Genomic DNA, 117,491 nt, shown 5'->3' with positions numbered 1-117,491 from the left:
AAATTTGAGAACAAACATATCAAACTTTTTACTTTTAAGTCATCCTCGAGCTCTTACTATGTCGTCAGCCAATTATTAAAAAAAGAAAAAAGAAAATTAGTTGAATTAATTGGTAAGCCACGTTGTTCCAAGGCATTAAGGAGCTCGAAAAGTAAGGAGTAACAAAGCTGTAATTAATTGGTAATGGGGCAGTTCCCATGAAATAAATAAATTATTAAATAATTAAATAATTTATTGGAATTTAATGTTGTGTAATTAAGTATTAGGGGTTGGTTTAGGAGATGGCGACCCATGTCCTGTGTGTGGAAAATAATTTATGGATAAAATTACACGTGTAGTGAAAAAAATATGAGTTGTGAAAGGATTAAAATAAAGTCCGGCAAAGGGGTCGTGCCCACGAGTGGAGGCCAGGGCACGCCCCTGAAAATCTGCTTCCATTCAATTTTGCTAATTTTTGGATTTTTATTTTGGTTTCATGGCCATCTTCAGGGGTTGTCTGGTCTCCACTGCGGACAACGCTGGTCGACTCCCACTTGAGATTTTTTTAATTTTTTTATTATGGTGGAGAGTTACGTGGCCTGTTGTGGAAAATGCCAGATGTGCATGACATAGGCGATGACGTGGACATGTCGATCGGATGTCTTGGTATTTTTGTTTTTATAATATTTTTATCTCTCGTATTTTATATTCATATTTTTTGTTTTATCAGGTATTTTTCTATTTTAATCTTATTATTTATATTTTATTATGTATTTTTGAAAATCCGATTATTTATTGAAAATAAAAATTTTATTTTTTCTTTTAAAAATATAGAAATAAAAATAATTAAAAAAAATGCATTAACCAAACCCATTAATTCTCGAAAATTTAAAAATTAGAGAAAATAAAATTTAAAAAAATTAAAAATATGGGAACATCTCCATTAACCAAACCCCCTCAATTAAAGGCACAAAAAATTGTCAATTCGAAGGCAGCATGGGGCCCACTACCTCATTTTCACATAATTTTTGGAAGTCAAACTAAATAGGAAAAAGGCATGCCGTAGGCCGCAACATTGACCGTTGACAACTCCGTCACACATGCTACACACACTGGATTATCAATTTATCACCCCTCATTAACTTTAAACTGTGGCCACATCATTCTCACGTGGTACAGTGCACGTGTCTTTTCGCGGCGATTCTCTGGCGTAATCGTCGCCGATCGACGGCAATTTCAACGGAGAAATGTCAGTGAGAAGGGGGCCCACCGCTTAAGTCGGTGACCCACCGCTGTCGTTTCATCTGGAGACAAGACACCGTGCGGTCCGGTTCATGTATTGAAAGCCTTTTTACCGATTGCCATTTACCACAACCTTTTGCACGACATATTCTTAATTAATATTTTAATTTTTAAAATAAACGTTTGTGCTACAATTATTTTAAAAATAAAAATCAATTTTTTTTTATCATTTTACCCAAATGCCCATCTAAATAGATCCAAAAAAAAAATGATTAGGGCGATTGAAACTTTTTTTTAGGAAAAGAAAAAAAAAGGAAAAAAAAAGAAATCATTATAATAGAATTAAGTATGATAAAATTTAGTGGAGATTTTGTGTATTTTAAAATTATTTATCATTTACATAAAAGTTACTAAGGGTTTGTTTGGCATTTGTTATCCAAAATAGTTTTTTTATAATAAAAAATTAGAAAAATACTTTTGCTAATAAAATTTTTTAAAACAAAGTGTTTTTTCTAAATAGAAAACAAAGTATTTTTAAAAAATAATTTTTATTTATTTTTATTTATTTATTAAGAGTTACTTTAAAAAATAATTACATAAACATGTGGAATTATTAAAAATAAAATACTAGAAATAAAAATTATTTTAAAAATATATTTAAAAATAGTTAAAAGCATTTAAAGTTTCTAATCAAAGTTTTATTATATAAAATATCATGAAATAATTTTTTAAAACTATTTTAAAAAAATTGTTACTAAACAGATCTTAAGAGTTTTCTTTTCCAAACTCCAAAGATGTTTGATGATTTTTTTATTCTAAAAAGATGGTATTTATTAAGAATATATTTATTTTCAATTGTTTTTATTTATTTTTTGTGATTACTTTAAAAACAGTGTATAAATATAATGAATAGTTTAAAATTAACCACTATAAATAAAATTTATTTTTAAAAAATATTTATATATATATATATATTTAAAACATTACACACTACCAATCAAACTTTTATTATAAAAAATATATAATAATTATTTTTAAAAATATTTCATCATAAACTTTTTAAAATCATTATCAAACAAACTCTAAATTTATATTTGTTTTCAAAACCGAGATGAGTGTCATCATTATAATTTCTTAAAATCTGCTAATAGTTTGAATTTCTTTTCGACCATATCCATGTTTAATTTATAGAATGGATGAAAGTAGTATAAACAGATGGCGTTATAATGAGATTATGGCTAAATTCAGGTTGATCCCTATGATTCTTAATCTAATCCTTGGTTTAAATTTTCAAACCTTACAATAATCCCATGAATGAATCACCAGCCTACCACGTCGAGATAACAACAACGAAACTAATAATAATAATAATAAAATTAATAATTTAATAATTAATAGAAGAAATGATTGAAAATTGCTTCTCATTCCGACCTTTTTGGATTAAGGTCAATGAATGAATCATATCATAAGGTTAAAGTCCAGATTCAATGTAATTACATTAAGACGTAGATCATTCATGCCAGCTACCACCACCACTTCATGGTGTTTATTTTTTATTTTTTTATTTTTATTTTTAACCTTTAGACTTTATTTGAAAGCGGAGCGTTAAAGTTATTATTCCTTTCCAAAAAATATTAAAAAAGATAGTTTTCTCGTGTTTAGTTTCACTATGACTATGTTTAGTTATCAGAAAATATTAAGAAAAAAATTAAAATAGAAATTCTTATATTTAGTTTCATTATGAAAAATATAAAAAAAAAATCAAATTTAAATAAAATTCATTTTATTGAGAGGGAAATAAAGGAAATAACTTTAAAGAAACATTAGAAAATATTTTATTGGGTTTTAACCTATTTCATTTTTTATTTCCTTCTAATTTTCCTTCATATTTTATTTCCCTTACCTTTTCAAATAAATGGTCTATAAAAAATATGAAAGAAAATCAAATATAATTAAAATTAGTTAAAATTTTACACATTTTTAAATTATTTAATATTTATATAATTAATAAAAATAAATGAAATGAATTTGAAAAAGTATATAAAATTAATTTATCATATTTTTTATTTTTCTTCACTTTTTTTTCCTCCCATTTTTCCTCTTTAGTTTTTCTTTTCTTCAATTTTTTTTGAAAATCAAACATAGCCCAAAGGAACAAAGAGAAAAGGGAGGAAAATAATGTAAATTTTTATTTCTTCAGGGAATATATATATTTATAAAATAAAATCTAGGGGAAAAAATAGAACTTTTGTTTTTTCTTAATTAATTTTAATTATATTTGATTTTTTTATATTTTTCACTATGAAATCAAATATGAAAAAAAAAAAATCGTTTTTTTAACATTTTTTTCCTTAATAATTCCCATAACCAAAGATACCCTAAAGGAAGAATGGAAAAGGAATAAGAAAAACTAGGAAAAAAAATATATATTTACATTTTAATTTCTTTTTCTAAAAAGAGTTTTTTTTTTTTTTTTTAAAAAAGGTAAAGGTAGAAGAAAAGATATAGTATATTATTGTATCAAATTTTGCACTTTCTTGAAAAATTTTAAATTTTAAATATTTTCCTTTTAGCATTGGGTAAAAAGGAATGGGTTGTTTGGTGGGTAAAAGATCTTCTGATATTTTAGACCTTTTTATTCACTTGAAAAGGAGAGGCATGCATGTGAGCGTGGTAACATGCCCAAGAGAGAAAAAGATATGCTTTAAAATGTTAAAATATGCTTATACCCCTCAACTTGTGTTGCCCATCTTCACAATTTCAAATCATATCTTCATCAAACCATGCCCACAATAAAAAAGGAAAAAAAAAAAGAAAAAGAAAAAGAAAACCTTACCTTTAAAATACAATAAATTAGTCTGGGTTTGGGCAAACTTTTTTATATTTAAAAAAATAAATATTAATAATAATATTTTATATAAAATAAATCAACTTTTCGAAGCTTATGTTAAAAATATAATGATTTTTAAAATTTAAATAAAAAATTGATATATTAAATTTTTTTAATATATCTAATTTAAGAATTTTTTAAAGTAATTTTTAAGAACAAGTATATCCAAACAAAACCTTATTATTATACCTTTGATGTTTTATATTTTTAAAAATAAAATATAATAATAGCTTTTATATAAGATATAAAAAAAATTTAAAACCTTATATTGAAAATATAATGGTTTTTAGAAATCTATGAGTATATTTGGTGGATGATATTTAAAAACAATTTTCTATTTTTGAAAATAGAAATATGTTTTAATTTTTTTTTTAACATTATTTGGTTCGTTGTTATCTTAAAACAATTTTTAAAAATAAAAATGAAATATAAAATAATTTTTAGGGAACAAATAAGAATTATTTTTCATCAGTTTTTAAAAATAAAAGAAAAAAATGAGTCCATTTGACAATATTTTTTTAAATTTGTTTTAGAAATTGTTTTTAAGTTAAAAAAATAAGAAATAGTTTTTAAAAATAAGTTTTAAAAAATATGAACAAACTAGTCCTATACTTTTTGTATAAGATTTTTATTTTTTATATAGAATATTTTATTTTTGAAAATAAGCTTTACTTTTCAAAATTACATTATTTTTTAAATATTATTTCTAATAAAAGGAATGACATGGTTTTACTTTTTTTTTTTTTTTTTTTTTTGAGCATCAAATGCTTTCAAATGAAGGAAGAAACCATGATGGCAAGCAAAGGAGAGAAAGAGACCAACATCTCTTGCTTCAAAGAGAAGCTTGTGACTTGTTTGGAATTTAAGATGCTATAATAATTTAATTTAATTTAATTGTCAGTTTATTTATATATTTATTTATTTTTGTAAGTATTGGATTCAGTACCATTGGTTTAATTTTTCTTTCTCCCATGAAAATCCGAGCAAGGTTTGTTCTTCTCATTGCCCATTCACCAACACCAACATCATAATAATAATGCTTCATATCAATCGGCCTTGGCCCTTCTTTTTAGAATAGATCTTGTCCGTTATTATTATTATTATTTAATTTTTTTTGGGATTAATTAGGGAAACATAGGGATTAATTCTTCATTTCTTTGCATTAATAATTTATTTTTTGGTTTTTTTGAGAAATTCTTCTACTATTACGATGCTTCCTACAAATAATTAATCCATCTTTCACTTTAAATTTTATTTTGGTTTACACACAATTTGAGAAGGCTGCTCACTTTCTTATTTTATTTTATTTTTTTATTTATAAAATATATTTTCATATGAATGTATAGGGAAGATGAAAATACAACAAAAAAAACCATCTATTACCTACATTCAAAATTGTCAAACTTTACAACTACATGCGAAAATCACAACGAATATTTTTCGAGAATAAAAAATAAAAATCAATAGTTATAATACTTTGAAAGCATTTGAGAAATTTCACTTTGATGTTGTTAATTCAAAATTTATCTTAATTTAATACTAGCACTCGAATCAAAGTACAACAAAAAAAAAATCTTATTTATAGGTTTACGAAGAGTTTGTAATTAAAGTGTTTGTATTTAATACTTGTAGGAGATAAAATGTCGGGTTTTGAATATAAGACATAAAAATCTAAAATACGTCAAAAGCTAAAAAAGGATAAATTGTATCGAAGCCTTATTATTATTATTATTTTAAAATAGTTGAAAAACATGGGTTTACAAAAAAATATTTCAATTGTACTTATGGAAACAATGCAATCACCTTGTGTCACATCATGTATCAATAATCACAATACACCTTCTAAAAAAAATTATATTTGGACCAACAATTATAGAAATTAAATCAGATAGAAACAAAGAGAAAGCTGACAGGATATAAAGATAAATCCAAGTAAAAACAAAAAGTATATTTGTACATTAATAATATATAGTCTAAAACATCTTTGCAAAAAGGAAAATTTAAATATAATTTATAAGATATGAGCCCCAAAAAAAGTATAATATATAAATGCATGCATGCAAACACGAGGAGGAGGACCAGCCGGTTACACTGGAACCAAAGGCATCTGGGGACTAGGGCTCCATGCCCAATATCTTAATCATGATTAAAGGGATGATTAGAGAATAGTAAGTGAGAGAATCAAAGAGGGGATCTTGGACTTGATGCTCATTGACTTATCTCTATATATATATAAGCAAATAAATGTATATAAAATAAGGAAGAAGTACTTAGCCGTTTGGTTGTTTGAGAAGACACAACAAAGGCAAAATGTTTTGGCATGAAGATGCTGCAGTGGTTGTTGTATATGGTGTAGTTGATTGCTTGTTGTTTTGTTTATGGTCTTCACTTGTAGCTCAATGCTTATTGCTATAGTCCCACATCGTTTATTAATTATTAATACGAGATATTTAAGGCATGCTCGATAAATGTTTTTAGAATTTAATTTTTAAGAATAGTTTTTAAAAACCGTTATTTAATATTTCGTGAAAAGCCAATTTGAAAATTTGAAATATTTTTAATTCATTTTTAATATTTTAAAAGTAATTTTTATGTTTAGTGTTTTATTTTTAATAATTTTTAAAAAACAACTAAAAAATTATTCTTTTAATACATATTATTTCAAAAAAAAAAATCAAACTCTTTTTTTTTAATAATAAAAATTTATTATCGAAAACAATCATCAAATAGACTCTGAAATATTCTCAAATAATTATAAAAAATAGTTTTTAAAAATAGTTTTTAAAAACTATTTTTTAATATTTCATCAAAAACCAATTTGAAAACTTGAAATATTTTTAACTTGTTTTTAATATTTTTAAATATGTATTAAAAGTAATTCTTATGATTAATGTTTTATTTTTAACAAACTTAAAAAAATAAGTAAAAACAATTTAGAAAATATTTTTTTAATACATATTATTTTGAAAAACAGTCGGATTTTTTTTTAAATAATAAAAAACGATTGTTAAATATATTCTGAAATATTCTCAAATACTTGTTAAAGTAATTTGACTTTGAAACACTTCGTTAGCGTTGTTAAAGTAGTTTTTTTGAATAAAAATATAAAATATTTGTACATTTAGAAATAAGTTTTATAATTTTAAAAAATTAAGATTTTTTGTTCAAAGGGAGTTATTGGTCTTTTCCAAAGACTTCTCATTGAAAAATTTGTTCATAATTTTAGGAAGTCGTAATATCAATTGCCTATTTTCTTAACATTTAAAATTTGACTTCTTATCTCTCTAAAAAAATTATTGAGAGAGAGAAAGAGAGAGTAGCCGCTATCCAAGTAACATGGGCATATTATGGGAAAAATAAATAAACAAATGGAATAAAATAATATTAAAGTACAACTTCACTATGCACAAGTACAGATGTTTCCCTCTACCGCGAGATAATGGAAACCACACGTCCACAATCAATTGGTGGAGCTGCAGCAACACCAACTACAAAATGCCACGTGGAAAACCGTGGAGCAAATTCCCAATCAGAGAAACCTCGAATGTGGTCCACCACGTGGATCCACGTGCTGCACGATCGTACGCCACGTCATCGATTAAGCTCTTGTGCATCTCGATTTGACGTGGGCGCGTGCTACAAATGATATGCTCGCACGAGTCATTACCCCTGTTTGGCTACAAAAGTGACACTGACCCTTCAGTGCACATTAGTTTATACAAGTTCGGTCCAAACACATCTCTTACAGAAACAGATGGTGCGTAAACCAAATTTCAGTAGAGACCAAAGCGGCAGCGACTATTCACGTGTCAATTAATGATTGGTTGTTGGGCTTCATCATCACTGGTTGTTAACACCAAACTCTGTGGGGCTTTTAGGGTTGGATTTTATTTTTAATTTATTGGAGATATTGAAATTATTTATGAATTATGATGAATGAATGTAAGATTAATTTGGATTAAAAAGAAACTTACAAGAGGCTTCTTTGTTTGATGTCTTGTTTGGAGCATCCAAATTATTAGGCCCACTAGGCCAATTTTCTTCATTTTAAATTCCTAAAATTCCTGGTTTTTTTTTCTTTTTTAAAAAATCTTCATTAAATCTTAAATATATTTGGTTTTTTAAAAAATATCAAGAAAAAAATATTAAATGAATTTTTTTTTATATTTGGTTTTATTTTTAAAAAAATGAAAAAAAAAAATTGAATACAAGTAAAATTAGTTGGAAATCAATATATTTTTAAATTATTTATTTAAAAAAAACTAAAATAAGTAAAATGGATTTTAAATAGTATATAAAATATTTTTTTTTTACTTTAAATCTATTTTTTGTTTTACTTATTTTTATTTCTTCTATTTCTTCCCTTTATTTTATTTTTCCCATATTTTCTTAACATTAATATTTAATGAAATGGTTTTATTTACTGGCTTTCCATATTTAATGGAATTTTCAAAATTTTATATAATATTCTAATAAAAAATTCTTAATATTATATAAATATAAATTATTTTTAATCATGTAGATGCGCTTTAAAATTGTGAAAAACTTATGTTAATTATGTAAACGTGTTTTAACATTACATAAATGTGAAATTCTCTTAATCATGTAAACGCGTGACCTGAAAAACTTATATAGACGTGTTGTAAAGTTATGAACAACCTTTTAATTCAAAACGGATAATATTTATATACTTGCATTAAGAGCTTTGAAATATTATTTTTGAAAAATACCATTAAAACATTTGAGATTTCATGACATGAAGATATTTAAGAATTTAGAAATTAATATAAAGAAGTATAAATTCTTTGAAGTGCAGTTAATTTAAAATCTGGCCTTATTGTATGGATATTTTGTGCCATGTTTTAATTAATACTTACAAAAAGGAATTGAATGTCATTTGATTTAAAAAAAAAATTTAATTATGGTATTAAATTAAAATTCAAAAAATATTTTCCTAGTTTTACGTTCTCACCTAATCAAACCACTACAATACAACTGTACTCTACAAACAAATTTTGGGCAAATTTTAGTAATTATTTTTTTATTTGAAGAAAAAAATTTAAGAGGAAAGAAATAAGATCTTATGGCATTTATTAACTGAAATTCTATAGATTGCCTTTTACTAAATTAATTTTTTTAATTTAATGTGTATTTAAAAAATAAAAAATAAAAAATAGCCTATGATTTTGTACCATATTCGAGTCATTTATGTGGCTAGAACTAGAATTTGGCCCGTATTAGATAAGACCAAAAAAAAAAAAATGTTTTGGGAATTTGCCAAAAAAAAGTATTATTTTTTAATAATTAATTACTAGGAAAGAAAATATAAGAGTAACTATATAACAACGACACCTAGGAAAATTTATCGGAGCCCTAAATCTTCCACAATCTTTTGAAATAAATTAATTAATTAAAATAAAAATTTAGCCAAGATTGTTTATACTGGGTATGGTAAGAAGTAAAACCTTTTACGTCACTGTATTTTTTACCGTAACAGGTAGGGAGACAAGTGGGGGGTGGTTGTCAGGACATACGTTGTCTCCACGTGCCACGTACATGCGTGGAATACAGGTGAAAATGTTATCCTCCTTTTAATTCATTTAACCATAAGATAACGCCTAAAACGCCTCGGTATTGTGTCGGATTTTAGACCTTTTTAACCTTTTACCCAGAGCGTCTCTCACGCGCCCTAATAAAAAGTGGAATTCCGCATATCTCGATAGTAGAAACGAGAAAACAGAAAAAACCCAGAGACGTACAAAACCGATTTATAAATGGCGGCGAATTCTAGGTTGCCCGCCACGTTAATCTAGCTGTAAAAAGTAAGTTTAAAAAGATTAATACGAAAAAAAAAAAAGATAAATAGGAAATTTTACCCACTTGGCCAGCCAAGGAAGAAATGTGTTAACACCGACACTTTGACGAAAATGCCCTTGAGAATTGGTCTGATTTACTCGTGCCTAACAGCTAGCGACAGGTATGATTAAACGAGGTAAAAAAGTAATTAAACACTGTTAAGTTGGTCAAACAAATGCTGAGATAATAATTTGACCGAGCCGGGTATCGTGGGGCTCACGTGACCGGCCACACGCAGTCCGAGACAGTAAACTGCTGAGTCGGCACCACACAATGAGCTCTCATTGGATGGCTTTATTTTCACGGGCCCGTTTGGAACACGTGTCGTAATACAGCGGTGTAAATGGGGATGCGGCGGTTAGTATAGGATTTCTAGTGGTGGCCGGAATCGTGGGCTGTACCGACCGGCCGTTTGACAAATAAAAAAAATATATTTTTCAAATATAGGGAAAGTGTTTTCGTAAAACAAAATAAAAAAATAAAAAAGCAAAAAAGGATTCTTATTCCGGTGTTTCCAATTTCGGCTGTTGGGATCCTATAAAACAGAGATCTCAGCGTTTCGGTACTCATCCTTTCTCCCCCTGTTCTCCAGACTTCTAATATTTCACAAGCCTATGATCGGAAAGTCATTGGAGGTTTCCTAATACGGCGTCCTACTGTATCTTTTGATAGCCCTTGTATTGTTTCAAGGCCCCTCTCTCCTTCCCTTTTGCTCAAAGGCTTTCTCTCTATATATCCCTCACTTCTCCCTCCCAATCTCCCTTCTGTGAGTCTGTGACTTTACCTTTGGATTTCACCTTTTCATGTCTTAGATTTCTCTGCATTTCAGGCTTCTTCTTCACGTTTCCTCCGCTTTGTTCAACCATCTTTATTCTTCTTCTTGGGTCTCAAAAAAAGGGGGAAAAAAGACCACCTTTTTCTCATCTCTGCTGCTACTTCACACTCTATTTGTTTTAGGGTCTCTTTCTTCTGGTTTTTTCTTTGATTTCAATGCTTATAGTGAGTACAGTGACAATCTAAAGTGAAGGGAAACGAAGCGTGGTTTGAGATGGACCAGAGTTTGTTATATCCGATCAAGTACACTGAGCATCGGAGCATTACTAATAAGCAGACAAGACAGAGTCGGAGGCCGCCGGAGCAAAACTCCGGCGTGCCCAGAGTTGTTCGGATATCAGTCACCGACCCTGATGCTACAGACTCCTCCAGCGATGAAGAGGATGAGCTTTTTAGTCGTCAGCGCGTGAAGAGATACACAAACGAGATCAACATTGCTACGGTGTCTAAAAGCATCGCTCCGGTGGCCGGGCGCAAGAGGGGTGCCGGAGCGGGAGAGATGGCTCCCTGCCGGAGACCTATGAAGGTGGCCGCGCCGACGAACGGACGGAAGTTCCGTGGAGTCCGGCAACGGCCGTGGGGGAAGTGGGCGGCGGAGATTAGAGATCCGGCGAGACGTGTACGCCTCTGGCTGGGCACGTACGACACCGCCGAGGAGGCAGCAATGGTGTACGACAACGCGGCAATCAAGCTACGTGGGCCCGACGCTCTCACTAACTTTGTCACACCTCCGCCGCCCCCTAAGCCGGAAATAAATCTCACTGCTGTTTCCGGCTACGAATCCGGCGACGAGTCCCGCAACCTCTCATCTCCCACCTCCGTCTTGCACTTCAGAACCCACTCCTCCTCAACCGACGAAGCCGAGCCGTCGAACCGCTCCGACCCCGTTCACGAAACCGAATCCTCCGAGCCAGTCCAGAACCCCGAAACCCATCAACAACAACCGGTTCAACCGGTTCGAGAGGAGTGCCAAGGAGAAACGACAAATACAGGGGATTCCTCCGTGGATTATCTACCTATGGACCTGCCATTTATAAACGATATGTTCAATTTCGAAGCTCCGGGTTCAATCTTTGAAGACACTTCAATACTACCAGAAAGCATATTGAACGAAGATTTCAGTGACATGTTTTTAGACAGTCCGATAAATTTCGACATATCATCATCGTGGCGATTAGAGGACGATTATTTTCAAGACATCGGAGATTTATTTACCTCTGATTCACTTTCAGTTCTCTGAAATCCCTGCAATCTTCGTTTGGAGTGAGCGTTTTTGATTGTTGGATTGCCGAAATCGGCAAATTTTGTACCAACGAGAAAAAAAAATCGGCGAGTTTCTCATATGCCTTTTTATTTTTGTTTTTTTTATATTTTTTTTAGTGTTTATTTGAGTTTTTAGTGAGGGTTTATATAATATCTAAAATAATAAATAGGCAAGCTCTTTTTTTTTTTTTTTAAGAGTGTATAATTTCGAGGAAATTAATGAGATAAATATTTATTTTTGTATTTGATATTGGGGCGTAGATATGACAAAGTGGCATTCTTTTTTGGGTCCCATGGGTTTTTAGTAGGCGTAATTTGCGGTGATTATTGGGACTCGTGAGAAACCGATTATGAGATTTTTCAAAGATTTTGCTTTTTGGTTACAGCCGCAAAACTTTTCCAGTCTATTAAAATGCAGAAAATTGACCATAATGGGCGCGGGGTTCAACCCATGGCTCGAGCTCACGGCGTCATTGGGTCTGCTGGCTCGGTTCATTTAGGGCCGGACCACAGTGGTTTGTATTTGATCGTTTGTACTAGTCTCATTTATTTATTTATTAATTTTGCTTAATTATTTTATTTTTTAATGTATGAAAAATTATTCAATGCGATTACCATTTATGGAATGAATTTCTCGAATGGGAAAGGGAAAAGCCGGTTTGGTTTTCTGAAAAGAATAACAAAAAGTGCTTTTTCAATGCTATTTTCCATCTCAATTTTTTTTATTGGTTTTGCCGAGAAAGTACTACAAGCCTAGAATTTTATCTGTTGGTGCAGGGTATTGGACGATGGATTTTCCTGTTAGCCAAACAGACCCATATTGGGATTGTGGCTACCTTTCTAAACCAAGTAAATAATATGATCGATTTCTAAATATATTATTTTCCTTTTAGTTTTCTTTCCCAATAGGCATTGGGGTTTCTTTTCTTAAACAAAATTAATCACCACCAATTTCTCAATATTTTTATTTTTGTTTTAGTTTCCCTCTTTGTACTTTATTCTTATGATGTAGGAATTAAACATTTAGTATGTTTGGTTATTGAGAAATTTAAAGGAAAGTCCGAGAAATTTAAAGGAAACTCCGTACAACACGTAAAATAGATTGGAAAAACTAATGAAGATTATTTATGTGTTATTTCAAATTTATTAAATTTATTTTAATTAATCTATATAAATTAAAAGTCTGTTTAACTATATTTTCTAAAACTTATATTTATGTTAAAGAATAAAAAACACTTTCTAAAAATAAGTTTAAGAAAATAAGATTAAACAGTGTTATGAATTTTTAAAAATTATTTTTTGTTTTCAAAAATAAAAATTTGTTTTTAAAAACTCTACCAAAAAAGGCTGAGTAATTTAAAAATCTATAAACTTTTAACTAATTTTAAAGGTATTTATTTATTTTCACATTTTTAAAAATCTAATAATAAGAAATATTTTTTTTTTAACATTTATTTCTTTTCCCTACATTTCTATTAAAGCAAACATAACATTAATAAATTTTATTTCTATTATTACTGTTTTCCCCCCTAAATCTTTCCCTTCTTAATTTTAAAAATACCCCACATTCAAAGTAATTAATCATCACATCCATGATGCTATTACATCTTTCATACTTGTACTTTTCTCGAGAAAATATATTTTTTTCTAATTCAATGCAAATAAAAAAACAAAACAAAATGGGGTTTGTAAAATTAAATCTAATCTAAGGAGAAAAGATTTTTTGAGGTGATAAGGATGCAAGTGGTAGTAGTAGTAGTGGTGGTTAGCTTCAATGATTTTTGAAGTTTGTAAGCATATAATGTATGATGAGGCATCGGAAAAAATAAATTATTAGTGTAAGATCAAAAGAAGGAACTTTCTCAACTGGTCACCATTTTATCCTTTAGGGCCCTTTTAATATTGTTTTCATTGTAAAGAATCTTTGAGAGGATGTGAGGCTCTGGGCAGATTAGCTTCACTGTTACTCAAACCTGCATCGAAATTGAAAAGAAAAGTGGACTCATTATTATGTCCAAAACTATATATATATATATTTTTAATTTTTTAATTTTCATTATAATAATAGAGATGGGAAATAGCAGTCCTACAATCACATGATTTGGGCACATAGAGGAAGGGAAATACTAAAAATATGGCTAATAATTATGTCCATGACCAATTGATATAGAAGGTTTTTTCTTTTTGGGTAATGTGACAATTGAGATTGTATTTGGTAGGTTTCATGTACGGAAAAAAGGTGATGAACACATCTTCAAAGTTTTAATCAAAATGTGGGAGAATTTTGTGGGCAATTGTACATTTTTTTTTGGCACTTGTGAATGGATTTGTTTCTCGCCTTTTGTCTATGCTATCGAAAGTATTGGGAAAGGAATTTAAAAAAACGTATGAAGGAATCTAAATTCTTTATAGGGATTGTGAATGTTTTGAGTAAGTGAAGAAAAATAAGTCATTTATATATATTGTTTAAATCATGAATGTATGAAGGAAAAAGAGAAATAAGTGTAAGAAATATTCAAAGTTTTTTTAAAGTAATTTATTTCATACACTTCAACTAGATCATAAAAGTATAAGAAAATAAAAAATAAATAAAAATAACAAATTCAAAATTTTCTCCCAATTTGCTAATATTTTAAGCAAAAAAAAGTTCCTTATCTTCCCTCTAAATCCCAAAACTAATATAAAAAGAAGAAAATAAAAATAAAAATCATAAATTGGTTTTGCATGGACTATTATTCTGGATCTTGAAAATTTTGAAAAAATAAAAAATAAAATAAAAAAAAATGATCCGAGGACAATTTTTCTTGATAAATGAGACATTTATTTAAAAAAAATATATTTTTTATTTTCAATTATTACTCAAAACACTCAAAAAAACATCAATTTTATTCTTAAAAAATCTATCTTTTATAAATGTATAAATAGTAATACATTTTGTCGTTACTTGTTGATAAATTTATATATCAAGCACTCATTTAATTTTTTTAAATTAATCACGTATCAATCAATCAAATCCAACGACGGTTCTCCACACCCATCATTAAAGTTTATTTTGAGGCGTATACAAAGAATGTGAAAAGAGCATTACAACTTTGAAAAATTCTTTACATGCATCAAGACCTTTTTTTTCCCTTATGTAGCTAGAATGGTACCCACCCATAGAGGAAATGGTCCCTCTGATATGGCTGCCGGTTGGTAAAAGCAAAAAAAAACTGAAAATATGATTGAGCTTGAGCAACGTCCCATCTCCCACATCATAAAAAATGTGCCTTTTTTTAATTATAAAACAAAATACAAATTATAGCTACCAATTTGTCACATACTTTAAGTGTTTCCTAATACTACTCCATATATCTCTTGAACAGAGATTTTTTTTTTTTTTTTTGTTTTCTTGTTATAAGATAAAATTTAAATTAGCTAATTAGTTGTCACAAACTTAGGCCTTTCCTAAACGCTCTCGATAACGCCAAAAATTATAAAGCGTAGTATTATGGTATTATGGATGTAGCATGCTATAAACGCGGCCATCAGAACACGGGTTTCCGTTTAGGTGAGGGGCCACCTTCTGAAATTGATGGCTTATTTCTTACTTGTCTCTCTGATTTTGTTAATTTCCACCCATCTTTGCATGCATCAATTATTTGTTCTGCGGAGACGAAATGATTGAACGTGTGAATGGAGACGAAGTGAAGAGGAGTTCAAGTTGGTCACGTGTCTAGATTAGTTTTAATTTTTAATGGGGGGAAACTTCGTGTGTGCTCCCCTAGGATTGTTGATGTGTGTAAGTGTTAAATAGCATTATTGGGAAGATCAGTTGGGTGCAATTATAGATCAATGTAAGGTTCGTCCTGTATTGGAATGCATACTATAATTTAATATCTTCCAAGAATTTTATTTTTTTGAAACAAGGTTTTTTGTTATTTAAAGCGAGAAATAGTTTTTAAACTTAGAATATATATATTTTGATAAAAAGTAATTTTTTAAGGATAATAAATAAAGTTTTTTATACTATATATATATGAATTTTTTATAACCTTATAAATGTATTTTAAACCTTGACCATTTCAGTTCAAAGTAGACAAAATTTACACGATTTGATACAAATCGTTATAAATGGTAAAAAAAACTAATTCTCAATTCTGGTATAGGAGTTTATTTAACCCCATAAGGAGTATTTGTCTATTTGACTATATAATCTTATATGATACAATAAGGACGTTGTGTTTACATGCAGGTGATTGTGATGTCTCACGTGTTCTTAGAGTTATATACATATAGACTTATTTCAATCTATTAGATGTATTTTTTAATTATAAGGGTCCTTTTAAACAAAATCTACACATAATTAAGTGCAAATCGTTACACAATGGTGTAATATTTTTATGGAAAAATGGTTAGGAAAATTATTTTTTATATTTGAGTTCTTAAATCGAATTCTATTCTTGAAAATAGATGAAAATTATTTTTAAAAAATGTTTTCAAAAACTAATCTTGAGCCCTAATTTCTTTGGGGTATTTTGTACAAAAGCATGTTCTTTTCAACTTTAAAAATGACTTTTAGGTTTGGACCGTTTGGTTTGGTCTACTTCGTAGGAAGTGAAAAAAAACTTTACCGTATGTGAGGGTAATATTATAAAAAATGCTTCCAACTTAAAAAAAAAAAAGTTCGATATGAAAAGATGGCATAACGTTATCTTTTATGCAAGTTGTTTTAGTGGCATATGGAGCGTGTTTGAATAACATATCATGAAAGTGCTTCTAGCTTGAAAAAGAGCTTGACAAAAAAGATATCATATTGTTGCTTTTTATATAAGATCCTTTTGCCTTATACAAAAAGTTGTTTTTATATTTAGATATATTTTTATCTTATAGGTATAGTCTCTTTTAAATTTTTAGGTTCTTTTTCTCTATTTTTAATTAAAATAAAGAATAAAGAGCTATCCAAACAAGGGCTTAGATTTAAATACTCACCTACTTTAAACTACTTAACGAAGTTATATATATATATATATATATATATAATTTTAATTGACTAATTTTTTATTTATAGCTTTAGTGAGAAGTTGAAGTTAAAGCTAATGCGACAATTTTTAAGTGACAAATGGCTTATTAGAAAAACGATATTTTCATGTCTTCAATAGGAAGGTCTTTCTCAACTCAAAAATCTTCTAATAAAATTAGAACATGTTTAAAATAATTTTTTTTTTTTTAGTTTTAATTAAAAGTTGAAATTGCTGCTAAAATCACAATTTTTAAAAGGCTATATTAGTAGTATGATTATTAAATATAAAGTGGCTTTCTCCATAAGTCAAAGTAGAGCTTAAAAAAGAAAAAAATGATATATTTCTAATTTTTTTATAAAACTTTTCTAAGTTTTCTTAAGCTACAAGCTTTTTTTTCTTTCTTTTTTTTAACAATATTACCCAAATATATAAAAAGAAATTGTGATTTAATTTATATATTTCTTTTACTTCTCAAAAAAACCAATCCCATCTTGGCTAAATAAATACAAAAAATTCTTATTGAATTAAAAGCAAAAAGTCATTTAACTTTAAAAAAATGAAACAGAGCCTTATAAGATCATAAATAAATTTATCAGAAATATGTTTAGAAGTGATTTTCATTAAAATGCTATGTAGTATTTTCAACGATAGTGCTTATATTATAAACACTTTTAAAGAAAATCATTTAGTATTTAAATATGAATTAAAAAACATTTTGATAAAAAAAAAAGATTTTTAGAATAATCATCCACTAAGTAGTTATTGAGGAAAAAATTGAATTTTTATAGTTTTAATAAAATTTACAAAATACCTAATTTTTATATAAAAAAAATACACTTTCAAATATTAAAAAAACACGTTTAATTCATTTCAAAATCATTCCCCAACCCACTCTTAAATACATGACAACCCACTAATTACAATGAATGATCAAAAGGTTGTTGGGAACAAATTCATACAAACATTTATAGAGAAATCACCCATAAGAAGAGAAGCACAAACCCTTTTAATGTAAGTGTAGATTTTTGGGTTTGCCAATCTTGTTTTGAAAATTGGGTGATCCCCATTAATGACCTATGCCACTAAATGGTTGGTCTTTGGCTTGTCCTCCTACCACAATACCTACCCTTCTTCAAAATCATCACATTTTGGTGAGATTTCTGTCCACAAACTTATCACCAAGTACCAACCAAAAACCCAAAAAAAAAATAAAAATAAAATAAAATAAAATAAATAAATAATACAAAAAGGGTTGGTTTCAGAGAGGCACAGAGCATGAAATTAAGAGAAGTGGCACAACACATTGGAGCATGTTTGGTGAATAATCATCATGAAATGATTGTTGGGTGTTCTTGAAAATTTATTATTATATAATAATATTTTTGTTTAGATTTTTAATTGCAATTATTAATTAATTAATTAATTAATTTTAATGAAGTGTTGAGTTCACTTATGATGTTTCCTTCTTTATCTTACTAAGGCTTGATTGATGTAAGTGCTTTCACAGTGAGGTCAATGGGTCATACAGACAAGTTGGGTGTCATTATGATCCTAACTGATCACTTTTAGCAAGTGAAAAGTAACTGACATATGCCAAATTATTTAATTTTTACCAACTTCTTTTAATCATTCATCTTTATCTTATATAATAGTATTTTTAATCTCTTTTTTTTTCTTTCTAAATTAATATTCAAGATTTAATGGATGGGTTTTGACCTAGGCTATGGTCTTGGATAGGCTTATTCATTTATTTTCCTTTTAATAATTTCCTCCTCCAAGTGACATCAATTCAAACAAGAGATATTGGAAAATTTAAAAGAGAAAGGCTATGTTTGGTTTATGGGAAAGAAAAAAAAATTGTTAAGGAGAAGGATTTTTTATTGTTTTGCTTTATTATGTAAAATAGTAAAAAAAAAAAAAAAGAAGTTAAATATAATTAAAATTATTAAGAAATTTATATATTTTTAAATTATTTAATCTTTGTATAAAAATATCAAATAAGTTAAAAAAGTTCAAGAAATTATAAAACAATAATTTATTAATTTTAAAATTATTTCTTATTTTTCCTTTTTTTCATATTTTCCTCCAAGAATCAAATATAGGTGGTAAAAAGAAAGTAGCATTATTAAAAATATTAAGATTTTATTGTATATAAAAACTTAATATGAAAAAAACAAAATTGATAATTATTGTACAACTTCTATTTTAATCAATATAAGAAGTTATTTTATATTTAAAGAAAATTTTCAAATATAAATATTAAAAATTATCACTTTTAATTTTAACTTCTACTTAAAGGTAAAAAAATAAAAAACTATTTTAAACTAAATTTTAGCTGGAAATTAAAATCAAAGTTAAAGTTTTTTTATAGTGATTTTAGAAAGCACTTTTAATCTAAAAAATATTTGAAAAAAATTTAAATATTTGAAAAAAATTTTAAAAATGCTTCTAAAAATTTTAAAAATCACTTAAATAGTTCAAAAATTACTTGAAGTGTTTTTTTGAAGAAACATTAGATATGTGATCTCCTAAAAACGCTTTTAAAGAAAATATTTTTACTAAAAAAATATTGTCAAACATATTCTTATTAATTATTTTTGAAAGTTATTAATGATATTTTAAAATTTTTATTTAATATAAAAATATTTTAAATAATTCAAAATATAACTCCTATAAAAACTTATTTTTTCACATTTTTAATATTAAAATCCATTCTGAGGTAAATTTTGTTTTGAATAAAAATAATTAAATAATTATATGAATTTTTCTTCAATTTAAAAAAGAGTTTTTGACTTTTCTATGGCAGAGATAAATTTGGTCAAATCAATGACATCACACATATCAATTTTTAATAAAATTAAATAAGAAAAGTTGATATAAAAAAATATAATTAAAAAAAAAAAGTGTTGGCAAAACCAGGGCCATCCAGGGAGATCTTGGCATTGAGACAAGCAAAATAAAAAATTTGTCTTTTTATTTATTTTTCTCAGATAGTTTTAAAAAAGAAAAAGTCTCCCACAAAAGCCAAAAAGTATAAATATTTTTGGCAGATACAAAATAGAAAATTCCACTGAAAAACACAAAAAGAAAAGTGCTTATAAATTACTATAGGCACTGTGATAAAAATCTAAATTCACTGTATTCAGTGGCCTGTGGAGACTGTTACTCTGTACAGTATTTATTTGGGAAGACATGAGGGCACACACTTCCTCACTTCACCTGGTTTAATGCCATGAGATCCCCTTCATCTCTATCCATTTATAAATATATATATATATATTTTAAAAAAAATTATTCCAAAATTTTATTTATTGGGAATATGTTGGAGGTTTTGTCTAAATTATTTATGACAAAAATTAATTTAATTCATGGGTTTCTTTGATACCCTAAAATTTTTATAATATGAATTTTGGGCATATGTCACATTTAATTTATGTCTAATATGGCAAAACCTCTTTTAAAATATGCTAAAAAGTACATTTTTAAATTGGATAATAATTATTATTATTGAAATATTTGATTAAAAGAAATGAAATAATACCTTTATTTTAGAAAATAATTTTAATGTATTGTTTTTTTTTTATAAAAAAAATATTTGATTTGAGATAATAATTAAAAAATTATTGAAGGGTATTTTTTTTAAGGAAGGAAAAAAATTATTAGTTCCAAAGCGTTTGAAATCTTAAATACCCACAATGACATTTTGATTTTAAATCAAATGTTATTTTATTTTATTTTTAAATACTTGATTAAAAGGAATGAAATAATACCCTTATTTGAAAAAATAATAATTTTATATATTAAAAATGATGCATATAACCTCATTTTGACATTTTTATCTAATTTTTTTAATAAAAAATTATTTAATTTTAGATAATAATTAAGAATTTATTGAAGGGTATTTTTGTCAAAAAAAGTTATTTTTCCGTTTTAATCAAATAACCCATTATTTTTTAATGAAAAAAATGATTACTTCCCAAGCATTTGGAATCTTAAATACCCAAAAATACCCACAATGAGATTTTGATATCTTTAGTAAAAGAAAAAGTAGAAATTATTATTATTATTTATTTATTCAAATGTTTAGTAAAAAATTATTGAAGGGTATTTTTGTCAAAAAACAATCCGTTTTTAATTAAATAACCCATTATTTTTTTTAGAGAAGGAAAAAATTATTAGTTCCAAAACATTTGAAATCTTAAATACCCACAATGACATTTTGATTTTAAATCGAATGTTTTATTATTATTATTATTATTATTATTTTTAAATACTTGATTAAAAGGAATGAAATAATGCCCTTATTTGAAAAAAAAATAAATTATGTATTAAAAATTATACATATAACCTCATTTTGACATTTTTACCTTTTTTTTATAAACAAGTATTTAATTTTGGATAATGATTAAAAATTTATTGAAGGGTATTTTTGTCAAAAAAAGTTATTTTTCCTTTTCAATCAAATAACCCATTAATTTTTAATGAAAAAATGATTACTTCCAAAGCATTTGGAATCTTGAAATACCCAAAAATACCCACAATGAGATTTTGATATCTTTAGTAAAAGAAAAGGTAGAAATTATTATTTTTATTTATTTATTCAAATGTTTTGTTTTGAAAAATATTGGAAAAAATAAATAAAAAATAGCTGTCATTTTGTATAGTTAGAAATAGAGCAGCAAAAAAGGCAGAGTAAAAGCAGAGAGGGGTGTAGGGCTGAAAAAATGGCAGGCTTTTAAGGGGAAAAGAGGTGAGAAATAGAGATCAACTTGCATGGTTTCTTCTGAATTTAGGTCTCTTTCGCAGTGTATGTTGTATTGTAATTTAATGTACAACGACCACTCTTCACCTGCTTTTTAATTTTATTATTATTATTTTTAAAATATTTTGAAATTGGTATTGTTGTCCAAGGGAGTTTTCTTGGTCCCCACTTGGGTCGATCTCAAGTGGATCTTGTACAACTAACTTACATTCACTTCCAAATTTATTGTGCTTGTGGTGGCCTTTTCCTAGAGTTCACGCCCTTGTCTGGTCAATTCATATCTTACTTGATCAATGTCTTCTTTCTACCGATCCAAGATTTTTCTTCGTATTTTTTTTTTTTTTTTTTTGTTCATTAGAAATTTTATGGGCATTTGAGAGTGATTAGGGTTAAATAACTTTGAATTTATAATGTTTCTTATATATGATCCTATGTATTTCTTCATCTGATAGTTTATATTTTATTATACATTTCAACCGTCGAGACTGCAAGTTCAATAGCTGATAAAATCGATACTATAATATTTTTCAATAAAAAATTATTTTTGGAATAAGTATCGTATGTTTTAATATTTTTTTTCAAATACTCAACTTTTGTATGCAAATCAAATTCGACCCTATACATTTCTTTATTTAATTGCTTACATTTTATTATATATTTCAAGTGTCGAGACTACAAGTTCGATACTCTAATATTTTTGAATAAAAAATTATTTTTGAAAGAAGCATTGTGGGTTTTAATTATTTTTTTAAATACTCAACTTTTGAATGCAAATTAAATTGATCCTATACATTTCTTCATTTGATCGTTTAAATTTTATTATCCATTTCAACCGTGTGCAAGTTCAATAGCCTATGGAAATGATACCCTAATATTTTTTAATAAAAAAATTATTTTTGGAATAAGTATTGTATTACATGTGATGAATCTTTATGTGCATGCTAAATATAAATTTGAAACATTTTCTAATAATAAAAATATTTATAGTAATTTAAAAAAAAAAATACAAATCATATGTTAGGCATTAAGATACAAGATTATGACATGAGGTAATATTGCTAGCATCTTCATTTATCATTTTATTAATGAATATTGGAAAAATTATAAGTTTGGAAAGACATAAAGTCCAACTCATGGCCTAATCTTCCCATTACAATTATTATGGAGTTGACTCACAAACTCACACTAATAAACTTGTTTAGTAACATTCAAAGTAGTACACATTAGATTGAGAGGCCATCCGCATTGAATTTATTCAAAAGAGTAATTAAATTAGTACATAAGGGGTTCATAGAAATTTTCACAAAAAATAAATAAATTCTAAGTCCCGCTTAGTAACTATTTTCAAAAATAGTTTTAAAAATCAATTTTTAAAAATTGTTATTTAATGTTTTATAAAACTAATATCTATTTGAGAACTTAGAGATATTTTTAACACATTTTCTATATTTTAAAAATAATTTTTATATGTAGGACTTTATTTTTATTCATTCTTCTTATTTATATAATTATTTTTTAAAATAATTATTAGAAAACAAGTGAAAATAATAAAAAGATGTTCTTTGAAAATACCCGTAGTTTTTATTTTTAAAAACTGTAAAACAATTTTTTATTTTATGATTACTAAACATGTATTTTTGTTTTTATTTATTTATTTATTTTATTTTTATATTTAGGAGAATATAAACATGTTTTCAAAAACAATTACCCAACACATTCATATCCTTTGAACTTTGAAAAACAAAAACTATTTTAAATAAAAAAAATACAAAAATATCTTCAAATTAAACTCTAGACAACTCACCTCAAATTTCTTTGGAATTTTCTTCCCAAAATTTTCCAAGTCAAAAGCACAAAATCTTATGATAAAATGACAAAAAGATGATCAAAATTTTTTTGGTGGGTGCCATTTTTTAATATTTTTTTCTTTCTAATAAAAAATTCAATTCAAAAATGGATTTGATCATTTGATTCAAAGCATTTGTACCATTTCTCTTGACAAAATTAATAGATCCAAAGTGAGAGATCTTTGAAAAAAAAAGGTTGCTAAAAATGATAAAATATGGTCCACAAAATTGTGGAAAAAGAGTGGGAATCATTAAGAATGTATAGCTCAACCATCTAATCCTGTAGTGTTGACCATTAAAAAAGGAAAAGGATCTTCATTAACCACATGGTACATGTACTATCTTTGCCCTCTTGTGCCAGTTGTGGACCCTCGATTGGTAGACTAACCTCTAAGCAAAGCAAAGGTGTTAGATTAATAGACCCCCTTCCATCTTTCTATGGGCCATGGTATGAAAATAAAATAAATAAATAAATAAATAAATAAAAGTCAAATTATTTATAATATACTAATGACAATGTTGGGGGAAAAAATGCAGAATTGCATGAATTTCAAATCATGTTGAGGTGTGTTTGGTTGAGAATAAATTAATATGAAAAGGTACTAGTGAACCCAACACATATTTTATTGAATATCCCAAAATGGCCCCACTAATTTTGTAAAAATTAATGTACCATTGAAAGGAAATAGCATAATTTTCAATCAATAATAATACTAAATTTTTTTATTAATTGATGTTTGGTTCTGAAAAATTTGAGAAAAAAGAAAATAAATTAAAAGCTAATAAATTGTTTTTATATATTTTTTCAAATTTATAAAAATTATATAATTCTAAAATATATAAATTTACAATTAATTTAATTTAATTTTTCTCATTTTTTATTGTGAAATTAAATATGAGAAAATCAATTTCCTTCCTTTAATATTTTTTGAAACCGAACATAACCAGAGTATCTCAAATGTAAAAAGTAATATTTGATGAATATAAGAAAATTTGATTATTACATTTATCAATGATTCTACCATTGTAAAACAACAATGCTATAATGTTCCTAAAAACCCATGTGATAGAAAATGGATTTAAAAATTTAAAATTTATTTTATAATTATCGAAATTAAAATCAATTGTGAAGCCCAATATATAGAAAAAGAATATACTTTTTTTTTTTCCAATTTTAATGACTATATTATTATTTTTTATTTTATACATTATCAAAGTCAATTACACAAATGGAATAATATTATTATAAAAATAAAAAATAAAAAATGCATGCTACCAAAAATATAAGGATGTTTTTATTATTTTCCAAGAATTTATTGTAATATTTAAACTGCCACGTGGCAACCAAGGGAAAGTTAAGGAAGCTCCAACATAGCCACGTGGAACAGGAAAAAGGTATGATGATATTTACACAAGTCATGTGAATAGGTGGGTGGTGCGGCCCACACAATTCCACACTTTCCATCAGCCGACAAGTGGGAGAGGAGTTGGAATGTGGGGCGCGTGTTTGAGGGTGGCTCACACTCTGTGCTGACTCTTTGTCAGATGCATCCCCCACGCGTTTACATGCGCGTGCAGTGATTGGGCCAACCGCGGGTGAGGAGCAGGCTTGTGGGTCCCCGGAGTTCTGTGGTAGTTGAACTTTGTACTGGTGTGGGAATCATGCAATCCACGTGCCTCATCAGGCGCGTGACTGGCATTCAAATTATCAAGGGAAGTGTTCCCATGGATTATGGTGGGTGGCATTAATGTGTTTCCCAATCCGGTGGAAACGAAGGCATTCTTCATGAATTTAGCTTACACATTTCATCACCCAAATCATGTGATCAACCTTATCCTAAAAAAAAAGTAGATAAAAAAAAAAAGGAAAAAGGAATCATCCAACTCAAATCTTGTTCCCCTTGGAATAAAAATTTATAATTTTGAAATTAACGGTATAATTATAGATTTAATGTTTGGCTTCGGGTTTTTAAAGAATTATAAACACTTTTTTAACGTTAGAAAATATTTTTTCTAATAAAAATAATTTTTTAATTTAATTAAGAGTATATTTGATAGTGATTTAAAATTTTTTTTTTAGTATTTTTAACACTCGAATGATAAAATTTTTTAACTGTTAAAAAGATTAAAAATACTTTTTAAAATCACTATCAAACAGGCTTTAAGTCGTTAAGTCATCTTCATTTATCATTTTCATCGTACCATGACTCGTAAATTCATATATTTTTCAACTTTATTTTTCAAAGATTTGAATTTTTCTTGACGTATTTGACGGTGTGTGTTAGATATAACGCGTACATGCATGCGTCACGACACAAATCAAATCGAGTGGTTGAAATGAGTCGACTACGAAAATAGAAGACAATTTGACTCGCAAAATCCACATGGAACGTAGAGAACAATGAGGAATTTTCTTCCATGGATTGACCAAATCCGAGAATTGGTTGACATTTTGCACCCAAAAAAGGGGCTGTCGTGTCCAACGGAGATCGCAAAAAAAGATTACGAACAAGAAAAAATGGGGGTGTGTGTGGACAGGAAAAGAAGCATGTTTTCTTGTTGTCCAAACAGACTTTTCTTTTTGTTTTTATAAATATATAGATATGTTTTTGTTTTTGCTTTTCAATGGATCCAGTGGGAAGTCAAAGAAAGTGTTTACACACTAAGCTATAACTGAAAAGGCTAATTATGTTTTCAAACTTTGGACTTTTTGCTTCGAGTGTGGTCAAGAAAGGCAAAACAAAACAAACTTACTTTCCGACATTCCTTCGGCCTTGGCCTTTTTAAGCCGATAACGTGTTGCCACTTTCCTCCCTCATTTTTGTTTCTTTGTGTGAACCCTAATTGATTAGGGGGTGGTTCATGTGTCATTAATAGGAGATTAGGGTTGACCTAGATTTAAAGTAGAGATTAACAACTCTAATTATCGGATTAACCCGAAAAATATTTGTGTTTTTGTCTTGATGAAGATGGAAAACAGCAGACATACAAGCGAAAACAAAGCCCAATTATGTGGCCCATATTGCTAAATGGGCCACATTGTGCTTCTTTTTTGGAGAGCTGGTCTGTTGTGTATTTTTTGGACTTTGTGGAAAGAAGGAAATCGGAGCTCCTTTGTTAAAAGTTTGTCATCAGGATCAATGTCTTTAATCGATTTTATAAATAGGGTCGGATCTAGATAAGAGAACACTTCTTTCGTATTTCCCCTCTTTCGGGCTATACATTTTGTTTTCCCTTTGTATACAAAACCTCTTTTTGAGCAATCGACCTAGTCATTGAAAATCTCCTTTGTTAAAAGTTCGTAGATCTGGGTTAGTATGTACATAACAGAAAGATCGGTACCTTGAATTGATTTTGTAAATTGGGTAGGATCTAAATAATAGAAGGAGCGTTTTGCTTGGGTCTACAACAAGATTGAAAATTCACATTTAAAAAATATGTTCCAATAATCCACCTGAATGCCAAGCGGCCATTTCTGGGAACAGATCATGGAAGGAGCTGTGAGGATGAAAAGAAGCATATTGGGCTTTACATTCCAAAAACTTCAGATTGTGATTGACATTTGTTTCTGAATATGAGAACTTACAGTGAATCTGGTGAAGACCCCATTTTCTGAGGAGGGCTTGAGTAAATCCAAGCCTCCTACATTTTTAATAGGCCTGAAGTTCCTGCTGTACATGGAATTTTGTTCATAGTATGGAAACTAACAGATGCTCTAAATGCAGTGACCAGACATATCTCAAAGGCTTCGTGGTACAAATTAGAAAGAGAATAAAGATTTTCTGAATGATAACAACAACACAGCCTCCTATCAATTAACAATTTTGCTAAAGAGTTCAAGTTTTCACCTTAGCCCCTGGCATATAACACATCCAACTGGTTCAGTTCACTACTTAAAGAAGAACTCTCAACCCGAGAAGTTCTCTTCACATTTCGATTTCTGTAGATATTATCTTCTCGCTTCTGTGGAGGTTCTAATACAATTTTGTCCTTGTAAGTTACTTGGTTCAGATGTAGCAGTGCAAGCATGCTAACAGCGACTAGAGCAGCATTACCAAGGATCCCACCCATATGATCCAATTTAAGTGATTTCTTCCCGAAATTGAAACAAGAAATGAGAACTTTGATGAGAAAATTTGACCTCTTCTCTTCATGGGGTGCAACGTTCTTCCCAGGGGGACTTACTGGAGGACCAAAAAGATTATCAGGTAAAACAAAGGGACCTGCATCACGAACATCTCCCACAAATGCCATAGCTTCTTCAATGACTTTGTACTTCTTGCCATGGTGTTCAGACAACCTAATTGCAAGAACAATCCGACTTTGTTCTAGTCGTGCAATTGCAGCATCCCTCTCTGCTTGTTGATGTACCTGTACAGTCTGTAAAACAGATCATCAACAAAATCAAAACATTAACAAATAGTATTAAACAAGTCACAGGTCAAAAGTGTGCGCTGAAACTTAAATGAGGTTTCTAGATGAAAGTTTGAGATGCTGAGCACAATTTTGTAACCTGAAATAAACACAACTGCAATGTTTATCCATATTAAGACAAACAAACAAATAGTGGACACAAGCGTTTAATGCATGAAAAATGAGCCCTCCATGCTAATGTGCATTTAAATTATAAAAAGGTGGAATTGCACAGGGTGAACCATAATAACATAACTGTTTACACAAGCTCCTTTTCATAAGAGATCAATCACGTCAATGGTGAGCATTCCAAGTCTGAAGGGATAGGAGAGGATTGAGAACTGCAAGAAGATGATTAAGGCAATAGGCCTCTGCAGGTCTCCCAAGGACAGAACTTTGGAGAAATTTAGGGAGTGCCCTTCTGAGCTCAGAGTTTCCATTGGATTCAAACTCCCTTAGATGGTGAATTTTTGTGCCTATGTACATGAGTTTATGGAATGAGGGCCAGCTGGTTTATAAACCCATGCACCAATGAGACAGTGCCACATGCACACTAAACTGGTCCTTTCGAGTTGTACCAAGTCTATGTTAGGCTCCATAAGCTCCCATCTAGTGCAGGTATGAAGCAGCAGGATTCTATTATCCTATACAACTTTGAAACCTCACTGTGATGTTATTTGCTGTTAGGCTAACTCTTGGAGAGGTGAAGATGTGGGCATTAGAGGTACTCTGCTAAAAGTTTCCTGGTGAAGCCAACACAAGCAAGGTGGAGTAGCAAGTGGAGGGTGGCTACACATATGCACATATTGGGTTGATTGCTCACTTATCCTTCATTCACTTTATGAGATGAGCTCTTTCATCCTGGGATAGGCTTGGGCATCAGAGGAACTCGGGTACCCTCAAAATTGGGATGTGCAATATGCTAACATGTCCCAGTGTAAGGATATCTATAGAACATGGCAACAAGGGCCACTTGGAGATTGAATGACATGTGATATTCTATGAGTTATACTCTGTGGATTAGAATTATTAAAGACATGGTCCCTGGAAGCACATTCATGAGTGCCAGCCCTGTGTCAAAATCGCCACATTTAACATATTATGGTTTCACATGTTAGCACCAAACAACAGAACTGCAATATCCCTTTCATCTTATGCTTTTATTATAAATGACATTGAAGACCATCGCTTGTCTAGAAAATATCAACATCAACTTAATTTAATTCAACTCAAGTAAGCTCAACAAAGTCTATCTCAACTACGCCAAGTTATGTACATGGACCATTAGAAACCATTATAGTCAACCAAGTGTCATAACTCCTTTTACATCATTGTCCATCGTGCCTCCTCTTAGAATCTCATACAACGTTTTTTCTCAACTTTATCCTTGTCCTCAAGGTGCATTCAACGTCTACCCTGTGGATGAATTTGGATGCAATCATTTTTATTTGACCCCTATGACCAACCTATCTTGGCCAAAACTACTTCATGAAATCATCAACTTCTCCCACCTCAAATTTCTCAAATCCATTTGGGTCAAAATAGATCATTTCTAATATTCCCACACAATCATCATGACATTTTCAACTTCTCTAAGTTCATTTGAAAGATATCTTTTTTCTTGGAGGAATTCCACACCGCATAAAGCACAATAATCCTTGTAATCACCTTATTACCCTATAAAACTAATTCATTCAAAAGTGGGAGGGGAAGTGTGGATCACACAAAGCTTGAGAAGCACTCCAATTTATCAACCTCCTCAACTTCACTCAATCCAAATCCAAAATTACTCCTTTTCCCTTTATCAGATAAAAAAAATAGTCATTCTTCGTATATCATCTACAGCAATCTTCACTATTCCCTCAATTTTACCCTTACCAGGTTTTATTTATTTGAATTATATACAAACTTTACACAATCCTAACATAGTTTCAACCTTCTCTAATATAGGAAATTGAGCTACATTGTCAACAGACAAAGTTCGGTAGAACCCATTTTCTTTCCTCCATTTTCATCAGTTCAACAGAATTTAGAGATTTTTTTTTTGAAAAATAACAGTAATACTCATAATTCAATTTTTTACGCTTTCCCTCCAATTCTCTCAGCAACCAAACGGCATGCCAACCAAAAAGGAAGAACGACAAATTCATGCCTTATCCCCATCAGCCAAACAGAATGTACATGAAAAAAAAAAAAAAAAACCAAAAAGGTTAACTCACGTGGAAGAACTCGAGCTGGTCTTCGAGGTTCTCGAGAGCGGTTCTGATGGCATTGAGACTCTTAGCCTCTTGAATCGCCAAGTCATCGTCTTCGACCCTAAAATCCTTGGCGTATACGAAACCAAACCGATTCTCATCGACGTCGTTGAGGGGTTTACTTTTGTCGGATTTTCTAAGGGATTTGATGGAATTGAGAAAATGAAATCGGGAAATTGAGTGGATTGCGTCGCTTAGTTTGTCGTGCAGGTCCCAAATTTTCTCGAGAATTGCCTCGATTTCTTCGATCTCCATTTCCCATTTCATGAGGGAAAGTGGACGAAAATTGGCGAGAAAGTTTCCTAGGGTTCGACGGTTCGGTATTTGAAGTTTGAACTGATGGGCCTTCTTGGCTCTTTTATTTGCCTTGCTTGTGGGCCTTTTATTTGGGCTTGTAGGAGATACCTTCTGTAAGTGGGCTTTTGTTCCATTTTTGTCCCGAAGTGTGTGTGTGTATTTTTTTTTCTTTTTCTTTGTCCTTCCTAATTTTCATTTTGCTATTACAAATAATCATAACTCTTCTATTTTAATAAAAAAGGAAATATAATCCCTCCCTTTTAACTTCTTTATTATGAAAACGAATAGAAATATATATTAATACTTGAGATGAAAATCCATCATCTTCAAAAAAACGAAGAGTAAAAAGATAGTGGATAAATTATGCCACAAGAGCTTTCCCAAAAGGTTGATGAAAGAATCTCCTATGACCCCATTCTAAAAAATTTACCACCATGTGTAATGGTATGGTGGTGTGTCCCTCCTTCCATGTAAAGATGACCCTCAACTTTGTCCGCACCTACTTTCATAATTTTCATGCTCCCTTTAAAACCCCATTTGGTGATGATTACTATCACCTTGATGTTGTTAAGTTTGATTGATTTGGTTGGGTGTTGAAAGGTTCACTATGGACCGATCCGATGCATCCTAGTAATGAGCTTAATATATACTTTCGTTATAGAAGTCGATTGAAAAGTTTTAGTTTGATAAATAGAGTCAAATGATGATCAATTAATACGAAGAAGGCCACAAATCTTTGTCAAACTTATTTTTGTTGATTTGAGAGATGAGGGCTCTTGGTGCAAATTGAGGTAGGAAAGGATAAGATTTGATTCTCTTATTGCAATTCAATACATTTTGAGCCAACAAAGCTTGGGATTATTATAAGTTTGGATTACTCTCTCATGGAATGATTTGAGACTTTGCTCTCCATAGACTATAATCCGTCATCACTACCTTCTTGAGTTGTTACATAAAGGGTATAGGGGCTAGAGGAAGGGTGTTTTTTTTTTTGTTGGTAAAGATTTTTTGAGTCGTCTCCAAAGGTACTTCTCTTAAGTGTTCTATATCCTCCTTCGAGACAACTACTAACCCACTCTATCATTCTTGCTTCTTAATCCATTTCACTCCTTTACACCTTGATAAATATATTGGAAATTAAAATGAACACCAATACCATACATATTATATTATAGGCAAAAATTATTTCCTATTCCCATTTTTGTTGTGTAAATATCAATACCATTCATATACAAGTTCCTAACTTTGACACACCTTGATAAATATATTGGGAATTAGAATTAACACCAATACCATACATATTATATTATAGGCAAAAGTTATTTTCTATTCCCATTTTTGTTGTATAAATATCAATACCATTCATATACAAGTTCCTAACTTTGACTCAATAATATTGATTGCTTAACATATCTTATCGAGGCGATCACAAATAATCTCATATCATATAAAAGAAAACATCATCCACCACATTCCTTCTCTTTTTTCCTTTTCTTGTCTTTCCACCTTAGTTTTTAAGATTCAAAAAGAGATTTGGATAATGTATGACACATGAATTGCAACTTATGTTAGGGAATAAGAAAGATGTTAATGACTGCTGGCTTGTAATTTATTCAAGTTAATTTTCATGATGAATTCAAGTTAATTTCATTGTTAGATGAAAAATAATAAATTTTAACATATTTATAATATAAGAAATCTCTATAATTATTATAAGTCACAAGGTGAAAAAGTAATGAGATGCAAATAAACTTTAAAAGTCTACATTTAATAGGTAGAGATGTGAAAAAGAGTAGAAGATACCCAATGAAAACTTGAAATTTTTTATGGTTCAATATTTATATCCGTATTTTCTATTTTCTAGAATATTCTATTTGGTATAGTGAAATGATTATTTCTCATTAGTGGGTGTAGATATGATTGTTTGAATCACATTAAAATCTTGTATATTGTTGCATATATGGTTGATTTTGCTTTATTTTTACATTTTACACTAATTCATGATATTAAAGTTTTCATTAGTGCAACAAGTAGAATCATAGCCTAGGTCAAGAAGTTAAGGGGGAATGAAACACATTAAGAGGATTATAAAAGAAATTTTAATTGAAGGTTGAGTTAATTGTTCTCTCATTTGAATGTGATACATGAAGTATAAACTTCGTTATCTAGAATAAGTGTAGTACTTTCTCCTATATAATTGTTGCGTATTGAAACGTAAAAATAATGAAGTTGTAAAATAGTTTGAATCTATGGAGATCTATTATAAGATAAATAAAGAATGTTCTTGACATATGGCAAGATCATGGTGCATGAAGGGGATTGTGGTGCACAAAAGGGATCATGGTGCACAAAGGGGATCGTGGTGTATGAGGAGAGTGTGACATACATAAGAAAGTTATAATATAGAGTAAAGATTTAGTTTAGACAAGTTTTCAGGTGGAGTAAATTGAGTGACTTTCTTGATAATAATGTATCAAAAGAGTCATGTCCGATGTAAAAGCATGTATATGTGAAAAACCTAGGTATACAATAATAACATGCATCATAGAAAGATGAAGATGTTACTTAGCTAGATAGAATTTTATTTAAAATAAAGATTGTTGGAAAGTGTTTCGAACTCCTAATTGGTGTATATTCCTTTTATAAAGAATATTGTAAACAATATTTCTTCTTGATATATTTTTGTAATATTAGATTTTCTAGTAGAATAAAGAAAGTTTGTTAGAAATTAATATTCATGTAAATATTTGATGTCATGAGGGAAAAATGTTGTGAGATAGCTAGGGATAGACATGAAAAACTTATATAGATTAATGGATAGAAATTTGAGAAATAGTAGGAGATACACTCATATTCACTATGATGTAACGAAATGATTTTCTCTCATCCATGGTCATTGAAATGATCGACTGAACTCGTGCATCTTTGTGGATTGATTCACTTTTTGTGTTTTTAGGCTAGTATGTCATTTTCAAAGGTTAATCATGCATGCAAAAGAGAAACATTCACCTGATTGAAATAAAAGTCTAAATATCATTTCATCAATCATGTAAATTTATACATTTCACTAAGGAAAAACAAAGCGACGCCCTTAACTACATATTTTTTCAAATACAAACTTCAGGATCATTTATTTTGGTAGGAATGCATATAATACAAACACAAACGGCAAACGAAACACTGTTCTATTGCCCCCCTTATTCATTTCTCACACACTCATCATCAGCCCCAAAGCAACTCTTCTACACACAAGGCAAAGATAAATATTGATTCACGTAATTCAGATTAAGTTCTAACATTCTTTCACGTGCCACTGATAACCGTCCTTTCTTAAGATGGTCTGCTAGCCATCTCGGTTTCATTAATACCTCCATCCTCGCCTGATATTTCCTCGAGGGATCGGCCTTTGGTCTCCGTCACCAAGAATGTGCAGAAGAACCCTAGCATGTTTGTACAGGCCATGGTTATCATGGCTATCCTAATTTCATTAGCTTTACCATCCAAAGTATAGGTCGCCACCACAAATGCCCCGATCATAGCCCCAGCCTTCCCGGCCGCAGCGCTCATTGCATGGCATGTTGATCTCACTCGGGTCGGGAACAGCTCGGCCGGAAGAACAAAAGTTGTGCTGTTTGGACCGAAATTGGCGAAGAAGAAGGTCAGCCCATATAGGACTGCAAACAGCCATTTATTATCGTCCCTGAGGTATTCGTACTTGATTCCTATTATCAGCATGAATAAGGACATCATGAAGAACCCCACAAGCTGGATGATGAATCGGCCAATCCGGTCAATGAAGAAAACTGTGAACCAGTATCCCGGAAAAGTCCCCAGCAAGGCCACCACAAACATGGCCCTGGATGTCTCGAACATTTCCCGGAGAGCACTGACTTCATAATCTTTCTTTACCAGGTTCATCGCCGGAAAAATATCCTTCTGAGTTAGGTTTTGGCTGTAGAAGGCTATGTCCAACAAGAACCAGGTGCTCATTGTGCCTATCAGGTGACGCCCATGGCGATCAAAGAACTCTCTCGACCATAATGAGTACTCGTTAGCAGCCTTAAACTCTGCCACTTTATCTGCTTCAGCTTGGATTTCAATCTCAAGAACCCTACCCATGTCTGCAGCAGCTTGTTTAGCATTTCCTTCAATAAGGGCAGTGTACCGACCGGTCTCCGGCATCTTCATTCTCCAATAGTATGTTAAAAGCGCAGGCAAGGCTCCAAGCATCAGCACGATCCGCCATAGATAATCTGCCTCAGGTTGTGTAGAAAGTATAGGTTCCTCACTGAATGGCACAGTCTCATACTTGAGGAGAAAGAGCTTCGAGAGAATCATGGAAACCAGCCCTGCAAAAACGATCCCCACGCCCTGCATAGCAAACACGGCTGCAATAAAAGCCCCACGAGTTTTTTTATTTGCATACTCCGACATGATCGTTGCGGAGAGAGGATAGTCACCTCCAATTCCAAACCCTAGCCAGAATCTGAAGAAACAAAGTGTAGTGATTACAGATTTATTGCTGAAGCCGAAGGATAGGCCAGAGCAGATGGCACAAATGGACATAAGAATGAGAGTCATGCCATAAACTTTTTTCCGGCCAAGTTTGTCACCAAGCCAACCAAATACTAGTTGGCCTGATAGGGTTCCTACTAGGGCAACCCCAATCACAAAGTTGTTAACACCGTGGGGGAGCTTCCCAGGCTTATCTTTAGTGGGGTCATAGTAGTAAAGGCGGCCGAGGAGTTTGGAGACGGTGGAGATGCAGAAGAGATCATAGGCATCAGTGAAGAAGCCCATGCCGGCGATGACGATGGCGGTGATGTGGTACCATTGTGTTCGAGCTGAATCAAGAGCATGTAGCACAGCGAGACCGTCAGACATTTTGTGGGCTGGATTTTGCCTTGATTATCGTTGAATTGTGTTTGTGAAGCCTCCTACACATTTTATAAGTAGCTTGCCTTGTGGGGAGTGATGGTGGGAAGGTTAGTTGGAAATTGTATATGGCCGTTTAAACCTATGTTTGATTAGGGAACAACAAGAAGTATGGAATAGTACATGAAGGGATATTCTATTTGCGTGGACGTCTATAGGAAAGGATATGCCATAGTAAGATGTGTATAGAATTTCTAGTGAATTGCGAGTAGGCTTACGGCATGATTCCTCAGGCCAAGAGACAAAGCTAAGATTGACAGCATGGCTTATATATAATCAAAGTCAAGAAATCTTCTTTGGAAGCAACTAAAGAACATCTACATAAATTTGATTAAATAATTGTATCATTTAGCCATTAATGTAGGTTCAATTTTACCTGATGACCAGAAAAATTCAAGGCAAAAAGAAATGATATAGAAGAACATCATGTTTGGTTATCAAGGAAATCTTAGGATTATTTGGGTTTAATTGTACATATTTCTTCCCTTTGAGTTAGGTTTCTCAGGGATCTTTTGCCAGTTGGTTCAAACTGTGAGTCATTTTCATATGGGGTACTCCAAGGTGGAATCATTAGTCCTTTTCATATATGCAACCCTAAGTTTGACGGTTGTTGTTTCTGATCACAATTTTCTATTGAAGCTATGTTTTGGCACGGCCCGGTTAATCCCCTAGACAAAGCTGTCATTAATTTTGGCTTTGTCTTTGGTTAATCAAGGAAAGTTCACATCATTGTAGTCTAAGGTGGTATATATATTGTTGCTTTGAGATGGGAATATTGGCTAATGTGGTCAAAATTAGTAAGTACGGAAATTGTTAGTGTGCTGGATTAGTTGTTTTATATTGAAAATTTTAAATGATTTGTTAGTTTTGAATTAGGTTATTCAAATAAGTATGATTGTGTATGCTTGGTTGAATAATGGTAACAGAGATTAACTTAAATAAGCTGAAAAATACAAAATTTTATGATGAGCTTTCAAGCACTCCAAAAAGAGTGCTCATGTGCCCCTTGTAAGTGCTTAAGCGTTATGGGCCCTTGTGAATGATTAAGCGTTATAAGCCCCTTATAAGTGCTTATATTTCATATATATATATATATATAAACACCTCCTTTTCTTATGCTTTGTTGCTTATACTTTATTCTTTTTATGACAAAAAGGGAGAGATAATATGGTTGATTATTAGATTTTGATTTTCATTTCTATGTTATTATATTTTTTGACACGGATTACTTTTTATTAGTAATAATTATTGTTCGAGTGTATGTGATTAGAATCACAAATTATGCTCCAATGGCACATAGGGGCGGATCTAGTAAGGGCTGGGGTTGCATATGCACTCCCTCAAATTTCCCCAAAAAAAAAAATCTTATATATTATTCTCATCAAAATCCAAAAAAATAAATAAAATCATATATAATTGGAGATTTTAAATTGTCAACTTAGGACCAAATGATTGCTTTTTTGCTTTATTTCTTGAACTAAAAATGTGCAAAATTTATTTGAATAAAATTGAATTTACTAAAATAAACTTAATTAAATTGCAAAAGAATTATTGATTTCTGATTCAAATGATTTAAGATTGGGGGTTCCACAATCCAACTTTTGATATAGAGCCTCAAGCAATTAGTTAGTCTTAAAGTATTTAGAATGTGGGGTCAAACGAGATCAACCCGAGTTTCATAACTTAGGATTACATTCGTATCTTATTTTTTAATATTTTATTTTATAATTAAAATACCAAATTGATGAATGGATATGAAAATTGGGTTTAGGTCTAGGATTTAGACCTTTATCACTTTATTTAAATTTGTCTGTAGATAACAATACTAAAACCTTATATAATTAGGGATCAAGAATTACTAAGAATTTCAAATATCAAAGAATGAGTTATGTATCATCCTTAATTTAAACTAATAGTAGAAGATATCTCTGTTTTATTTATTATACTTCAACCTTTCATTCATTCCATTTTTAGTTTGATTTTATTCATTGTTTTCCCTTGGCTCTAACTTTAGATTTTCATGTTTCACAACCCAAGTTGGCTTTTAGCCTCTCATGGTGGTGATTTTATTCACATAATTCATAAAAGAAGAATAAAAAATCATTTTTGAATAAAAGAAATCAGAAACAATAGATTAAAATAGAGAAAACAAACAAAAATCTTCAGTATTCTCTTCTCTCCCTAAGAAAGTCCAAGAACGTCCAAGAACTATAAAAAAGAAATCCAATGTCCTATTTATAGGTTAAAAGTTAAGTTCACACATGGTAAGATCCTAGAGAGCATGTAAAATCTTCTTTCCAAATCAAGGGCTTTCAATAAAAATTGTAAAATCTAGCATTTAGATTGGTTTTTGAAAACTTGAGATCATTGTTAGTTTTGAATTAGGTTATTCAGACAAGTATGAATGTGTATATATGCTTGGTTGAATGATGGTAACAAATAGATTAAGAGCTCATTTGACAGTGATTTTAGGAAGCTCTTTCAATATTTTTAATATTTAAAATTTTTTAATATTCAAGTATTAAAATGATAATTTTTTTATTTATAAAATTATTGTTAAACACACTCTAAATTAGTTTATATTAATCCATTAACTTAAGTGGCTTAAGAAAATGAAATTTTATGATGAGCTTTCAAGCACCCCAAAAGAGTGCGGGTGTTTAAGTGTTTTCACAATTTTTATAATTTTATTTTATTTATTTTTTATCTTTTATTTATTTTTATTTTTTTATTTTAAAATTTAGTTGCTTATACTATGTCACTTTTATGACAAAAAGAGGCCGTTTTTGTTTTTTTGTTTTTTTTTTTCGAACTTGGTTTCTTATACTTAATGATTTTTATGACCAAAAGAGGGAGATATTCCTAACTTGATTTATTGGGGAGTTCAGTAAGGAGTCAGGAGCACGGACCTTTATATAGCAAACGTGAAGACAAATATAAGCACTAGCTTACGAAAAGATATCTGGGAGAGGTTAATATCTAGTTCACGTAAATTCATACGCTTGTTCTTTTAGAATCAATGGATTCGCTCAGTAATTGATTAAGTTTGTGGTTTTTATATTTGCAAAGTTTTTAGACAGGCTTTGTAGGTGGTCTTCCATATACCCTGTGTGTCTCGTGAATGGTTGAATTTTTATATTAATTCCTATCTAGATATCCCACTTTGATAACAACCTAAAACATGGCCCTGGATGTCTCGAACACTTCCCGGAGAGCACTGACTTGATAATCTTTATTTACCAGGTTCATCGCCGGAAAAATATCCCTCTGAGTTAGGTTTTGGCTGTAGAAGGCTATGTCCAACAGGAACCAGGTGTTCATTGTGCCTATCAGGTGACGCCCACCTCTCGACCATAATGAGTACTCGTTAGCAGCCTTAAACTCTGCCACTTTATCTCCTTCCTTTTGGATTTCAATCTCAAGAACCCTACCCATATCTACAGCATCTTGTTTAGGATTTCCTTCGATATGGGCAGTGTACCGACCAGTCTCCGGCATCTTCATTCTCCAATATTAGATTAAAAGCGCCGGAAAGGCTACAAGCATTAGCACGATCCGCCACAGAAAATCCGCCTCACGTTGGGTAGAAAGCACAGGATTCTCTTGGAATGGCACAGTTTCATACTTGATGAGGAAGAGATTCGACAGAATCATGGAAACCAGCCCCGCAAAAATGATCTCCACGCTCTGCATATCAAACACTGCCAATAAAAGCCCCACAAGTCTTTTTATTCGCATAGTACGACATGATCGTTGCGGAGAGAGGATAGTCACCGCCAATCCCGAATCCTAGACAGAATATGAAGAAACAAAGTGTAGTGATTACAGCTTTTGAGCTATACCCAAATGACAGACCAGAGCAAATAGCACAAATAACCATAAGAATGAGAGTGAAGCCATAAACTCTTTTCCGGCCGAGCTTGTTGCCAAGCCAGCCAAAGACTAGCTGTCCTGTTAGGGTTCCGACGAGGGCAACCCCTACTGCCCTACAACAGCATTGTTGACGTTGTGGGGTAGGTTGCCAGGCCTTTTAGGGTGGTTAACAGGGTCATAGTAGTAGAGACGGCCCCAGAGTTTGGAGACGGTGGAGATGCAGAAGAGGTCATAGGCGTCTGTGAAGAAGCCCATGCAGATGATGATGGCGGTGATGTGGTACCATTGTATTCGGACTTAATCAAGCGCATGTAGCACAGCAAGACTGTTAAGACATTTTGTGGGCTGAACTTTTTTTAAGTCCTTCACATTTTATATGAAGTTTGCCTGGTAGGAAGTGATATGGTGAAAGGTTGATTGGAAAATGTGGCCGTTTAAACCTATGTTTGATTAGGGAACAACAAGAAATATGGAATAGTATGTAAAGGGTTATTCTATCTGCATGGTCTTGAAAAGGGATATGCCATTGTGAGATGTGTATAGAATTAATTTCTAATGAACTATGAACAATGGAAACGGGAGCCGGGGATCGATGGGTTACCCTCATCCTCACACGACTATTTAAATATGTTGCCCCCAAAAAATAAAAAATATATAGAGTGGATATAAGAAATTTTTATTTATTTTTAATTTTCTAATTTTAATTTTTTTTAATTACATAACAAATAAATTTAATTTTAAAATAAATAAATATTATAAATTTTTATGATTTACTTTAAGGAGAAATATTTTTTTATTTACATGTATTAACAAAAGTAAAAAATAAAACATAAATTAAAATAATTTTTATTTAATAATATATAAACCTAGAAAAATAAGACCATACTTGAGCTCGATTTTATTTAAAAAAAGAAAAAATTTCTCAAACCTATTTAGTTTCGTCTCAAACTTGTTGTATTAAGGATTGGGTACTTGAATAAAACACATCAAATTATTAAGAGTGCGTTTGAAAGTGATTGTAAAAAGCATTTCTATTATTTCTAATATTTGAATGATGAAAATTTTCTTGTATTAAAAATATTAAAAATACTTCGTAGAATCACTATCAAATCAAATGGGCTCTTCGACTAGAAAGTATTTTTAACATTTTTAGTATTTAAAAATTTGTATCATTTAAGTGTTAAAAATATTAAAAATATTTTCTAAAATTATTACCAAACACACTTTAAGCCTAATAATTCCTTCCTTGGACTATGAACCTAAGGCCAATGGCCTTAACATAATGAGATGAGCTAGGAGTCGTCTTTCTTGAGAGGAGCCTAAATTTGAAATCCAATTAAGTAATTTAACATGTATTTTTGTAGAATACTTATAATGGGGCAAATGGTATTTAGAGAAACCAGAAGGCTAAATTAAATAGCTTTGGATGACTTGAGAATTTGAAAGGCTAAAATCCCTTTCATCAATCATCACTCATACAAATTCTGTACATTGCATTGAAAAAAGCCACTTCCTTGGCTACAAGTGCTTGCAGATTCATGTAATCATAAGCACCTCTTATTCCTTGGAATTTGTCTATATAACACAACACAGGAGGCAAAAGAGACCATGTTCTATTGCCCCTCTGCTTATTTTTTTCACATACTGCTCATGAGCTCAAAGTTCTAGACCGGCCTCTCATGAACCCTACACCCAACACAACATTGACATTGCCTTAATTGATACACACGAAAGACAAATACTTTTATGCTTTTTGCGATATAGCATGTAATTGAACATCACAACTTTCAACATTCTTCCACCCAAAATTTATACATACCTATCCTTTTATTTTGATGGTGTGCTAGGCATCTGGGTTTCATTATTACCTCCATCCTCGCCTGATATTTCCTCCAGGGATCGGCCTTTGGTCTCCGTCACCAAGAATGTACAGAAGAACCCTAGCATATTTGTACAGGCCATGGTTATCATGGCTACCCTAATTTCATTAGCTTTACCATCCAAAGTATAGGTCGCCACCACAAATGCCCCGATCATAGCCCCAGCCTTCCCGGCCGCAGCGCTCATTGCATGGCATGTTGATCTCACTCGGGTCGGGAACAGCTCGGCCGGAAGAACAAAAGTTGTGCTGTTTGGACCGAAATTGGCAAAGAAGAAGGTCAGCCCATATAGGACTGCAAACAGCCATTTATTATCGTCCCTGAGGTATTCGTATTTGATTCCTATGATCAGCATGAATAAGGACATCATGAAGAACCCCACAAGCTGGATGATGTATCGGCCAATCCGTTCAATGAAGAAAACTGTGAACCAATATCCCGGAAAAGTCCCCAGCAAGGCCACCACAAACATGGCCCTGGATGTCTCGAACATTTCCCGGAGTGCACTGACTTGATAATCTTTATTTACCAGGTTCATCGCCGGAAAAATATCCTTCTGAGTTAGGTTTTGGCTGTAGAAGGCTATGTCCAACAAGAACCAGGTGCTCATTGTGCCTATCAGGTGAAGCCCATGGCGATCAAAGAACTCTCTCGACCATAATGAGTACTCGTTAGCAGCCTTAAACTCTGCCACTTTATCTGCTTCCTCTTGGATTTCAATCTCAAGAACCCGACCCATGTCTGCAGCAGCTTGTTTAGCATTTCCTTCTATAAGGGCAGTGTACCGACCAGTTTCCGGCATCTTCATTCTCCAGTAGTACGTTAAAAGTGCCGGCAAGGCTCCGAGCATCAGCACGATCCGCCACAGAAAATCCGCCTCACGTTGGGTAGAACGCACAGGATCCTCTCTGAATGACACAGTCTCATACTTGAGGAGGAAGAGCTTCGAGAGAATCATGGAAACCAGCCCCGCAAAAATGATCCCCATGCCCTGCATAGCAAACACTGCCGCAATAAAAGCCCCACGAGTCTTTTTATTCGCATACTCCGACATGATCGTCGCGGAAAGGGGATAGTCTCCACCAATCCCAAACCCTAGCCAGAACCTGAAGAAACAAAGTGTAATGATTACAGCTTTTGGGCTATACCCAAATGACAGACCGGAGCAAATAGCACAAACAACCATAAGAATGAGAGTGAAGCCATAAACTCTTTTCCGGCCGAGCTTGTCCCCCAACCAGCCAAACACCAACTGTCCTGTTAGGGTTCCGAACAGGGCAACACCGACAACGGCATTATTGACGTTGTGGGGGAGCTTGCCGGGCTTTTCAGGGCTGCCAACAGGGTCGTAGTAGTAGAGACGGCCCAAGAGTTTGGAGATGGTGGAGATGCAGAAGAGGTCATAGGCGTCGGTGAAGAAGCCCATGCCGGCGATGATGATGGCGGTGATGTGGTACCATTGTGTTCTGGCTGAATCAAGGGCATGTAGCACAGCAAGACTGTTAGACATCTTGTGGGCTGGCTTTAATTTGCCTTGATTTTTGAATTGTGTTTGTGAATCCTCCTTCACATTTTATATGTAGTTTGCATGGTAGAAGAGATATGGTGGAAGGTTGATTGGAAAATGTGGCCGTTTAAACCTATGTTTGATTACCGAAGAACAAGAAATCTGGAATGGTATATAAAGGGATATTCTATCTGTATGGACTTGAAAAGGCATATGCCATCGTGAGAAGTGTATAGAATTAATTTCTAGTGAATTATGAACTATGGAAATGGGAGCTGGTGATCGATATCCCGACTCTATTATTTAAATACGTTGTCCAAAAAAATAAACAAGGCGAGATGGGTATAAGAAATTTTTATTTATTTTTAATTTTTTAATTACATTAAAAGTAAATGCAATTTATAAATAAATAAATATTACAATTTTTTATGACTTACTTTTATGATAAATAATTTTTTATTTACATGTATTAAAAAAAAGTAAAAAGTAAAAAAATAAATTAAAATAATTTTCATTTAATTATATATAAATCTATAATGCAAAATAAGATAATACTTGAACTCGACCATATTAAAAAAATATATATATATTTAGTTTCATCCCAAACTTGTCATATTAGGGATCGGGTATTGAAGGAAACACATCCCATTGCTATGCCTAATAGTTCCTCAAGCTATGAACTTAAGGCCAATTGCCATAACATAGCGAGCTGATCTTGAAGTCGTCTTTTTAGGAAGGAGCCCAAGTTTGAAATCCTATTAAGTAATTTAACATGTATTTTTGTAGACTACTTATAACGTGGCAAACGGTATTTGGAGAAATCAGAAATGCGAACATTTGATTAAGTATGGTTGAATCCTAACCTAAGGGCCAAAAAGATTGAGGAAGAAATGAAGTAGGAGATCTTATTTTTTATGTATATATTTACATATACCTTGAGCCACTCTTCATATGAAGCCGACCATATATGGTGGACTATCTGCTTGGTTCATAGATGCGTCCCTTAATTTGACGGCTGATGTTTGCTTCATAGTTTTCTATTGAAGCTACATATATGTTTTGGCATTATCTTCTTTATGATTTGGAAATTAGAATTTGATCAAGCTTAAGCTGTCTGTTGAATTTGTCTTTGGTTGAGGATATTATTCATTGTGGTTCAAGAGTATATGCGGTTCTATGAGATGGGAATGACCAAAGAGTCAAAGAATGTCCTCATCAGTATATTGTTTATAGTTTCTTCGATTAAAACCAAGACTTCAACTCTTTGCTCGTGTTTGAAACTAAATTATAGGAAGTAGTTATGTGCAAATTTCCATTGTTCTTGTAAAGTTAAACTAGAAAAATAAATAAGTAAATAAAGTGATAAAATTTAAAATTTATTAAAAAAAAGAAAAAGAAATGGATACAACTCTCTATAGATGGATTCTCTTATGTGTGGGTGTATTTGACCACTTACTCTAGCTTGTTCCCACTCTATTGTGATCAAAGTTAGAGAAGGACACATATTGTGCTATTTGTTATTCTCTCGTAGATTTAGAGTACGTTTGATAATGATTTTAGAAAGTGTTTCTAACTTTCTTAACCTTTGAAAATTTTTATCTTTTAAGTATTAAAAATACTAAAAACGTTTTTTAAAATCACTACCAAACGTACTTTTAGAGTGTGTTTGACAATAATTCTAATAAGTATTTTTAACATTTAAAAATATTTATTTTTTAAATATTAAAAATATTAAAAACACTTTCCAAAATCACTATCAAACATACTCTTAGAATAATATAACTAGTGAGTTGTGGAGTTTTTGGTAAGCTTTCAAGGTTTCTTTGATGCATTTCTCTAAAGGTCCTTGTATTAAAGAAGGGAAAATCTACTTAGAGGTGTGAGTAGGATTCAATTGTGTATTAATAGAATGCTTAATTTGCATGATTAATGAAATTCAATTCCTTGAGTTTGGTAATTCTCTTCTTAATTGATGAAGTCTTATGATAAGATGATATATACTTTTATTCTCTTTTGAATTTAATTTGATTTATTTTTAAAAATTTTGTAAGACTTAATTTTGTAGTCTTATAAAAAATTGTCATGCCTTAATAGTACAACCCATGATAGTTAATGAGTTGGTTGTTATGGGTATCCAACATAATTTTATCATTTGTCATACTTTCATTGGCTATTTTCAGTGCCAACAAGGTGCACTTGAAGGAGCTGTGCAAAGGGCAACATGTAATTGTTTAGGTTTTTTCCCTTCCTTCGAATTATTGAAAATTTGAAGGTTGATATATAACTATTAGACATGGATAAGTTGTTGTTCCTCTTTGTGTAGAGCTTTGAGTACAAGAGTGATCTTTGTGATAGACTATTGTACTGCACCTTAATTGTGTTTTATTACACACCTTATTGCTATTGGATAGATAACATTGCTACTAAAGCAAGTTTATTAGTTTATTTGCTAACTTGCACATATGTCAATGCGTAAGGAGTATCTCTTTTAGTTTGATGGAGCCTTTTACTTGGCTCAATAATTTTTATACCTTAATTTTATACATGAGGGTTGCTATTTGCATATTTTTCTCCTCGATGGTCTTGATGAGTTTAATGATGATGTAGATTTATGTTGGAGTTAGCGTCAAATGAAGAGTAGAGAGATTCTCAAAGTTCTTTGAGGTAGTTGTGATTTTCTCCTTAAATGGAAGAGTTTGACCTGGCTAATTGGTTGGTATTTGTCGTGCACTTCCACCGTTTTCATTGAGTAGGAGTAGATGCCTCTTCGTTGACGATAAAACTTATCATCATCCTTATCCATGTATGTAGCCATAATCTTCTTTCAAGTTATTGGTTTGACAATAGCTTTGGTTAATTGACAAAGGAGATGAGAGGTAAAAATGTGCCATTGAGTATCTTAGAAATTTGAACACACAAATTTCCATTGTTCCTTCAAATTTAAACAAGAGAGGAAAAAAAAGAGTGACACAATTCAAATTTATCATTTACATAAGAAACATATACAAATCATTTGGAGAATCTTCTAATTAGAGGGTGAAAGTATTTCCACTTTAGTGTGATTGGAGCTCAAAGTAGCTTGTTCCCAAGCAACTATGACAAGGGTGAGAGAAAACCACATGCATTGTGCTTTTAATTCTCTCACAACTTAGAATGTGCACTTTGTGGACTCTAGAGCTTTGGGTAGACTTTTGAGGCTACCTCGACTTGTTTCTTTGAGGGTCCTTATTGAAGGACACTCCTTTATATGTGGAGTACTTATGTTTAGATTTGGTATCCTAAATATTTAGTTTAAATGATTTAAGAAATTTAATTCTTTAATTTTAATAGTTAATTTTCTCTTTAATTGATGTTGTCTTCCACCAAGAGAATATATGTTTTTATTCTCTTTTGAATTTAATTTGATTTTTTTTTCTTAATTAATTTAAAAATATTTAATTTTATAGTTCTACAAAATTTTTCTTCTGTCATTGACACCACACATATTACTTGCCCTGTATATCTTGTTTGTCAAACTCTAATTAGTTGATTTAAAAGTGATTCATGCCGATCAAATTTTTGGTCTAACTCAATGTGACCATGGGAGCAAGTCTCACTTAATTGTATGGTGATAGGCTGAACATCTATGGTTTCGTATTATTGCCTTCTAATGTGTATATCTTTAATTATTATATTTCTACCAAAAGGAAATCAATGAGAAGAAAAAAAAAACAATAATTCCCTCAATAAGGAAATTATGGAATGCAAATATAAAGAAAAAAAATGAAGAGGGAAATTAAAGATTTGGTTCGCAACTGTTTTCAGTTTTCTTCTTCTTCTTCTTCTTCTTCTTAAAAAAAAAACGCGTTTCACAACTAAAAACCTTTTTTTGTTTTCTCCCTCAATAAGGAAATTATAGAATGCAAATATAAAGAAAAAAAATGAAGAGGGAAATTAAAGATTTGGTTTGCAATTGTTTTTAGTTTTCTTCCAAAAAAAAAAAAAACAGAAAGAAAAAAATACGTTTCACAACTAAAAACCCTTTTTGTTTTCTATTCTTAAGAACATAAAATAGAGTTTTCAAAGAATATTTTTTAATTGTTTTTACTTGTTTTTTGAGGATAATTATTTTATAAAATAATTATACAAGTATGTAAAATGATTAAAAATAAAGTATCGGATATAAAGATTATTTTTAAAACTTGTTTTAAAAGTATTAAAAATATGTTAAAAACATTTTAGGTTTCAAACAAACTTTTGTTTTACAAAACATTAAAGAGCAGTTTTAAAAAATTGTTCTTAAAAACTATTTTTTATAATAGTTACCAAATAGGTCTTTTTAACCCAACATATCCATCTTCAATGGCTAAGAGAAAAAATGGTGTGGTTTGATCCCCTAAACATAGTACCAAAAATCTCACAAACTGATATCAAATTGACTTGTTTCGATGTTACACAAACTCTTTTTCTTCAAGCCATCCAATTCTTTGGAACTTATAACCCACAACAATTCTATCCCCCACCATAGGCACCACCAAAAAAAAAAAAAAGAGGAAGTGAAATTCACACACAACATAATTAATATAAACCCACCCTTTCTTACTAAATTAAACCATCCATTTATTTTTGCCATTAGTACTAATACAAATACTTCAAATTCCACTGGTTTTTTTCCCTGTGATTTCCATGTGAATTCAGGATGGCCACTATTCTGGATATGCATATATGGTGAAATCACCTAATAATAGAAGTGGTAGGTGCCATTTTTTATTATATCTATTTATACAACCATCTAAACATTTGTTTGTTGTTGATGCAGGCATAGAATTCCTTTGTGTTGAAGGAGACAAGCAACCGTCCTTCAACACAAAGATCCATCAGATCAAGCCAGCAGACAAGAGATAGATCATTAGATGGCGAAAAGCCATGTATTGTTGTTGTTCCTGTATGCAGCCATGGGGGGTCTTATGATTGGGGAGGTGGGTGGAATGAATCACATTATTGGAAAAAGCCTTGGCTGGACCATCCCCCAGAATGCTTCCTTCTACCAAGACTGGGCAGCACCCAGAACTTTCGCCGTTGGTGACAAGTTGGGTGAGTTTTCTTGACCTCTTTTATGTTGATTTATATCACTTTTTTATTTTTTTTATTTTATTTTTTATTTTTATTTATTATCTTCGTTTGGAAATCGTGAAGAAAGAAAAAGGAAAACAAAAGAATTTTTGAAATACAATTTTTTTTTTAGTTGCAAAATACAAATTTTTTATGTGTTTTTCCATTTTTGAAAACTATTTTTAATATTTTGTAAAACAATTTTTTTTTTTGAGAAAAAAAAATGTTTTCAACATGTTTTCTATATTTTAAAAATAAATTTTATATATACAACTTTATTTTTTACCATTCATCAAAATTTGTATAATTATTTTTTAAAACAATTGTCATAAAATAAGTAAAAACAACCAAAAGTAATAAAAAATGTTATTTGAAGATACCATGAACCTGTTTGATAACTGTTTTCGAGAACATTTTTTTATTATCTAAAACAAAAAATTAGGAAAAATATGTTTGACAACAAAAAATTGTTTTATATTTTAAGTTTTTTGTTCTTAAGAATAGAAAATACAATGTTTTCAGATAATATCTTTTAATTATTTTAACTTATTTTTAGGACTATTTTAAAAAATAATTATATAAATATATAGACTAATTAAAAATTAAAATACAAGATATTAAAATTTATTTTTAAAATATTAAAATATAGGTTGAAAACATTTCAAGTTTTTAAGAAAACTTTTGTTTTATAAAACATTAAGAACAAATTTTAAAAACTCTTCTTAAAAATTGTTTTTCAAATCTGTTTTGGAAAACAATTACCTAATAAACCCTATAATTTTTGTTTTTAAGAATATAAAATTATTTTTTATTTGTGCCCTATCTCTCTACAAACTGAAATCATAACAACAAATTTTATGTGTATTTTTTTGGTTTTTTTCCCCCTATTTCTATAATTCAAATGAAGCCATTCAGCTCCATGCTTGCTTGATTGAGATGAAGCATACACTATGGAATTCATTTCATCAAGCCATCACTTCCTGCAAATTCAAGTAATTAATTAACTACATTGAAAACCTAATCATCTGATCATACAACTGCGATAAATATACGTTAATTATCTATAAATATCAATAATTAACGATAATCCTATCGGTTTGAGATGCAGTCTTCTTGTATAGTTCGGGCATGCACAATGTGATAGAGGTTAGCAAGGCGGATTATGATGCATGCACTCAAAAGAATACGATCAGTGTACACTTCAGCGGGCCGACGGTTCTTAAGCTCGCTAAGCCTGGGGATCACTACTTCATCTGTGGCCTCAGGCAGCACTGTTTGCGTGGCCAGAAACTGAGCATTAAGGTGGCACAGGGGCAAGTGCCTGTGGAGTCTGGTGCCGATTCTGCTAAGTCTTTGTTCAGTTTCAGGCTGGTTTCTGTTTTATTAATCTTTGTGCTTTTCATGCCTATTTGAATGGAGAGGTAGCTAGCTTCTCTAAGAATTTCCTGAAATGTTGGACGTGTGATTCTAGATAGAATGAAGGTTTTCAATGGTGGAATGCATGCATGGGGCTTCTAGGGATTGTTCATTGATCGAGCAGTGAGAGAGAAAACTGGAGTACCATAGCCAACTTTGTAACATATTAGGTCTTGGAAATGATCTTTCTGATGAATATTTTTGGATTGGCTTTGCTTTTATGACATTATTAATTGACATGCAATGTAATTTTGTATAAAATTACGGGGCATTTATTTATTATATGCTATGTATGGTTCTCAAAAATATTAAGAAAAGAAAAAAAAATATTAATTAAGGACATGATTTTTTTATGTTTGAAGGAAAATAAAATATAATTAAAATTGGTTAGAAAATTAATCCGGTTTTAAATTATTCAATTTTTATATAATAGATAAAAAAAAAAGTGAAATAATTTTGAAGATACATATAAAAATATTTTATTGATTTTTAATTTATTTTTTATTTTCTTTCTATTTTTTTGTTTTTTAAAAAAATTCTTATATTTTTACTTAAATTTTCTGAAAACCAAACATAGCTATAGTGCTTGCAAGAGAAACCCGAAAAATGATTAATCACCCAAACAAACTTGCATATATCTTAATTTGAATTTTGGAGATTTAAATTTTGAAGTTGACTCAAAGATTTCTAAAGAAGTTTAAAAAAGATTGAGTCTTCCTCAAAGCTTTTCCTTCATTTCTTTTTTGTCTTATGAATTATTTTCTAAATCATACCGGTATTTTTAAGGTTTTTCTAATTTATGATAAGATTGGAGAACACTCCGATAGTTTTCGAAAATCTTAAAATATCATTCCTTAGTTAAGTAATAATTATAACTTACTTCATTGACAATGATTTTAGGAAGTATTTTTCTTTTTTTTGTAATACTTAAAAAATAACTATTTTAATATTTTTCGATCGATTATATCTATATCCACAAACGAATAATATCATTTCACTGTATTAGAAATGATAAAACCTAATCTTTGTATTTACACTTCAAACCAAAGTACATAAGGTTTTAAATTTTTTTTTGATATAAAACATTCTTTTTTTTAAATATTTAAGTTTGCTATAGTTTTTCAAAACAATTTGAAATATTTTTAGTTATTTTTTAAAGAATGTTTCGAGCAATAATCGACCATGTACAAAATATTTTAGAAACCTTTGCATTATGCATATAACATCTTCATGGAGGATAAAATAGGAAAACTATTTTTTATATTTGAGTTTTCAAACAAAATTTTCTTTTTCAAAACAATTGAAAATTGATGTAAAACCTCCACAAATTAATACTCCATAATCTTGATTGAATAATGTTTTTTTACCACTTGGAACCAATATGTTAAATTAATAATTTAATAATTTTATAAGATAACACATACATATAGAAAAATATGTGTAGTTTTATATAAGACTCACTAACTATATAACTAAATCGATACAATCTGTCTAAGAGACCTTCTTAAAATATATAGATATCATTTTTAAGTTTGGGTAACGTGAAAAGAAGTTATTGTAATAAGAAATTATTTAATGTCATTATTACTTAAAAATAATTCATAAATTAATTATTAATTTATGGAATAATTAATATGTATTTAATTTGAGATTTATAGTTATGTGTGAAGTAGGCATAGGAAATTATCTCAGTTTTTTGAAATAATTTTAGTATAAATTTCAAATTTTTAATTTGATTTTTTTTTTAAAAAAAAGAGGACTCCGAAATTTGGTAGTTAAATTAAAGTTATCTTTTTTAAAAGATAATTTTTCTTTTTATTTCATTTTTAGATTTATAAATATTTTTTCAATTATCTCATTTTAAAAATATTTTTTAAAAAACTATATCTTTAAATTTAAGGAAAAAAATTGGGAGAAAAAGTGGAACAAAAATAAAAAATAAAATTAAAGTTAATGTCCGTACTCAACTGTATACAACTTTAAAATGCGTTTATAAGGTTAAGGTGGATTCATATTTATATAGTGTTAGAAACTTTCTTTCATATCTTATGTAAGATATCACAAACAACTCCCCATATAGACACATCGTTTTCGTGGTGTTTCATATAATTGTTGAGTCAAATAAATAAATATCCCTTATAAGGCCAAACAAACCTACATAGGGGTTAAGATTGGAGGGATTTGTTATGATATCATTTGTAACAACTCATATTATAAATATTGTTCACTTTAAACCCAAAGATATTTTCACGGTTTTAAAATATGTTTATAAGATTAAGAGAGATCCATACTTATGTAGTGCCACAAACTTTCTTTCCTATGTGAGATATCACAAATAAAGAATCGTATTTAATAAGTCTAAAAAAGGTAAAATCTCATTTAAAATATATATATATATATATATATATATATATATATTTATTTATTTATTTATTTATTTTTCTTTCATTTTCATTCAAATTTCCGTTTATCCTCCTAGGCATGGAAGAAAGCAAAATTTTGGGAAAAATCCCCAAAAATCGGATATTTTTTTCGGATGGTCAATGCGGGTCAACAAACGACAATCAAACACTGCTACAGTGCCTCCACAAAAATGTTTATTTTTGTAATAACTCATATCATAAATATTGTCCACTCTTATTTTTGATGTTATATGCCTATTTTCAAAAATGCTTATTTTTGCTGTTATTAAAGGGGATTGGAGGGATTGATTATGATATCATTTGTAACAATCCATATCATAAATATTGTCCACTCTAAACCCAAATAGATTTTCAATGTTTTAAAATATGTTTATAAGATTAAGAGAGACCCATATATACTTATAAAATTAAAAGAGACCCACACTTGCAAGTGTCACAACTTTCTTTCCTATGTAGGATATCACAAATAAAGAATCAGATTTAGTAAGTCTAAAAAAGAAAAATATCATTTAAAATATTATTAATATTATTTAAAAAAAAATTTAAATATGGCCTCAGCTCTTATTAAGGGGACTCGAACCCCAAAAACATCTTAGAGAGCAAATTTACCACATATTAAATATGATACACTAAGCATATATATTCAAAGTCTTCATATAAAGAAAATATTAAAAGAATATTTTAGAGAGCAAATTAATTATAATTATTTTATAATTAAATGTAAAAATTTCTTTTAATTGATTACCAAAAATATAAAAATTATCATGCTAATTTTCTTTATAGTATTTTTGATATCATTAATAGATTAATTAAATATTAAAAAATTGTATATATATCACAATTTATCTGATATCATTTAATATGATTGAATTAAATATATCATAATTTTAATATTAATATATATATATATATATATATATATATATATATATATATTAAAATTAGATATATTATAATCAAATATCATAATATTATTATGAAATAATATTTGATGTAATTTAATAATAAATGTACACTTATAAAATTCATATTTTTATCGATGTATATGTGTAGACCCCCATTTTGGGAGTCATTCTTGCAGCTAATGCTTGACAAGTGTCACCATCTCGCATGGCCACGTGTCATTCCCGGATTAGTCAACATGGGATCAAAATAGTGGAATTGATGAAGCAATCAGAATAAGACACCTGTCAAGAAGATATTCTAAGACCTTCAGGCCGTTGGAGAGATTTTTCTAAAAGGGGGTCCCGCAGGTCGTCAAGGGGTGCGGATGAGAGAGAAGAAAAGGGGGCTGCAGAAGGAGTGTTGCAGGAAAAAGTGGCTACGACAGAGATCGTTTGAGGGGACAACATTGTAGTGTAGCAGCAGAGAGAGTGGTTAGAGAAGCCATGCTTGCTGAACGGTGAATAGGAGAGAAAAAGAAAAGAAAAAGGAGGAGGGGAGATTTTTCTCGAGGAGGCAACCGAAAAAAGCAAGAGATTGAGAGAAAGAAAAAGGAAAAAGAAAGGAGAGAAAATGGAGGGAAGTTTTAGTTTGAGAAGAAGATCCCGAGAGAGAAAAAGAGAGGAGGAGCTTTTGGGGTTGTTAGAGAGGAGCAGATCGAGAGAAACCGAAAAAAGAATCGAGAGAGAAAGAAAAAGGAAAAGGAAGGAGAGAAAAGAGAGGAGAGTTTAGCCAGAGGCACCTAATTGGAGAAGAAGCTTTTAGGTATGACTATCACTCTTTTACATCTCTTATGAATATTTGAATACTCATTGATCTGTTTGGGGTGGATAATGAAGGCCACCAGTCTGCTTGTTGAAGTATGACCCTGCATTTGTGTTTGCCATTGTCCATTTTAACTTGCTCTGATCCCACTGTGATTATGAAATGTTTGAGAATCATGAGGGTGGTTGCATTTGATATGGTTTACCCACCTGCTCAGAAGATTGATGAATGATTCATGAAATGGATTTTCTGAGATTTTTCTTTATTTATTCGTCTTCTTTCACGCCCTGTTTCCCTACTTCCCCTGTTTCTTGATATCCGTCCATGGTACGCATCCATTTTCTCATCCCTGCTTGAAAGATATCCTAGAAATTCTGGAGTAGTTGTCATGGCAGCAAAGCTCACCTCATCAGCATCCCCATACCCATTGTTCATCTATCCACCTCTCTCTCTAGGTCGTCATACCCATTTCCTCACTCAAGCTTGTAGAAATCAAGCATCCTCCACCACACCCATCTTCCTCTCATTCATTCTCCATCCCACTCCCTCGCTTACATGGAGTCTCACGGGTGCATGTCATCCTTCACTCCTTCACATACCCATTAAAACCACTCACCCAAGCCCCCATATCCATACAACCCATACCTAACCTTCATGCTACTCATGGCCACATTCCACCCGGACATCTCATATCCGGAATTCCTCACTCCGCCGACATTCCACCAGGACATATCATATCCAGAATTCCTCTCCCCGCCGCCATTCCACCCAACATATCGCATCCGGAATTCCTCCCGCCGCTGACATTCCACCCGGACATATCATATCCAGAATTCTTCCCCACTGCCATTCCACCCGGATGTCTCACATCCGGAATTCTGTCCGGCCAATGTTCCACCTTCTCCGGATGTCTCTCATCCGGAATTCTGCTCCGCCGACATTCCACCCAGATGTCTCACATTCGGAATTCTGTTCGGCCGACGTTCCACATTTTTCTTCATTCTTAGAGCATTTTCTTTAGGTTCCAAAATCACGTTTTTAATAAAGCTTTGCTGCCACTTTTATTTCTGGCAAGTAATTTTCATACTTCCTCTGTTTCTTAAAATGTTCTGAAATAAGTAAGGAATCAATTTCCGTAATTTCAAACAATGGAGTTATCGGAATTAATTCAAGCAAGATAAAACGGGCTTTGGTGGGGGCCCAACATATGGGATTTGATTGACTTGATTATCATGCATGATTGATTTTATTTTGCTCTATGGCATGCTCGAAATTATTCCTTAATTGTGCGTTAACCTCACTTCTTGATAACGCTTTATGGATCATTGCCCAGGTACGCATCTACATCCGCTCGGGTCATTTTCTGTATGCATGTTTAGATTCTCACATGTGCATGATCACTCCGGGTATTTATTGATTTCCTCATCAATTGCCATGTCAGTTTCATTTTATTAGTAGAAACCCGTTTTAGGGACTTAGAGGGGTGCTACGGTCTTTACCGTACCTTCCCGATAAGTAACCTAACCCCCGAACCCGATCCCTTTTAAAAATAAAATAAAAATAAGTGGCGACTCCAAGTCATTTTTCTTAATCAATAAAAATCAATTTTCAAAATAAGAATCAAGCTCGCCATCGAGTGGGGAACGCATTGAGCACGAAATGCGGGGTCCACAATATGATATTATTATCAAATATGATAAATTATATTATACATATATTAAATTCTTTAATAAAACAATTTTAAAATATTTATTATACTTCTAATTATATTTTTATGAAGTTTTTCTTATATTATAAATTTTGATCCATTTTAGATCTATTGATTTTTCTTTTTTTTTTTCAAAATATCCAATGATATATCTTCGATATATATCCATAAAGATATATCCAATATATATCCGTAAAGATATATCCAATATATATCCGTAAAGATATATCCAATATATATCCGTAAAGATATATCCAATATATATCCGTAAAATCGAAGTATCGACATATCTGATGATGACGAATATTTTTATCTATCAAAATTACATTTTATATATTTATGTTTCTTTTCATGTCACATTCTTTACTATTTATATTTATTATTTATTTCATATATTAATTTTATGGGTAAAAAAAAAAAGAAAAAAAAAAAAGCTTTACCATCCATATTTTCCCCCCGCTTATTTCCAGCCACGAGCACCGTCTCATCTCACGCTCGATTGGAACCCTAGAAACTCAACGGTCGATAAGACCGTGTTTGGTTCCCTCGAATTACAAACTCCTACTTCCACTATCACTCTTCTGTCTTATTCCCCACCACCAAACAAGCGTGCGCCGCAAGAGGTCTAGAATTTTCTTCCTTTTTTTTGGTTGGGAAAAAAGCGTTTTTTCTTTTCATAACGTCACCAAACGCAGCCCTAATTCAATAGAGTTTTGTTCGTCGCTCTTCTGCGAAATTTTCTATTCCTGTTTATTTTCCTTTCCTGCTCTCCAAGCAATCCGAAAAATAACCCTTTTGGATTCGGAGTGAAATTTTTTTTCTTCCGAATCAATATTGAGGTGAGAAAACTTGATTCTCTTGTGATTGCATTTGTTGTTTTCTCATTTATTTTGTTTTGTTTTTAATTAATGATTTTTGCTTTATGAAGTAAATGCTACAGAAACTGTTTTCATATTTGATCAATTACTCTGATGGGATTCAGGGGAATGAGGAAGTTCTAGAGAGGAGAGATGAAGGCAATGACGGAATCAGAGAATAGGGGCAAGTTGTGGATGAGTACACAGCAATCCTCACCAATGGATTTGAACGGGCACGATTCTGCAATGTTGCAATCAACGGTTACATTTGTAGCAGAGGCTTCATCTCCGGAGACTCAACGTTCAAAGAGCAAATCCGAAAACGATATGCGGTTCTTAGAACGGTCATTCTCTGCCGCGGGCGCCGCTGTCCTCTCGGCCATCCTCGTTAACCCTCTCGATGTCGCCAAGGTATGTGTTTTATGTTGTTTTGGTTTCTAAATTTTGAAAAGCTCGACTCAACGAAGAATTTCTTGTTATTCAGTCCTCTTATTGATTTTTCTTTGATTTTTTGAGATGTCCATTTGGCTAATCAATATTTTATTCTTCAATTTTTCTCTTTGAGTTTTATGTAGTTTTGAAGATTCCAGCTTTTGGCTCTGCTCATAATTATTGTGTTTGCATTGATTCTTTTCTTTTTTGGGTACAGTCCTGTTCTTGGGTTTTCATTGATTTTCTGGGATCCCATTTGGCTAAACGATTTACATATGCTTATTATTCTTGTTGTTTACTTGCTTTGTGTTTATTTGATTTTTCAGTCCAGCTTGTTGGGCTATTTAAAAATATGGAGTTCTTGCATTTGCCCTGTTAGCCTGTTATTGATATGTAGGGCAAGTTTTAATGAGAAGTTGCAAACTCTGTTCCTTACTTCTGAGACATATGCAATTATCTGACTCGAACTAATTGAAGATATTGGATTTATTTTTGCTGTTGTACTGAATGGAAAAATATGATTTTTTTTTAAATTTTTATAAATAACACTTTTTTCCCTATGGTCTAATTATCCTTATGTTAGTTGCAACTGTCAGTTTTCTTGTGATTTAGTTGGAAGTTATTTATTTAGTTTTAGTTCATTGGTCTCCTCGATCAAATATTTTGGATGCCCAGTTTTACTTTGATAAATTCTTATAGTTGTTTTAAAATTTTGAGAGGAAATTCTAGCATTTAGTTTCAATTTATTGGTCCCCTTGATGAAGTATTTTGCATGACAGTTTTATTTTAATAATTATGGCTGTTATTTTAAATTTATGTGGAAAATTCTAGCAGTACCATTTGCAATATTTCAATCCACTGGGTTTACTTTGATATTTATCATTGGTACAATGTTTGTTATGTCAAATCAAATTTGATTATTTTTGTCTTTCTCACTGCAAAAGGTTCATTTTTCTGTGAATTTCAACTCTTATGTACATTTGATCCTAAAATCCAAATGTATTCTGAACATCAGTTTTTTTGCCTCCTGTCTATCAGACAAGGTTGCAAGCACAGGCAGCTGGAGTTCCTTACTCACATCCACTAAGTAATGTTATGAGTCGGATGGCATATTTTGGACCAAATATGGTAAGCATACATTGTTTGTATTCCCTCTTTCTGTGAAGAAGTTATGTCTCATTTTAGAAACTAGTCTGGTTTCCATTTAATTACATTTTAAACTTCAATAGAATTTGTCTGAGTTTGGGAATAATTTGCAACCTTTCTTTGTCAATATCATATCAGCTATCAGCATTCATGCTGATTGACACGTGGTTATAGAATTGTCAGTCTCATTACCCACGAATTTCTTCACCTTGATGTAGTTGTATGGAATAGAATTTACTCAAGAATCATTAAAGGGGGCAACAATAATTTTGATATGAATCATGTTGTATTCAGCCTAAATTAGGACTTTAAACTCCCAACTTTAGTTTAAACTTGATGAGATGGGGTAAAGATTTGTAGAAATTTATGAAATTGCAGGGAACTTTATAAATAAAACATTTAGTATTAGTTAAGGAGGCTTCATGTTTTGAATTTAAATTCAAACTATAGCCACTCCTGAAGGTATTTTGGCTCAGGAAACCTTAATAACTTTATCTTAGTTGGTTTTTGATGTATTTTCTGGTCTTAACCACTGTTTTGCCTCTCATATAGAACTGTGCTATCTATAACGGAAAGGTCTCTTGTGCTAAATACATTATATTTATTTGAACAAATCTTTTCCTTCACAAATAATTTGTGTACTTTTAAGGGGAATGGATCTTTTATTTTATATATTTAATATTGTTCTATGTGATATTGTCAATTGACTTTGCCTTTCCAATGTTTTTTCAGTTGTTTGCTGATTTGAGGTGTTCGCCATCATGCCCCCGTGTAGGAATTCATGGTACAGTAGCAATTTGTCCCCCTGATTGTTTTCAATACAAAGGAACATGGGATGTTTTCTACAAAATTATTCGACAGGTTGGTGGAGTTATAAACTTATATTTGAACTTATTATAAATAATTTATTTGTTTTAGGAAAAATGATACATGTTGAGAGGCTTTTTGGAGTGTTCAGAAGGAGAAGAATTTTGGGGGAAAAAAAAATGAAACTGAGGTTAGGAAATTGGCATTTCAGAACCATGGTTTGGCTTTTCAAAGTACTAATTCCCTTCGTTAGAGGCTTTTTGGATTTCTTGGAGTTTATGTTCATAGATGTAACTTATTTCCATGGTGGCCTTTTCCTTTTCCTTTTTTTTTTTTCCTTTCTTGAAGATATAGTATGTTAAACCCCTAAAAGGGGATTTCTGTGGTCTGCAATTTTAATTTTTAATGGTTGGGGGTCATAGGGGTGGTCTAGTAAACGTGTAGCTGGGCTAGACACCAACTGTTGTGCCTCAAGTAGTGTCCTGCCCATTGAAAACCTAAGAAAGAAGAGAGAATATGTGGTTTGGTACTCATTTCAATTGTTTTCAAAAGCTTGACAAAAAAGAATTTTGCAGGAAGGATTTGCAAGGCTATGGAGAGGTACAAATGCAGGTCTAGCACTGGCTGTACCAACAGTAAGTTCCTTGGAGACTTAATGACCCAGTTTGTTTCTTACTATGAAAATGCCATGTTGAGTATACATATTTTTGTTGTTATTATTTAGTATGAGTTTTATTAATTGTTAATTACCTTTAATTCTTTTTAAAAATTTTTTTTTAAATTTTTTTTTGTTTTATAGGCAACAGTGATTTTCTTATATTTTCCCTTTTTATATTGTCAATCAGGTGGGAATCTACCTACCTTGCTATGATATTTTCCGCAACAGGCTAGAGGAATTCACGGCTCAAAATGCTCCCAGCTTGACAGTATATGTTCCCTTAGTTGCGGGTTCACTGGCTCGCTCATTAGCTTGTGCTACTTGTTATCCTATTGAACTTGCAAGAACTCGGATGCAGGTACTAAATACATTGTTAGATAGATAGATGGATGCTCTCATCACTTTGACCAATTGATAGATAGATAGATGGATGTCTGTGGATTTGGGCTCTCAATCAACAGCTCTGGACTAGTTATCATTTCATATCCATTTATGAGCACTTTTGTATGCATCTGCTCTATATCCTGCTAGAGATTTCTTTTGGGTCGTGTTGGGGAAGAGGCAAGTTTTGGTTTGTAGGCTGGGTGTGGAAGCTTTAGATCAACCATGGGATGCTTGGTTTACTACGAGTGTAGTAATTTATTTATTCATATAGTGAATAAATATCAATCAATAAGCAGACTGAAATTGATCCTTTTTTTTGGTTGTATATTTCTAGTTTAATCAACTTTTTCTGAAAACTAAATTGACAAAGTTTAGTTAGTCTTCTATACTATTCCATGCTTCTGCTATACACTGATCTTGCTGTACAATCTTAACCTTTTCATTTTTGTCCTTTTGATAATAGGCATTTAAGGAGATCCACGGTGGTAAGAAGCCTGCTGGAGTCTTCAAAACACTAGTTGAGGTTGTCTCCCATTTCAAAAGCACAAATAATGTTCAAAGTTGTAAGTTGATTCTTTTAATTGATACTCTTTTTGTCAGGATTTGTTTTTGTGTGACATTGAGTTCGTTTACTGACACTTGCATTAGTATTTAAGTTTAAATATTTTATGTCAGTATCAGATTTGGGGTTGATGCAGAATAGAGCAATGAATTCTTAGATAGGCTTTATGTATATATTAATTGGTTAAAGATTAAGACATTCAATAGTTATATACTTATATGTGCCTACCAATAATACCTAATCAATGATCTATTTCCCTCCACCTGTTGTGCTTGTTTACAATAGCTACTTGCATGATGCCTTAGGAGATAATAGTGGTTTACTTTCTTTCTTGTTACCCAAAATAAGGGGAAAAAAACTTGTTTCTAGAACAAGTATATGAAATCTGGTGACATAGCCCCTTTGGATTAAAATAGGATGTTAGTTAGCAAGGAAGTCTTTTACTAGCATCTGCGAATGGACAGAGGTTTGTACAATTTTTTTCATGATCACAAAATAGTTTTGGATATGGGCTTGTGTTTAGACTATGTTTTGGTCAATTAAGGGTTAATGAAAGTTACTAAGTTTGAAACCAATATCTATAAGTCAGATTTACAAGGTCAAAATTTTGGCTTGTAGCAGAAGGGCAAGTTCCTTGGAATAATGTTTTTTTTTAAGAAGAAGAATAATCTGTTGTGACTAAAGCATAGTTGTTGACTTTTTGATGTTTCCCTTTTGAATGGCAATTGCTCTCTGAAATTAATTGTGATTTACACACTCTTCTTTGTAACAGTGCGGAGCTACCGTGTCCTGTGGACAGGCATTGGAGCACAACTTGCTCGTGATGTTCCTTTCTCTGCAATTTGTTGGTCAACCCTGGAGCCAGTAAGACTTTGTTCTTCTTAACAGTTGTTAAATTTTACAGCTGCAGTCTATGTACCTAACGCACATTTTTATGCTAATTTCTTTTCTCCTCCTGCACAGATGAGAAGAAAACTCCTTAGTCTGGTGGGGGAAGATGCCAATGCAGCCAGTGTCCTTGGGGCAAATTTTTCTGCTGGTTTTGTTTCAGGGAGTCTTGCTGCTGCTGCTACATGTCCATTAGATGTTGCAAAAACCCGAAGGCAGATAGAGGTTATTTCTCAAAAACTAATTCCAGTTTATTTATTTATTTTTATTTTGGTCGGATGTAGACTTCTGTTCATTCCCATTAAGATCTTGAACATAAATACTCATAGTTGAATTTTTCTTGTGAAAAAAACTCACGGAAGTAAGAGAAATGAACAATTTTTGAAAAGAAATTAAGCTTTTGAAAAGAATCAACCACTCTGCTACTGCCTCTACCGCAACATCTGCTAACTTACATCCCATCGCTAAGAGCATGACCCACAAATTCCTCCTTCACATTCACCACAATATCGCTAACATCACTAAAGTACTACTACTACTACAATGTATGCCCTAACCACCAATATCACAAACCATATACAATGAGTTGCTGTACAATTTGAGCATTTTTCTTAGTTTCTCAGAGAACCAGTTTTTCTTAGTCTTGCCCAGTTTAGTGACTGTCTGGGCATGCCTACGAAAGGTTTCAAGATGGAGATCTTAACCTTGCTTACGAAGATGAAGATAAAAAAGGAGCAAAAAGCTCAGGTGGCTGGCAGCAGTAGGGTCAGGGATGTTTCTTCAAGGTTCGACAGGGAGCTTAGAAGGTTGGAATGTACAGTCAAGTTCAAGGGCTCAGATAGTGGAAGAGGAAAAGAATGGGAGGGGCGGGTAAACGATTTAAGTGGTGATGAAGCTTAGAATTTAGTCTTGGAATGTGAGGGGGGCAAATGACTGTGACAAGGAGAAAGTTATTATGTCCTTGATTAAGTCTCAGAGGGTGGACCTGGTATGTTTGCAAGAAACCAAGGTTCAAGAGATGTCGAACGGTCTGGTTCGTTCTCTCGGTGTGGGCACGTTCTTTGAGTGGGGTGCTCTGAATTTGCGAGGTTCTTCTGGGGGGGTTCTGATTTTTTGGGACAATAGGGTACTAGAGCTGATTGGTATGGAGGTGGGCTAGTTTTTTATCTCTTGTAGCTTCAGGAATTGCGTGGAGGATTTTTGTTGGGTCTTTTATGAGATGTATGGACTATGGCCCTACCATGAGAAGTTTCAGAGAAAGCTTTTTGGGAGGAGTTGGGGGCTATTAGGGGTTTGTGGTTGAACCTTTGGTGTGTGGGAGGGATTTTAATATAACTAGATTCCCTATGGAGTGGAACAAGAGCTCAAGGTTGTCTTCAACTATGAGAAGATTCTCAGAGATAATCGAGGAGTTGGAGTTGAGGGACCTCCCTTTACAAGGGGGGTTTCTTTTACCTAGAGAGGTGGTTTGAATTTTCAATCACAGTTGAGATTAGATAGATTCCTAGTCTCAGAGGGATGGGAAAGCCATTTTAACGGGGTAGTGTAGAGTCTCCTCCCTAGACCTATTTTCGATCACCATCCAATTTTGTTAGATAGGGAAGGAGTGAGAAATGGCCCCTCCCATTTCAGGTTTGAAAACATGTGGTTGAGGGTGGCTTTAAACATTTGTTGAGATCAAGATGGTTGGGGATTCAGTTAAGAGGTTGCTGCAGCTTTATTTTGGCTGAGAAGTTGAAAGCTCTTAAGTCTTTTTTGAAAATCTGGAATAAGGAGGTATTTGGCAATGTGAGCTCTAGAAAGGATTTTGCTTTGAACCAGGTGATGTTTTGGGACTCCATGGAGGGGACTAGGCCTTCGTCTATTGAGAAACAAATTGCTAGGCAGTTGGTTAGAGAGGAGTACAAGAAGTGGGTTTTGTTGGAATAAACTTCTTAGAGACATAAATCAAGGGAGATTTGGTTGAAGGAGGGTGATAAAAACACCAGGTTTTTATTTATTTTTTATTTTTTTTATTTTTTATAAATGGCTAATGCCCATAGGAGAAGGAACTCTCTGGTCAAGATTAAAATAAATTGTCATTGGATTACTGAGGAGAGGGAGATTAAGGATGGGGTGGTGCAGACTTTTTAGTTTATGTTGTCTAAAAGTGGGCATTGACGCCCTGACTCTTTGGGCTTATCTTTTGATGCTTTGGGCACTGATGAGTCAAATTTGCTGGGGGTCCGGTTTTCGGAGGATGAGGTGTTGGGTTTTTTTAGGGACTTCCATGAGCAGGGTAGATTCGTGAAGAGTTTGAATGCTTCTTTCCTGGTTCTTATCCCAAAGAAAGGGCGAGCTGAAGACCTAAAGGATTATAAGCCTATAAGCTTGGTGGGTAGCCTTTACAAGTTGCTAGCCAAAGTGCTAGCAAATAGATTAAAGAAGGTGGTGGGTAGGGTCATGTTTTGCTCCTAGAATGCTTTTGTGGAGGGAAGGCAAACTCTTGATGCATCTTTGATTGCTAATGGGGCTATTGACTCCTTATTGAAGAGTAACACATGTGGTTTAATTTGCAAGTTGGATATTGAGAAGACCTATGATCATGTCAATTGGAATTTCTTGTTGTTGGTACTTAACAAGATGGGGTTTGGTGATAAGTGGGTTAGGTGGATCAAATGGTGTATTTCAATTGTGAGCTTTTCGGTCATTGTTAATGATTCACCATTGGGATTCTTTCAAAGCTCTTGGAGATTGAGGTAGGGGGATTCCCTTTCTCATGGAAGCCCTTAGTTCCTTACTAAAGAGGGCTAAGAGTGGTGGTTTCCTATTGGGATGAAGGGTGAGAGTTAAAGGTAGAGAAGGGGAGAAAGTGTCTCATTTATTATTTGCTGATGACATTTTAGTATTCTGTGAGCCATCCGAGGGTCATTTGACTTACTTGTGTTGGTTGCTTATTTGGTTTGAGGTCATTTCTAGGTTGAAAATTAATTTGGATAAGAGCAAGCTAATTTTTGCAGGAAGGTGGGAAAATATTGAAGAGCTGGCTCAAGAGTTTGGGTGCAAGGTTGGAGCCCTCCCCTCTTTTTACTTGGGTCTTCCGTTGGGTGCCTCTTTTAAGTCAATATCAGTTTGGGAGGTGTAGAGGAGAGGTTTTGTAAAAGGTTAGCGTTGTGGAAAAGGCAATAAATTTCAAAAGAAGGGAGACTTACCCTGATCCGGTGCACCTTGTCCAACATGCCTATTTATTTTATGTCCCTTTTTTGTATCCTGAGGTCAGTTAGGTTGAGGTTGCAGCAAATTCAAAGGAATTTTCTTTGGGGAGGAGGGGTCTTGGAGCGGAAACCCCATTGGTAAAGTGGGCCATCGTTTGTTCAGACAAAAGAAAGGGAGGTTTGGGGGTGAGGAATTTGGCATTCCTCAATAGAGCCTTGCTTTACAAATGGAGTTAGTGGTATTCAGAGGAGAGGGGAGCCTTTTGGCAAAAAGAAATCAGCAGAAAATATGGGGAAGATGAGGGTGGGTGGCATTCTTGTGAAGTGAGAGATAGGTATGGGGTTGGTTTATGGAAAACCATTTGAAAGGATTGACACTCTGGGTAGTAGAGTTGAGTTTTTAGTGTGTAATGAGAGGAGGGTGAGATTTTGATTGGATAGGTGATGTGGAGATGAATCACTTAGGACATCTTTCCCCTCTTTATTTGTGTTAGTTGCCTCCAAAGGGGCTTGGGTGGAGGAGGTTTGGTCTGCTTCTTTTGATGGGGGGTGTTGGGCACCTTGCTTCTCTAAGCATCTTAACGATTGGGAGATGGATATTGTGGAGTGGTTCCTCTTAAGGTTGCAAGAGTGGAGGGTGTGCAGGATAAGTTGTTGTGGATAGGGGTGAAGAATGGAAAATTTTCTATTAAGGAGTTATACAAAGAGTTGGAGCTGGCAAGACAAATGGTTTTCCCTTCAAACGTTATTTGGAAATCTTGGGTACCGCCCAAAGTGTGAGTCTTTGCATGGGAGGCCATTTGGAACAAAGTTTTAACTTTGGATCACATCTAGAGGAGAGGGTGGGTTGTGGCTAATAGATGTTTCTTTTGTTGTAAAGAGGAGTCGATTCATCGCATATTCATCCATTGTAATAAGACAAGGGTTGTTTGGCATCTCCTATTTTCACTTTTTGTTGTGTCTTGGGTTCTACCCTCGTTAGTGGGAGAGACACTCATAAGTTGGCACGAGGCTTTCGTAGGGAGGAAGAGGAAAAAGGTGTGGCAAGCTGCTCCCTTGTGCCTTTTTTGGACAATTTGGAAGGAAATGAATAGTAGGGGATTTGAAAACAAGGAGCATTCTGTTCATAGGATTAAAATTAATTTTTTTCTGTAATCTTTGGGCATGGTCCAATCTATTTATAGCACATGAACCCTCTTCTATGACTGATTTTGTGGATTGGATAGGGTCTTGTTGAGGGGTGCAGTTTTTTCGCTGTCTTTTTTTGTTTTTTGCAGCCGTTTTTGGTGCCGGTTGTATACTCCTTGTATACTTTGGAGCGTTTTTCTGGCACTTCTCTTTTTAATATCATTCTCTTTACCTATCAAAAAAACAAAAAAAGAAAAAAAAAGAAAAGAAAAAAGAAAAATAGATGCTTTTGCTTTATTTATCCTCTAGAAAATCAATTTTAAATCCTAAATGGCTTCTGATTTCATTATTTGCTCTTATTTCCTTCCATTTGCTAATGGAAACTTACAACCAAAATTATCCTGAAGATAACACAAAAATTAAAAGGCTATAACCATGATCCCTTCATCAAGTATTGCTGTCTCTAGTAGTTTTGAGTGTGGTTTTCTAGTTTTCTGCCTAACTCCCTCAATGTGCTTAGAAAGCACAAAAAATTTCTGTTGAATTGCTATGGTTCTTAGAGAAAAAAGATGGATTGAAAAGGTAGGTAGTACATGCTGTAACATGAGTATCAAGATCGAAGTACAGCTTATATAAAACAACTAAAATGATATGCTACACATGCATCAAATTTGATGTCTTCTAACAAGTATTCTGCTTTTTCCTCTTTTTGTTCGCAGAATGACCCTGCCAGGGCATTGAGGATGACAACAAGGCAAACACTACTCGAGGTTTGGAGGTAAGTTTGTGCTGAATGTAACTGCAGTTGGTGTCTCTATGAAATTATCATTTTCCATATGTGATCATGCGAAACTTGGACTTTGATAAGTTTTACTTTTGAACACAACTTTTGCTGATGTTAATGATACTTTGATAAGATTAATAACCAATAAATTGTTTTTGTATGCTACTTTAAACTCATTTAACTTAATTTAACTCTTTTATATAAATATTAAATCATTTGAAAATACCTAAGTTTTTAATTGATTTGAATTATTTTTTATTTCGTATTTTTCAATAATAAAACCAAACATGAGAAAATCATTTTCTTTACCATATTTTTTTCTTTCCTCGATACTTTCCTAAAACCAAACATAGTATAATAACGTGTATCCTTCAGATATTGCATGCATGATACAAATCTCTGTTTACTACTCACTTTAAACATGCTTAGTTAGACATCAAATTAGGGTTCCTCAAGGTGGACTTCTCAAGCTGTACACTTAGTAGTAGTAACTGTGGCAATCCTAGATATCTGTCACTAAATGGCTTCTAAATTCAAAACTTTGCTTGAAACAGGAATGGAGGGATGAAGGGACTATTCACAGGAGCAGGTCCTCGTGTTGCTCGGGCCGGTCCTTCAGTTGGAATCGTGGTTTCATTTTATGAAGTTGTGAAGTATGGCCTAAATCACCAGTTCTCAACTTCATGATAGAGAACCGATCTTGCACAGTTTTTCTCATTTTCTTCTCCTTAAAACTACCAGAAAGGCCCTGGTAGTGATTCAGCACAACAGAAACAGATACATACTTTTTCATGGATACCATAGTATTCAGAGATCAATTGCGGTCACTTTTTTTCCCCTTGGTACAGGCGCTCTCCTAGGTCTGCAAATGCAGAGTATAGATTTTTCTTTTACAGTTTCTCATCTCTGCTAGTTTTACTTGTAATTCCCCTCTGAAGAGGGGCAAAAATTTTGGGAAATTTTGAGCCGTAACCATAATAAACTCCTTCCTGAGAAACAGGCCTTAGTTTTGTGATGGAAGGTAATATTTCTGTTTAGAACTGCCTTTCTCTGGTTAATTTATGCAGCTTTCAAATATGCAGAGATATTATTGATTCATCTGGTAGTAATTACTCTCTGCTCGAGCCATTGCCTTTTCTGAAACAGCGGTTAAACTGTATCATCTTGATGGAAGCATAAGGTCTCATTTGGGATGGCTTTGTATGGTTGTCTTTAATCAGCAGGCTTAATTTCCAAGGGGTAACTTGTGGGAGTTTCTCATATGTATAAGATATTATTTCTTTGGTAGCTATTATGGGGGTATGATCTAACTGGCCTGATTTTTGCATGGATAGATGTTTGGTTATTGGAAAACTTGACGGAAAATGTAATGGAGAGGAAAATTGAAGGTACACCAGAAAAAAAAAAGGTTGATTACAATAAATTATTTTTTTATATTACTTTAAATTTATTTTTTATTCTTTATGTAAATATTAAATAATTTTAATTATATTTGATTTTCTTTAATATTTTTTATAATGAAATCAAATATAATAATTTTAAAAAAAAAATATTTTTAAAAGTTTTTATTGATTTATTTAAGAGGTTAGTGGCAATTAGTAAAATTTTTAAAATATCAATATTATCTTTTGAAAATTATGATTGTGGCTTGGGCTTTGGTTAAAGGTAAAAACAAACATCCATGCTTCAAAAACGAGTTCTAAATTCTCGAGTTTAAAAAGTTTTATTCCAATGTACTGGATTAAGCTTGTAATACTTTTGTCAATAATATTTCTATAGCAATTAAAAAACATTAATTTGTATTTGATTATAAATCTAAAAAATGAAGCATTATTTTGTGTTTGATTATAAAAAAAATGATTTTTTTTTTTTGGAAAAACACTTATCATGTGAGAGTCTAAAAGTAACTTCTATTAGTTATCCTCTAAAATTTCCTATTAGTAATCCTCTAAAATTTTCAAAGAAAATTTGCAGATTTCAATCACCTAAATGTTGCACTTGAGATTCCTCCTATGAAGAAGTGCTTAGAAAGAGATAATGATTGTTTGATTCGATAAAAGTATCCTTATTTGTTAGAGGAACCTTATTAGATTTGTTAAAAGAAACTACGATGTAAAGATTTAAATTAGCAAATACTAAAATGTAAACAAACTAATACTTCCTCCAATGGTGAATTCTCAAGTAGATGATGAAAATGAAACTCTTTCGACTAATTCAAGGGTATATTGATGAAGGTGAAATTCTTTTGACAAATTCAAAGGTATATATCAAAACCTTGTTAAAAGATTGATTTATTTGCCTCTTGCTTGATCAAATATTGCTTGTATAGTGAGGGTTATAAGTTAATATATTCATTCACTTGCTTCTCCTCATCTATAGTTAGCTCAAATTTTGGTATTAGTGTAAGAGTTAAAAATTAAGTGAAAGGTTATATTATATTTATATTTTCCATATTTCCTTGTAAATAATGAAAGTATAAATTTATGATAATTTTTTTTTTGATACTATATATGTAATGACCATTTTTTAATTGTATAAATTTGTATTAAAGCCATAAAAACTCATTATGTTTAGAGTAAAGAATATATGGTAAATGTTTTAAATTCATATTAAAGCCATAAAAGCCCTGTAGACCCCTTTGTGGCGAGGGCCCGGGGGAGTTGTTCTTCTTTCTTTTCCTTGCATTTTTGGAGGGGGGACCTCCCGATAACCAGCTGCATGGGCATGTGACAAAGAGCATGGCTCGCCATGGCGGTAGTTGAGAATGACATCTTCCCTGCACAGTGGAGCGGGTAGTGTGGCTTGCGGGGCAAGACAAAAACAGTGGAAGAGATACGTTCCAGAAAAGGAGGAAAAAAAAAAAAAAGCAGAGTAAAAAAAGAAGGAAGAACTGAGCTAAGAGTATCGAAGAAGAGAAAAAAAAGACTTACCGATATTTGGAAGATCAGAGGAACACTTCAGGTACGGTTTCTTCACACCTTTCTTATTCTCTCTTCCCCGTCGTCACAGGTTTTGATCATTTCATCCTGCTCCTTGAATGTTATTATTTTATTTTATGGCGCAGTGAACTGTGTGAAATCTGAGTTTTCATGCTTACTTTGTTTTGGTTCTTTCCCGGTTACTTGGATTCCTTTGATGAATAACTGCTGTGTCGTTTTGCTCTTTTGAGGTCGGTCTTTTATCAATCATATTATTACTCCCTGTTTCCTCCACCTGTTCCGGATCCTCTGATTAGTACATGAAGCAGGATCTAGTTCAATGGCTTGATTGCTTTCCCGTGGTTATGCTCTATTTTTGTTCGTATTTTTTTTCCTTTCTTTCTCTGTTCATGGAGGCTGTGGGGTCAGGATTTCAAATCCCTCGGGTATGAGGGAATGTGGGAGATAATTGGCTTCTGTTAGTGGTGAGCACGTGGTGGCATTTGATCCTGCGGAAGCAACTCCTGTCAGAAACTGAGTGCCATGTTCCACTAGACCAGCAACCCCCTTGTTGAATATCAAGCTCTTCCACTTCCTTCCAGCCTTCATGACCCTCTGGTGACTCCGTTGAGTACAGATCAAGGTCGGCATTCACTGGCGCGTCATTCGTTCCCTTTGTCGGACTGCCATTGGCTTGATTCAGAGCAGCTGGGTCTAATTCAGAGCCTCAGGGGAAAATTCTTGGGATTTTTTTTTCTAGTGGAATTTTACTGCTGTCTTTGTGGTTGTGAGGGGATGTCTTGATTGGGTTTATGTGAGGAAATCGGTATTGTGAATGCCTCCTTTTTTTTTTTCTTGATGTATGGAGTCGAGCATTCTCCGATTAGTCCTCAAATGAAACTTTCTTGGTTTGATCAAGTATGGAACTTTTAAAATGGGCTGCTAAAGAAGTGACAAATTCGGTGAAAGTGTCAAGGAGATCGCGTGAGGGAAATAATGAAGCTTGGAAGTCCCTACAGGATATCTAGAATGAGTTCATGCGAAAATCAATGCAAATTGGGTCTTTGGCTCTTGCCATTGAGGGAAAAGTGAAAGAGAAGAGCAAATAGTTCTCGTCCTTGAGGGGCATGAAAAGAAAGTTGAAGGTTTTGATATTAGAACACATTAACCTGTCCCAAGAGGTTTCATCATATGAGAAGTGCCTTGCAGATATGAATGAAATGAGCTCTACCATTCAGTCTATAAATGGGACAGCAAACAGATTCCTATGAAGGTCTTAAGGTCAAATTTATTGAAGCGGTTAAGGAACAAAAGGAACTTTACAATAAGGTTTTAGAGTCGAAAGGGAACACAAGGGTATTTTGTCGATGTAGGCCACTGAATGGTGAAGAAATTGCAGCTGGAGCTTCAATGGTGGTTGATTTTGAATCTGCTAAAGATGGTGAGCTTACAGTAAAATCAAATGGGGCTCCCAAGCTTCAAGTTTGATGCTGTTTTTGGTCCCCTGGCAAACCAAGCTGATGTTTTTGAAGACGATGCATCATTTGCAGCCTCAGTTCTAGATGGGTACAATGTCTGTGTATTTGTTTATAGGCAGACTGGAACGGGGAGAACTTTTCATAATGGAGGGCACGGATGAAGCACGTGGAGTCAACCATTTTCAAACACCGCACTCCCATCATCCATGCCACCCATGAACATGAACACTAACCCATTTCTCTCACCTTCTCTCACTAACTCATTCCCCATGAACCTAAAAAACCATTGATTTCTCTAATCACCACATCCATTCCATACCCGCATGCATGAAGCCCCATACACAAAGCCACCTCCATCCCGTTCCATTCCCAACCTCCATACCCATCTTACCCTCTTTCATGCACACTGTACCCGCTGCTGGCTGCCCATTCCACTCGTCATGCCCGTTCCCTCCAAAAATCATACCCATTGCAGCACCTTCACCTCACCACCTCCCCTGACCTTCGCACCATGTTCCGGCATGCCCATTACCCTATGTACACATTCTCACCGCCATGCCTCCACCTTTTAACGCTCACTTCTTGCACCATGCATGGCCATGCACGCCCGCATTATGCCTATCCCATGCTCATACCCGTTTCATACCCATTCTCTTTCCCATACCCACCATGTACATGTACTTCCATTCTTCATTTCACCACCTCTCATCTTCATTCCCCATTCACCTAATTCCATATCCTCTCACGTGCATGCAGTCGTGAACATGATCCCTTAGCATTTCTTCCCAAGCTTTTCTCATAAAATTCACATTCCAATCAAACCAAATCTCATGCCCGACATGCCCTTCATGCCCATATTCACTAAACAGTCCAATAACCCGACCTACTTTCAGTCCCTTTGCACCCAAGGCCCCTCACGCATGCATATTCCACGACCCCTGATTGCAAGGTTCAGAAATTTACCATCTACATGGACTGTATGGACCGAGTTGTTGAAAATAAATTACAAGAAGATTGCGTTACATTGAGGTATCGTTTTGCGACAAGGAAGGGCGTGGAAGAGCAGAATTTAGGATTCAATGATGATGAGGATCCCCACCATCTGCAAAAATTTAGATATGAGACTTGGCTCAAGAGTTTATTAATTGGGTATGCTGAGTTGAATGAGGAAGCGATTCGGAATATTTTGATGGGTAGTCCAGTTCTGGAGTGTTTGAAATTCCACCAATTGTCACGGCTTTGCTCGAATTAATATTGGTTCTGACTTCTGAGAGTCCGAAGAAAATGTCCGAAAATAAAATGTGCTGGTCGCTGGACATGACGTCTTTGATTAATGCTAAACTTGATATTCGCATGATGCATTGGGATAGAGATCTTCAGCATTTCAGTGAGGATTACAGTAACATGTCGAGAGAGATTCTTATGCCACTTAGTCATGTCGAGATCCTTGCTGTAGGGACTTGGTGCCTTGAGGTTTTGTCAGTATCGGAAATGAAATCTATGCATTTTCTATTGTCAAAGCTTGTGAAGCATTTGTTGAACTGCCAGATGTTTATGATCATCTCATGATAAGGATGCTATCAGCAAAAGAATTGGTGCCAGAGTGTCATCTCAAGTTCCTTTAGACCCACTGAGGAAAGATGAGGCCATTGAGGTACAGTGACTACAGTCCGAATGAGTTGATGATTGCTAATGGGCCAGCATTTGGCTCCCCTTTAATGAAAAGTTGCTTCAAAGTGATCTGAATCAAACCTGAATCTGCCATTTGAATTGGACTCACAGTGTTAAGAAGGGAAGTATCTGAAAGAGTACTTTTCCAGAACGGGCCCCCGCGCATGACCCCGTCTTTGCATTGACCCACCCAAAGTGCCACACCTTCTCACTCACTTATGCATTTATTTGTTCATTCTGATTTCAAAGATTTCACTATTGAACATTTAAGTATTATTTTCGTTATTATTATTATTATTTCATTTATTTATTTATTTTAAAATTTTCATCTTTAAACAATTCTTCAAAAGTTCGACTATCAAATTTAATTTTTGATATAAAAAATTTCACTATTTACTTTGATTCGTTTAAGTATTATTTTCGTTATTATTGTTATTATTCTATTTATTTATTTATTTTAAAAAATCTTAAATTTCCATCTTTAAACAAATTTTTAGAATTCTGTCTTCTAAATTTAATTTCCGATTTAAAAAATTCTAGTATTCACAGTTATTTGTTTAATGATTATTTTTGTTATTATTATTATCCTATTCATTTATTTATTCAATTATTCATATATTTAAAATCTCATCTTTAAATAATTTCTCAAATTTTCAATCTCTAAATTCAATATTCAACCTTCAAAATTCTATTTTTTGCAATTATTTACCTAATCTTTATTATTTCATCATTATTATTATTCCATTCATTTATTTATCCACTTATTCATTTATTTAAAATTCCATTCCTAAATAATCATTCGAATTTCAATCTCTAAATTCAATTTCCAATTTCTAAAATTCTACTTTTCGCAATTATTTATCAAATCTTTATTATTTTCGTTATTTTATTCATTTACTTGTTCACTTATCCATTTACTTAAAATCTCATATCTAAATAATTCTTCAAATTTCCAATCTCTAAATTCAATTTCCAGTTTCCAAAATTCCCATCTTCGTAATTATTTATCTCATCATTATTATTTTCGTTATTTTATTAATTTATTTATTCACTTGTTCATTTATTTTAAATTTCATCCCTAAATAATTTTTTAAATTTCCAATCCCTAAGTTCAATTTCCAATTTCCAAAATCCTAACTTGTGCAATTATTTATCCAATCATTATTATTTCGTTATTATTATTATTCCATTTATTTATTTATTCACTTATTCATTTATTTAAAATTCCGTCTTTAAATAATTCTTCAAAATTTCGATTTCCAAATTTAGTTCTCTGAAATTCCAATTTTCCAATTTCCAAACTTAATTTTCAGTTTTCAATATTCCAATTCTCGCATTTATTCCATTACTTATTTATTATTATCATTATTATTATCATTTTATTCATTTATTTTTAAAAAATATGCTTTCGAATGATTTCCAACTTTTATAATTCAATTTTCATAGTTTCTACTTCTCAATTAATTTTCAATTATGATTTCTTTCAAAATTTAATTTCCAAAGTCCCAATTTTCTTAATTTAATTTTTTAAAATCCCAAACTCTAAAATAATTTTCAAAATTTCAATTTCTTTTAAATTTAATTTCTAAAATTCTCATTCTTACATTTAATTTCTAAAAATCCAATTTTCAAATAATCTCTAAGACTCCAATTTTCAAAAATTCAGTTTTCCTTCGAACAGTTTTAATTTCTGTTTGGTGATGCATATGATATGTTTTGTGCTCTTTATTGTACATTGACCTCATTTTTATGATAGCGCATTGCTCGTTCGTGGCCCAGGTACACATCCACTTCCATTCTGGTAATTCTCTATGCATGTTTTGATTCCCATATGTGCATTATCGATTTGAGTATCAATTGATTTTTTTATTGATTGTCATATCAGTTTCATTTTATTTGTAGAGATCCGACTTTAGGGACTTAGAGGGATGCTACGGTCTTTACCGTACCTTTCCGATAGTAACCTGACCCCCGAGTTTGATCCGGTTTTTCACAGACCACCTTTTCCAAAATAAGGAATCACACTTAGAGTTTTTTTTTCTTATTTTGTTTATCCTTTTAAAAATAAAATACAAATAAGTGGTGATTCAAAGTCATTTTCTAATAAATAAAATCATTTTCAAATAAAAATCGAGTTCACCATTGAGTGGAAGTGCATGAGCCGAAACACGGGGTCCACAAACCCATAATACTTAGTGTATAATCTACATGAAAGGAAACGGATGATTGCAAATGACATCAAAGCAATAGTATTACACGTAGTGAGATTTTCTTGTAACTTTGTAGGCACACATTTTGAAGCTACGATGGCTCATTGTTTTCTTTGAACTTTATAAACACAGAAGAGGATTCATGAGGGAAGTGAATAATGGGCCCCCTTGGTGGAGTGGATCGCCACAGGGGCTATGGGGAGTGTTAAATTCTCCTTCTATCCTTTTTTGTCCTCTGCCAAACAACTCTATCAACTAACAAGAAAAGCAAAATTGACTTCCATGACCATTGAATCGTCCTCCAATAATAGCTTCTCCCCATCTTCCCATTTCACTTTTCTTCTTTTCTAGTCTTCCTAGTCTTTGGCCATCATCACCACACAATAAAGTGAACAGTGAGCATACAACTTCACAGGCACAAACACCCACTTCCAAAAGCATAACTCCCTTTCCTTCTCTTTAATTGACTTGTCATCAATGTCTTCTTTCTTGGTTATTTCTGATAGGTTTCTTTATTGGATTCGTACGGTCTCTACTTTCTTATCTGGTAGGCAAACTTAGCTTTAGTTCAAAGCAAAAGTCATTATAAAGGAGATTCAATTTGTTCATACTTATCTTTCTTCATGGAAGCAAACTGGGTACCTTCCTTCTGATCATTTTCTTCAGTGCAAGTAAAATTGATCTCTTTTTTTTGCTGGATTCTGCAGCTTGTTCCATGTGATTGGAATGAGAGTGGAGGCGGGTTTTGGGAGCTGATAGATCATACTGTGGAGGAGAAGGAGAGAAGATGGAGAAGCAATATGGAAGGAAACCCAAAAGTACAGGCCTAATAGATCACGTCTTCTCTTGGTCTCTCAATGATGTACAAAACCAAGCTCTTTACAAAGACAAGGTTTGCAATATTACATTTTCTTTTGATTAATTTTTTGCTAATTAGTATCACTAATTCTCAATTGATCATAGATTTGAAGCCTCGCTATATGTATATATATATACACACTCAATGTTATGATACTAATAATAATGTTTAAGATGAAATTGAACTTTGGTGTCAAAGGGATGAAAAAATGCTCATAGAGGGATGAAATTAAAGTGACATCAAAGGCATTCTTTGGGAAGATACTTTTTCAGTGCGTTTTCTCTATTCCTTCTTCGCTACGTTTTCTTTATCGTTTCCTTTTTTTGTTTAGTCATTTGTCTTTTAAGTATGATCAAACATATCCTTCTAACATTCAAAGTCTAGTTAAACATTTATTCGGCCCAATCTACTATTCAAGGAAGCATAAATCATCAAACGATTCGCTATTTTATTTTTATGATTTTAAGTACTATTATCACAAGAAAACGATCGTTATATCTTGAGAGATGTAAATCCTTGTATCTTAACCATCATCTAAGTGGAGTAGTTTGTCTTAGACTATGTCTGATTCTTAGAAAATTTGAAAGAAAATATGAGAGAAAGAAAATAAAGGGTAAAAGTAAAAGAAAAAAAAGAGTAAAAATAAAAACTAAATTTAAAATCAATAAATTATTTTTATATTTTTATTTCGAACTCATTTCACTTATTTTAACTATTCTCTATAAAAATTAAATAATTTTAAAACATATAGGTCTTTAACTAATAATAAAATCAAACATGAGAAAATCATTCTCCTTTTAACATTTTTCATTCTTTGCTTAATACTTTTTGGAACGGAACATAACCTTAAAGACAAAGAATCAAACTCTAACCTCGATCAAACTATCATTTGTGAGATAAATATAGCCTTATGGATTCAGTTGGGGTCTTAAAGCATAAAAGCTTCACAGTTCATAAGACGAGAATTTTTTTTTTTTTTTTTTTCTTTCAAATAATCCAAATTTCAACTGCCTTATGTTCTCTCAAACAGGTGAGTCCAATCCCAGATAAATTCTCTTCAAGGCGGCATTACATGGGATCATTCATTGTTTCGCTCATAGAGGAAACCCGTGCTGATTTGTCTTCAAGCATTAGAACAGCTTGTGAAGCATCTGAGTCTGAGTCTGAGTCCAGTACATGGGAGCCAACTTCAGTGGATACAGCTGCTAGAGAACTGATGTCTATTGAAAAATCCTCACAATTCAAGCTTCCCAGATACTTTCTATATGATGTTTCACTGAAGAGCGTAGAAGGTAATGGAAATAATGCGGAAGTGTATGAGCCTCAGGCAGGAGACATCATTGCATTAACAGATAAAATACCATACTACATCGAGTCAGAAAGTTGTTACAATATCGCTTTAGTTACAGGATCTTATGGAAAAACCTCTGATAAGCTCCAAATACAGTCGCCAAAGCCCATGATGCATGAACAAATCATGTCGGATAATAAGAAGAGACGAACTATTTATGCGGTATATTTGATAAATATTACTACAAATAATTGTATATGGGAGGCATTGCACCGGAGTCCTCATGGGGGAAACATCAGAATTATCGACAAAGTTCTGCAAACTGACTCCTCAGTAAGAATTATCATTCATTTTTCTCTGTTGGGTGTGTTCTTTTTAGTTTTAAGGATTATGTTTCTTCTCATTCATTCTTTCTTTATGATGGCATTTTTACATCTTTCAGGCTGGGAGAGGATGTGCTTTGTGTTCCTCTGGTTCAGAGGCCTTCAAATCTGTAACAGATTTGGAGGACAGGATTCGATCTTTCGGTCTAAATCTTTCCCAAGAAGAAGCTGTTTTAAGCTGTATTTCTGCAGCCATGTGTCATCATGAGAATAGTGTAAAACTGATAAAGGGTCCTCCTGGAACGGGGAAGACGAAGACCGTCGCCTCGTTATTATTTGCTGTCTTGAAGATGAAATGCAGGACTCTTGCTTGTGCCCCAACTAATACTGCAGTTTTACTAGCGACGGAGAGGCTGTTGAGCTTTGTTAAAGGGTCTCTTGAGAATGGTACTTATGGGATGGGAGATATTGTTCTTTTTGGGAGTACTAGGGGAATGCAGATTGATGATTGTGACGATGAACTTCACGATATCTTTCTTGATTCCCGTGCTAATATCCTAGCCCGGTGTTTCGCTCAAGGTTCCGGGTGGAAACACAGCTTAGAATCCATGATAACTTTGCTGCAAAACCTTGAAGGAAACTACAATTTATGCTTGGGGAACAGAGAAGATGAAGGCAATGAGGAACAGGGGAAACAGGGGAAGCTGGGGAAGGGAATTTTCATAGATGAGAAGGAAGAAATCGATAAAAAAAATTTTCAAAGCTTGAAATTCAGTGGTGGAGAATGTGATGATTTCTTTATATCCCAGGATTTTGTGGAGAGGTTTGATTTGGTTCATGGGCAGCTGAAGGTTTACACTGTAAATTTGTACACCCACTTGCCAACCTCAATGATTCCACTAGATGTGATGAAAAATATGGTCAGAGCTCTGAATTTGCTGAAAAATCTATCAGATTTGTTGCATTCTATAGAGGAAGACCTCGACAAATTTGAAGATAAAGGAAAAAGGATCCGTCGGCTTCCTGACTTGCAGAGGAGAACAGAAGTCTGCCTTCAAACACTCAGAAGCCTTGGCAAAATGTTCTCTGTTCCAACTCTTGCTAATGAATACAAAATCAAAAGTTTATGTTTGAAAAACGCCGTCTTGATTTTCTGCACTGTTTCGAGCTCATCCAAATTACTGCACATCAAAGATATGAAAGGCATTGAATTGCTGGTTATTGATGAAGCTGCTCAGCTGAAAGAATGTGAGTCCACCATTCCTTTACAAATTTCTGGAATCCGCCATGCAGTTCTAGTAGGAGACGAGATGCAACTACCGGCATTGGTTAAAAGCAAGGTTTGGAATCGTTAGACTTTGTTCAGGAAGTGTTTTTTAAAAACAACAAAAACTAATTAAGAGTGTGTTTAATAATGATTCTAATATCTCTAACACTTGAATGATAACATTTCAAATATTAAAAATGTTAGAAGTGTTTTATAAAATTAGTGTCAAATGGGCTTTAAAAGATGTTATGTAAAAATACTCTATTTTTTATTTTTAAGAACAAAAATTTGGTCGTCAAACTTATTTTTTGTTTTTTAAAATAAAAAACTGTTTTAAAAAATAACTATCAATCAGACCCTGATTTTTTCCTTTTTGCTTTGAAAGTTATGGCATGCTTTTCTTTGTCTGATATATGAAACATATGCTATGTTAGGAGTTGGAGAATACCAAATTCGAAAGAAGTTTGTTCGAGAGATTAGTATCGTTAAGACACTACAAGCACCTTCTTGACGTCCAATACAGAATGCATCCATCCATAAGCCTTTTTCCCAATAACGAGTTCTATGAAGGTGATATCATCAATGCTCCAAAAGTGAAAGAAGCTATCTACAGTAGGCGCTTCCTCCATGGAAACATGTATGGGCCATTCTCTTTTATAAATGTAGCTTCCACAGTGCCAGAACTTGAGGAATTCAATGTAAGACATAGCTCAAAAAACATGGTGGAGGTAGCTGTGGTCTCTCAGATCATTGCAAGCCTCTTTGAAGGTATGGTGTTGTTATCATATATTGACTGTATGCTTTGGACCATCTCTGAGATGGGGAATTCCGTCTTTCTTCAATTAATTTCTATTCTATACAGAAACCAAAGCCAGAAAAGAGAAAGTTAGTGTTGGTATCATATCACCATACAAGGCTCAAGTTCATGAAATTCAGAAAAAACTTGGGAAGGCATATAGCACAGATGCAGAGAGTCAATTCTCTATCAAAGTTTCTACTGTTGATGGATTTCAAGGTGATGAAGAGGATGTGATTATTATCTCCACTGTCAGATGTAACAGCGGAGGCCACATCGGTTTTGTCAAAAATTATAGAAGAGCAAATGTGTCTCTTACCCGAGCAAGGTAATGAAGTAATAATCTACATAAATATACATGAGATTTTAATGTGGTTCAACTAAACATGCCTACGTCCATAAATGAATGATAATCATTTTATTGTACTATCAGTTCCTGAAACATGAGTCTTATATTTCTCACTCCTTATATTTACACCATAAACCACAAACTGTTTCATTTCATTTGATGTTTTCTATTCTTCCTCACATCTTTATCGGTATGATAGTCTTTACAAGTTCATCTTTATCTTATTGACTTTTCTTGTAATCACTTAGACGTTATTTTATGAGGAAGTCTAACATTATAATAACATATCAACTTACGAAATATTCTTTACAAAAAAAAAAAAATTATACTAAGGCTTTTCAACAAAAAATTTGCCATTTTGTTTGTCTAGGCATTGCCTTTGGATAACAGGAAATGCCAAGACTTTAGAGGACAGTCACTCCGTTTGGGAAAAAGTAGTCCAGCATGCTAAAGGGCAGAGGTGTTTCTATAACGCTTATGAGGATACCAACCTGGCCAAGGCTCTCATTGTCTGCTTCCTTGAGCGTTACCATCTTGATGGTGTACACTATATGGCTTCTCAACTCTTCAGGAACACAAGATGGAAGGTATTCTCATTTTCTGTTAGCCATTTTCCTTGTCATAAATATAATCTATTCTTTTGCATAAAAACCAAATCTAGTTAAGAACATTAATTCATATGTGAACACCATCTCAGTTCATGTCCTGAAGCTGACCTTTCCATCAAGTTTTTAGTATTTGTCCTGAGATATAAGCCAATAGATGTCATTGGAAATAAGCTATGATGCCCTAGTGAGTCGACCCGACTTGACCCAATAATTTAAAACATGGGAAAAACAATTTTTGAGAGTTTTATAACTATCCAAAAACCACAATTAAATAATAATAATAATAATATTGTACCAATCATATGGAAGGTTTTAAACCATGCCTATATCCATAGATGAGACAGAATCTTTCAGGTATACCACAGAAAATATTATAGAGTATAGAACTATATATAACTACTGGTTTCTCATTCCTTATATCCATACTCTGAACCATGAACCATGTGCTTCATCGAACATTTTTTGTTATTCCTCACATTTCTATTGATCTTATATAGTTTTTACAAGTTCATCTTCATCTCATGACATTTTTTTTTCTAATGACTTAAAATATTTATAGATATATTTCTAACAATTTTCCTTATTTCATAAGAAAATCTAATATACAATAATATATGAAATATTTTATATAATGTTCTTTACACAAAAGAATATCTACTAATTAATAATTTGGGGCATTTTCCAACAAATAATAAAAATCTCTCATTTCCCTCTCAAATATTTTTTGAAGTTTTCGGTTTTTTCAATGAAAACAAGGGTAAAGGCTCTTGTGCTTTGAAAATTAGAGTGATTTTCATTTTCGTAGTTTCATTCACGACTTGGAGTAAAAAAATTGCTTGTAAAAATAATCAAATCAGGATTCTTAGCCATCTCAAAAAAAATAACCTGAAACTTTTTCCTACTTACCTTGATCTTTGTTGCAGGTCTTTTTTGATGACAAGTTTTGGGAATCCATGGCCAAGATTATGAACACCGCGGTTCACAAGGAAGTACTTTCTCTGCTAGAGAAGCTCTCAAGTGGTTGGCGTCCCAAAGTCAGAAACCCATATGCCATCAATGGGACTCATTTGATGCAGTACATTATCAAAAGGCAGTTCCATCTCCTTTGGGCAGTAGACATTGTGGAGGAGAATTCATGTTACATCCAGGTTTTGAAGGTTTATAACATTGTGCCATCTCATGAGACAACAGGAGTAACACGGGACCTTTGTGCTTCATTTGAGAAATTCACCATTGACCATATCAACCGCTGCAAATATACAAGTGGACAAGGGTAATGAATTCATGTTTATGATCAGACTGTATATTATATTTAGGCCTTTGGGCAAGAGGCTAACAAAAGAAAAATTGTTAACTGCAGGGAAGCTCCTATGATATGGCAGATGCCTTCTAAGGGTCTCTATCGAGGATTTCATTAGAAGCATATGCTTACAAGTGAGTACTTGGTTCACATCATATCTGCATTATTTGTTTTGACTATAGGGTTTGCTCTAGGTTATGTTTAGTACTAAGGAAGAAAAAAAATTATTAAAAAAATGATTTTCTTATATTTGGTTCTTCGATGAAAATAATAATAATAATAATTAACAATGCTAGCTTTTAACAATGGCCTGAAAAATGACGTGCCAACCCTTTTGCATGTAATTCTCAAATTAGAAAGTTCCTAACGAAACCTATGGCCAGTTTGAAAACATTTAAAAATAATTATTTTTAAAAACAATTCTTATGTTCTTTTAGAACAAAATTTTCTTTAAAAATTTAGTTTTGTTTTTAAATATTTCTTAAAAGTAACTTTTATTTGTGTTCAATCATTTTCTGTGTTTACATTATTATTTTTTTAAAAGCAATTATAAAAAAAAAGAAGTGAAAATAACTTAAAATAATTAAAATATATTCTCATAAAACATTCTATTTTTAGAAAAAAATTTCAAAAAATCATTTTTTATATAAAAAAACATCAAATGAGTTTTCGAATTTCGAAATTAGTTTCTAAACAAGCTTTAAGATACTCATCTTTAATCCTATCAATACCGGTTACCTAAACCCTAAGTATGACTCAGCTAAGAGCATTATTATCATGCTTGATAGAAAATCTATAAACCCACCTAGCATGTTTGGCTTTTGAACAACTTATCATTTGCAATCGACTTTAAAGCCTCCTTAAATCAACCAAAATGGAATGAAATATACAATATAAGTATTGTAGTTTCCCTGTTATATAGAATTAAAGGCCCATAAACATAATTGTCAATTTTTATTTTATTTTTTTAATTCTTTGTCTTAGAGAACAAGAATGATATCTTTATGTTGAGTAGAGATAAATGTCTTTCTTTTCGTTTTGAAGGATGAAGGAGATTGAGTAGAGGATGAAGGAATGAAATTCATGGAGCTAGTTCATGGAAGGAAAATGAAAATTCTTCATTCCCTTTCTAATGGAATGAAGTAGCAACCAATGGAATGATATTCTCAGTTCATCCTTGTATTGCCACCAAACAAATCCTTGCCTAGTGGTTTGTATTGCTATTTAAGATGTGAGAATTGCTTTTCTATTGTAAATATGAGTGGGTTGTTGCTAGGAATTATTTTTTTGTCCCATTGGGATTTTTCTCTTTACCTTATTAAACTTAAATTAAATCATGGAATAATACAGAATTAGTAGTAAAAATTTTGTTAAAAAAGGAATAAGGTTTTTTGTTAATATTATTATCGTAAGTCATACCACCTCTCATTAAATTTCTCAAATCAAGTTAAGACTATGTTTGATTAGTCATAAACTTGAAAATGAAAATCTTATTTTTAAAAATCAATTCATAGAATATGAGTGTGCGATTTTCATTCTAACAATTAATTTTATTAAAGTTGCGAATTTGAAATTTCTATTAATTATTTTTCTATTGTAGTTGGGATTTATCTTGGGAATTTATGTAAATTTACATAACTCCTTTAATAATTGTTTATATAAGGTTATTAACTATAAGGGAAAGGTCACATTTGGTGGATGAGATGCTAAGAGTTTGAAAGGGAGAATAGAGCATAATATAAAGTGATGATAGAGAATGTCAATAGAATAAAGGAGATTTTTAGGAGGGTAGAGATTTCTTCTCCTGTGGAAAGCAACACTCTAGAATAATAACTCCAACATTAATTTACTCTATAATGATGTGAATGCCTTTGAAAATGATGACATATGTCTTAACAAGGCTCTACCCCTAACAACAAAATCATGATAATCAAACTGGCCTTAAAGGTGCCTATTGAAAAGTGTTAGTTCATACCCCAAGCTTTGCTCCTAGTTTAGGTTTTAATATCAAACACTGTGTTAATGACGATATCTTCAAAGGAGTGTGAGAAATTATTTAACCGCAAATGTTTTGAAGGAAACGTTAATTTTCTTATGCAACAAAAATTAAAGAGACATTCCCCTTAGATGTATATAACATCCCCCTCAATATATTGGCATCAACCATTGGTGGACATCAATATTTCATGGACATTTGGGTACCCCAAGGATGTACTTAACGATAAGCATCTATATCCAAAGATAATAACACTATGAGTACAAACGTACTAAGGCATGAGAAGCCAAAGACAGCATAGACTAGGTGTCATGTTAATGGAAAAGTATCTTAAATATGACACTTGAGTCTTTAAAACATGTGATAACCCATAATTGGTTAGACCATAATAGAGTTCACTTATTTTAAGTTGAAAAATAGTATATGCAATTATTAGACCACATGGGATTTTACAAATATGACACCATTAATAATATTTATGAAAATTAGATTTAGTTATAAACATAGATATAAACAAAAATAAATTGTTCATCTTACTTTTATGTTCATTCTTCTATGAATGATACATTTGATTTTTCAACTTCTAGTCTAAAATAAAATAATATTTTCGTGAATAAATTCTTCATATATAATGAACATTTAGCTTATAAGTTAATTTTTTTTTATAAAAAAATTAGACTTTATTCCTATTACCTTAAAAATTATTTAGAAATAAATATAAATTTTATATTAAAATCCCCTTAAAAAATTGAATTCTATTATAAATAGAATTAATTCTTTCAATTCAAATTTAAGAGTAAGAATCAACCTTTTTTTAATTCTTTAACTTGTAGGTCAAAACAAAATTTTGGTTTTCCAAAATCTTTCCCTTCATGTTCTTTCATTTGATAATTTGTTATTCTCATGACATCGTTAGGAGTTTCAATAAAATTATAATAATTACAAATTCCTATTTTAATCCATTCAATGACATAATTTGGTCATGCATATTATCATCACGACTTAATTTAGAATGTGATATGAACATATAATATTTGTAATATAGCTTCCAATATAAGTGTCTAATTATGAATAATTTAATTATAATAAAATGAAAATTTTGTATGTCTTCAAGTTATGAAATAATCTTTGTATAACTTTTGCATATCAAATTGATAATTTTATTATGCAATAGAATTATATGTATAATTTTAAAAATTCTATACATAATTTCTAGCTATATAATTGCTAAATGACAATTTTATTTTGTATAAATTTTGTTTATGGAACAAATTTAGAAATTGTAAATAAAAATCATAATAATAAAAATAGAATAATCGAAATATGAGTATTTAAAGATAATAAAGATGTGTTTGATAATTGTTTTAAAAAATAATTCTTTATTCTTTAAAATAATACGAAAAAGAATTCAGAAAATAAAAAACAATTTTCTATTGTTAAAAATAGAAAATAGTTTTAAAAAACATCTTTTAATTATTCTTGCTTTTCTTGATGATTGTTTTTTTTTAAAATAAATATGAAGAATGATTAAAAATAAAATACTATGTAAAAAACTATTTTTAAAATATATTTAGAAACATAAAAAATAAGTTAAAAATATATTAGGTCTTGAAATAAATTTTTGTTCTATAATCATCATAATTTATTTTCAGAAACTGTATTTTAGAACTGTTTTTTAGAAATAATTACCAAAAAAACCTCAAACTACATGCATTTCTAGTAACATGGGGGTAAAAGAAAAAAAAAAAAGAAGAATAAAAAAAAAGAAAAAAAAAGAAGAGGAAATTTAGAGAAAGAGAAGTTGTATACTTCAACACTATCCAGGAAATGGTGTCACCCACAAAATTCTCCACCTGCTAATAACATTTTCGTTTAAATTGAATACAAGAAACAAGAGAAAATTGGTTAAATAACAATTTACAAATGTTTTTCCACTAAGACCCAAAAATAATATTATCATGTTTGAAAATAAGAAACAATCCACCAATCATAATGCATGGAATATTCAATTCTTTCATCTTCTGCACTACACTTCCCTTAGCTACCAAGAAAAAACAAAGTTGACTTACTTGACCATCAAGTCTTCCTAATAACTTCTCCCCACCTTCCCCTTTCACTTTCTGTGTGATACAAGGACGTCATTGTCCTCATCCTCTCTCTGCTTTAGGTGGCCCCCCCATCTTTTTTTTTTCTTCTTCTTCTTTTCCTAGTCTTCTGCATGTAAGTTACTTGTATTACTGTAGTATTATTACAATACTCATATACTGCAGTGGGCGGTGAGTTCACTGAGTTTGTGGCAACTGTACGGATAGAATAATACTTGTATTCTTTAGTAATTGTTTCTCAATTGATTTTTTTTTTTGGGATTCGTACGGACATTTTGTTTCTTATTCGTTAAGCAGGCTTTGCCTTTTTTGAAAGCAAAAAAGGTTATGGTAATGGGTATTCAATTCCTTGATCTTATTTTATGTTTCTTTCTTGTACATGGAATTTGGCTAGTTTCTGCAACTGGGTTCCTCTCTTTTGATCATTTTCTTCAGTGTTAGGTGACATTCCTTGTGTTTTTCCGATTTTGAAGGTTGATTGGGACGAGAGTGGAACTGGGTTTTTGGGATTTGATCATTCAGAGAAGGAGAAAAGATGAGGAGGGTGAATGTGAGGAGAGTAACAGGCACTGGAGGAAACTTGACAGATGTGGTGTTCTCTTGGTCTCTGGATAATGTCCTCGATGAAAACTTTTACAAGAGACAGGTTTGGATTTCATTTCCCTTTCAATTGTTATTAGCAATTTGATTATAACCCTTTTTGGGATATTTATGAATAGAATTTTGCTTGCTCTGGCACACACAATCCACAACAATATCATAGATAGGGTTGATTGTTCCTAGAATCATCTTATATTTGAAGCTGAGAAATACACCAGGGAAAGATTCCTTCTATGATCATCCTCCTGTCTACTTGAGGTTCTGAATCATATTTGAAAAGATCAAATATGTTTTTAATGTAATTTTGGGTAGAGATGCTTGCATGTAGTGGTTTTATCAATTAGAGAAGGAAGTGTTTCTGTTTAACAATGGAAAATTTGGGGCTTAGAGTTGTGCTTTCATGCCCTTTTCTGATCAATGTACCATCTGGTTTAAGAGAGAATCTTATGAATTCTGCTAGGATTTTCTTGTTTGCAGATTATGGAATCTGTAGGGGTCTTGTGGCATGGAAGCCAATAATTCTCTGATGTATTTGGGGTTCAATAAAATGCATATGGGTTACACTCAATTGACCAGGAAATGGAAGTTGAATATTGTCTAGCTGCTCTACTTTTAGGTCACGTTTGGTACGCTGAATAGAGCATGGGAAGGGGAAATCAATTCTTTTCTCATTCATTTATGTGCTTGGATTGTTTTTTAGTATGCGAACATGAATAAAAATTCATTAGTATGGAAACCAAATCTCACTCTTACTAGAATTTCAATTCCTCTCTTCTACATGGTCTTGTGATCACCTTCATTCTCATCCTATTTCTGTACCTATTTCTACATATCAAACACACCCTTAATGTAAACCATGACAGGAATTCATATTTCAGTTTCATTTCTTCTGTGTACATACAATTATAAGCTCAATGCAGATTTGTAGTTGGTTTATCATTTCTTTTCCTCACAAGCATTGTCCTCATGAACTTCTATTTTACTTGCTCACTTAGTATTCAAACTTCAACCCTTCACTCTGGATATGTTCTATAACAGGTGGGAAAGATACCAATGGAATTCTTGTCGAAGCCTGTTTACATGACATCGTTCATTCCCGCACTTCTTGAGGAAATACGTGCTGATTTGTTGTCAAGCATGAAAACAGTATTTGAGGACCATGCAAGTGATCCACCTGTGCGTGAAGTACAGTTTGTTGAAGAATCTACACGATATGGTCCTCCAAAAAACTTGTATAATATTTCACTGAAAGGTGAGAGAGTTGCAGAAAATGATGCTGTAACATATAAGCCTGAGAACGGAGACATTATCGCACTGACAGATACGAGACCAAATAGTATTGATGATTCAAAGAGGTCTGAAAGATCTTATCTTATTGCTTTCATTCAAGGATCAAGAAAAGACTCAGATGAATTTCAAATTGTGTCATCGAAGCCCATTGAATTTGAACAAAACATGCAGGAGGATGGGAAGAGAAATACCCTTTATGCTGTTTTTCTAATAAATTTGACAACAAATATTTGCATATGGAATTCATTGACCCAGGGTCTTCAAGGGGGCAGCATGGCAATCATTGAAAAAGTGCTGCGACCTAATTCCTATGTAAGAATTGGTATTCATTTCTTAGACCTATGTTAACATTTCTATAGATCTTTTTTTACAGTATTGTTGTCTTCCTCTGTTAGGCTTATTCCTGTTAGCAACAAGTATGAAGTTATTTCCATTTACATATCATGGGAATTCTGTTAAAATCATTGCTTATTTCTGTTATGTTTATGTCTTACAGGCTGGGGGTAGATGTAAAATCTGCTCCTCTGGTTCTGTATCAGATTCAGTGGCCAGAATTAATTCTTTTAAGCTAAACAGGTCCCAAAAAGCAGCTGTTTTAAGCTGTCTTGCTACAGCAAACTGTCATCATCAGAACAGTGTGGAACTAATAAAAGGCCCTCCTGGGACAGGGAAAACAAATACGGTTGGTTCATTATTGTGTGCACTCTTAGGGATGAAATGCAGAACGCTTGCTTGTGCCCCAACTAATATTGCTGTATTAGAAGTTGCAGCACGGGTTTTGAGCTTAGTTGAAGAGTCACTTGAATATGATGCTTATGGACTGGGAGATATTGTTCTTTTCGGGAGTAGTGAGGGTATGAATATTGATGATGATAGCGATCTTCATGATGTCTTTCTTGACACCCGTGCTAGGATTCTAGTACGGTGTTTTGCTCGACATTCTGGGTGGAAACACTGTTTAGAGTCTATGATAAATTTGCTTGAAGGAACTAAGGAAGACCGTATTTTGTACATGGAGGACAGAACAAATAAAGACAATAACAGACATAAGGAGAAGAAGCATGAGAAGGGAATTCTTGAAGATGAGAAACTAGAAATCTGTAAGGAAAGAGAGGAGGTTCAATACTTCGAAGATCCGAAGAGCAAGAAAATTTGGAAGATGGTTGGTGGTCAAACCTCAAAAGGAAAGAAAAACAAGGAGAGACAGCCCAAGGTACCTTCTCCAGAAACCGACAAATTACTGTATGGGGCGAAAGAGGACAAGGGTGAACTTACTCAAAACAAAAATAACAGAGTGGCTACTGGTGGACACCATGATTTTCTAATGTCTGAGAAGTTTGTTGAAAGGTTTGATTTCGTAGGAGAGCAGCTGAAGCTTTTCACTGAAGCTCTGTATACCCATTTACCAACTTCCTTCATTTCATTGGAAGTGGTAAAAGACATGGTTAGAGCTCTTGATTTGCTGGAACGCCTGAAGGAAGTCCTCCATGAATGTGAAGATGTGGGAAAATGTGCTGATCTCCTTCCTGAATTATATAGCACCAGAGAAGAGTGCCTTCAAAGTCTCAAATGCCTTTGTAAAAAAATCACTCTTCCAAATTTTTATACAGATGATAAAATCAAAAAGTTTTGTTTGGAAAAGGCTTGTTTGCTTTTCTGCACTGCTTCAAGCTCAGTTAAATTGAAGATGAAGGGAATGACACCAGTTGAATTGTTGGTTATAGATGAAGCCGCTCAGCTAAAGGAATGTGAATCAACCATTCCTTTACAAATTTCTGGTCTGCGCCACGCTATTCTAGTGGGGGATGAGATGCAACTACCAGCATTAGTCAAGAGCAAGGTTTTGGATACTATCTTATTTTTCTTCCTTTGTCTTGAATAAATATCATGCAAAAATCTTCTTCCCTTCTTGACATCTGAAATAATTACTGTGTTAGATTTCAGAGAAGGCGGGATTTGGAAGAAGTTTGTTTGAGAGGCTGGTATTGTTAAAGCATGAGTACCACCTTCTCAATATCCAGTATCGGATGCATCCGTCAATAAGTTTTTTTCCAAATAAGGAGTTCTACGAGAATCAGATTTCTGATGCTCCAAATGTTAAAGATAGAAGCTACGAGAAGCAGTTTCTTCAAGGAAGCATGTATGGGCCATACTCTTTTGTGAATGTAGCATATGGAAAAGAGGAATTTGAAAACCATAGCTCAAGAAACATGGTGGAGGTTGCTGTTGTATCTGAGGTAGTTACAAGTCTTTTTAAAGGTAAGCTTTAATTATCATTTGAGACCCCATATTGCTACCAAGTGTTTGCTTTGATACTAGATCAACAAGTAGGGAAATTTCCAATTTCTGACTTATAATTGTTTACCCATTACAGAATCTGTCTCCAAGAAACAGAAGGTTAGTGTTGGTGTGATATCACCCTACAAAGCTCAAGTTATAGCAATTCAGGAAAAACTTGGAAAGATATACAATACAGATGAAGAACGTGACTTCTCTGTCAAAGTTTGCACGGTTGATGGGTTTCAAGGCGGTGAAGAGGATGTTATTATTATCTCAACTGTCAGAGGTAATGAGAAGGGCTTAGTGGGTTTCCTTTCCAAACGTCAAAGAGCAAATGTGTCTCTTACACGAGCAAGGTATTACTCTGCATTCCAGAATATGAATTAGTTTGATTCTCTTTATTGGTGTTGCTAGTAAGAGGTGAGCTATTTTCTTTGCCTAGGCATTGCCTCTGGATATTCGGGGAAAGTGAAACTCTAGTAGCAAGTGGCACTGTTTGGAAGAGAGTTGTGGAGGATGCCAAAGAGCGAGGGTGTTTCTATAATGCTAGTGCGGAAAAGAACCTGGCTCAGGCTATGGCTATATCCCTGGTTGAGCAAGGCCAACTTGATGATTTACATGATATAGCTTCTCTACTATTCGGGAAGGCAAGATGGAAAGTATGCTGATTTCTTCTTACTTATTTTCTTTATGGGTACTCATTTTTCATATCATTCTATCCTCATGCATGGAACCAATCCCTAATTGAGATGAGTGAATGCCAGGAATTGTGAAGAAAAAAGTTCATATTTTTCAAAGCTGTTCTTTCAAAATTGGGAAGAAATTTCTTCACAATATTCTAGCTTAATTGGTTCATGTTAAAAGTGCTTACATTGATCTCTTTTGGTAGGTTTTCTTCAGTGACGAGTTCTGGGAATCCATGGTCAGCATCTTCAACACCGAGGTTCACAAGGAAGTGGTTTCTCTGTTAGAGAAGCTCTCAAGGGGTTGGCGTCTCAAAGACAGAAACTTCTATACCATACATGGGAATCTTTTGGTCCAGTACAATGTAATCGGGCAGTTCAATCTACTGTGGTCTGTAGACATCCTTGAGGATGACTCATATTGCATCCAGATTCTGAAGGTTTGTGATATCGTGTCATTTCGTGAAACATCAAGAGCAGTGAAGCAGCTTTGTTCCTTATTTGAAAATTACACAGACGACCGCATCCAACGCTGCAAATTCAAACGTTTAGAAGGGTACTGCAATTTTATGTATTGGCAGATCATTTTATTTTAAAATTACTGCTCACTTCCCATTATCATCTTCATGAACAAGAGGCTAATGACTGGAAATTTGTTCAATAAATACAGGAAGCTTGAAGTTCCTATGATTTGGCCAATCAATCACGATGGTTGCTCTGTAGAGGTGTCAAATTCATTTGCATCACTAAGCCTAGATGATCAATTGGAAGAATATGCTTACAAGTGAGTACCCTTTTTTTCAGTATAGCTTCATTATGTAGCAATAGGTTTTTGCTTTAGAGTTTCTTATATATATTAATGAGGAAAATAATGCAGAATTGAAGGTGTAATTTTGAGGTATGCATGTAAGAAAAACGAACTCTATCGGACAAATCAGAAACATTTACTTGAAAACAATTTTTGCCTCTTGTTTGATGCAGAATAATAGCATACTAGCCTAGGCTTTTTCACATGCCAGTGTATGTTTGAACTTAAAGAATCTAACACATTTTCTCATTGTGGGAGATATTGATCATTCAATCAAAGTACTACGTGAAATTTTTAATCTTTTTCCTCTTCCTCTATCCCTATCCCATAGGTAAAGTGCCCTTTCTTCTACATCTATATGAATCCATATAACTACATTCCTTGATACCTGCCAAGGAAAAATGGTAAGGAGATCCCAAATTGATCAGTCAGTATGAGCTTATATCCATGCAGTCATGCAATCTTCAAACAAGAGTCCATTTTCTGAAAGACCCTCGCTTTCGTGCTTTGGTGGGTCTTTGAGATAATTTCAATGACCTATATTGTGCTATTTAAATTTTATGTTATTGACATTAAACTCATTCAGTTTTTTTTTTTTACATATTTTCAGCTGAAAGATTTAAGAGGATGGAGTTGGGAAGACAGCTTTTGGTTATGGCATACTGGAACAAATTTCCTATACACTAGAGGTGGCTTGACTTGGATTTGGAGGATCTTCATAGTCTTTTTCTTTTCTTTTCTTTTTTTTTTTTCTTTTTTTTAACATATGGTTATTACTTCTAGGGTTTGTTTGTATTGTCACTTAAGATGTAAGAACTGCCTTTGGTATTGTAAATATGAGTGGGTTTTAGCTTGGAAATTATTCTATGCCCTGTTTGGATTTTCTCACCTTATTACACTTTATCACCTACAGAAGTTTTCTGCATTTGTATGTAGATTTAGCACTACAAATTTTGTCATGCTTGTCATACTACCACCAACAAAATTTCTCAAATCTAGCTAAATGATTTATTATTAGTTGGTCAATTCACAAGTAGTATTCTATTCATAGCTTTCAATGCCCATTACCTACATCCAAACAAGGTTTATGAAACATTTACTCAATCAATTGGCTTCTGAAATTTACAACCTTAAATTTTAAGAACATTTTTGAAGTTAAAAATAGAAAATAAAATCCAAACAAGCATTAAATAATTTGCTTTTTCCTAAAAATTATACTTTGGGTATTGTTTTTTGCACCTATTTCTAAATGATGAGCCTCATGGATATCGATTTGATTAGCATTAAACCATTAACTACCTAAAATAAATTAAACAACAAAATTTTCCATTTTTGAAAACACAAACAGCCTTCTTGGGCTAAGAAGAGTCTTAATGGAAGAACATGAATCTTCCCAATTGAAACCTGCTCACTTTTCCTTAGGTAGTAAGCAAAACAAAAAACAAACAGATTCCACTGCTCTTACCTTCTTTCCCCTGGAATTCCCAGTTGAAACCTGCTCACTTTTCCTTAGGTGGTAAGCAAAACAAAAAACAAACAGATTCCACTGCTCTTACCTTCTTTCCCCTGGAATCTTTCTTTTCCACCTTCCTTTGTTCTTTCCTGGATTTCCTTTATGGTAAAGTCATCTGTATGAAAGCAAAGAATCAGAATGGAGAATACAGAGCAATGAACAATGGCAGTGATAGTATGAACGTAGAAAATTAAAAGAAGTACCCATTCATGTTCCTACCTGTTGACTTGGTGTCAACGGTTTCCTTCCTATTATCTTCTACACTAACCTACTTTATTCTAGCGTCCGTATAGCTTCTTTTTTATCACTTGCCCAGCAGCCTTTACTTTTGTTGTCTTTAAAGGTACGAGGGAACCTTGGAAGAAAGAGGCATATATTAATATATATACACACACTAATGGAGATGTCCCACTGATAAGGACCTTCATTGACCTTTCAAATTTACTTAGTCATGAAGTAGTCTTGTTTATATCTCTATTTTCCAATGCTGTTGATGTTTATTGCAAAACTGAATCTGGGTTTTGGCATTTGATAATCAAAAGATGGAGAGGATGCAAGGAAGGAAGGCAGAGAATGCAGACAGAAGCTTGGTAGATTTGGTGTTTTCCTGGTCTCTAAGAGATGTACTTTACAAAGATCTTCACAGAAATAAGGTATGCAGTATATTTTGCTTCTGTTTATGATCCTAATGCATAAGAGTCTAGGCATGAATTTGACTTCCATCAACACAAAAATAAAAACAACAATATGATTCATGTTAAGTAGATGAATAAATCAAACAAAGCATGCATCAAATTGATCTCATCCTCTCTGTTTAGAGGGTTCCACTCAGAATATAGTCATGAAACTGAAGTTGGCTAGAGATTTATTTACAGAGTAGGATCATGTCCTATTGATATTTGACAAAACAAGTATATTTCCCAGCAAATTGAGGTTGGGCTTGAACCCGTTTAGGAGACATATCCATAAACTGAACCTAAGAATTCCCGGTATGTTTCCAATTCAATTGAGGTTGGCTGGGATATATGTATAAGCCATTTTGGCAATCAGATAAAAGGGTTACGCTTCTTGTCTACCTATGATAAAGGTCTTCAAGCATGGAAGAGGTATAACTACAAAAAAAAAACCCGAGAAATCTGGGTATGGATTCAGTAAAGACTGTATAGTTGAATAATGTCAGTTCCCTAATGACCAGGAGAGAAAATATGAATGATCTAACTAGAAAATCAAAATGTCGGTTAATCTCTTTATATGCATGCATAAGAATAATGTGTCCTTGCTTCCCCATCAAATGGTAATGAATTATATGTTATCTAACAGGTCAGGAAGATCCCAGATACATTCTTGTCAACATCTCATTACTTGACATCATTCATTAACCCACTTATTGAGGAAACACATGCTGATTTGTCTTCAAGTATGACTACATTGGCCCGGGCACCTATATGTGAAGTGCTCTCGGTCAAAATATCCAAAGATTTTAAGCCTCCTAGAGACTTGTTCTACGAAATTTCATTGAAGAGACTGAGGGATACTGCAAATGAAGCAGGAATATATGAACCTGAGAAAGGAGATCTCATTGCATTTACAGATGTAAGACCAAAATCCATTAGTGATTTAGACAGGCCTAAGAGACCATATGTTATTGCTTTAGTGCAGGGACCACTGGGTGAAACTTCTAACAAGCTTCCAATACTCTCTTCAAAACTCATAGAGTGCTTTGAACAAAGGATGGCGATGGATCATAAGAGAGAAACAGAGGCGGATAAGAAGAAAGAAACTCTTTTTGCTGTTTTTCTAACAAATATGACAACGAATATTCGTATATGGACGGCATTGCATTTGGGTCAGGAAAGGGGCAACATGAGTTTAATTCAGAAAGTGCTGCAATCTGATTCTTCTGTAAGAATTGTGATGTATTTCTCCCTTAATGTTTCTGACAATATTTGTTTATCATTCTTTGTTTCCATGTTAAAGCAAATATGAAGAAACTGCATTTTACACACTGGCATCCAAACAACACCCTTTCTTGGCAATACTTACTGAATTATTTCAATAGAAGAAATTTGTTCAAATCCCTGATCAACGTTGTATTGTCTTACAGGCTGAGAACACATGTACTCTCTGCTTCTCCAACCCTGCATCAGTTTGGGACCCCATAACCTGTCCTTTTAATCTAAATGACTCTCAACAAGCTGCTGTTTCAAGCTGCATTGCAGCAAGGAAGTGTGATCATCAAAATAGCGTAAAACTAATATGGGGGCCTCCTGGGACTGGAAAAACAAAGACAGTCGGTACATTATTGTTTGTGCTCTTTAGGATGAAATGCAGGACAGTTACATGTGCCCCAACTAATATTGCAGTGATAGAAGTCACAACACGGCTGGTGAGGTTGGTTAGAGAGTCAATAGAATGTGGCAGTTATGGACTGGGAGATATAGTTCTATTTGGGAATGGAGAAAGAATGAAGATCGATAAGCATGATGACCTTCTTGATGTCTTTCTTAATTTCCGTATCAATATTCTGGCCAGGTGTTTTGCTCCTCTTTCTGGTTGGAAACATTCTATAGAAAGTATGATAAGTTTGCTTGAAGACCCTGAAGAAATGTACGATAAGTATCTGAAGGAAAGAGGAGAGAAAGATGATGAAGATGATGATGAGGGAGAGGAGGAGGAGGAGGAGGAGGAGGAGGGAATTCTCAGAGATGAAAAGCTAGAAATCAATCGAGAAAGAGAAGGAAAGATCCATCCACAATATTTCAAAGATGTGAAGGAAAAGAAAATTTGGAGGAATATTATTAATCAAACCTTGAAAAAGAACAAGAAAAAACAGCAGGAGAGTGTATCTTCTCAGGAGAATGACCAATTGAAAGATGATAAAGGAGAGAATGAGGATGAGCTCGCCCAAAAAAAGAACAACAAAATGGTAGCCAGTGGAAAGAATGATGGTTTGTTAACATTCCAAGAGTTTGTAAAGAAAAGAATTGATTCCACTGGAGAGAAACTTAAGTTTTGTATCATCAATTTGTATACCCACTTACCAACTTCATTCATTTCTATAGAAGTTGCAAAGAACATGATCAAAGCCCTTGGTTTACTAGAATCCATTGCAACTTTGCTGCATAGTAGTACTGTCTCCTTCAAGCGGTTGAAGGAAAACATCTGTGAATTTGAAGATGTAGGAAAAGCAGTTGATCAATTTTCCAAATTGCACCGGAACAGACAAGAGTGCCTTCAAATACTCAAATGCCTTCATCAGACACTCCCTGTTCCAACTATTTTCTTATATGATGAAATAAAGAACTTTTGCTTGTGCAATGCAAGCTTGATTTTCTGCACTGCTTCTAGCTCAGCAAAATTACACATGGCAGGAATGAAGCCCTTTGAATTATTGGTTATTGATGAAGCTGCTCAGCTTAAAGAATGTGAGTCAGCCATTCCTCTACAACTTGCTGGTCTCCGCCATGCCATTCTTGTAGGGGATGAGCTGCAACTACCAGCAATGGTTAAAAGCAAGGTTTTGGACTACTTTATCATTTTTTTTTTTTTCATAAATTATCAAATGTTCTTCTTGTTTGATATCTGAAACATTCACCATGTTAAAATTAGATTTCTACAAGTGCTGAATTTGGAAGAAGTTTGTTTGAGAGACTGGTATCATTGGGACACAGGAAGCACCTTCTCAATCTTCAGTATAGAATGCATCCATCTATTAGCTTATTTCCAAATCAGGAATTCTACAACAATAAGATTTCAGATGCTCCCAATGTCAAAGAAAGAAGCTACAAGAGGTGTTTCCTTCAGGGAGACATGTATGGTAGCTACTCTTTTATTAATGTAGCCTATGGAAACGAGGAACAAAGTAACAGCCATAGCACTAGAAACATGGTGGAGGTAGTGGCAGTCTCAGAGATAGTTGCAAAGCTTTTCAAAGGTATGCTGTTACAGTGACAAAAGTGTTTTTTAGCTCTTCCCTTGATTATTTTTTGTTCACATTCATTGCAGAATCTGTTGCCAACAAACAGAAGGTTAGTGTTGGTGTTATATCTCCATACAATGCTCAAGTTTTTGCCATTCAAGAAAAACTTGGAAAGACATACAGTACAAGTACACACAGTGACTTCTCTGTGAGTGTTCGTTCTGTTGATGGGTTTCAAGGTGGAGAGGAGGATGTCATTATCATCTCAACCGTAAGAAGTAATTTGAATGGAAAAGTAGGTTTTCTTTCCAATCGGCAAAGAGCAAATGTGGCTCTGACCCGAGCAAGGTATTACTCCTTATAGTCCAGAACAAGGTGCAAATTATGAGTCTCTTTATCACTGATTTGCAAGTAAAGATTATGCTTTGTTCTATGTGTAGGCATTGCCTCTGGATATTAGGGAATGGTCCAACTTTAGCAAACAGTGGCACTATATGGACAAAATTGGTCAGCAATGCCAAAGCTCGTGGGTGTTTCTATAATGCTGAAGATGACAAGAACTTGGCTCAGGCTATTGCCACATCCTTGGTCGAGCATGGCTATTTTCATCTTTTACAGAATATGGATTCATTACTATTTAGGGAAGCAAGATGGAAAGTATGTTATTTTACAGTTTCATTATTTCCTTGATGGGTTCCCACTCTGATGCCTTTATTTCTATCCTCTTCCCTGGAATCAAAACCTAAAAAGGAGAGCACTAGAACTAGTTTGTTCAAACCTGGCTAATGAATTGGCTTACATTTATTTCTTTACAGGTCTGTTTCAGCGACGATTTTTGGAAGTCCCTGGCTAAAATTAAGAGGACAGAGATTAACAAGGAAGTGCTCCGTCTACTGGAGAAGCTTTCAAGCGGATGGCGTAGTCCTAACAATGAGAAAATTCCCAATGCCATAACCGGGACTTGTTCTGAGCTTTTCCAGCAGTACAAGGTCAATGGGCTACTCGATCTAGTTTGGACTACAGACATTTTCAAGGAAAATTCAAACTGCACCCAAGTTTTGAAGGTTTGGGACATTCTACCACGGTCTGAAACATCAAAACTAGCTAGGCGTCTAGAAACCTTGCTTGGGAACTATACAGTGAATGACATGAATCGCTGCAAAGTCAAATGCATAGAAGGGTAATGCACCGTTTTATCTATTTCATGGTGTTATATTCTTCTGCTCTTTAAGGCTAATGATGAGAAAATGATTTGATACAGGAATTTAGAAGTTCCTATGAGATGGCCAGGGAACATGAACGACACTGGGAAGAGTCTCCTCCTTGGAGATGATCCAGGAGAGTTGCTGTCCAGGTCAATTGCATCACTCAGGATATGGGATGAATCAGATTGATCTGCTGCAAGATTCAGGTGAGATCACAGAAAAACAATAAAAGGGCTGCCGTATTTTGTATTGGTAGTATACCATATATGATCATCTGAACTACAAAATGGAGAGCAGAGAGGTTTCTACAGAATGGGGCTGAGAAAGGGGAAGATGATGATGATGATGATGCCTATGAATAATCATTCTTGAATTCAGCACAGAAACTGTTCGACTATAAGCGATATAGCTTTAAACTTTATTGAAATTTGTAAATGTTCAACAATGGCAGTATGTTCGCGTATTGATTCGATAGTATGATTAGCAAATGTTGGTGAGATCGAGCCGTTTCTGGTAAAAACTAAGAAATGCGAAGCATAATCATACCCAAAAAAACACTAAAATTGAGTTTATTAGGGTATTACAGACGCGATTTTTGAGGAAGGCCTTAGAATCGAGCAAACTGCATTAACTGGAAAATGAAAACAACAAGTCCTCTGTTTGTTTGCCAAGAAAGTGTAGGAAGGAAAAAGGAATAGAACGAGAAAGCTTCGAATTTCTATCGTCTTTTCCCAGCATTTTCTTGGCAATCAAACAGAAAATATGACACGAAGAGGACGGAGTAGTTCAAGTTCACAACACGAGTTGCTTCACAACACGAGTTGCTGGCAAAACGACGTCGTAGGTGAGAGCGGCCACTGCTAATATGCAACGAGATTTTTTTATTTTTGCTACTAATTTAAAATTAAATTATGGGTATTTATCATGTAATGTATTTGAAATGAATTGGATGGCTTAGAAAGAAATAATTTGCAAAACTTTTCGGATTTTCGTAATTTCGTGTCATAATATTTTTAAAATATTTTTCTAAAAGAATACAAAATACAAACCCTTAAAACTTTATGAAAAAATTTATATTTTTATCAAATAGTATAAGAGTACATTTGACAATGATTTTACAAAGTATTTATACCATTTTTAATACTTGAAAGATGAAAAGTTTCAAATTTTAAAAAAGTTAAAAACATTATTTAAAATTACTATCAAAACACTCTAAAACTAATAAAATTATTTAAATAGACTCATTAATAATTTCATACTACTGAAATTTTCTTTATTTTTTATTAAAAATAAAAATTATTTTTTCAAAAAACACATTTAATAATTTTTTGGAAAAAAAGAGTTTTTTTTTTTCAAAATTTATTTTTAAAATATGATATTTTCTTTTTTAATCATTTTCACTTATTTTCGAGGGAGTGTTTTAAAAAATAATTGTATAAACATGAATAATAATAAAAATAAAACATTATAGATAAATGTTATATTTAATACTTATGGTATATATAAAAATACAAATAATCAGGTGACACCATTATGAGTTTATAAACAGATTTTTATTCTAAAAACTATTGAAAGCTTGTTTATAAAATTGTTTTCATAGTCTTTTTTAGAACCATTTTAAAAAATGTTGGATCAGGTTTTAACTATCTTATTTAAAAACCAATTAGTGTTCAATGAGAGTAGACCAAACTTTTTATGATATTTGACATCATATCCCATAGGCATGTCTTAAGAGTCATCATTTGGGTGATCCATCTTTACGGTTAAGACCGTTGTTATTGCATGCCAACAACAAATATTTTCATATTATAGACCCTAAAATTGTCTCAAATAAGAATGGTAAAGTATATTAAAAAAATAAAATAAAATCCATCATCAGGGAAAACAAATAATAAAAATACAAGGACTCTTGGACCAAAGAGTCTTGATGAAAGTGTACTTGAATCTCCCACTCAAAGCTGGTTTTAAATATACCATTACTTGGCCATTGGTCTTCCCTATGCCTACTCTTTCACGTTTTTAACTTCCTTAATTTTACGACATCAAAACAGCTTCAATTCTTCCACCGCAAGTCTTCTTCTTTTCTCTCTTCACTTCTCCTTATGCCTTAAAATTAACTCTTCTTCTCAATTCTTCCTCCTACCTTTCCTTTCTCCTTCGTGTACCAGGTTCCTTTATTCCATCCTTTGAGTCTTTACAACGACACTATCTGCATGCAAGTTGGAAGTTAGAAGATCTCAACGCAAATACGTAGAAATGAACAATGGTACAAACACCCCATGCATGGCGTCAACGTCTTCTTTTCCATTTTCTTCTAAACAAATCAATCTGAGCTAGATTCCGTACAACCTCTTTTCTTTTCCTCTTTTTCTTTTTCTTATTTTACAAACAGTCTTTAACTTTGTTGTCCTCTAAAGATGCTAGGTGACCTTGGAAGGAAAAGTGATGATAATGGAAGAAAATGTCCCACTGCTGAGGTAACTTTCTTTCCCATTTTCTTAGTGATGAAGTAGTCTTCTTCTTCATCTCCCTTCTAGGTCATTGCAACAAGAGCAAAACAGGGTTTCAGTTTTTGATGATCAGAAGATGGAGAGGAAGCAATGGAAGAAGGCTGAAACTGCACCCAAAGATTTGATGGGTTTGGTATTTTCTTGGTCTCTGAAAGATATACTCAACAAAAATCTTTACAAAAACAAGGTTTGCACTTCTATACTTTCCCTTCTCCTTATATTACTGAGAGAGCCTAATTCTAATGCATGAAGGTCAATTCGATCAAACGACAATATATAATTAATCTAAAAGCCTTCATTTCTTCGATACTGGTCAATATTTGATAGGGTTTAAGAGATGATTCATGTATGCTCATATAGAATAAAAATGGAGGATTTAGAAGGGTTAATTTGGATTAGGTAGAGACCAAGAATTTGTGATGTGTTCAGGACTTGATAGACCTGAAGAGGAAAGATAAATGTACGGGCTAGCTTCACATTGATGCAAATTTGAGCTAGATTTTTTCATTTCATCACTAAGGATTCAACTCTAAATGTAGTTAAGCAAATATAAAGCTAGATTTTTTAGTTTGTCATAATCTCATAGTCACATGCATAAGAGCAGTGCTCTAGCTCCACCTACTAACTCGGGGATTTTCTGAAACAGGTGAAAATGATCCCTGATACGTTCTTGTCTGTGTCTCATTACTTGACATCATTCATTTACCCGCTTATCGAGGAAACGCATGCTGATTTATTGTCAAGCATGACAATGGTTTCTCAAGCTCCCCTATGTGAAATACTCTCTGTTGAAACAACTAAAGATTATGAACCTCCCACAAACTTGAAGTACAAGATTACACTGAAGGTAATAAGGAATAATGGAAATGATGCAGAAATATATGAACCTGAGACTGGGGATCTGATTGCATTGACAGATGTAAGACCAAAATGCATCAGTGATTTAAACAGGCCTAAGATATCTTATACTGTTGCTTCAGTTGTAGCAAAGCCAGTAAGAGACCCTGATGAACCGCCACCAGAGGAAGACACTTGTATAGTGCTCTCATCAAAGCCCATTGAGTTTGAGCAAAACATGGAGACAAATAAGAAGAGGAAAACTCTTTTTGCTGTTTTCCTAATAAATATGATAACTAATAATCGTATATGGGCAGCATTGAATATAGGTCCAGACCTGGGCAACAAGAGTATTATTCAGAAAGTGCTGCAACCTGATTCCTTGGTAAGATTTTATGATTCATATCTTACTACTAAGCAACAGAAATAAAAGTTCCTCAATGTTACCAACTCCAGTTATGCCTTTCCCAATTTTAGCAACAAATATGAAGTAACAACTGCATGCATATATATGTTCAAATCATTACTAATTGCTAATACATTTACCTCTTACAGGCTGGGGAAGAATGTGCCCTCTGCAGCTCTGATTCAGTATCAAACTCGGAGCCCATGGTCAGTTCTTTTGATCTAAATGACTCTCAAAAGGCTGCAGTGCTAAGCTGTATCGCTGCAAGGGAGTGTCATCATCAGAATAGTATCAAACAAATATGGGGGCCTCCTGGGACTGGGAAAACAAAGACGGTTGCTACATTACTATTTGCACTCTATAGGATGAAATGCAGAACAGTAACATGTGCTCCTACTAATATTGCAGTGTTAACAGTTACAGAGAGGCTGGTGGGTTTGGTTAGAGATTCAAATGAATATGGCACTTATGGACTGGGAGATATACTTCTATTTGGGAATGGTAAGCGAATGAAGATTGATGATCATCGTGACCTACACGATGTCTTTCTTGATTTCCGTGTTAAAATTCTAGCAAACTGTTTTTCCCCACGTTCTGGGTGGAAGCATTCTTTAGAATCTATGATATGTTTGCTTGAAGACCCTAAGGAAATGTATTCTACCTACTTGAGAGAGAGGATGAACCAGGGAAAGGGAGTTCAAACCAATCAAGAGAAAGAGGAGGACATCCAGTCTCAATCCTTCAACAAAGACGGAAGAAAGAACAAGAAAAGTTGGATGAGGAAAGATATTGAACGAACTTTAAAAAATAGCAAGAAAGGGAAAGGGAAAAAACAGCAAGACAAGAATAGCGAAGGAGCAACTGATGGAAGTTGTGATAAACTTCTCACATTGGAAGAGTTCTTCAAGAAAAAATTTTATGACATTGTAAATAATCTGAAATTTTGCATTCCAAAATTGCGTACCCACTTACCAACTTCTCTCATTCCTTTAGAAGTAGCAAAAAATATGATTGGAGCTCACAGATTGCTAGAATCTTTCATAACTTTGTTCCAAAATGTTTCTGTTGAAAGTAAAGGGTTGAAGGAAGTCATCGAAAAAATTGGAGATGCAGGAAAAAGTGTTGATCGCTTCTGTAAATTCCATAAGACCAGAAGAAAGTTCCTTGAAATACTCAGATGCCTTCGCCAAGCAATTGAAGTTCCAAATACTACTGATCATTATCGGATCAAAAGTTTTTGTTTACAGAATGCGACCTTGCTTTTCTGCACTGCATCAAGCTCAGCAAAAATTCCAGTAGGTGGGAAACCCATTGAATTGTTGGTTATTGATGAAGCTGCTCAGCTAAAGGAATGTGAGTCAGCCATCCCTCTACAAATTTCCGGTATCCGCCATGCCATTCTCATAGGGGATGAGTTGCAACTACCGGCAATGGTTAAGAGCAAGGTTTGGAATCTATCTTGTTTCTGTTCCTTCATGTACGTTTATAAATTATGACATGTTCTTCATTTTTTGGTATGTGAAACATCTACCATGTTGGATTAGATTTCTGAGGAGGCCAAATTTGGAAGAAGTTTGTTCCAGAGGCTGGTATTGTTAGGACACAGAAAGCACCTTCTCAATCTCCAGTACAGAATGCATCCATCCATAAGCTTGTTTCCAAATAGAGAGTTCTATGACAATCTGATTTTGGATGCTCCCAATGTCAAGGAGAGAAAATATGAAAGGTCTTACCTGCATGGAAACATGTATGGTAGCTACTCCTTTATAAACGTAGCCTATGGAAAAGAGGAATTTGATTACAGGTATAGCACAAGAAACATGGTGGAGGTAGTTGTGGTCTCTGAGATGGTTGCAACCCTTGCTAAAGGTATGCTGTGATTATTAACTTAATCCAGGTTAAGCAGGTCAAAGCCTCTACAAAGCTTACTGGAGCATTCTATACCTATTGTTTATCATGGGTATCAATCCATGTGTTTGGTTTCCTTTTTTAAGCTTTTTTATTTCTCATTTCTATTCATTACAGCAACCAAGGGCAGGAAACAGAGGGTAAGTGTTGGTATCATATCACCATACAAGGCTCAAGTTTATGCAATTCAAGATAGACTGGGAAAGAAATACACATCAAGTGCAGATGGTAAATTCTCTGTGAGTGTTCGTTCTGTTGATGGGTTTCAAGGGGGTGAGGAGGATATCATTATTATCTCCACTGTCAGATGTAATTTGAAAGGTTCAGTGGGATTCATTTCTAATCGTCAACGCACAAATGTGGCTCTAACCCGAGCAAGGTATTACCCTAATATTGCAAGCAAAAAGTTCCCTATTGTTTTCTTGCAGTATCAGTCTCTTTTGCTGGTCTCTGAAAGTAAAAAATGTATCATTGTTGTTGTGTAGGTATTGCCTTTGGATATTTGGAAATGGTCCAACTCTAGAACACAGTGGTACTGTTTGGGGGAAACTAGTCAATGATGCCAAAGATCGGGGGTGTTTCCATAATGCTGAAGAGGACAATAACTTAGCTCGGGCTATCACTACATCCTTGGTTGAACTTGGCGAGCTTCATCTTTTACAGAAGCAAGATTCATTACTCTTCAGGAAGGCAAGATGGAAGGTAAGCCAAAAGATTCATTACACATATGATATCTTTGTTTTGTTGTTTCCTTTAGAATTTTTTTGTTCCTTGATCTTCAAAAAAATAATATCCCTGCAATAATTACCCTACTTTTTGTCATAGGTTCACTTCTCAGATGATTTTTGGAAATCCATGGTAAGAATTAAGAGTGTCGAGATTCATAACAAGGTGTTTTGTCTATTGGAGAAGCTTTCAAGTGGTTGGCGTCGACCCGACAATGAGGCAAACCCTAACACCATCAATGGGACTTGTTTGCAACTGTTGGAGCTGTACAAGGTCACTAAAATACTCAATCTAGTTTGGAGTGTAGAGATTCTCAAGGAAGATTCAAACTACATCCAGGTTTTGAAGGTTTGGGACATTTTGCCAATGGAAAGAACACCAAAACAAGCAGCGCGTCTAGAGAACTTGTTTGGGAACAAACGAGTGATTGATATGGACCACTGCAAATTCAAATGTGTAGAAGGGTAAGGCATTTTTGTCTATGAATTTGCTGCAGACTCTTTAGCCATTTGTTGTGGTCTTTGAGAGGCTAACAATGATAGAATCATTTGATGATACAGGAATCTTGAAGTTCCTATGACATGGCCAGCGGATGATGAACCAGAACAGTCGTTGAGTTCATTTAAATCACTCAGTCTTCAGAGTTGAATTGTAAGCATCTGCTACAATATGAGGGTTGATGAATTATTTCGTTAATGTTATGTATCAGAAATCATGTGAAGTTCCAAATGAAGCGCAGGCTCTAATCAGTTGGAATGAGAAGAGAGTAAAGGGAAGAAGAAATGCTCGATATGTTGATGCCTACAAATAGTATGATGCCCACAAATAGCCTAAAAAATTCAGTATGATTGGCTCTTGTTTACAGCTTTTAAATTCAGTCATGATATGGTTTGTCTGTTATCTTGATTTTTAGTGCTTTCAAAGCCTGTTTAATCCTGTTTCAGATCATATGTTCTTGTTTTTTCTGTTTCTGTTGAGAAATGAAAGGGAAAACATCAAAAGAAAAAAAAAAAACTAAGAACAAATACAGAATCCTGCTAGAGAAGAGAATGAGAAAATGTTCACTCTGTTTTCATTGCCAATTCACAACAGAAAATACATTTCCGCAGAGAATCAAAGAATAGAAAGAAATTGTGAAGCCATGAGCACCAATAAATTGAACTCCGGAAAATGAATGAAACATACACGGACCATTGCCGCATCCCAAATTTGAAGATATGTATTTCACCCCTTCACAAAACCCATCGAGATCTTATCCAAAAATCCGAATGTTGTAGGATCAAGCATCGAGTGGGTGGATGAGGTATGTGAGCACCAAGGCGACTAGCATCAACACACATGCAATTCCTTGATCTATTGCCGTCCCTGCACAGACAAATAAAATATTGATTCATCTCCATCATCACCAGCTCTAGCAGTTTTTTATTTTTTAAATGAAAATCACACAAAGAAACGTTCCTAGAATCACAATTCCAATGTAATTTCAGAAAAAATAAATAAATAAAACCTTGGAATTAGGAAAATTACCAGATCTTGAAACAAAACGAATCTAATCGTCCGTTTGTGTAACGAGAAAATATTGGAAAATTTAAAAAAACTTGAATGTCTGTTCTATTTATTTCTGGAGAATGGAAAAACGATAATGAAATCATCATAAAAATTGGCCCTTTTTTCTTTTTTGAAAAATATTAAAATGCTTCTTTGCTAATCTTCAAAACTCAAATACTCAAAACCGAAAGCAATTTCAAAATGAAAATGTCTATTATTTTATGTGAAAATTATTTTCTTTACCAATTTCTGCCACCAACGGGAGCAGAAATTTTGAAGATTTTTCTCTTTTCGTTCCGGCATTTTCTCGTCAACCAAACAGAATATAATCCAAAACGAGAAAGAGATATAATATATACCATCACTGGTGGGCGCAGGAGCAGGCGCCAAAGATTGAGCATGAGCAGAAGGCAAAACGACGGCGTATAACAGAGCGATGATCGCCACCACCACCAATGAAACCCTAGACACCGCCATTTCTTCTTTCGTCTTCTTCTCTCCTCTTCGTTCGTTCGTTCAAAATCGCTCTTCGCGACCGAGAGAATAAGAGGAGAGAGAACTAGAGAGGCGAATGAGGTTGCAGCGATGGTGTTGGATACGCAGGCACGTCGCCTTTTTATAGCGTCCAAAACGACGAAATCGGAGCCGTTTATCTCTGGTGACCGTTGTTTTTTACTAATTCCACCTGCGTTTTGTTAGAGACAGTCTGTCCCATCCAGCTGTTGCCAGCATGGCTTCTTCTCTGTTTGTTAATACAGAAATGGTACCGTTGTCCTTTTTAAAGAAAAATTCTTCTAATAAAAAAATATTTCTTAAAACAATTCATTCGAGCCTTTTTTATTTATTTTAATATTAATATTAACCAGGTGGACCAATCATATGACAGCAAAATGATGATCAATAATTGCCTAATAAAATAAAATTTAACTATATTTAAAAAACAGCTGTTTGGTTGCTGTTTTTGAAGACTGTTATAAAAAACAGTTTTTAAGAATAGTTATTGGTATTTTCAAAAATAAAATTGTGTTTGGGAATTAGATTCTAAAAAACAGTTTTTATTATAAAAAAAAAACATGTTTGATTGAGTTTATAAAAAAAAGTTTTTTAAAATAACTAAAATAAAAAACATATTTAAATGTTTTTTTTTCTTCAATTAACTTGATATCATAAGCATATAAATAATTTTTAAATTCACATTTTATTAAAGTTTTATAAATTATTCTTAAATTTATTTACACCAATTATAATTTTTGTTAATTTTTAGTAGATAAATATGAACATGGACTATGATATAGATAAATAAGATAAAAAAAATTCAAATATAAATATAATTTTTATACTATTTAAAAATAATTATTGATTTCCTAATAGAATTTAAAATAGTATAAGATAAAAAAAATACATGATATATTAAATTAAAAATTATTCAAATATAAATATAATTTATTTACCATATAAATACATATCAAAAGTTGATCAACATGTAAATGTATTTTATACAAACCATGTTATTATTTATTAGATATGATATTACATATAAATTACCAAATATTAAATTTGATGTTACATATAAATTATAAAATTTAAATTTTTTTTGTAATGTATAAATTATCAATTACTAAATATTACTTTACCAAATATTAAATATGATGTTACATATAAATTACCAAATATAACTTTACCAAATATTAAGTTTGATGTTGCATTATAAATTATAAAATTACAACTTTACCAAATATGTTCTCCCTATCCCAACAACTACTGGCAAATCCCCAAACCCAAAGCTCTTCCTCAAATCTCAATCACAGTTAAGGGTCGTCGGAGCTGGAGAAGAATCTTAAGTTCCATCCCGGCATTGGCGATGATGAGTTACCATCCACTTGCATTAAAGCTCTTGCGGTTCATCAATTATAGTGAGGTGAGGGAGCCATCATCTCCTGATCTCTCATCTTAATAGAGAGGTAACGGTTGGGTTAAATGAGAATAGTTCTTCTTCTTCTTCTTTAATCTTCATGGTAGACAAGATTGATGGTTTGAAATTGGGATTTGAGAATCTCATAATCGGATTGGTCGTACTTGGCATTTATGTCAAGGCGGGTAGGACTCGGTTGAGTCATACCAAACCACCATCGGACTCGTCGACGCCTTTCACACCCACAACCATTCACTCACGCCAAGACCACCATAGTCAGCCAATAGGGCTGCCATCTTCATCCTCCATGACCTTCATTTCTTGCTGTTGAAGGAGAAACACATGTAGGAAAACACAAAAAAAAAAACAGGAGAAGAAAACACGGAGAACAACTCTTCCTTTAACAGTGAAGAAAACAACCAAAACAATTTTTTTTTGTTCTCTGAAATGAAGCCTCTCGAGACCAAAAACAAAAATGACCCCCTTTCCCTAACACGTTTTTAGTGTTTTTTGTTTTCAAGAACAGAAAATAGTTCTTGAAAACAGCAACCAAACATGCCCTTAAGTTTTTCTCAAACACAAAAATAAAATTTTATTTAATTAATTTTTAAAAAATTATCATAATTATGTTTCCATCATTAATATTACCTTTAACTTAAAAGAGCCAAACAGGGCTTTAATAAGAAGTATTTCTTCTAACCGTTGTTAAAATAACTGAGTTCAAAATTTTATGGAATGTAATTATCATTAATTACACGAAAAGTCATCCTAGAAATGACTAAATTTCTTGTAATTTTTTTTTTTAATATTTAATTATGTTAATCATCAATCATGTTGATTTAGTTTTTGAGAATTTTGAAAATTGACGATTCGATTTTTAGTTTTTTTGTCTTCTAACGATTAGAAACTGAATCAAATCGTAAGTTTTTTTATATAAGATTCTATTAAAGCATTTCATTGTTTTTATATTATTATCAAATTAATTGTAAATGCATTCAACATATTTTTATTATTAAATCTAAATGGATTTCAACTTAAAATCTAATATAAACTCAAATTAATTGACTTTAGGTTCAAAATAACCACGAATCTACAATTTGACTGAACTAAGAAAGGATTGATTCTCTTCTTTGATGTAAACAACCCTATCTTGTATCAAAAGGTTTTTCGTGCTATACACCATGTTAAGAAAGACCAACCTCATATGTATCATACCATTTTTGTACCTCAAATGGGAGGTCCTCCTTATGATGCTATGGATGGCTATCCGAAGTGCAAGGGGTAAACTCGAACTTGGATAGGATAGGATTGTACGTGTCAGACCTTTTGAGTGTCATATTTTGGCCAAGTTTACCGTATCGTACCTTCAACCCCTATGTTACGCAACTATAATCTTTTGTTACATTCCACCGCTGTTACACTAGAAAGAAAAAGTTCAACACAATCTCCTGTTTTGCGACGGGAAGGACCTATAGGGGATTAGCTCTCATTAAATTGGGTCAAAATAAAAATTGAACCCAATAGACTTTAAAAGACTTGGTTTAATTTAGCTTTTCACTCTAAATATAGTCAATTTGGCTTTTATCACATATAAGTTAATTATATTGATTTGATTCATTTTTTACTCAACAATCAATCGACCTTATTTACACCCCTAGCTTGAAAGACTAAATAAGACTATCTCAATTAAAAAAAAAAAAAAAAAGACCCATTTATTCTTATTCTAAGCCTATATAATTAGAAATTGAATCTTAGCCAAAAACCTACTTATTATGATCTCTCTAGTCAAATGAATGTAAAGTGAATAAATAACAAATAAATTTAAAAGACCCATTAGAAAACTTGTAAGAAAGAAACTAAAGAAGAATTTGATCAATTATTGAGAGACGGCAACAGCTTAGCGACCGTTGATCAGGCCCACCTTGCTTAAAAGAGGCTGGAAGATTCTTCTTCAACCAGTTAAATCTCCTTGTCTTTTTTTTTTCTCCCTATTATACAAATCTTATTAGAAGAAACACCGACTCCATACAATTATGAGACGTATCGGGGTCTCTAACGAGACCAGAGAAAGGCTCCTATGGTGAACTCCCTCTTCTGCTCAACACTTCCGGCCACCGGAAGTCCGTGTTCGTTGAGAGGCAGTCGAGCTTCCACCCCGGCATGGATTCGTAGTCGGATTTCGAATGCCTCGGGTAGTGCAGCGGCATCTGAAACTCCCAACACTGTTCTTCATGTTCCATTGCCGCCTTCTTCACTAGTACAACTGAAACCGATTCCATTGAAGAAACCCTAGCTTATAGAAGACGTCTCTCTTTGTTTATATTAAGTAGTCTTGAGGAGGAGATCAGATTTTTATAGACTCTGTTTCTAGGAAAATTTCACATCAAGCGTGCAAGAAAACATTTTTTCAACTCCATAAATATTTCTAAGATTTTTTAAAATGTTTTCTAAATTTTGTTAAACACTTTTATATATATATATATATATATATATATATATATATATATATATAAACACATTTTAAACTAAAAACGTTTCCTAAAATCAGAATCAACCGGACTTTTCTACTTTAAATAAAAGAAAAATCTAGAATGTAAACATTTTTGACAAACTTATAATAAAAAATATTTATGTTGAAAATTGTTGTAACAAAGAACCATTTTTTGAGAAAAAAAAAAAGTTACACAACTAGAAATATATAAAGCACTTCAAAACTTTGACATCATGCCTAAATGCATAATAATTTGATGAAAAATAGGCCAAGAAAATCAGTTTATTTATTTATTTATTTATTGTAAAACTAAACTTTCTTAACATTTTCTTTTCTTCCCTTATTACTCTCCCGGGAACCAAACATAGCATTAGATTGGAAAACCAATGATACCCCAACAAGTGAGGGACAAAATACAACAGCTTCTCAGATATGACAGGTAGGACATAATTCAAGCTAGGATAATGTCTTAAATCAAAAGCTCTTATCAACATATAACTTAATAGATTTCTCAAGTGAGTGACAAAATACAACTGTGAAGTCCCAAATCCTTTATACATTTGGACAAAGCCTACCACCATAACACTTACATAGTAAGCTGTACAAACCACGCAGAGAATATAAACATTGGATTTCAGATTATATACAACACTCGTGCAAAAGTAGAACGGAAAATGGAGAAACAACAAAATACCTTCCTTGGGGAGTTGCCTCTGGGCTCTGGCAGAGATTTATAGCTTGTGGCATCATTGAATTGGCTCCTATGGCAGGCCCCATCAGGAAGAGAGAAAGAAAGGATCCTCTTTGTTCTGGTAGATAGCAAACAATTGCTTGGAGTAGTGGGTTGCCAGTGTTCTGCACAATTCAAGTGCCTTCGGATGATATTGTTGCAGATCCTTGACCGATTTCTTTAGATCACCTTGTGGGTCTCCATCAGTGAGATATTCTGCCAAGGTAGTGCCCCTATAATAAGAAGAACAGAAATTTAAGACATCAAAATTATTAACATAAACCCCATAATATTAACACTCATCCTAGCAACATAAATGAACACAGATAAGATAGATTATGAGAAAGCAAAAGAGCATATGATTTATGCAAGTGGTGGGTGTATTATCACTCAGATAATGCAACGGCAGAAATCAACAGAACAAGTTGAGCATTACGAGAGAAACTAAATCACAAATAAGACACCTAAGAGGACAAAAAATTTATTCCCAATTTGCATCAGATAGAATCATAGAACAGAATATAGAAAAAAAATCGAACAAAACTATCCCAACTGCAAACAGAATATACGAGAAAAAAAGATGCAAACATGTCCTAATAACTGGCATGCGTATGACTATATGAGCATACTATATTGACAATTAGCTTTTGCAACATGTCCAATGGTAACTTATCCAGATGTTCCATATGTTATGTTTAGCACATTGTGCACAACAATCAGGTAGACCAAGTTTATTGATCAAGGGAACATATGAATAATCATACAACTACGTTAAGCCTTTAAAAAGTTCAAAACTATACCTTAGCGCATCACATTGACTAAACCCTCTCTGGTTGGAGTATATTGTTTCCTTAACTGTTTTCTCCTCTGAGGTTTGCTGCCGATAGAGAGCACATACAGCCTTCATGCACAATTCAGGATCCTTACCAAAAGCAGCAAGCATGTCCGCCTCAAACTCCCACTTTGACTTTTTATCACTGTTCCTTCGGATTCTAGATATAATGTCAACAAAGTCCACATTACCATTTGATTCTTCTTCTGATTCATTATAAGCACCATCACCTCCAGAAACTTCAGAGTCATTGATAATAAATCCACCCAAGCTTTCACCCTCACTATCTGACCCTATCTCTTCCGTTTCGCTAGCTTCAACATCCTCATTGGTAAGGATTTCTGACTGATTTTCTGTTTCTCTAGCATTCAAATTACTTGCCAAATTTGTTTCTGCCCTGCCTTTTTTCTCACATTCTCTCAAAGTCATTAGACGCCGTTTTGGAGGGGTTAAAGCTCCCCTGACACAGTCAACCCCAGAAACAGTGGCACTCGTTGAGCAGCTATTCAAATGAGAACTAGTGGGATCACAAATTAACTCTCCTAGATGCAACCTCTTGAATTTACGAGTTGGAACTTTATCATCATCATCATCACCACCATCACTCTCACTATCACTAGTAACTATATTAGGACGCTTTTTTCTTTTGGGAGTTGAAACAAATGGGACATTCCCCTTGCAGCCACTTAAATCTTCCCCATCACTCTGGTATGAGATTGTCTTCTTCAAACTGTTCTCAGATGTCATTTCTTTTCCATCATCCACAGTTATTCCTGATGCATGATCAGCTGAAACACAAACAGTATTAATTCCCTGTATCTCAGGAGTAGGCATCTTGATAGTCATAATATCTGGTTCATCATCATTGTCACTGATATGAATGACTCCAACAGAAGCAGGTCCTGCACCAGCAGGTGTGGATGGAGCCATCTTTTTGTTGGAGCACTCCTCTTCAAAAGACAATTGTTTCCTAACTCGACGACCATATTCCACTTCATCATCTAAATGAATGGCTTTCTGTTCTCCCTTAGGGTGTGTCAAATACTTGTACTGGGCATCAATAGAAGGTGTACCTGCAACACAACCGAAAACATGAAGAAAGAGACATTGTTGTCACTCAAACAGGCAGTGGATTGCAATCTTAGATGCGAATAAGCTTCCACCAGAGATAGTGAAGACACTCATTTTATAAGGAATATTTTTCTTATAGGCTACTCAATGTAAAAGAATACATCAAAAGTAGTTCCAGGGAAAGAAGAATAGAAATTAGTCTATTGTTAAAAGTTGAGAAGGTGCTATTCAGTGTTGAACTTATCTTTCTAGCAAAATTGCTAGCAAAGAAGATAACACAGGTCCAACCCAAGTGAATAGCTAGCATATAGGGTTATCTTTCTTAGAACAGTACAAGCACTTTCAGGATCTCAAATTCTCTTACCAGGGGATTTGCAAGAAGAGTGGATTGCAGCTGAATAGGGTTTATCATGATGCACCATTTGCACTTTGGTTTGCAGATGGTCCAAGCCGCCTCCAACATCAGACCCATCCTTAGCCTTAACTGTGTCATTAACTTCCTTTGTCACAATTCCTTCATCAGAATCCACATTTAACAAGCCCAACTCCAATTTTGCCTTTCCGCTCAGTGGATGTTGCCTGTTCCTTAAGGCCAAACTCTTTTCCAGCTGCAATGCCCATGACTCCAATGCTTCATATTTCTTCTTCCAAGCCTCTACCTCACTTTCAGCTCTAGTCTTCTCAAGTTCCAAAACATTATTCTCAATCATAACCTCAACAATCTTTTCTTCCTCATCATTCTCTTGCGTCAAATCGATAATTCCTTCAATCCCCTGTTCTCTTCCACAATCTACCTTGTTCCTGTCTTCAGTATTAGTACTATGCTCTTTAACTTCATTCCTTCTCTTCAAAGCCCTAAGCTCGTCCTCGATGGCAGCCTTTTCGGCCTCTAGTGCCCTAAATTTAGTCTGAAGCAACTCATACTCACTCTTCTTCTTCTCAATCTCCAACTCCAACATCATTGCCCTGTCTTTAGTCATACTCTTCTCTCCCATTTCACAGCACCTATTTCCACAATCTTCAACCTCTTTCTCACAATCAACTTCACATTCCATAGCTTCTTCATCTTTCATTTCCTCCAAATTCATCTCCATATTGACCCTCAACATTTCATCATCTAACTTCCTATATTAGATCTCCAACTTATCTCATCTATTCTGAATTCAGGAACCTGCTTTCAAAAATTCCATCAAAACTGTTACTTGACAAATAAAAATCAAGAATATAAAATATAAGCTAACCAAAAAAAAAAACTCCTTATTGGGTTGCCAAGTATCCGAGGAAAATAAAATCAAATAAGTCAAAAAAAAAAAAAGTAAATAAGTTCCCATTTTTTTATTTTCTTTTCTCTTCCTATAAATTTCTCCGCAACCAAACATGAATAAGACAAAACCAATAGACATGGAAGGAAAATAAACCCTCACTTTCAACACTACATTCAAAAATATCAATTTGGTTGCAGGAAAAATGCAGGAAAACAAAATAAATTATATGGGACCCAAGGAAAAGAGACCACCACCCAATAAAACCTGATAAAACTACTTGCCTTAAAAGGTGAGTTTTCCTTCCTACTAAGACCAAACAATATAAACCACAAGAACAAAACCAAATTTCCTTCCTTTTCCTCTATTTTCTCTGCCACCAAACGCACCCTACTTTCATATTATGTTTAAAACCATAACACCCCCTTTTCCTCCAGAAACGTACCAGAAAAGAAAATAAAAAGAACCAAAAACACACTTCATACAAAAAAAACCCGCAAAACACAAAACTTACCAAAATTTTCCCTTTTCTTCCTTCCTGATTTTCTCGGCAGCCAAGCGGAGACCAAATCACGAGAAACTAAAACACAGTGAAAACATAATTGCAACTACAACAGAGTAAAGTGAGACCTACGGTAAATTCCTGATGTATTCGTTTTTCACATTTGTGCTCTTCTTCGAGCTAGGGTTTATGGTTTTGACCTTTGAGAGTGAACAGGGGGGAAGCGAGGGAAAGTAACAGAAACTTCGGTGACGTGTAGGAATTTGATTGGATCGTGCTCTTACACGTTAAGGTGCCGCCTGCTGTTGGAGTGGAAAAGTTAATACGCATTTACAACGTACGGTTCAGATAAAATATTTTATTACAATTCGGATAAAATATTTTAAAATTTCACCAAATTTTCTAAAATATTCTCAAAATTTTCATAATATCTTGGAAATAAAAATTTTATAGGTAAAAAAAATTCAAAGAAATCTTCTTTTTTATTTAATTGTTATGAAAAATATAAAATGAAATTAGGATTGAAATCTAAAATTTTATAAATTATTAATATTCAAATATTTAATTGTCTATGTCTTAGGTATATTGTTGATTGATTTTTCAAAATATGATTGGTTTCAAAATAATAATAATAATAATTTTTTATATTTGATTTTATTGTAAAACAAATTAAATATAATTTATATTTAAATTTATTTATTCTTTATATGAAATTGAAAAAAAATTAAAATAAATTTAAAATAACATATAAAAACTGTATATTTACTTTGAGCTATTTGATAATTATTTTTAAAAGTAGTTTTGTATTCTAAAAAAAATAAAATGAAAATATGTTTGGTAATTATTTTTTTTTTGATTATTTATTTAAAAAAAAAAAAGGATGTTTCCAAAAAATATCTTGGCTTTTATTATTTTTACTTGTTTTATGATAATAATAATTATTAAAATATGTAAAACAATTAAAAATAAAATATTAGATTTAAAAATTATTTTTAAAAATATTAAAAAAACAAGTTTAAAATATTTTTAATTTCTAAGTAGGCTTTTGTTTTATAAAATATTAAAGAATAATTTTCAAAAACTGTTTTTTAAAATTATTTTTGAGAACAATTACCAAATGAACTCTTTAAATCTATTTTTTTATTTTCCTACTTTTTCTCTTTATAAATTTTTTTTTTTTTGAGCATTTTCTTTCACACCTTACGGGATCAAACCTAATAAAAAAGTTTGAAGAAAAGTAAATAAAGACAAAAATAAATACAAGAAAAAAAAATAAAAATATTTATAAAACTATTATGGTATTAGTTATCTTTACAAAAATTGAGGAAAAGAAAATTAAATTATTAAGAAATGCACTTTTTAACCTGAAGGAAAATCTAAGTTTTTTTTATTCATAATTTTTTTTATGAAATTCAAATTAAGAAAATTATTTTTAAAAAACAATTTTTTCCTTTTTCTAATATTGAAAATATTAATCAAGTATAACCTAAATATTTAAAAATTTTGATAATTATTTTACTTGCATAAATTTGGATGACTTGTTCTCTACGGTATGACTGAATCCCAAAAGGAGCTGACTTCTATAAAATTGGCTAGTGTGGAAGATCACCTTTTGGTCTTGCAAGCCTACATGGAAGCTTAGCAAGTGGAGCATGGCTTGCAGATTACGGCATTGCTAGAAGCCTCCAAGCAATTACGCTAAGAAAATGAGCACCCAACGCATAGCTGTTTCCGGTCACACAGCACCCCTATTGTTTAACCAGCCCGTGGACCCACAACCTCCTTACGTACGGCTTCGGCCAGATGACATTGGACCCTAACCTCTTCAACAACATGTTGCCTTACCAAATTGTGTTGGAAAAAGGGGATGAATGAAATTAAGTAAATCCCTTGAATTAAATAAATTCATCATTTTTTCCAGAATTTTAAAAGTCTCAAGAAGCCAAATTCAGTTTGGCTTTCTGAACCTGTCTGTATTCTTCCCTCCTTGAAGTCTATAAATAGTGGTAGACTTTCTTTCATAAGTACAGAAAAGAAAAAAACTTTGAAGTATTGTCAGAGTTCCTTCCGTGTCCGTGATAGAGTTGAACAATTTTCAGTTCGCCAGAGTGGTTGCAGAGTGCTGTTGCTGCCATTCGAAGATCGTTTTATCCTGGGAGACAGACGCCTTGTGATTCTCAAAGCACCTGTGGAGAAGGCGAATCTGTTTTAAGGAGATTGTGGTTTTCACAAGACTCGGTCTAATCTTCTTCCTTAATTCTCTGTTTTTTTTTTCAGTTTTCTTTTATTTTCTTATGGACTAACCTGTGTATGAAGTGTGGATTTCTAACAATCTTAAAACAGATTCTTCAAAGGAAAACCAATGGTTGGTGAAAAGGAAAAAAGTTATCAGGAAGAAGAAGACGGAAAAAAAAAAAAAATTAAATTACAATTGGTAATTGGAATAAATAAAATAAAAATAAATAAAAAAAAAATTTTGTTTGTTGGTTTTTTTTTTTTTTTTTTTTTTTTTTTTTTTTGGAAAACAAATTTTTTTTTCCGAAAAGAAAAAAAAATAATAATAAGTTTGTTGAAGTTGGGTTTATGAAAAAAAAAAAAAAAAAAACAACTTTTGTTACAAAAAGAAGTTGGGTTTATCGGAAAAAAAAAAAAAAAAATTTCAAATTTGTGTTTTTTTTTTTCCAAAAAAAAAAAAAAAAAAAAAAAAAAAAAAAAAAAAAAAACCATTTGTTACAAAAAGAAGTTTCGAACTCTTAACCTGAGCCCTTTTTCTCATGCTCAACTCAGTATGACACCATTGGACTATGACTCATGTTTTTTCTATTATGGGAAAAATACCTTCTTATAAAGTTTGTACCAAGTCTTTTGAAAATTTGGAAATTATGATACAGAGAAGTTCTGTCTAAGGTAATTGGAATTTAAGCGGGACCATTTGTGACCCCTCCAATTTTCTGGGAACTGAATATTCTGTCTAAGGAAGCTAGTCCTGGTCTGGGTCATAATACCCCACTAGGCTTTCCTGGGAATACTCTGTAAAGTGATTTTCAGTTTTTTTTTTTAAGTTTTTGAAGGAAAAAAAAAAAAGGAAAAGGAAAAAGAAATTGACACATTTTCTTGGATGTTTCAGGAAAATGACAACTGAATCCAATAACGTTGTTGTAACTGAATTAGCCCCAGTGGCAACCCCTACTGTGGCCCAAGTGCCAGCGATGCCTACTGCTGTACCAATCTCTGTCTCACCAGGAGAAAAACCAGAGAAGTTCAGT

The 117,491-nt window shown here is 32.8% G+C and overlaps 11 protein-coding genes, 1 long non-coding RNA gene and 1 pseudogene across 17 annotated transcripts; 7 read left to right on the top strand and 6 right to left on the bottom strand.

Moving 5' to 3' along the window:
• Positions 1-10,451: 10,451 nt before the first annotated feature.
• Positions 10,452-12,312, top strand: LOC100248494 (ethylene-responsive transcription factor CRF4-like). The gene has a single exon (XM_002267364.4). It carries the CDS (start codon positions 11,016-11,018, stop codon positions 12,039-12,041), a length of 1,026 nt encoding a protein of 341 aa, XP_002267400.1. The 5' UTR covers positions 10,452-11,015; the 3' UTR covers positions 12,042-12,312.
• A 15,099-nt stretch (positions 12,313-27,411) lies between these two features.
• On the bottom strand, positions 27,412-30,675 carry LOC100253508 (plastid division protein PDV1). Its single transcript, XM_002266927.5, has 2 exons — positions 30,309-30,675; positions 27,412-28,056 (listed from the first exon to the last, which is right to left on the bottom strand). The coding sequence occupies exons 1-2, from the start codon at positions 30,609-30,611 to the stop codon at positions 27,526-27,528; spliced, it is 834 nt and encodes a 277-aa protein (XP_002266963.1). The 5' UTR covers positions 30,612-30,675; the 3' UTR covers positions 27,412-27,525.
• A 3,296-nt stretch (positions 30,676-33,971) lies between these two features.
• LOC100253597 (low affinity inorganic phosphate transporter 4) lies at positions 33,972-35,525 on the bottom strand. The gene has a single exon (XM_002267333.1). It carries the CDS (start codon positions 35,523-35,525, stop codon positions 33,972-33,974), a length of 1,554 nt encoding a protein of 517 aa, XP_002267369.1.
• Positions 35,526-38,750: 3,225 nt separating this feature from the next.
• On the bottom strand, positions 38,751-41,059 carry LOC100258652 (low affinity inorganic phosphate transporter 4-like; annotated as a pseudogene).
• Positions 41,060-41,276: 217 nt separating this feature from the next.
• Positions 41,277-42,839, bottom strand: LOC100258742 (low affinity inorganic phosphate transporter 4). The gene has a single exon (XM_002267291.1). It carries the CDS (start codon positions 42,837-42,839, stop codon positions 41,277-41,279), a length of 1,563 nt encoding a protein of 520 aa, XP_002267327.1.
• Positions 42,840-47,770: 4,931 nt separating this feature from the next.
• LOC104882171 (mavicyanin-like) lies at positions 47,771-49,340 on the top strand. The gene is made up of 2 exons (XM_019226027.2): positions 47,771-47,909; positions 49,036-49,340. Exons 1-2 carry the CDS (start codon positions 47,771-47,773, stop codon positions 49,338-49,340), a joined length of 444 nt encoding a protein of 147 aa, XP_019081572.2.
• Positions 49,341-55,673: 6,333 nt separating this feature from the next.
• On the top strand, positions 55,674-67,058 carry LOC100246753 (mitochondrial carrier protein MTM1). The gene is made up of 11 exons (XM_010664299.3): positions 55,674-56,020; positions 56,164-56,449; positions 57,509-57,598; positions 58,349-58,477; positions 58,999-59,058; positions 59,269-59,439; positions 59,929-60,028; positions 60,800-60,891; positions 60,991-61,140; positions 65,957-66,015; positions 66,576-67,058. Exons 2-11 carry the CDS (start codon positions 56,192-56,194, stop codon positions 66,706-66,708), a joined length of 1,242 nt encoding a protein of 413 aa, XP_010662601.1. The 5' UTR covers positions 55,674-56,020; positions 56,164-56,191; the 3' UTR covers positions 66,709-67,058.
• Positions 67,059-74,580: 7,522 nt separating this feature from the next.
• LOC100257019 (uncharacterized) lies at positions 74,581-82,370 on the top strand. 2 transcript variants are annotated; one of them, XM_059743458.1, is made up of 10 exons: positions 74,581-74,845; positions 75,006-75,190; positions 76,188-76,781; positions 76,891-78,111; positions 78,473-78,806; positions 78,901-79,162; positions 79,554-79,770; positions 80,715-81,064; positions 81,152-81,225; positions 82,136-82,370. In XM_059743458.1, exons 2-9 carry the CDS (start codon positions 75,086-75,088, stop codon positions 81,207-81,209), a joined length of 3,141 nt encoding a protein of 1,046 aa, XP_059599441.1. In that variant the 5' UTR covers positions 74,581-74,845; positions 75,006-75,085; the 3' UTR covers positions 81,210-81,225; positions 82,136-82,370. The 2 variants fall into 2 exon arrangements, with proteins under 2 accessions (XP_059599441.1, XP_010662602.1); XM_010664300.3 differs by having other exon boundaries at positions 74,612-75,190.
• A 2,976-nt stretch (positions 82,371-85,346) lies between these two features.
• On the top strand, positions 85,347-91,741 carry LOC100262126 (uncharacterized). Of its 4 annotated transcripts, none has more exons than XM_059743326.1 (10): positions 85,347-85,363; positions 85,666-85,838; positions 86,831-87,394; positions 87,579-88,922; positions 89,020-89,341; positions 89,457-89,718; positions 89,805-90,021; positions 90,252-90,601; positions 90,716-90,829; positions 91,464-91,741. In XM_059743326.1, the coding sequence occupies exons 2-10, from the start codon at positions 85,728-85,730 to the stop codon at positions 91,465-91,467; spliced, it is 3,288 nt and encodes a 1,095-aa protein (XP_059599309.1). In that variant the 5' UTR covers positions 85,347-85,363; positions 85,666-85,727; the 3' UTR covers positions 91,468-91,741. The 4 variants fall into 4 exon arrangements, with proteins under 4 accessions (XP_059599309.1, XP_010662606.1, XP_010662604.1 ...); XM_010664304.3 differs by lacking the exon at positions 85,347-85,363 and adding an exon at positions 85,381-85,529; XM_010664302.3 differs by lacking the exon at positions 85,347-85,363 and adding an exon at positions 85,419-85,522.
• A 1,049-nt stretch (positions 91,742-92,790) lies between these two features.
• LOC100267290 (uncharacterized) lies at positions 92,791-97,987 on the top strand. The gene is made up of 8 exons (XM_010664306.3): positions 92,791-93,019; positions 93,687-94,268; positions 94,471-95,883; positions 95,976-96,300; positions 96,372-96,633; positions 96,726-96,942; positions 97,101-97,465; positions 97,547-97,987. The coding sequence occupies exons 1-8, from the start codon at positions 92,909-92,911 to the stop codon at positions 97,677-97,679; spliced, it is 3,408 nt and encodes a 1,135-aa protein (XP_010662608.1). The 5' UTR covers positions 92,791-92,908; the 3' UTR covers positions 97,680-97,987.
• Positions 97,988-99,311: 1,324 nt separating this feature from the next.
• LOC132255338 (uncharacterized) lies at positions 99,312-101,886 on the bottom strand. The gene is made up of 2 exons (XR_009467958.1): positions 101,384-101,886; positions 99,312-99,699 (listed from the first exon to the last, which is right to left on the bottom strand). It is a non-coding gene; the product is annotated as an uncharacterized LOC132255338 (long non-coding RNA).
• Positions 99,900-104,825, top strand: LOC100244982 (uncharacterized). The gene is made up of 8 exons (XM_010664305.3): positions 99,900-100,187; positions 100,647-101,222; positions 101,393-102,688; positions 102,788-103,112; positions 103,269-103,530; positions 103,637-103,853; positions 103,977-104,341; positions 104,438-104,825. The coding sequence occupies exons 1-8, from the start codon at positions 100,077-100,079 to the stop codon at positions 104,523-104,525; spliced, it is 3,240 nt and encodes a 1,079-aa protein (XP_010662607.1). The 5' UTR covers positions 99,900-100,076; the 3' UTR covers positions 104,526-104,825.
• A 5,472-nt stretch (positions 104,826-110,297) lies between these two features.
• LOC100255280 (uncharacterized) lies at positions 110,298-114,459 on the bottom strand. Of its 2 annotated transcripts, none has more exons than XM_002266842.5 (4): positions 114,238-114,459; positions 112,826-113,632; positions 111,359-112,463; positions 110,298-110,791 (listed from the first exon to the last, which is right to left on the bottom strand). In XM_002266842.5, the coding sequence occupies exons 2-4, from the start codon at positions 113,568-113,570 to the stop codon at positions 110,605-110,607; spliced, it is 2,037 nt and encodes a 678-aa protein (XP_002266878.2). In that variant the 5' UTR covers positions 113,571-113,632; positions 114,238-114,459; the 3' UTR covers positions 110,298-110,604. The 2 variants fall into 2 exon arrangements, with proteins under 2 accessions (XP_002266878.2, XP_010662610.1); XM_010664308.3 differs by having other exon boundaries at positions 114,358-114,458.
• Between the last annotated feature and the right edge of the window lie 3,032 nt (positions 114,460-117,491).

The sequence above is a fragment of the Vitis vinifera genome, chromosome 16 (assembly GCF_030704535.1).
Source record: "Vitis vinifera cultivar Pinot Noir 40024 chromosome 16, ASM3070453v1".
Taxonomy (NCBI): Eukaryota; Viridiplantae; Streptophyta; class Magnoliopsida; order Vitales; family Vitaceae; genus Vitis; species Vitis vinifera.
Note: the sequence above shows the minus strand (reverse complement) of the source record. Positions and strands in the feature narration are given on the sequence as shown.

Coding starts and splice junctions, on each gene's coding strand:
- LOC100248494 (XM_002267364.4), top strand. CDS start 11,016: ATGGACCAGAGTTTGTTATATCCGATCAAGTACACTGAGCATCGGAGC.
- LOC100253508 (XM_002266927.5), bottom strand. CDS start 30,611: ATGAAATGGGAAATGGAGATCGAAGAAATCGAGGCAATTCTCGAGAAA. Junction 28,057..30,308: donor ACCAGCTCGAGTTCTTCCAC/GTGAGTTAACCT, acceptor TCTGTTTTACAG/ACTGTACAGGTACATCAACA.
- LOC100253597 (XM_002267333.1), bottom strand. CDS start 35,525: ATGTCTGACGGTCTCGCTGTGCTACATGCTCTTGATTCAGCTCGAACA.
- LOC100258742 (XM_002267291.1), bottom strand. CDS start 42,839: ATGTCTAACAGTCTTGCTGTGCTACATGCCCTTGATTCAGCCAGAACA.
- LOC104882171 (XM_019226027.2), top strand. CDS start 47,771: ATGGGGGGTCTTATGATTGGGGAGGTGGGTGGAATGAATCACATTATT. Junction 47,910..49,035: donor CGCCGTTGGTGACAAGTTGG/GTGAGTTTTCTT, acceptor TTTGAGATGCAG/TCTTCTTGTATAGTTCGGGC.
- LOC100246753 (XM_010664299.3), top strand. CDS start 56,192: ATGAAGGCAATGACGGAATCAGAGAATAGGGGCAAGTTGTGGATGAGT. Junction 59,059..59,268: donor TAGCACTGGCTGTACCAACA/GTAAGTTCCTTG, acceptor ATTGTCAATCAG/GTGGGAATCTACCTACCTTG. Junction 66,016..66,575: donor ACACTACTCGAGGTTTGGAG/GTAAGTTTGTGC, acceptor TGCTTGAAACAG/GAATGGAGGGATGAAGGGAC.
- LOC100257019 (XM_059743458.1), top strand. CDS start 75,086: ATGGAGAAGCAATATGGAAGGAAACCCAAAAGTACAGGCCTAATAGAT. Junction 79,771..80,714: donor TCAGGAACACAAGATGGAAG/GTATTCTCATTT, acceptor TCTTTGTTGCAG/GTCTTTTTTGATGACAAGTT. Junction 81,065..81,151: donor AAATATACAAGTGGACAAGG/GTAATGAATTCA, acceptor TGTTAACTGCAG/GGAAGCTCCTATGATATGGC.
- LOC100262126 (XM_059743326.1), top strand. CDS start 85,728: ATGAGGAGGGTGAATGTGAGGAGAGTAACAGGCACTGGAGGAAACTTG. Junction 89,342..89,456: donor AGTTACAAGTCTTTTTAAAG/GTAAGCTTTAAT, acceptor TACCCATTACAG/AATCTGTCTCCAAGAAACAG. Junction 89,719..89,804: donor GTGTCTCTTACACGAGCAAG/GTATTACTCTGC, acceptor TTCTTTGCCTAG/GCATTGCCTCTGGATATTCG.
- LOC100267290 (XM_010664306.3), top strand. CDS start 92,909: ATGGAGAGGATGCAAGGAAGGAAGGCAGAGAATGCAGACAGAAGCTTG. Junction 93,020..93,686: donor AAGATCTTCACAGAAATAAG/GTATGCAGTATA, acceptor GTTATCTAACAG/GTCAGGAAGATCCCAGATAC. Junction 95,884..95,975: donor CAGCAATGGTTAAAAGCAAG/GTTTTGGACTAC, acceptor TGTTAAAATTAG/ATTTCTACAAGTGCTGAATT.
- LOC100244982 (XM_010664305.3), top strand. CDS start 100,077: ATGGAGAGGAAGCAATGGAAGAAGGCTGAAACTGCACCCAAAGATTTG. Junction 101,223..101,392: donor TGCTGCAACCTGATTCCTTG/GTAAGATTTTAT, acceptor TACCTCTTACAG/GCTGGGGAAGAATGTGCCCT. Junction 103,531..103,636: donor GTGGCTCTAACCCGAGCAAG/GTATTACCCTAA, acceptor GTTGTTGTGTAG/GTATTGCCTTTGGATATTTG.
- LOC100255280 (XM_002266842.5), bottom strand. CDS start 113,570: ATGTTGAGGGTCAATATGGAGATGAATTTGGAGGAAATGAAAGATGAA. Junction 112,464..112,825: donor CTCTTCTTGCAAATCCCCTG/GTAAGAGAATTT, acceptor GTTGTGTTGCAG/GTACACCTTCTATTGATGCC. Junction 110,792..111,358: donor AGTCAATGTGATGCGCTAAG/GTATAGTTTTGA, acceptor TTCTTATTATAG/GGGCACTACCTTGGCAGAAT.